Consider the following 144,179-nt stretch of genomic DNA (forward strand, 5'->3'; position numbering starts at 1 on the left):
TTTGTGGGAGGAGGGGGTCACTGTGCAAGATATGAGCAGGTGCAATGGTCGACGGTTAGCCAACATTCGAGCCATTCTCATGTAGACGATGCATGACTTTCCGGGATTAGGAGAGTGCTCAGGTGAGTAGACCTCCATTCTCACTGGTAATATCTATATTTTATTTCATTCAATCAAGTATTCACTAGGTCTTGGCTCGCCTTACAGGTCTGCTTACCTCAGATTATCATGCATGTCCATTGTGTGGGCCACAGTTAGACTCCTGAAGGTCACGAACCATGAAGATGATGGTATATCAAGGACATGCCTCTTTCTTGCCGGAGGATCATGAACTCAGGGAAGGTTTTCTTGGACTACCTCCAACACGTATGAACGTTGCAAGCTGGTACGAGCTGAAAATTGTAAACCCGGAATCACATCCAAATGGAATGCGACGGTTCTCAGTTTTCTACGAGTTGCCATATTGGACCCACTTAGAGGTCAACCACTTGTTGGATCCCATGCATATTTTCAAGAATGTGGGTAGCTTGCTATGGGACCACATCACAGGAAAGAGAGACACTATAAGGTCACGAATGGATTTGAAGGATGTAGGCAAGATGGAGGCGCTTTGGCCGCAGTCGAGTGTTGAAGGGGGAGTGCAGCTTCCTCACGCTCCTTGGGTTTTGTCCACTAAAGAAGAGCGCATTGTGAAGCAAGTAATCAAGTCTATCCGCACTCCGACGGGTATGATGCGTTCTCTCAGGTCCGCATTTTCTAAAGATGACCAATTGTTGGGGCTAAAATCCCATGATTGGCATAAGATATGTCAGGTTTGTGAACAGAATGGATTGTATTTAAAGTGGGCATTTTGCAATTTGAAAAGTGGCCATTATTCATAATGCTTTCTCATTTGTGGCAGTTTGTCCTACCGATCGCGATCGCAGGATGCCTTACTCCAGAAATTCGCGGGGCCATTTACAGGTTGTCCACTTTGGTACAATGGATCTCACAGAAAGATATTAAGACGTTCTCTATTGAGTCCGCAAGGCGGGGAGCAGTGGAGACGGTTTGTCTCTTTGAGAAATACCTGCCCACTAGCATGCTCACGATACAAGTTTACCTTCTTGTGCATCTTGTGGACGAAGTGGAGATTGCTGGACCTGTCCATACGCGATGGATGTTCTTCCTGGAGCGCTTCATGAAAACCCTGAAATCCTTTGTGTGACAACAAGCTCGTCCAGAAGGTAGCATGGCGGAAGGTTGGTTGGTGTCAGAGGCGTTAGTGCATATCTCACAATGGCTACGAACGGTGGAACCAGACAATGAAATGCTATGGACGCTGAAGGACAATAATAGACTGACTGGAGATGTGGTGGTTGGAAATGGGGTAGAAAAAATAATGGATGCCTCAATGGAAGAGAAGGTGAATCACTGTTGTATATTGCACCATGCCTCCATGGAGACGTGGCTCGGCAAGTACCAGATTGCAAGGCAAGATCGAGAGGAAGCGCGAGCTGAATTCCGACGCAGTATGCACCATCGACGGATTTGATATTCTGAAGGCATGGAGGAGATGCCACGGTTTATGTCAACACGATGGTTGCATGGAGCCTTGACCGCAACATCCAGCGAAGGGACAGAGGTCTCAATGGAGGAGTGGGAGTTCTCGAGGGGATGTAGCCCAAAGGTGATGAGGGGTTTAGAATATGTCGTATCTAAATTTTATATGCGACATCTAATTTGAGTGTTTCAATGTACATTACAAAATATATAGTGCAGCGTGGTCGCGCGGACGGCATTTTCGCATGGAGCGTATTGACAAAATGCGCTCCACAATGGACTATGGTGTCATGGCAAGGTTTGAGCAAGAGAGCCGATGACGAGCAACGGATCTGAACACGATTGTTGATGAAATGGAGTATTTTGGGAACTTGCAAAGTATTATTATGGTGGATTACCGTAGCTTCTCCATGATACTATTCGATGTGCAGTGGCTCAATGTGGTACTTGGAGGAGCTAGAGCAACAGTTCGATGAGGTCCATTTGGACTTCTCGAAATAGATTTTGAAAAAAAATGGACGGATTTGCACGACACCTTTGTGTTGCCGGCCCATTGTGAACAGGTGCATAGAGTCATTTGCTTGCTAATTGTAATAGGACACGGTCTATGTTACAATGGTTTGAACTCGCTTTGTACGTGTTTGTGAACATGTAATCTTCTATCCAAACCCCCGACAACCTCGATGGTGGTATGTTATACCTTCAACTCCTCGAAGTGCGAGAGTATATGATCAAAGCGAGGTTCCGGGCATAGATGAAGATAATATGCAAATAGAGGGGTCAATATTACAAGGGGTGGAGGCCGCCGCAAGCTTGTAGCCCGCATCGGCTAACAATGATGGAAATACAGGAGTCTAAGAATTTTTTGAGAACGAGGCAGACTCATTCTTTTGTGGTGACATGTCTATCAACCTTCTAGTGTATGCAAAGTTGTGTCAGGAGATTAACATGGGACCATAGGATACTTCATTCTTGGAGAATTGTATTACTCAATTCGTTGTTTAGATCTTCCATAAAGGTACATAAGATATACATTTTAAGAGGGATTTTTCATAAATGATTTATATTACTGTGATTTATATAGTTTAAATTGATTATTCTAACACCATTTTTTATCTCTGCAGGTGACATTTTCAGGATGAGTCGAGGGATGAGCGATGAGGAGTTTTAGGACATGATGGCACGCATATCTCTAGACCAGCTCGCAAGATTCAGTGAGATGGCAGACCAGGAGCTGTCTCGTTCTTCGTCAGGGTGCTCTGCTAGATCTGCTTTAGTGCGATCAGATGCTTTAGCTTCGAGCAGACGATCTCGAGGCTCACGACTTGGGCCAGAGGGAGGGACTGCATCGGGATCAGGGGGATGCTGTTGTGGAGACACGGATGTGGTATCTCCGTCTCGTCGTTCAGTTGGAGCTGCATCACCTCCAGGATTTGTCACACCTGTGGGGACGTCTACTCCAATTACTCCGGCTTTTGCGTAGCTGTCAGCAGTGGCACCCCCTTCGGTGGCACCCATTTGAGTGCCACTCCAAGAGAGGTTACCCCCGTCGGTACACCAAATGTAGAGGGGTCTCTTGGATATGCCCAGGAGTGTGGACGAAGATAGGAGAGGACCCATCTTAGGCAGACTCCTAGGGGTTATGGATACCTGGTTGATAGTAGGTTAGGAGCCATCATCATGAATGACGAGGGGAAGAGGGTGATGGTTCGCATGAGAGAGTTGTACCAACAAGTTTTTCGACACAACGTCTTGGATCATTGGAAGAACATACTGGAGGGGAGCAAGGACTACATAGTAGCATCGTTACATGAGGAGTTTCCGGTGCCAGCCGCAGTAGATATATTCTCTACGGTCTGGATGATGGATTGCATGCGTGCATACATGTCACATAGACGATCCGACACACGCAAGGCAATCAAGAGTGGGGCTGCAAAGCCCAAGTGGTTAGATGCAGACGATTGGCACTGACTGAGGGAGGAGGCTGTAGATTTGCCAAGATGTTGGAGTGATCAACGGGAGGCGACGAGGGCATGACTCGAGGCTGGAGTGGTCAATCATCTTGGGAGTGGCGGCCACAAGACGTATTTGGAGGACTTTGTAAGTTTCTCTTTTGTTTTGCTTGTTTGTTTTTTTGAAATATTCTTTGTACTAACAATCATGTTTTTAACAGTTAGCATTTTGTTTTCTTTGCAGCACTCCATTACAAATCGCGATCCGATAGGCCTTGAGACTCGATATGCAGAGAGGCACGGTCTCAATGCATTGATCGATGGATTGTATAGACGTGGCGGCCCTGTAAGTCACTCATCTTTCTTGTCTATAGTTACCATGATATATTTGAATGCATTATTGTATGGTGGATTGATGTGTTGTTTCTTTTTCTGCAGAATCCGTTCGATGCTCCTTTGTGGCGGGACAAGCTTTAGGGGGACGAGGATTTGTAGCTCACCCTTGGATCCTTGGAGCTCACACACCTTTAGTTTTTAGTCGCCTAATCTATGTAGACATTTTCTATGTATTAGTGATATCCTTTTATGATTGTACCAATCGCATTTTATGCAATTATGTATTTATTTCATGTATCAGTTTTATGATTTCAGTATATATTCTTTTTGTTTGCAAGTGCTTTGTATGCAGTAGTGCAGAAACTATTTTGTATGGCTCTCATACAGCACAGAGTGCTATATGTGGTAGGCTAGCTTGCTGCCCTGCCACAAATTTATTTTTTCCCTGTTATTACTATCGCTATTTGCGTCGCAAATTTACTGCTCGCATCGCTATTGGCCTCGCTATGTGCGTCACAAATCTACTAGTTGCGTCACTATATGCGACGCATATAGCGACGCCAATAGCAACGTTTCTATGGCGTCGTCAATAACGACGCTTTTTGCGACGATGGGTGTAAATTTTGTTGTTTGTATTTTCGTCGCTTTAAATGTCGGTAAAAGGTCTATATCTTGTAGTGCAAGTTGTCGACTTTGGTGCAATGGATCTCACAAAAAGAGATTAGGACGTCCTCTATTAAATCCGCGAGGTGGGGAGCAGTGAAGACGGTCTGTCTCTTTGAGAAATACCTGCCCACTAGCATGCTCACGATACAAATCCACCTTCTTGTGCATCTTGTGGATGAAGTGCAGATCGCTGGACCTGTCCATACGCGATGGATATTCTTCCTGGAGCACTTCATGAAAACCCTGAAAGGCTTTGTGCGACAATGAGCTGAGCTAGAAGGTAGCATGGCCGAAGGTTGGTTGGTGTCAGAGGCATTAGTGCATATTTCACAATGGCCACCAACGGTGGAACTAGACAATGAAATGCTATGGACGCTGAAGGATGATGATAGACTGACTGGAGATGTGGTGGTTGGAAATGGGGTAGAAAAAAGAATGGATGCCTCAATGGAAGAGAAGGTGAATCGCTTTTGTATGTTGCACCATGCCTCTATGGAAACGTGGCTCGCCAAGTACGAGATTGCAAGGCAAGATCGAGAGGAAGCGCAAGCTGAATTCCGACGTAGTACGCGTCATCGACCGATTCGATATCCTGAAGGCATGGAGGAGATGCCGCGGTTTATGTCAACGCGATGGTTGCATGGAGCCTTGACTGCAGCATCTCGCGAAGGGACAGAGGTTTCAATGGAGGAGTGAGAATTCTCGAGGGGATGTAGTCCAAAGGTGATGAGGAGTTTAGAATCTGTCATATCTAAATTTTATATGCGACATCTAATTTAAGTGTTTCAATGTACAGTACAAAATATATAGTGCAGCATGGTTGCACAGATGGCATTTTCATGTGGAGCGTATTGACAAAATGCTCTCCATAATGGACTGTGGTGTCATGGCAAGGTTCGAGCAAGAGAGCTGGCTACGAGCAATGGATCAAAATACGGTTGTGGATGAGATGGAGTATTTTGGGAACTTGCAAAGTATTATTATGGTGGATTACCGTAGCTTCTCCATGATACTATTCAATGTGCAATGCTTCAATGTGGTACTTGGAGGAGCTGGAGCAACAGTTTGACGAGGTCCATCTGGATTTCTCGAATAGATTTTGAAAAAAAATGTACAGATTTGCGCGACACCTTTGTGTTGACGGCCCATTGTGAATAGGTGCATGGAGTCATTTGCTTGCTCATTGTATTACGACATGGTTTATGTCACAATGGTTTGAACTCTCTTGTACGTGTTTGTGAATAGGTAATCTTCTATCCAAACCCCTGACAACCTCGATGATGGTATGTTATACCTTCAACTCCCCGAAGTGCGAGAGTATATGATCAAAGCGATGTTCCGAGCAGATAAAGATAATATACAAATAGAGGGGTCGAAATTGCAAGGGGTGGAGGCCATTGAAAGCTTGGATCCAACGTCGACTAACAATGATGGAAATACAAGAGTCCAAGAATTTTTTGAGAACGAGGCGAACTCATTGTTTTGTGGTAACATGTCTATCGACCTTCCAGTGTATGCGGAGTTGTGTCAGGAGATTAACGTGGGATCATAGGATACTTCATACTTGGAGCATCCACTTACTCAATTCCTTGACCAATCTCTTATAAAGCACTACAACAAAAACGAGGCAGAGACGCGCAAAGTTGGGCGCGTCTATCACAGCATCTATAAGTGCGTGTAAATGTGCGTGTAAATAGACACGAATTTTGCATCTATATATCCGCGCAAATAGACGCTAATATAGACGCGCCAGCAGACACACAATTATTTAACCACCTATAATTAGCAATTCACATAATTAAAAAACCAAAGTTAATAATTATTTAACCACTTGAAATTGATTCTTGAGTATGCACATGTGCGCATGATAAAAACCATAGAATTAAGAATACACATTGAATCATTGAATTAAAAAAATAGAGTTAATAATTACTTTTTCATTGCTCTCTAATGAATGGCAGTTCCTCCAGTTGACAAGCCTGATATAAGTAATTAGCGGCAAGCGACAGAAACCTTACAATTAGTAGCAAGCATTGCAATATGTATCTCGTAATTTCTCTACGTACTTGAAGATGATAAAAGATAAAGAAAAAGTCAATTTAGCCTTAAATTTGACTATTGATTCTTGAGTATGCACGTGTGCGCATGATAAAAACCATAGAATTAGGAATACACATTGAATCAATAAGCAAATTATCTCATCGCTCTCTCTTTTTCTCTCTCCTCTCTCTCTCATTTCCTTTTCTCTCTCCTCTCCCTCTCATTCCTCTCCCTCCCTCTCTCCTCTCTCTCTCATTCCTCTCCCTCCCTTGCCCTCTCTCATTCCTTTCTCTCTCCTCTCCCTCTCTCATTTCCTTTTCTCTCTCCTGTCGCTCTCATTCCTCTCCTTCCCTCTCTCTTTTTTCTCTCTCCTCTCTCTCTCATTCCTCTCCCTTCCTTGTCCTCTCTCATTCCTTTTTCTCTCTCCTCTCTCTCATTCCTTTTTCTCTCTCCTCTCCCTCTCTCATTGGCATGGGAGGTTGGAATACACAAGGCTTACAATGCAAAGTCAGAACACTACAGGGTAGAGGAGTCTGTAAAAGGACAGTTATCAATTAGGTGACACTTTTTGGGTACTAGCATGGGCTAAGAATATAAGCAACTTGGACCAAGACCATTTCACAAGTGAGCTATTGCCTTATTAATGTTAAGTATCACTTTATTGGCTCCTTTACCTTAAATATAATAAAGAAATATGGACAACCGGACTGGCATTAGGTCTAAGGATAATTATTAAAATGCAGATCATTCATTAGTTTTGAAGCCACAATAAGGTCGCATCTAACTCTGCAGCATCAGCCTCAGATTTTTACAAATCCTCACCCACCAGCAAATCAATAGTGGCTCCGCCCACATCAACCACAACAAAATTTTTTCCTTCTCTGATGGATAGGAATCTAGCATTTTGGAGACAATGCAAAGATGCAACCTCTGGCTCCGGAACTACTCTTAATAGATGAGGGCTAGCATCCTCTGAGCATGTTCTGCTTGACACTCCCTTGACCATACCAGCTTCCTGAGCACATTTCCTCATCTTTTTCTTGGCAGCTTCTGCCCATATTGCTGGTGCGGAAAGACACCATTGAATATCCTTCATCATCAATTGCCCACCATACCTGTCCCTCAAGTAATGCAATATAAATTGTGATACTTTCTTGAGGTAGTCAATGATGAGAGACTCAATTGAAAGGCCTTGAGGAAGAGCCTTTGATTTGAATTAACCTTTGTAAGGAGCTTGTTCTACTAGATATAACTTGAAACTACTCATGAAAGTACTTCCGAGAGGAAGCGATTGCGTGCATGCAACAATCATCTTGATGGCAATCTAGGTTGTGTTTTGCAGTAGGGCACAGAGGAGGCCTCATGCTGCAGGGGCCAGTCGCGGTTGATGTCATGCACAGATGTGGATGTCGTGCAGGGGCCATACCCTCTCTTGCTCTATTTTCCTATTATGTTTAACATCTTATCTCTTTTTCTCTCTCGCATCACTCCACCCATACTTTGCTTAGGGTGTTTATAATGCCCCAATATTGCCCAATATGGTGTTTATTTGCAATAATGCCAACTCAAACTTGCTCACATCAATGTGACTTACATGTTTATCCTCTAAAGCTTTCCTTATTTTCAACATCCTCTACTTCTTCCTCCTCTTGAAGAATATGTTGCAAATCCAAGGATCTCATATATGTAGCGTTCTCCCTTAAAGATGGAGACCTTCTCACTAGACCCCAATGACCTAATCTCATTTCTTCCCTTCTTGACTATACCCTCATTGGCCTCTTCATCTACAAAAATGCATCCTCTTTTATCACCATGACTTTACCCTCATTGGCCTCATCATCTACAAAAATTCATCTTCTTTTATCACCATGCACACATCATTTTATAAGAGACTCAAAATAGCTCAAAAAGAGGCCACCTAGTCTACTTTGGAGTGGCCTACAAAGGCCAGACCATAATTTTATAGTGGGAGTAGTATGTGTGAACACCACAATGAGTTTGAGAAAATCAAAGAAAGTTTGATTCTAGAAAACATGTAAAAAATAATGAGGTCATTACTTTGATGAGGCCAAAGGGCATGATCTCTCCTTACTTCTCTCATTGTCTATCTTATGTCGTGGTGAAAGCTTGAACAATGAAAAAAATTAAGTATTTTTTTACAATCTAAATGACCATTTGCTATATAAAATTTTTATATAGTTATTATTTCCTTTAGTAATTAAAAAATCATTAATAGGGATATGTACCATGGAAAAATCCAAATGCCATGTTTAGTAATAAAATAATCATTAAGAGGGAGATGCAACCTCTTGGAAAAAACTAAATGCTATGTGTAACAGAGAAAAAAAGCTCCCATAGAGAGAGAAGAGTTAACAAGATTTATATATATATATTAATAATTATTCAAAAAGACACATAGACATATGACATAAAAGTACGTTTCCAAATATAACAAAAGAGACATGATATTGATTTAAAATATCACTAAATTTCATCTCCAAGAAATAAAAGCCTAAGATTTCACTCTTATTTCACTTTACTATGCAAGATGAACCATGGAAGAGGGGAAGAGGAGGAAAAGCTAAGTGACACCCACAATGCTCTTAAACTTGTCTAGATAATTCACAAGTCTTCTCCTTGGCTATATTCAAATAATCTTAGAGTCATTGTATGAAACATAGAGGTTTTTTGGAACTTTTTGTTGCAAAAAAATATGGTGCCTTTAACATTTACACTTGTGTGTTGGATATATATTTGCACTAGAGATAAGTTATAAGATACACATCCAAAGAGACATCCACAAATTAATACAAATAAATTAAATTGGAGAGATGACCGACCACACACCACAATAACAGAGTTGAAAATTAATAGAAGAAAATTCATGCATCGAAATAAAGTGCAACAAAAAGAAAAAATGTCAAGAAAAACCTGTGGGATTGGGCCATGAGGTCAAAATGTAGTGTCGGAGATGTTAAGGGGCGTTCGCATGGAAAAATAGAAAAAATGAGCACAAAAATACACTAAAAATTTAATTTTAAAAAATTTATTGGACGAAACAAATGAAAAAAAAAATTGTGCAAGGGAACAAGCCAGACAAGTGTATTAAATCAAAATTGAGTTCTAAGGCGTTTAGGATAGGTTCACATGGAAAAAGAGCTAAAAACACACGTGAGAATACCCAAAAATACGAAAAAATTTAATAATGAACAAAGCGTGCATTGAAATGATGGAAAGTAAAAAGGAAAAAGGTCAAGGGAAAGGTATAGACACTACAACATATACATGCTATAACGACGTTTTCTTTATATATAAAAAATATCATCGTCGTCGGTATTAGTGTCGGTATTAATACCGATAAAAATAACGATGATTACAGAGAATTTCCGACGCTAATACCGACGATTGCAAAATTATTTTTCGACACTAATACCGACGGTTGCAGAGAATAAATTTTTTTTGTGGCAGCGCTGCAGATGCAGCCCTGCCACAGTTAGAGCCACATAGGGCTAAGAGACAATTCGTGATGTCAAAGAAGTTAGACAATAGATCCTAAATAATTACAAGACTTTGCAAACAAGTGCTTTCATGACATTAATTAACAGAAATGTGCACTGCATTGATAAAGGAAATAACAGAACTTAAATTGAGAAGTGCTACTGCGACAAAGCAAATATGGAGTCATGCTACAACATAGAAGTCCGAAGTCCGAATCATATATACTTTGCTATTACATATGGAGGGTAGAGGCCATAATGCCTTACATAATAAAAGATGGGGAGTAATACTATGTAGCTGAATCTGCTCTCTACGACTCATCTGCATAAGAAAACTCCTCTCGTTGTAGTGGCATATCGAAGGGAGTCTACAACAGCAAATGCATATATAATTGTGAGTACCAAATACAAATTGACATATAATGATAGATTTCTCAAATTAGGAATGATATTTATTACTACTTACCAGTCCTCCACGAGCATAGAGCTTCTCGATCAAGGCACTCAAGCCATGCTTCTCCCCGTATGTCACCTCCAGTGCAGTCGGGTTGCGATTCGTAAAACCTTGCTGTGGCACACAAACATTGAAAAACAATGTACTTGAGATTCATGTTTGAAATACATACATCAACATGGATGTCATTAAATTAGAGTACTCTACCCTATTAATACTTACAAAATCTGCCATGAATGTTGCGTGGCCGCCGCTACCAAGGTGATGCACCGATCCTGCGTCCAAGCACGCCTTTGTTGCGTCCTTCTACTGCTTCCACTTGTCTGGAGTGGATGTCGCCTCATTCTAGAGATTACTCCAGTTCTCTGTATCCAGCCACTCCAGCTTCGATTTGCCCTGCTTGACTCCTTCGCGTGCATCAAACCATCTATCCAATTGATAGTCACGCATACGCGTCATCATCCACCCTCTCAAAAATCTATCATTGCTAGAGGACTGAGGGAACTCTTGATACAATGTATCGATTATGTACTCCTTGCTAGCATCTGGGATCTCCTTCCACTTGTCTGTAATGTTGTGCCGAAATGCTTGTTGGCACAACTCATGCATCCTAGAGATGACAACTTTTCCATCATCATTCATGTATAAATGGCCAGAGGCCTTATCTATGAGATATGAGTAACCTGCAAGATTTTGCAAACGGGTACTTTCACGACATTAATACAAATGTGTCCAACACAATTTGAATTGATAAGTGCTACTGCGAAAATATTCATGAGAAAATACATACCTAGGGGAGTGGGTTTCGTGTACTTCTTGTCGACCCTGGGAGTGATCGGTGGGGTGTGTGAAGGAGTGGGAGCAGTAGATGTCTGCCCGCCACTGCCAGTGAAAGACGGTGTCGACTCCCTAGTGGTAGTGCGAGTGGGAGAGACTGCATCTGTGTCCCCACAATAGGAGCTACCTCCTCCTCGACCACGTGACTCTGAAGTAAAGCGAGACCTACGATTGCGTCTACTGGAGAGAGAAGCATCGGACCGTCTAGAGTCTGCCGATCGTGCTGAGGTGGAATGGGAAAGCTGTGCATCGGCTCTATCTCTGACCCCTGCTAGCTGCTCCGGAGAGAAACGCACTAGCATCGCGTCAATGTTGTCATTTGTAAAATCTTGGCTCATCCTGCCATCGGTACCCAAATCCTAAACCTGGACATATAAGGAAAAATAAGTCAATTAGATAATGAATTGCAAGAAATAATAAAACTAAGACTTAATTTGCAAGACTTCATTTTAAAATAATTTTAAAAAATGGATAATACAAAACACCATACTCCAAAAACATACAAACTGTCCTAACCGATTTGCAAAAAGTTGACATGATGTAGTGGGAGGAACGTTTTGATCGAGTCACTTTTGTTTAGGGTTCCACAATCTCATCTTGACATAGCTCAGTATACACCAAAATATCTATACAAAATTCTCCACAAAATGAGGACTCTGCTTCATTTTCAAAAAACCCATCCTCTATCACCTCTATCTCCATAGGTGAGATGTGTTGGTCCTCCAAGCAGTTCATCCTAGTTTCTTGTATGCCTTCTATCATTGCCGCTATTAAAGGTGTCTCTTCTACGATCGGTACGGGGGTTCTGGCAAACACAGAGATACTCCTAGATGTCATGGGAATGACATACCACCATTGAGATTGTTGCAGAATAGGGAAAAAGATGACCTGATCAAACCAGCTCAGTGCGTCTTGGTCCACCATCCTGTGATCAAACCAGCTCAGTGTGTTCATTCTCGCAGGAGGGCGACCAAGAAATCCTTCTCTCATGACATGACCCTCTGGCAAAAAAGCCTAATGTCCCTCAAATACCATCTTCTTCATAGATTTTGACATACGAGAATCCAACCTTGGTCCACACAGAGGACATGCATGGTAACCAGACGTGAATAGCCCTACAGAACACACATGTACAATGAGGCATGTCATAACACCAACATCGCTCAAAGAAAACTAGCAAAATAAGAAAACACGCTTTACCAGAGCATTCTCCATAACCTGGAAAGTCATGCATGGTCCACATAAGAATTGCCCTTATAGTTGCGGATCGCCTGTCAATATGTTTGCTCATGTCCTCCACTACAATTCCCTCCCACAATTCCTTTAGCTCATCAATCAGTGGAGAGAGGTAGACATCCATATTCTTGACTTTGTATCGTCCAGGCACAAGCAAGCTGAGCAAAAGGTGTCCTTTGTTGGTGAAAAGCCATGGCGGTATATTGTAGTTAACAAGGACCACAGGCCATACACTATAGGAGGTGGAACTTAAACCAAAAGGATTTACCCCATCCATAGCAAGACCGAATTGTAGATTCCTCGCCTCCTTTGCAAAGTCAGGGAAAGTCTCGTCAATGTGATGCCATGCTTCTGAGTCAGCTTGGTGTACGTTGTACACCATCAATGGATCGATTTTTCGCATGCCATGTAGTCAAATTTGCAAAACTCTTGGTCCGAAAAATGTGACGAACATGCGGTATCAGCAGAAAGTGCCTCAAAACCTTTTGCGTAACAGTCTGTCCTTGCAAGTCATTTCGATACCTGTCCGCACCGCACTTGGGACATGTGGCCAACAATTCAAACTCTCCTTGAAAGAGAACACAATCATTGGGGCAAGCATGAATGCAATTATAATCCATGCCTAGCTTTCGTAGCACTTGTCTTGCATCGTCACGAGAATCAGGCATCGTATTTTGGGTAGGCAAAATGTAAGATTTCAACATTCTACAAATTGCAATGAAGCACGTTATTAGAGTACTATATAGCACATTTTAATGGCTTTCAATAAAGAATCATACACATCATAATATACCTGAATAGCTCTGTCACACTCACATTGCTCCATCCATACTTTGTTTGTATGCTCAACAATGCAAGAAGTATCTTCAAACGGGATACCCGACTCCCATCATACAATGGAATGGCAGTCTCCGCAATTAAAGGATCTTGGGATTTTGAGTCCGTCGGAAGCAATGATTAGATCATGTCCTCTAACTTGGGCTCCAAAAAAGTAGGAGGATCATCCATGTCTCTAGCATTCTCACCCATAGAAGGGGGTTGAGAGTTATCACCTTCTATGAGACAATTAGTTATCTCAGACGGCATTTGTATAGAGCGTGGATGAACCCGTCTTATTAGACGCAAGAGATCTGTGGACTACAATGTATCGACATGGCCCTGACCCTGTAAAGGGCGTTAAGGAGCTAACTTCTAAGATAACCGAAAACTATTATACTTAAATCAATTACATGTCATATAGTACGTAATGAGGGAGAACTTACCACAATCTCATAATTCAAGACTGCTTGGTCGATTATCTCAACTCGAAACTCTCCATACTATTGCACATGCTCTATGGACAAATGAGGTTTCCGACGAATGGCCAATTTTCATTGTGCGCATGGACAGGAGACACGTTGATTGAGCCAAGCCTCAGGATCACCACCATGTTGGTCATGAGTGCTAGACATCTTGACTGAGATGTAATGGAATGATAATTTAATAAAGATTCTATATTGTATTTTGGGACCACTCCACTATATATATTTCAAGTCTTTTTTTTTAAATTTTCATACCTATCTCTTTGAGTTTGGCTCTAAACTTATCTATCTTTGAGGTCGGCTCTAAACTATGCTCACACACATACATTTTCGTACCTACATTGCAAAGAATAAAAACCAACACAAGAAAATTTTTGAAAACACTTGCTTCCATTTCTCTCTCTTTCAATATTTTCTAATCTACATTGCAAAGCAACACAAAGCAACACAAAGATCGAAGACAAACCAACACTTTCTAACCTACATTGCAAAGTAAAACAAAGATTGTAAAGAAACCAAAACAGGGCATACCATCGTGCTCTCTTCTTCTTCCACAACCTCTTCATGCGGGCGACGCTCCTCTCCTGGCATGCGGCTCGTGGCTTGCTTCCTTGCTCACCTCCCTCTCTTGCTCACAATCCTTTCTTTCTCTCTGCCTTCGCTCGCTCATATGAAAGAAACGTTCGGGTTTTGGCAAAATTTTACCATAGTAAGTCGTCGCTATTAGCATTGGTATAAGTGTCTTTAAAAACGTCGGTATTTGCATCGCTAAATACCGACGCAAATACCGACGTTTTCAAAGATGTAGATACCAACACTAATAGCGAGGCTAATACCGACGTTGAAAAAAAAGTCGCTACTTAGCGTCGCTATATGTGTGTATCCTTGTAGTGAGATAAGGGTTGTCACCTCAGATTATTGTTCAGAAGTGAGAAATATGTGTTCACATGGAAGCATGGTAAATGAGCAAAAAATTCTTTAAAAAATAATAACTCATGATTCGTGGCTTGGAACTAAGGGCTATAAAAAGAAAAAGTGGCCAACTCAAAGGGACAAATAGGCAGGGATGTTTTCATAAAGGTATGTAAAGCGAGCATATAGAGATGTGTCCCTACACTCAAGACCTTAATAGATTAGATGGACTAATCAGCATGGGCCTAGCACATGATCACAAGTCATAGTCGTACATCCTCACACTTAAAACATGACTGAATCTGGTAAATAAAAAGGGTAGGGTTAGAAAAACTTGGCCCAATTTAATGCAGATGGTCAAGGTGAACTGTCACTGACTTCTAAAGAGTTGTAGTCATCAGTAGGAGGTACCATGGCTTGCCACATTGCATTTATCTAGCACGAGAGGGACATAGAGAAGCACCTAGGGTGCTAGCTTTGTTGATGAAGCGTTGGTTGAATTGTCAGTGGTAGTGGCAGAGATACACATCACTCCATCTCATCAATTGCTCATATTGGAATGTTAGATCAATCGCTCTCCCCATGAATTATGTCATTCAAATAATAATGATTGAAACCCATAGCTCACACTCGATTTAGAATTTGACAAGGAGAATGATTTGGAGGGAGTATGCTAGCATGCATAGTTGATAATGTATCAGTGAGTCCTAACCCATTTGGCACATGTACAAGAAGGAAGGCCAAGGAGCCTTGGTATGCAATGCGCTAAACAAAATGAGGTATATAGTGATGGCGCAGGAGGCCTATCTCATGTGTGCATAGGGAAACAAGAACATACATGTCTCCAAGTGTCGTAACGTCCCTCAATCCTCACTTCTCAGTTGATGAAAGGGAAATCAATCATGCTTAGTCCCCCCTCTATCTCACACTCTGTTGATGGTTACAGGAGGGAAACGTATTGATTGAATCCTTACTACTACTTGTGTAAAGGTTATATGCCTTGTGCACAATTTATGGTACAAGAGTATATCATGTCATGTGTATCAACATCATACGGTGCAAAAAGAAAGGCTAAGAAGCCTTATAGTGTCATGCACACAAAAAAGTTGTACTTTGTGCATTGAGAGGCCCATCTCTGCTTGCAATGCTCCATTCACATATCTCACCTCTCACTTGAATATAAAGGGTGAGGACTAGTCACTCACTCCACCCTTTGTCTCACGCATTGTCGATGAATACAGAGGGTAGCCCAGACTCACATCCCCATCTGATGTTGTGCCGCTACGCGTCCACCACTGCAAATTTGAGGGCGGAGTTTTTCACAAAATATTTGAAAACATTAGCTAGCATCATTAGGGGTTTTTTTTTTTGTTTGTATCTTTTGTGTTTGCATTTACATGACGCACAAGCACTTATAGTTAGGCTAGGCATGATTTCTTCAATGCATTGAATTTTTTTTTGTGGAGCATCGCTCGATTGATTGCAAAGCATAGATTCTAATTTGCAAATTGCATGGTGATTGGACACGAAGTTCTTTTTCAAAGCATGTTCTTGATAGGACACAAAACATGGAAAATCAGTTCACATGAAGGTTTCTGTTTTGAAGACTCCTCGACTTGAGGAAAAGATTGTAATTCAGATGTTGCTAGTGTAGATGATATGTCTCTTCATAAGCAGAATTGGATAAATATTTTAGCAGTTCATGAAAGCTAAGAGTTATCTACTCATATTATGGACATTTAAGTGGAGTATTGCTACATCTAACACTTGCATTCTTTATCAAGATGGTGGAAACTTGCTATGAAGATTAAAACATACATTCAATATTGAAAAAGCTCATCAAGATTACACATATCTTGGATAACTGCCTCTTTTGAATGTCCAGTCTACAAAAGTGCCTTGCGCAATATGGATCGACAATTGATTGAAGCATTCTTCACATGACTATGTGATGTTTACAAGAGGACAAGCTTTTACTGCTTGCCATGTGTCATTTCAAGTACACATATTGATAAATGTTGTATTGATCTTAACTTCACAGAAAATAGACAACAACTTTGAGTGGTTGTCAAGACATTCTACCCTAATAAGCCAAAGAAGTTTTGACTTAATCTATGATTCATGATCTGTGCATATGTAGGGGAGTCTCACTATGCTTCAATGAACTAAAGCCTTGCAATTAGTCATTCCATTTATCAAGGTTTTACTTGAATTTGTCTTGATAAAAAAGAGCTTAATTTATATGTAAAAGAGGCAATTCTCACGACAAACAAAATAACTAGAAAATACAAGAATACACCAAATATGCCAAAGAAAACATAGCAAAGGTTGCTAGGCATGAAAATATATTGCCATGAATGGCTAAGAATCAAATATGAATGCTGTAACAAGATACTCACCTCTTGCTATGGTGGACATAGGTACACACCCCTATGATAGGTGGGAAGAAGGATCCCTCAATCTTGTATTCTTGAAATGGCAAAAAGATCCTTCACATGTTACATCCCCATCTTTTATACCAAACTCTAGCATATCCTAGAATAAGGTATTTTAAGTTTTATTACAAGCCATCCCGGCCTAGAAGAGCTTTGACCTCAAAGTTGAATTGGGAATAAATTATAAGGATGATTACAAGGATAGCTTGAAGCATATGGAATCATGCTGAAGTAGAGCTCTTATGTTGATGAAGAATCAAGAAGTTGATGAAAAAATGACCATGCAAATGGAACACACTACTGTAAGCTATCCAAAACAGGCTGTATACAAAATTGGATATATCTTGAGCTAGAAATGTTTGATTTCCATGTGTTATATATAGGAATGTAGAGGACAACATGTAGTATCCAGCCATGTCTTCAAGAGCAAATTTTGATGAAGATAAGGCAATTAACTTTCTAACAAGAAATTATTACAAAGTGTTTACTATTGATCTGTTCATGAGCTCTTCTCTTGTAAAAGTCATGGAAATTGCTCCAAGTATGATGCTTGTTGCCAAGAAGATTCTTTGATAAGCAAACCTTTCCATTTGATAAGGTATTCCACAAGAATTCGGTTCCTTAGAACCTTCTCCCTCTTACAATAATCTTTTCAAGCTCATAGATGATCAAACCATCATCATCCAAGGGAGGGAGTTCTTCAAGAACTTGGATTTGAGGACCAACATACTTTTTAAGTTGAGACATGAAAAAAATTATGAATTCTTGTGCTTGAAGGTAAATCGAACTGATAAGCAAGATCCCCAATTCTTTTGACAATGCAGTAAAAGGACCATAAAATCTATGAGCAAGTTTATTGTGCCCTCCTTTGAGAGAAGCATATCATGACTTGGGAACCTTCAAGAATACCCATGAAAGGTGAGAAGGATCGAAGCTTGCACGCGAGCTATGGCGGGAGAGCAAGAGCAAGAAAGAGAGAGACAAGAAATGGGAACTCCAACAGTCACAATGTGTGACCGGGCCTTCCTTTATTCAAACTGTCACTAAAAGAATAAAGAATAAAGTGACGTGACGGGCGCCCGCCACCTGCAGTGTGCAGTGGCGGGTACTGTCAGTGTAGTAATACACGGGGCGGCACGGCGGAGGCGCCTTTACCCCCAACAACCTCCCACTTAAAGGCGAATCTGCCCTAGTGAGAGAGAAAAGAAAAAGAAAAGACAGTACAAATGTACATAGGTGAGGAAAGGTGACATCTCATCCAACGCCCATCAACCTCCTGAGGAAGGCAAAGCGCTCAGTAGTGAGGCTCTTCGTGAGCAAATCTGCAGGATTCTCGTCAGTGGAGATCTTGACAAGGTCAACAGACCTGTCCTCCACGACACCACGTATGAAGTGATACCTCACCTCAATGTGTTTCGTCTTCGCATGGAAGACCGGATTCTTAGCCAACTGAATGGCACTCATAGAATCCGAATGCAGTGTAGGTGTAGCATCAATCCCAAGGTCAGCAACTAGACGGCCTAACCATATGGCCTCCTTGCAAGCCTCAGTGGCTGCAACATACTCGGCCTCAGTGGTAGACAAAGCCGTACACTTCTGAACCCTGGACATCCAAGAGATAGCCCCTCCAGCATAGGTGAATACATAGCCAGAAGTGGACTTCCTACTATCTGCATGTCCTGCATAATCGGAGTCAGTGTACCCCACGACCCCTATATCCTGGCTGCCATAGCAAATACACATATCTGCTGTGCCCTTCAGGTACCTCATGATACCCTTCACGGCATCCCAATGTCTGCTGCCAGGTGTAGCCATATAGCGTGCCACAACACCAACTGCATGTGCAATATCTGGACGAGTGGCTATCATGGCATACATCAAACTGCCCACGGCTGATGCATAAGGGATCTTGGCCATCTCGGCCCTCTGCTCATCTGTCTGCGGACAATCGGCCTGTGATACCTTCACATAAGAAGGTAATGGACAGCCAATAGGCTTTACGTCCTGCATGCGGAAGCGCTCAAGGACTTTATGAATGTACTCCCGCTGTGAGAGATACAAAAGTCCCTGATGCCTATCGCGCTTAATGTGCATCCCAAGTATATGTGAGGCCTGTCCCAAATCCTTCATCTCAAAGCTCTTCTTTAGCTGAGATTTAAGAGCATCTAGCTCATCATGAGCTTTCCCTACTATCAGCATATCATCAACATAGAGTACCAAGATAAGCAAACTGGCATCACCGGCTTTCTTCGTGTAAAGACATGGATCCATAGCACTCCTGCTGTAGCCCTGTGACTGCATAAAGGCATCAAACTTATGATACCATTCCCTAGGTGCCTGCTTCAAGCCATACAAGCTCTTCTTCAACTTGCACACTAGGTGCTCCCTGCCAGGTTCTGCAAAGCCCTTAGGCTGATCCACATAGATCTCATCATGCAAGTCCCCATGTAGAAAAGCCGTCTTGACATCCATCTGATATAGATCTAAGTCAAGCTGTGCAACCAAACCCAAGACTAAGCGCAGGGTGGTCATCTTAACCACAGGAGAGAAGACCTCATCAAAGTCCACACCATGTTCCTGCTTAAAACCCTTTGCTACCAATCTAGCCTTGTATGCCGGCTTAGGGTGTCCAGGGGTACTTTTCAGCTTGTACACCCACTTGCATGGCAAAGCCTTCTTGCCCTTAGGCAAGGCAACCAAATCCCAAGTCTCATTCTTATGCAGGGAGTCTATCTCAGACTGCATAGCCCTCTCCCAGGAGTGACTGTCACCCCTGCGCATAGCCTCATCATAAGTGAAAGGCTCTCCTGCATCTGTAACCAAAACATAATGCATAGAGGGCTGAAATCTGTCAGGTGGACGTCTATCTCTAGCAGACCGTCTCACCGCAGGCCCTGCTGCCTGTCTAACTACCTGTCCAACATCCTGGCCCTGTGGAGGAACTGCTGCAGGCTGTACTACTGGCTGTGCTGGAGCTTTAGGCTCCTCCTGAAAGATCACTCTGCGGATCTCAACCACCTTCTCAGGCTGCCTGTGCATCTTGTCTTCATGGAAGACGACATCGTGGCTGCGTACTATTTTCCGCGCCTGCGGATCCCATAGGCGATAGCCCATCTCTCCTGACTCACCATAGCCAAGGAATATGCATTTAATGCTCTTTGGATCCAATTTACTCCTCTTGTCCTTGGGCACATGGTAGAATGCCTCACATCCAAAGACACGGAGATGCGCATAAGAGGGTGGCTTACCAGCCCAAACTTCCTCTGCAACCTGGAAATCCAATCCACTGGAAGGCGATCGGTTTATGACATGCACTGACGTACTAACTGCCTCAGCCCAAAAACTCGGGGGTAGGCCTGCATGGCTAAGCATAGAGCGCACACGCTCCTGAATAGTCCTGTTCATGCGCTCAGCCAAACCATTCTGGGGTGGGGTGTAAGGGGCGGTCAACTGACGCTTAATACCCCTGTCATCACAAAATTGCTCAAAAGCATGTGAGACATATTCTCCCCCATTATCTGTCCTAAGGCATTTCAGCCTATACCCAGTCTGGTTCTCAACAAGAGCAAGCCATCTCTGAAAAACTGCCAAGACATCGGACTTCTGCTTTATGGGATAAGCCCACACTTTCCTAGAAAAATCATCAATGAAGGTAACGAAGTACTTCGCGCCACCCATAGACATGCAAGGCATAGGCCCACAAACATCGGAATGCACCAATGCCAAGGGCTCACTCATGCGTGGCCTACCCGATTTCTTATGCGTAGACCTATTCTGCTTACCATAAAGACAATGATCACACGAGTCAAAACATGCATAATCCAAAGGCGGAAGATACTGCAAACCAGATAACATTTTCATTCCTTTCAAAGACATATGCCCCAAACGGGCATGCCAAAGTGATACATGTGGGATAGAGCCCACTGCCAAAACATGGTCTACAGAAGACCCAGATACAACAAGAGGATAGAGGCTGCCAGCCTTGGCGCCTCTAGCAAGCACAAGTCTGCCTTTGGTAATCTTCCAGGTAGAATCCCCAAAACAGACATGAAATCCTGCATCATCCAACTGTCCTGCAGACATAAGACTACGCGTAAGCGCAGGTACATGACGTACATCCCTGAGCAAAAAGGAACTGCCAGTGGAAAACTGCAACTGAATATCTCCACAGCCCACAATATCAAGAGACCTGTCATCTCCAAGTTTGACTGATCCAGATACAGTACGGTAAGAGTGAAACCACTCACGGTAAGGCGTCACATGGAAGGACGCACCTGAATCCAATAACCAGCACTGTGCATACATACTAGGTGTCTCAGTCAAGTGTGAAGCATCAGAAGAACTAGCTGCAAGTATAAACTCATCACCACCATCGGACTCTTCAGTCTGCGTGACATTAATTTCCTCAATCTTGACAATGGACTTCGCAGGTACTATGCTGCGATCAGAGGACTTCTCCTGCACTTTATCTTTCCCCTTATCCTTGCGCTTCTCATTGCGCAACTCATGACATTGTGGTCTAATATGGCCCTTTTTCCCACAATGATGACAAGTGACATTTGCATTGCGTCCACGCGACTTACTATGCGACTTGCCACCACGAGATTTAGACCGACCCTTCTGCGAGTCACGGCCTCGGCCATTACCACGGTCATACCTGTCATTCCTGCCTCTAACTGTCAAAGCATGACTACCACGAGAGGCATCCAAGTTTTTGCGATTCACCTCTTCCTGAAGAAGAGCACTCTCAACATCTGCCAATTTTAGAGTAGCACTAGAGGCACAAAGAGCAGTGCGGAATACATCCCATGACTCATTCAGAGTTCCAAGCAAGAAAAGAGGAGTTACTTCCTCTCCAAAGGTGATATCCTGCGAAGTCAGGTTCTTCAGTATAGCATGGAACTGGCTCAAGTGAGCAGACATAGTCGCATTATCCTTCATGCGCAGATCCATAAGCTGCTTCAACCAGTACATCTGACTCGCCGGACTTTTCTTATCATAAAGATTCTTGATCTTATTCCATAGATCCCATGCACTCTGTGCTTCCTCAAATACATTATAATGTACCTGTTCAGTGAGAGACAATACAATCGTGGACTTGCATAGCTCATCAAGTTCAAGCCAGTCGTCAATGTCCATAGTTTCAGGCTGCTCCCCACTCAACCGAAGTGGCTTAATCTGAGATTTCTGCACCAAAACCTGCCATATTTGACTCTTCCAGTAAGAGTAGTTGGTACCATCCAACTTTGTAATGTTAAAGATGGCACTATCATGCGAAGATGACGCCATTATGCAGGCTGGAAATGCCCAAACAGTCCAAAACTGCTTGCTGTTTTACAGCAGAAACTGCCCAAAAATGACCAAAACGGGGTCCAAAGGGTGAGCAAAGTGTGCCAAAAGTTGCTGCCCACTTAGTACTAGGTGCGGTACACCAAATCAGGATATTTCAGCATGAAAAGTACACCTCAGTCCACCAATAACTGCTTGCTGTAATAAATTGCAGGTATGCAGTCTAGAGAGCAAACTGTCCCAAAATAGGATCCAATGTCAAGCAAACAATGCTAGGTCCAAAGCCGGCATGAAATGGACATAAGCAAGGCCAATGATAGTGAAAAGAACATGAGCTCAACACCAAGCATGTCAAAATAACATCTGCCAGTGAAAGGCACACCCCCAGACACTCTAGGCAAAGTGTTCCTGTAACTGCCAAAACCTGACACAAATAGGTATCTACTCAAAGAGAAAGATCCAAATATGAGACTCAGCTCATAAGCATCCTGTGAACCAAGAGTACATCAATGCATATCCATAAAGATCGGAGTATGATCCCAAAGTCTCAATGTGTATGTAGCTGCTCAAGACATAAACTGCTTCAAATACATGTAAGTGCTCCAATAGCATGTAACTGTCAAAGGTCAAGAAAGCATGTAAAATGCTCCCACTGGTACAAAAGGCGTACAAAGCGAGCTCAGAAGCTCAAACAACCCAAGAGAAAGCACCAGTGATAAGTGACCCTGTCAATGCATCAAGCGCATCCGAGAGAGCATGACATACATGAAGCACCGGTCGTATTAACCATGAAGCAATACATAAGCCCAAATAAGCTCTCGGTCAACTCAATGACATCCAAATAGCAACCAAGATCAGTGATCAAGTAAGCCGGGAATGCTCAAATACATCCAAATCCAAGCTCCAAATGTCGGTATGGCATACACGAACCAAATAGCATATGTCACGAACCAAAGCATGTAATGCAAAAGCCTAACTGTCAAGCAGAGACATGAGGCATAGGCGGTCCACAAGCATGCCGAGTCGGTCCAAATGCCAGTGAAGACGGAGCTAATGCGAAGCTCAAAAGCATCCCATAATCTCATACATATGCTCCAAGTCGTCCCCAAATGTCAGAGATATCATGCCAAAGCTCAAAGCATACATCCGGTATCGGTAGGTAAGTGCCAAAGCATGTAAAGTACCTTCAGTCCACTGTTATTCCAGCATGTATTTACTGTTCTAAACAGTAGATTTCAGCCCCAAATTCAAGCCAAAATCATGGTCAAACCAAATGCATACATCCCCAATACATCCGGGTAGGAAGTAGACCGCATACGGGCATCAAACAAGGTAACCGGAGTAGAGTATAAGCATTAAATGCCAATGCCAAGTGTGGCTGCCCTGTTTCCAGCACTGTATAACACTAAATAATAGTCCCAAATCAGCCAATATTTCAAGCCAAAATCATGGCATAATCATGTGCATACATTCCCAAGGCACTAGGCATCATGTAGACCGCATACGGGCATCAAATAGCACAACCGGAATGGAGTATAAGCAACAAATGCTAATGCCAATGGTGCTGCCCTGTTTTCAGCCTGTTATGACAGTTTATGACAGTCCCAAATCTGAAGAAATCAGCCCCGAAAGATCAAGACCAATACCCAAAGCTTGAATGACATCAAACATGAAGTCTATAGCCCTCTTGATCAAGGTAGAGAGCAAGAAGCAATGGCCAAGTGTGGAGCTGAAGTAGATGAGTGCTCGCAGCCTGGAAAAAAATGATGCAATCTGCCCTGTTGGTGCTGAACTTGCTGTTGCTCCACATGGGCTGAAAAGGGGGTAATGGGGGGCTCAATGATGGCCCAAGGTAGGCACATACCAAGCCATGAAGGCCCAATGCAAAGGGGAGGGAAGATATGAGCTATGGAGCTCAAGAAGAGTGGCTGCCCTTTGTTCCTGCCCTGTTTCAATTTGAGAATACGCTCAAATGCCTGCAAATGCTGAAGCAATACCTCAAGGGCAAGGCCCTGATGAAGCTCAAGAAGGCCAGGATGGAGCTCGGGAAGCCGGGGAGAGTCGGGAGCTCAAGAGGTCAGCTATGGCTGCCGGGATGGAGACCCAATGCGTGAAGCGAGTCGATGCGAAGGTCGGGAAGCACCGAGTCGAGCTCGAGCAAGAGAATGCCAAGCTCTGATACCATTTGAAAGGTGAGAAGGATCGAAGCTTGCACGCGAGCTATGGCGGGAGAGCAAGAGTAAGAAAGAGAGAGACAAGAAATGGGAACTCCAACAGTCACAATGTGTGACCGGGCCTTCCTTTATTCAAACTGTCACTAAAAGAATAAAGAATAAAGTGACGTGACGGGCGCCCGCCACCTGCAGTGTGCAGTGGCGGGTACTGTCAGTGTAGTAATACACGGGGCGGCACGGCGGAGGCGCCTTTACCCCCAACAACCCAATCATCTTTCTCAAACTCCACATGTATTCCTTTCTTATCCGCATAGGCTTTCATGGTCTCTTGAGCTTTCCGAATGTTGTCCTTGCATTGCTTCATAAGAGCCTCCATCTTTTTCTAACTTTTCACGAGCTTGTGGATTCGCATCTTCATGGAATAAGGCAGAGGGTACTTGCACTTTGTAACCATATAGAGCTTCAAAAGGAGACATTCCAATACTCATATGATAAGTACTATTATAGCAAAAGTCTACAAGGTAAAGCCAATGGTCCCAAGAATTTTGTGTGTCATGGCAAAAGTGTCGCAGGTACACCTCTAATTATTTGTTAACTCTTTCTGTTTGCCCATCAGTTTGCGGATGGTATGCTGTACTAGGAGTCAATAGAGTCCCCATTGAAAAGAATAAACTCCTCTAAAAGCTGCCCATAAACTTAGTGTCTCGATCGGACACAATCTTCATTGGCATTCCATGAAGCTTCAAGATAGATTCCATAATTTGTTCAACCACTTGCTTTGCTGTAAATTGAGCTTTGGTAGGGATAAAATGGGCTGATTTAGTCAATCGGTCTACCACCACATAAATGCTATTCCACCCATTCTTTTTTGTAGGTAATCCCACAATAAAATCCATGGTGATATCAGTCCATGATAATGTTCTTGTTTTGTTGGCATGGAAGACATTGCATAACAAAATCCTTATCATCCCTCCAAATACCCTTCCAATAGAAGCTCTTATGGATATTATCAAAGGTTTTGAACAACCCATAGTGTCCTGCTAAAGGCGAAGAGTGCATCTCATGCAAAATATGGTCTTTGAATGAAGATTGTGGTATCAATTAGACTCTACCATGATACCATAGAAGACCGTTATGCCATTTGAAATTTGAATACTCTTCTTCTTTGCCTTATTGAAATTCCTTCATAATTTTTTATGCTTGCTCATCAAGCAAATAGTCTTCTTGAGTATCATTGATCGAATCCTTATGCACAATTGAAATTGTAGAGATGGAGCATGCCCACATTCTTGATAAAGCATCCACTACAATGTTGTCTTTTCCAGCCATACAGAATATTTAAAAATCATAGCTCTGAAGAGTAGTTAGCCACCTTCTTGTTTAGGAGACAAATTTTGTTGGGAAAGGAGATATTTTAGCACACTGTGGTTGCTTTTAACCTTGAAATGGCTGCCATATATATAATTATGCCACTTTTTAATAGCATGCAAAATTTCCAACATCTCTTGTTCATAGACATGTAGTTGATGCTCCTTATCATCAAGCTTGAGATTCTCATATGCTATAACTCCGTGGTCTTGAAAGAGAATATCCCCAACTCCTCTTCCACTAGCATCCGTGCAGATAGTGAATTCCTTAGACAAATCCGAGCAAACAAGAATAGGAGCTGAAATTAAGAGAGATTTTAGCTCATTGAAACTCTTGTCGGCTATGGAGTGTCAAAAGAAAGACTCTTTCTTCAACCTATCGGTTAAAGGAGCAGCCACATGAGCATAATTTTTTATGAATTTTCTATAAAATGATGATAATCCAAGGAATCCTTGCAAAGATGTAGAAGAAGTCGGTGTAGCCATTCTTTGACACACTTCCCTTTGTTAGGATCCACTCTTATCCCTTTTTCTCCCACAATGTGACCTAAATATTCTACTTCTTCTTCCATGAAAGAACACTTTGACATTTTGGCAAAGAGTGTGTGTCTTCTTAATATGTCAAAGACCTCTCGTACATGCATCAAATGCTCCCCCTTGGACTTGCTATAAATGAGAAAGTCATCAAAAAATACAAGGACTGTTTGGTATAAGAGAGACTGCAATATTTTGTTCATGAGAGCTTGAAAAGTGGCGGGGGCATTTGAGAGCCCAAATGGCATGACCAAGAAGTGGTATAACCTTCTTTCGGTCCTAAAGCGTGTTTTATACTCATCTCCTTCCTTCATTTGAATTTGGTGATAGTCCAAACAAAGATCAGTCTTGGTGAAGACCTTTGCATCCTTAAGTTCATCCAAGAGATTGTCAATACGTGGAATCTTGTATCTATTCTTCACCGTGGACTTGTTCAACTCTCTATAATCAATGCACATGCGAAAAGATCCATCATTCTTCTTTACCAAGAGAATGGGAGAGGCAAACTGAGATTGACTTGGTTGAATTAGATCCATTTGCAGGAACTCTTTAACTTGTCGCTCCACCTCTTCCCTTTCAAATTTTGACAAGCGATAGGGAGGTTTGTTGATGGGCTTTTAGCATATCCTAGACCAAGGTATTTTATGCTTTATTACATTATAATCCTTAAAAAGGTTGGGTGTGCAACATTGGTGTGTAAAGATGAAACAAATGAAGTTGAAGTATTAAAGCAATTCCATGGCATTATTTAATGTATTTGATATTAATTGAAGGGTTTTTGAAGCAAGCAGCATTAGGAAATGACAATACATAAAAGATGGTGATAGAAAAAGCTTAAAGCGTTTTGAAGCTCACATGACTGGCATAATCGTTGACGTCAGAATACCGAAAGCTTTTCCTAAGGAAAAAGCTATAGTCCGAAATTTCAAGGAGCCACAGAAGAGAAAGAGTGATTATATAAATACATGCCGGAGGAAAAAGAGGGATCATCGACAAAGATTGGAATGACGATGAAGGTGGTGAGGAGTCGATGGCTAACAGAGACAACAGGAAGAAGGGTGTGATTTCGGTAGTCGAAACCGAAGCTGACGACAAAGAAGAAATAAAAGGACAATGTTGCTGTGGGGAAGGTGGATGAAGGCACAGAAGAAGGTGAAATCAACCTGCTGAAGAGAGCCGACGGTGATGACGTAGAGGGTGTGTTCAAATGACGAGAAGAAGACCAGTGAGTTCTACTGCAATGACGTGGATGGGTGAGGACAGAGAACCGATAAGGATTATCAAGAGTGACGATGGAACGATAAGAGTACTGGGAAGAACGACGACCTCTGCATAAGGCGCAGTTGAAGGTGGCGTCGACTGAAGCTGACAGCGAAGGACAAGCTCACGTCAGAAGACAATGCTAAAGTTGGTGCTTTGCGGACAGAGGTGGAGGAGTCTAAAGATGAACGAGAAAGAGAGCTGAAGGTGACGATAAGGAGGAACGCCAACCTGCAGTGAATGAGGAGCATTGTATTCATCTCTACTCCATGGAAGAATGTTGAAGCAGAGAACGGTAAAGGAGAAGTCGAAGATGACGAATGACGATCTGGAGAACACCAGCTCTACAGAAGATTGGTTGCTCCATGCATATCTACAACTTATAAGATCGACTACAAAAACGCTGCCTTTCGACATCAATTCCTTGAGCAGAGAGGATTTGTTTAACTGGATTGCTTACTATCGAATAGTTAAGGACAAGTTCATCTATGAGTTGTTTGTATTCTTCAGCAACTTCTGTTAGTTGTACCACACGAAATCTTACTCTAGGAAAAATTGCGTCCACTAATGAAGCATAATTATCATGATTAAGAGCTTGATTATCTCCTCCATATTGGAGTTGCTGAAGGGAAAAGGGAAGACTGTGAGGGCTAGTTGTTGTCTGAACATCTTTACTTGCCAGACAAACCACTTATTATTGAGTTTATTTTATGGAATGCAGTTTGTGAAGACGATTCTAAATTTTGACTTGGTTCAGATGTTAAGGAGTTATCTCCACAAGAACTACAAACGTAGAATATAGCTCTTCAAGAAACTTGACAGCTTGAGAGAAGAGAAGTTGTTAAATTTCTCTACCTTCACTTTGCTCTCCAATCATCATCTACAACACTCATAATATTTTCTTCATCTACTTTTCATTTATGAATATCCATGATAACTTACTCATTCTTGTGACTAAGCTTTGAAGATCTCCTAAGAATAGAAACATTGAGCTCATTCTAATCTATCCTTTGAGTACTCTTCTTATCTTTTGCTCCCATCTCAAAGCATCCCTGCGGCGAGCGAACTTCACAAACCCCCCTTCCCCCCTGTAATATTCCCGCATATGAATCTCCTCTTAAGTTAGATAATAGCAACTTTTTTTAAAATTATCCCCTCCCTTCCCCAGCCGAGGGTCGTGCTAGAGGAGAGGGAGGGGAGGCACGATGACTGTGCATCATGCTGGAACTCATGGAAGGCTTGATGCTCATGCATCAGGCCGCGTGGAGGGAGGGAGGTACCTCTCCCTCCACCTATAAGAACCATGGCTATTTCAGGGAGAAGGGGGGGCTGCACGAGAGGACGGCGCCAGACTATGGGAGGCATTGGAGCTGCGACAGGCTGCGTAAGGTCATGAGAGAAGGAGGCCGTGACAGACTATGGTGGCCATTGTGTTGAAGGGGAGGAAAAAAGGCTGCGTGACAGGCTACTTGAGAGCGCCGTGTGGAGGAAGGAAGAGAGAGCTGCGCTGCACTGCCACAGCTGCCACTGAGTCCACAATGCCGTCGCCTGCTGTCATGAAGCATGACCGCCATCAAAGCTCCCATCCTCTATCTCCACGCCACGTAGCTCCCTGAAGCTTCTTAGAAGCTTCTCTAGGAAGCTTCTAAGGGGGCTTCTTTAAGCCCCCTTCCTATTGGGATCAACCACAATCCCATTTTACCCTGGGTTTTTAAAGCCCCTTCCCGTGGATTCCCCATAAAGCCCATATTATCCCCGGTTTTTTTTTAAGTCCCTTCCTATTGGATCTCCATAAGACCATTGTACCCCGGGATTTAAGTCCCCTTCCCATAGCATCCACCACAAGCAAATCTTTACCCCCGATTTTAAAGCCCTTTCCATTAGTTTCTCAATAAGCCCATCTCTCCTGGCTTTGAAGCAAAGGAAGCTACTAAAGCTCTAGCCCCGGTTCTTGTAAGAAGAAGAGGGGTTTCTCTAAACCCTTCCCACTCGATTTCCCCCATAAACCCATCTCTAAATTCCCCCCCCCCCCCCCCCACTCCCTCTCCACAAAGATCTTTATCCCCGGAACTTCTATGAAAGGAAGGAGAAGTTCCTAAGTCCCCATTTTCGCAAAGCCCATAAAACCATTCCTAGCCGGAATTTCAAGGAGAAGAATCTCTCAAGCCTCTGTTTCCGCAAGGCTTTCGCAAGAACCCTCTCACGAATCCCTCTTTTCCGAAAGAAAGAAGGCCCAAGCTCCGAACCCTAAGGCCTTCCAAATCCAAATTCCACAAGTCAAGGAGCCATACCTCAAAGGGATTTGCGCGTACAAGGAAGAAGGCCAAAAATCATAAGACTGCGAGCCAAGGCAAGAAGTTCGAATCCCCGAAGGCAAACCAGAGGTCGAATTCACGATGGCCCCTAAAAAGGTACAAGGTGCAACCGCAGGAGGATCATCTCTGAATATTCATGTGGATATTTCACCGAACCCACAAGTCCAGGTTTTCTTCCTATTTTTGATATACGTCAAAGTATTGCAATTATGCATGGTTAATTTATGGAACTAGGATGCACTTTTGCGATTGAAATACTTTGGCTATTTTAAAGGAAGTAACACATGATCGAATATCGGTCATTTGTATGTTTCAATGGAATGAATGAAAGAGGTCTATGCATTTTTAGCAAGTTGCTTCAGTGCATTGCAAAGTAACGAATCTAGAACAACTAATGACTATCATTACAAAGTCGAGATTGCGTAATGCTCAATAAGCGCGTAGGAATATTTCATTAAAAAATGAAGTTAGGGAAAGGCTGCATGGTTTGTTTAACATAAAAACTTAAAAGCTTAGTAGCATGAGTCATGAATGCATGCCCTCGTAGGACCAATGGAAGTTATGCGAATTTTAACATGTGCTTGGTCTTAACAAGAAAAATTAGGGATTTCAAATCTAGAGGAAATGAATCGCGTGCTTACATGAATTATGACGTAATGCAACTAGTTTTTCCCCTCTTTGATCAAGACAATATCTCTAGGAATGGTTCGTCCTTATCGCAAGACAAGTAAACTCGAATACCTAAATCACTTAAACCGCAAAGTATTCGCATAGGATGGTTCAATCGATACAATAAATACTCCAAGTGCTAACTAGGGTTTAGCACATTAAGGACTTGACCTAGTTTCGCACTTGTTGCCAAGTCGAAACCCTCATACCAAAAGGTCCTACCCACATTCACGGAATATAGGGACAATTGGACGGGCTTGCAAGAAACGATCTAGGGTTTCTACCCTAAGGATCACTCATTCAAATGGTGAAACTCGAATTGAGTTGGAATTCCTAGGACGGAACGTTGTTGGCCTAGTGTAATTAGGAATGGGTTGGGTAAGAAGAAACCCTAAACCCTGCTTCTGGTTTGGAGATAATTCCGTGACCAGAAAACGCCATTCAATGGGTGAAATGATCCCATGGAATAGATGCGACACTTGTGCAAAAAGTTGCAGCGTCGCATAGACTTATGATTTGTTCACAAGAGAGTTTTGCCATTTCTTGAAATGGGGTTGGCAAGTTCTTGCGCAAGTTTAACTTGCAAGAGGATGAGTAATCATCCTGTTACATCACCTTTCTTGGGGAATAATTGCCAAGTAAAGGGAAGTTAGGTATTTGCTTGGAAGCAAATGATCAAATCAATAAATTGGAGCGAGATGGTCGCCAGGATTTACTGTTAATAAAACCTAAGGTATTGGTTAAGTTGGGTTAACAGGGTATGGCCCTAACCCAAGGACAATAGGGTGAACAAACAAACCCTTGGGGATCTTGCCAAGTCGCAATTGATCCTGGATCGAATGCTCGATGCATTCGGAGAGAAGGTTTCACTCGTTAGAAATTGGCCAAATAAACGACCACTGGAATTGATTGTGCTTGTAATAGTTTAAAAAGCACTGTTTGCATTGTTTGCTCAAGGAACTAAAGGATGAAAAGATATCTAAAGCTTCAGGTTGAAGTCCTGAAGGGAGAGGCAGCTTCAGTTACCCCCGATTGCCTGCCTGATCCTAACTAAGGGGGTTGTTGACCGCGCCGGGAACGTGGACCGAACCCACTGCGAGAGGTCTTTCCGTTGAGCTCTACTTGGAGCAGGAGGATACTTGGGTGCCAGGGGGGGCTCTGGCAGTAAATCCCTCGCCTTCCGGGTCCTGCACAAGAGGCTAACGTGACTTGGGATTGGATCTCGAGGCCCACATACTAGTCTACAGGTGGAAGCTTGGAATAGTGATCCCTGGCGGATACTGGATAGCCTTTGGGCGGATTATGGACCAGGCCTACAGGTTGAACTCCTTGTATTTCAAAGATAAAATAATGAAATGTAAAAAAAATAACTTGCTTGATATTGTTTTTCTATGTCACGTGATAAGATTACGTGAAGGAACCTGTGCTTAACAAGATTAATTAAAGAAGCTGATTGTTATATGTCAAATTAATGTGTTAGATAATTACATAACTAAAACAAACCGAGGAAAGTGTGGAGGATGGACCATAGGTCCGTCCTACGGTTGGGTGGTCCCGGCTAGCCCGGAACTTTTCTCAAAAATATCGAAGAACAGCGAGATGATCATCAAAACGAATAACGAGAGCGATGACCTAGAGTTACGTCTTACCCTATTTTACGTTGTTTTAGGGGAACGGAATGGGACTATGCCTTATGGCAGAAAGGTTGAGCCTTGCATCCCTCTCGTTTCCCATTCTCCTTGAACCAGGTGCAACGTGAATCTGCTTCGGACCTGGCGTTTCTGCGTAAAGTAGTTCGCTCGAGTCTGACGCTAGTTGTTGTTAGCTAATGAGCAAATCAGGAAAACCCTAATTCAGGTCGATCCTAAGTGGGAACAGCCAGGATACTTCCGCTACGTGGCAGATACGGAAAGACCTAGATCGCAAGTCCCGTAACACTCCATGGGAATGCCGGGCAGAGCTTTCTAGACATCCTTTCCAATGGACTGCTAAGACGTGTCTTGGATGATTCTAGTGGACACGTTACACCCCCCCCCCACCCCGCAAATTTCATGCGACACCGGTTAGGATAAAATCTCTCATCACTCAGGGTTTTTTGGTGAAGATCAACTTTGTTTGGTTAATGATATTAGTTTGGATTAGTTTTGATGAAGAGACATACAAACGAGGAAGGTAGCCAATACATCTCGTATTGGAAATATCATCTATTGTAGGAATCAGAAGCACTGATGGAGTTGCAAGATTCAGGGGACTAAGGGAGGCGGCATTGAAATTGCTTCTGGAAGAGTTTGGCTAGTGATTCAGTTATCCTTGATTGTAGAGTGTTACCACCTTTTTCATAGTCAACTTCTAGTCCAATGGTGTGTGCCACCTTTTCTTGGAATGAGGCCTATTATGATAGGGGATTTCTTTCTTTTCTCCTATAACAATTTTGATTTTTTTTCTTGTCTTTTTTTTCTCTTTCTTTTTATTTTCCCTATTCTTGAGGGTGTTTTCACATTTTCTCAAAGAATAGGTCGGCCTAACAAGGACCGAAGTCATTTTCTCTCATGATCGATATATAATTTTTTTTCTTTTTTGTTCTTTTTTTTCCTTTGAAAGAGGAGAATGGTAGAAACACCATCCTTCTGGTTGGCAGATCAATAGGGCCCACGAAGTCAATTCTCCATTCCATAAACGGCCATAGGAGAAGGATGGATTGCAGTGGCATGGCATTGGATTTTGTAGGCTTCCCCATTCATTGACAAGCATCACAACATTTGTAGTTCTCATAGGCATCCTTGTGGAGGGTCAGCCACACCAATATCCTATGAGCAAGGCCTTCTTGGCTATCACTTCTCCTGCAAAGTGTCCTCCAGAAGGCTCGTCATGACATGCTTTCAACACTATTCCAATCTCTTCTCCTATAACACATCTGCACATTGCTTCATCCTTACCTTTCTTGTACAGATCACCACCTAATAAGGTGTAGGGGTTTGATTTCAATAGTACCTATTTCTTCTCATGGCTAGAGATACCAAGGGGATACTATTGGGTTGCCAGAAGAGTTTGGCTATGTCTGTGTAGTTTTGACTAGAAAAAGGGAATCATTAGGAAGGTCTAAATCATCCTGCTCTTCTTTGTCACTCTGATGGATTCACGATAGATGATCAACTAGGACATGGGAAGGACTGGGTTTGGTAGCCACTTCAAAGTCAAACTCTTGAAAACAGAAGGACCCATCTCATCATTCTTCCATTCACATTGGCCTTATTCAAAAAAGGAAGGACGGGGCCTTGTGATCCACATAGAATTTGAAGTGCATCGACAGTAGGTAGTATCAAAATTTCTCCAAGGCAAATACCATTGCCAAACACTCAAGCTTCATCACGGTGTAGTTCCTTTCTCTATCGGTTACTTTTCGACTTGCACAATAGATAGATTGATCTAACTTTGAGAAGCCTTTTTGGCATAAGAGTACACCTACGACTTTGACAAATGCATCAGTGCTTTGATACTCTTGACATTTATCAAAGCACTATTCTAGGTGTCCTCAATGCTCATGGATGAGGCTATAGACATAGAAGTCATCTAGGTACACCTCAATGAAGTCATACAAATGGTTTTGGAATGCGGCCATCATCACTTGTTGAAAAGTAGCAAGAGCGTTTAGAGAGCCCAAATGGCATCACTCTATAAGCATAGGTTCTGATTCGATTGTGAAGGTTGTTTTGGATTGATCTTCTTTTGCGATTTGGACTTGGTTATATCCACTCAATCCATCCAAGAGGGAATAAACCTCATGGCCAACCATTGTGTCCAACAGTTGGTCTATAAAAGGGATAGGGAAATTATCCTTCTTAGTCTTGAATTTTAGCTTTTGAAAGCCCACACATATCCACAGCTTTCCATTCTTCTTGCAAACTACCACGATGGGCGAAACCCATTCACTATCCGCCATTGGATAAATAAACTTAGCTTCAAGGAGCTTCAACAATTCAGCTTTCACAAGGGCAGAGTAACTTGGATTGATGTGCCTTTGTCTTTGCCTCATAGGCTTTAGGCTCTAAGCTCAGGGAGAAGGGGGGGGGGGTCCACCTATAAGAAATCATCTATATAATGTGCATTCAAAGGATATTAGGAAATACCCTTTCTTTACATGCTATAAAGTCTTAAAATGACCCCTCTTACTTTACTAAACTTACAAATTTTTAAAAAATTGTAATTTAAAAACCCCTTTTGTAAATATAATCCTGTAAATTTTACTAAATATAATACCCTTTCTTTTGAACTTACATGGTATCTTACATGTTCTATAAGGTGGACTCCCTGAGGCTCTAGGTTAATGTGATGTTGGCATAATGTAGAATCAATACCTTTCAAATCTTTGTAGGACTATGCAAACACTTCCAAGTTCTTCTTGAGTAAATCCTACAAGATCAACAGCTCTTCTTTGGAAAGACTAATTCCCACCTTAAGATGGCATTCAATACCATCAGCATTCATGAACATTAATTGCTTTCACCTTCCACTTCATAGATGAAGGCCCCATGGATTGCCTCTAGATAGAGATCTGACTCCTTCAAGGGAGTAGTTTCCTCAGTTGATGCTCCACTTGAACCAATTTCCTCTATCAATGGAGACTTAGCTTACTCCTTGCGAGGCTGAAAGGGTATCATTGTTGTTTTAGGTTTGGTGAAAGGGTTGTTTATCTCATGACTCGAGGATTCGTCTTCCAAGGATGCATCCATGAACGTTATATAACAAGAGCCTTCAGAGTTATGTTTGGGTTGCACGACTGGTGGTTGTTGGCAAGGTGCATCATCATCATCCTCTCTTGAGAAGGATGCATTAGGGCAGCAAGAACCACTTGTGGTTGTAGGCCTCTAAGAAAGCTCCCTTTTGAATGCCTTCATCCAAAGGATGGTTGGTCCATCTCTTCAATATGGATTCCATTCTAAAGTGATTGGCTCTCACCCATCATACCACGAAGCACAAAACTAGGGTACCTAACAGTGAAGTATTTGCTTGGAGCTTTGCTCATCACCATGAAACCTACAATCCTTCCACAATTCTCCCTTTTAATTTCCATCCACACCAATCAATAAAGAGTTAGTCTCTATACTCTCCAGGGTAATCTTCAAGCATGAGCTTGTGCTGTCTACTATCTCCATTTGAAGAATGCCCAATTATTGGACCTATTTTATCCTTTAGCTTTACACTCCATAAACGCTCCACAAGATTCCATTGACTTCTAATAAAAACACTATCAAAGCGATTATATGTGACTTGCACTACCAAAGCTAGTCATGGAAGACTCTCATGAAGAGGGTTTACTATCAAAAGTCTTGCATAATTTCCCACCATATGATTTTGAAAGGCATCCATTATCTTATTATAACCTTCTGACCCCTCTTTCACAATAATTATGTCGTTTGTAAGGCATTGGTGACGTTCTCCTTTACTTCCATAAAATCCAATAAGAGTGTCATCCTTCCATTCCACCTGCAAAAATAAAAATTTTCTTTCACTTTCAATATCTTACAACTTCCTTTACATTATTGAAAGTAAAAAACGTTGCAAATTACAAGACATTAGATCTATTAAGCTCACCTTATGCAACGTTTGATGGCTATCTCATCTTCAACAATGATAATCAACACCATTAACGTTACACCATGTTTACTTTTTGCATCCATGTATATATTACCCATTGCCTCAAGGATATACTCGCGCTCTTGAGATATGAAGTGAATTGCTTTCGTCCCTTGCCTTCTTGTAGTGCACATGGAAAGACCTCCAAGGTTAGTACTCATAAATTCATGAAAGCATGGCCCACCCCAAATGCTTAATGACCTCAAACATGGCCTTTGTGGACTCATTGAATCGTTGTGCTTATTTTTTTTGTACTATCTTCTTTGCTACATTTTGAAAAAAGTCCCACAAAGCTTGTTTACCCCCAAATTTACCTTGTTGATTGGCCTAAACTATATTATTACAAAAGGGCTGCACATCCTTCCTGTTAAAGCATTCAAAGTTTTCTTCTTTCAAGGATGTAATCCTTCCTATTAAAGCATTCAAAGTTTGCTTCTTTCAAGGATGTAATCCTCACAGAAAGAATGACAATTCTTGCTTCTAACCACCATAGCTTTCTCTTGGCTTCTTTCAAATCTGTTTTGGACTTAGTTATCACATTTTTCAACTCTTCACTTCTAAGATAATCTAATCGCCTTCCTCCTGTATTCCTAGCCCCTCTCTTCTCAATAGCAATACTCTCTCTGTATACTCTCATATGAAAATCATCACAAGTGGAAATTTTCAAACGATACTCACAAGTAAAACTATCAAAGGGATTTCCACCACTTGAAATTCAAAGGCAATTCATGTGCTTGTAGCATTCATCTACCTTGATTTCAAGAGATCCTTCATATAAGATAGCTTTTGTATATGGCTCTAGATACCATTCATTTCCTATTTTGAGGTCAAGTAGAATAGATTTTATGTTGACGTCACATGCTTTGTGAGCCATTGTTGTTTGCCATAATCCCAACATAGAAAATTTAAATCACAAGAAGAAGGTATGTACAGGTCATCTGTATAAATAGAAGGTCCTTTTAAATATGTTAGTATGGTACTTTCTTTGGTTGGCTCTACTGAAGAAAACAACTTAGTGACTTTTGTTGTGGATCTGCATGTGAAAGAGCTTCTTTGGTCGCCCTCTAGCATTTGTAAAAACTACATGGTCGATAGATGTTTTTTTGGATTCATCCATGATGTGAGACTTTGCCTTGATATGCTGTGTGAGAATCGTATGCAAGTATGATCTTGAAGGGCACAAATGCAACCATTTCTAATTATACTTGCATACAACTCTTACTCTCCCTTTATCTTTGTAGCCATTTAATGTTGCCTCAATAAGCTCAAAATCAGATCTTGTATGATTTCAAGTCAAGACTTTCACAAATTAATCTCCAAAATGTTTAGAAATTATCCCTAAGATACATATACAAAAGTGATTTACAAACAAACCCAAACCTTACTAAAGCTCATCTCTTTCATAAACCAATAATTGTCATATATGAAAATAACATTGTACTGGAGGTTTCAATGGTCAAAAAGATGTCACTTGCCTTCATGAATGCTATGAAAAATTTCTATCTCTTGCACTGCAGCAAAAACCACAACCATATTATCTTCATTACTTTATTCTACATCTTTTCAGCTAGATGTCACTCCAACCTTCAACCTCAATTTGTCAAATATCTTATTTGATGTGCTTGAACTTCCAATATATGGGTTCTCATAAAATTAGAAAGACATGAGTAAGCGGATTGCTTGCTAATGACTCCCAATCCATAAGGGGTTTCACATTCATGGCACCATACTCGAGCCAAGGGTGCATCATTAAGATCTTCTATGGCAAGCTCAAACCTATCATCTCTTGGTGGGTTTTGCTCCCTCCACTTCTTGTTGCAAGTCTTCTCACATTGGTTTATCCAACTTTCAAGAGTATACTTTGAAATCAATGTGCTCTTGAGCAAGCTATTAACATGCTTTAGGTTGTCACCTGACTTACATAAACTATGATCACCTTCATTGCTTGCATTGAAGTTAGTGTCCTCGAGAGTATCCTTCAAGCCTTCACACATGTATTTTCTAGGCTTGCCCTCATCCCCAACCTTATCTATCATGCTTGAATCTCTCTATATACCAATGAACTTGAAATTTTCTACATGTCAGTGTTCTTCTTGTATTGGGAGAGCGATGTTCTAACTCTCAGAGTAGCCCCCTAAATTAGTGAGATGCTATGTTCCCAAGACCATGTGTAACATTCCCAATTCTAAGTACACGTTCTTCGCATGAACCTCCTCTTAACGAGGATAATTAATTGAAAATTATGGGATTTTTTTAAAATTATTCCCTCCTTCCCCCAACCGACTGTCGTGCTAGGGGAGAGGAAGAGAAAGCAGGATCAATAAACATCCCTACTGGATGCCATGGAGGGGGCAATGGCATGCAGGATGCTACGTGGGGGCATGAAGGTCCCCTCCCTCAGCTATAAATGCCATGGGAGGAGCCATCGGGGTGGACACGGCCGTCGAGAGAGAGGCTGACACACTGATGCTACTGTTGAGGAGTGGGAGAGGGGCATATTGCCGTCGAGTGTGTGAGGTGAAGCCAAGGAGGTGGTTGCCAGGAAGAGAGAACGAAAGCCATCACCCTGCCTAGGAGAAAAGCCGCACGCTGCCAAGAAGGGGCCGCTCTGGTGGTCGAGAGTGGAGGGAGGAGTCGGTTGCGCCACTGTTTCAAGGAGTTGCCATGGAGGGGAGGAGTTCGTAAAGCCACAACTGGGGATTGCCCTGCCGCCATCAAATTGGCTCTTACCGTCCTTATTCGATTTTTGTTTTACCTCCACATGGGTTCTCCACGATTAGCAGAAGCTTCTTAAAGCTTCCAAGGGGGCTTCCTAAGCCCCCTTTCATATTCCATTCCCCCCCCCCCCCCCCGCCAAATTCTTACTAGTGGGCTTCCTCCTAGCCCTAGTTCATGTGGGATTGATAAAACCCCTATGGGATCCAAAAACCCCCCTTTCTCGTGGACCCTCTCAAAAAAAATTTTAAAAGCCCATTCAGCCTTTCTTTTTCCCCCCTCGCGTTCTTACTCAAGGATTATTTCAAATCTGGGGTTCCTTAGAACCCCTTTCTATTGGCCTCCACAAGACACTCCCTTTCCCCCCACACAAAATCCCCTCTTTAAGACAACTTGCACCTCAGAGCTTCTACGAAAGGAAGGAGAAATTAATAAATTCCATTTCTAAGGTTCGTTTCTGAAGAACGGTGGAACCACAAAGGGAGTTTCGTGTGTAAAGGAGACGGCCAACATCATAGATCTACATCCAAGATAAAAAGGCCACATTCACGATGGCTCCTAAGAAAACGCAAGGCGCAACTGCAGAAGGATCCTCTCCTAACATCCATGTGGACATTTCACCTCAAGTCGAGGTTTTTCTTCCTACTCTTGATTTACGTCGTTATAATTCAATCGTGCATGGATCATTTTTGGAGATAGGATGCATATTTTGATTTAAATATTTTGACTAATTTAAAAGAAATAGATCACAATGGAAGAATTCAGTCATTAGTATCTTTCAATAAAACGAACAAAATAAAGTGAGCATAAAATTTCTATGCATTTCTAGCAAGTGGCTTTATGCATTAATTAGATTAATTAATGCCCATCTTTACAAAATGGAATTATGATAGTGCACTTCGATTAAGCATGGAAGGAATAAATCGCATATCACATTATTGAACATATTTTCTTCCAAATGATTCATTATAGAAAGTTCCTAGCAATCGTAGGAAATTGCTAGGGCTGCATGACAAAGATTTAACTCTAGTCAAGTGGCCTAAAAACTCAAATCAACGAAAGGTTATGTAAGCTCAGTATATGACAAATTCATTTGGAAATGAAAGTAGAAAAAGGCTTCTTGTTTAAAACATAAAATCCTAAAGCTTAGTAGCATGAATCTTGTTGCATGTTATAGGATGATAAATTGGAATTATGCTATAACTTAATCTACGCTTTGATCTTAACCCGAAAAGTTAGGGTTTATAAATCAACTTATACTTAGGTAATGAATCATGTGGTTACGGAAGTGATAGCGTAATTATCTTCAAGAATAGACAAGTTAAATTAGTTTAAACCTAAATACCTAAAATCGAGAGGTACTCGTTTAAAAAGGGTTAATTCAACGCAACATATCCCAAAGAGCTAACTAGGGTTAGCACGTTGAAGACATTACCTAGTCACTCGTATTACCAAAGCTAAAACTTCTATACCCTAAAGACTTGCCCACATTCACGGAATGTAGGGACATTGGAACATACTTGCGAGAAGTGATCTAGGGTTTTTCCTAAGAATCTCTTGCTAAAAAGATGAAACTTGGAACCCTAGGACCGACAATGTCGGCCTAATGCAATTAGGAACGGATTTTTATATCCAATCATATACCATGATTAGAAGACACCGTTGATGGGTAGAATAGTCCCATAGTTGATGCGACACTTGTGCAACAAGTTGCAGAGTTGCATGATCTTGTGATTTGATCACAAGGGAATGGCCAATTTCTCGGAATGAGATTGGCAGATTTTTACGCAAGTTTATCTTGCAAGAGGATGAATAATTGTCCTGATATAGTACCTTTCTTGGATAAAGTGACCAAGATACAGGGATTAGATATTTGCTTGGAAGAAAAAGACCAATCAATAAATTGGAATAATATATAAACTTAAGGTATTGACTAAGTCGGGTTAATATAGGGTACGGCCCTAACCTAGGATATAGGGTTAACAAATAAACCCTTGGGAATCTTGCCAAGTCGCAATTGATCCCGGATCGAGTGCGGATGCATTCGGAAAGAAGGATTCGCTCCTTAGTTGTTGGCAAAAAATAACGACCAATGGTAATGATTGTGCTTGTAACAGTTTTAAGAGCAATGTTTTGCTTTGTTTGCTCAAAGAATTAAAGGATAAATGGATATCTAATGCTTCAGGTTGAAAGCCTGAAGGGAGAGGCAGCTTCAGTTACCCCTGACTGCCTACCTGACCCTAACCAAGGGAGTTGTTAACCGCACCGGGAAGGTGGACTGAACCCGCCGCGAGAGGTCTCTCCGTTGAGCGCTATTTGGAGCAGGAGGATGCTTGGGTGCTAGGGGGGGCTCTGGCCATAAATCCCTCGCCTTCCAGGCCCTGCACAAGAGGCCAACATGACTCAGGATTGAATCTCGAGGCCTGCATACTAGTCTATGAGTAGAATCTTGGATTAGTAATCCCTGTGGATTGCTGGATAGCCTTCGGGCGGATTATGGATAAGCCTACGGGCTGCACTTTATGTATTTCAAAGATAAATATGATAACCTATTGAAAAGGAACTTGTTTGACATTGTTTTTTTATGTCAAGTGCTATGATTACGTGAAGGAACTAGTGCCTAATGGGCTAATTAAGGAAGCTGATTAATACATGTCTAACTAAATGTGTTAGGTAATTAAATAACTAAACAACGTGAGGAAAGTGTAGAGGATGTGGCCATGGGTCCATCCTATAGATAGGTGGTCCCGGTTGGCCGGGAGCTTTCCTCAATCATGATGGACAGCAAGAAGATCATTGAAGGAACACAAATAGCAAGAGTGTTGACCTAGAGTTTAAGTTATAAATGATCCTGATTTACACTGTTTTAGGGGAATGGAATGGGACTATGCCTTATGGCAGAGAGGTTGAGCTTCGCATCCCTCTCGTTTCCCATTCTCCTTGAACCAAGTGCAGCGTGAATCCGCTTCGGACCTGGCGTTTCTGCGTAAAGTAGTTCGCTCGGGTTTGACGCTAGTTCTCATTAGGAAATGACCAATAGAGAAAACCCTAATTGAGGTCGGTCCTAAGTGAATGGCCAGAATACTTCTGCTACATAGCAGACATGGAAAGTCCTAGATCGCAAACCCCATAACATTCCATGGGAGTGCCGGGCAGAACTTTCTAGACATCCTTTCCGATGGGCTACTAAGACGTGTCCTGAAGATAATAGGTGGACATGTTACAGTTGGTATCAGAGCAAACCAACAAAGGATTTGATTTTAAGAAATCTTAATAAAAATAAGTAAATCAAATGTTGCGTTTTGAACATTTCCCTACTTTCGATGCTGTCTTGCAGAATTACGAAGCATGGAACAAGTTCTTAGTGTTCCGAGTCATGTTTATGACTGTGATGCATTCCTCGGATTATCGACAAAGGGTTGAGATGATAAACATCCTAGAGTGTATCTATAATCCATCACCTTTATACATGGAACGAAGATGGATGGGCACCTCAGGAATCTACTATATAGCTGCCCACCGGTTTGCATACCTACAGACCAACCTAAAGAGGATCAAGTGGTTGGAAGACCTGAAAGTCGTGAAGCTGTTCATTTTTGTGGAAGCTCAAGTAAACTCAACTTTACAGATTCGAGGTCGGAGGGTTGAGCTGAACTCATATGTATATGAGGAAGTGACCCGTGTAATCCCCGACCACTGACAGGATTAAAGTGTTGGGGCACCATGAGAAGAATATATTCCAAAGGAAAGGATACCCTGAACTTCCAATGACTTACTGATTCCTGAAGATCCATGACCGGAAACCATACTATTATCGAGTTCTTGTAGATAAATATAATACAACATTATTCTCCCCAAACTAAATGTACACAGTTGGCTTATCATCCCAAGACATGTTGTATTCCGAAAGGGCTATGCCCATATAAATACAATAAGACTCGTTTTTATCAATGTTTGTTTGTTCATGAGAATTGATAAGAATTTAAGTGGTTAGATTACTTGGTTGATAGCTAAAATGGAAATGAAATATAAATCTCAATGTTTATCGAGTAATAAGCATTTATCCATGCACAACCCGAGGTATAGATCCCTAGTTCGCCTCCTACATCAAGTACTACTGTAATCCAAGAGAATAAGTTTCTTCTCAAGCAGATTAAGCTGCCCAAACTTGATGAGAGAGGCACGTCCGTCCAAGCAAATGCTAAAATTTGGATTGAATCCATGGAGGATTACTTTGAAGCAGTCGGTACTGCACCTGCCAATCAAGCTATGCTCGCCAAGCTGAAGCTCACTGGTGAAGCCAGGCTTTGATGGAAGCAATGGTGTAGAGATCAAGGGATCGCGGAAGGATCTGTTACCTGGGAGAAGTTGAAGAAAGCGGTACAGGGAAGATACTTACCACCTGCATATTACACGCAAAAAATGAATGAGTTCTACGAGCTAAAATAGCTGGGACTCACTCTTGACGCATACTACTCCAAATTTTTCTCACTTCTTAAGTATGTGCCACAGATGGATATGACACAGCAGGTGTCAAAATTTTGTGTTGGTTTAAACCCGCCAGTGAATATCCATCTCGAATCTATCCGCCCATGGACGCACTCATTCGAGCTGCCTCTATAATTCAAGAGGTGCAGGCTAGACTAAGAGGTAACAAAACTTGGTCTTATAATGACCTGAACAGAGGAGCATTTAGGCCTCAAATCAAGAGAGTTCAAGGTCTGAATCAGGGACAAAGAAAGAAAGAAAGGACTAATAATGTCAACAACTTTGTCCCTACTCAAAGCAATGGCCAAAACCTCCGTTTTTTCCACTACAACGAGCCCGGTCATTTCAAGAAGCAATGTCCCAAGCTTGGAGGAGGACATCTCCAAGCACCTTTCCAAGGAACTGGCCGTGGTTAGGGAGCTGCAACGTGAGGCAGAGGAAGAACCGCCTGCATTGCCAATAGGCAAATGTGAGAACAAGAAGAAGATCCGACCATGGAAGCAGAGTTTGAAAGGGCGATAGTCCATGCCGCTCTTCACAAGAAAGGGCCAAATCGCCAGTTCTCAATGATTCAGACATCATCGGACTACCAAGGTAAAGGTTTTAAAACCTTGATTGATTGTGGCAGTACACATTCCTTTATCTCACCAACTTGTGCAAAAAGATTAGGAATAGCCACAGTAGAAGCACCTATCTTACTTGTGAAATTGGCAAATGGTCATGAGGTTACTTGTACCAGGAAAACTGCTAAGGTGGAATTCTTTCTGGGAGGAAAGAAGACTTCGATCAAATTCAGAGTCATAAGCCTAGGTATCCATGAGTATCTACTCAGAATGGATTGGCTTAAACCTAATGACGCCCACATTCATTGTGGAAAGGGCCAAATTTCCTTTCGGAACTCTGAAGGGGATTTAGTCACAACTCAAGGTGAGGCTAGAGTGCCAAAAATTCAGTTGGTCAAAGTATCTCGGATTATAAAAGGAGTCAGAAAGAGACTACCTGTCTACTTGATTAAGCTCAACAAATTAGATCAAAAGCAAGAGTCTAGCGAAGGACCTTCTTGGCTAAAGGAATATGCAGACATATTTCCTGAAGAGTTGACAGAACTCCCACCTCAAAGAGAAGTGGATCATGAGATCAAGCTAGTACCAGGAGCTGTGCCAATTGCAAAGAGACCTTATAGAATGTCCATAGCAGAAGCAATTGAGCTGAAGGAGCAACTCAAGCAACTGCTGCTACATCCGTCCTAGCAATTCAACATGGGGAGCTCCAGTATTGTTCCAGAAAAAGAAAGATGGAACACTTCAACTATGTATTGATTACAGAGGGTTGAATCAATCAACTGTCAAGAACAAGTACCCTATTCCTAGAATAGATGAGCTTCTTGATTGCCTTTAGGGTGCAAAGATCTTTTCCAAGATTGACCTCAAATCTAGTTACTATCAAATAAGGATCAAGGAAGAAGATATCCCAAAGACGGCCTTCAACACAAGATATGGGCACTTTGAGTTTCTAGTTATGTCATTCGGGCTTACGAATGCACTTGCCACCTTCAACAGGTTAATGCAAGATATCTTTAGGCCATATCTTGATGACTTCGTACTCATCTTCTTCGACGACACTTTAGTCTATTCCAAACAGAAGGAAGATCATGAGACCCAACTACGGATTGTCCTTGAGACAATGAGGTCACATAAGCTGTACGCTAAGATGAAGAAATGCACATTCTTCAAGCATCAGATTGAATATTTGGGATTCATCATATCAGCGGAATGAATCTCAATGGACCTAGCCAAGGTCAGAGATGTGCTAGAATGGCCAGTACCAACAACCGTCAAGGAAATACGCAGTTTTCTTGGATTGACAGGATGGTATAGGGTCTTCATAAAAAACTATGCTTTGGTTGTAGCACCTTTGACAAACTTACTGAAGAAGCAAACTTCCATTGCATGGTCAACTCCCGAACAAACTAGCTTTGATAGATTGAAGTAAAGCTTAATATCAGCACCTATCCTAAAATTTCCAGACCTCAATAAGGAGTTCGAGGTAGTAACAGATGCTAACACGCTTGCCTTAGGATGTGTGCTCATGCAGGAAGGTCATCCTATAGCATACTCTTCAAGGAAACTGAAGAGTCATGAGAAGAATTATGCTACCCATGATCTGGAATTGTTAGCTGACATCCATGCTCTAAAGCTTTGGAGACACTACCTGCTAGGTAACAAGTTTACTCTAGTGACTGATCATAAGAGTCTCAAGTGGATCTTTACCCAAAATGAGCTCAACATGAGGAAACGTCGATGGATTGAAGTGCTGGAGGAGTATGACTTTGAAATCAAGTACCGACCTGGAAAGGAGAATGTAGTTGCCAATGCACTCAGTCGCAAGGCATTCCTTAATTCTCTAATCTTGGAAAATCCATCAACAGCTAGATCTCTAGCCACAAAGGTATCCATGCCAAACAACCCAATATTTGAGTTAGCTAGAGAGGAAGCATGGCATGATCCAACCTACCAAAAGATGCTAAGGGAGATCTCTATCAAGGATCAGGACTAAAGGATGCAGGCTAAGTATCATGAATTCTCTATCAATAGTGGACTTGTCTACTATAGAACGAGGCTATGTATACCGAAAAGCCAGTTACTTAAGCATAAGATATTGTGGGAAGCTCATGATTCCCCTTTCTCAGGACATCCTGGCTATGCCAAGACTCTCAATGCAGTTAGGAAGAGCTACCATTGGGAGAGGCTTAAAGGTGACATTCTCAAATATGTCACCGAGTGTTTGTCTTGTCAATGTATCAAAGCCAAACATGTCAAGATGCCAAGGAAGTTGCAACCACTTGACATTCCCCAAATGAAATGGAAATTCATCAGTATGGACTTTGTTATTGGCCTACCCCAAGTTCAGGGAGGATACAACTCCATCATGGTTGTGGTTGACATGCTGACTAAGGTTGCACACCTTGTTCCAGAAAAGAAAAACTCTAAAGCCTCAGATATTGCAAGATTTTTTATCAAGGAGATATTCAAGCTACATGGGCTACCCAGAAGAATCATTAGTGATCGTGACTCTCTCTTCATATCACACTTTTGGAGAGCTATCTTTGAAGCCATTGGGACTCAACTCTGTTTTAGTACAGCTTACCATCCCCAAACTGATGGTCAAATGGAGCAAGTCAATCAAGTCATCGAGGATATGCTTAGGGCATATTGCTGTCATGAGCCAAAAAGGTGAATTCAATACTTGCCTTTGGTTGAATTTGCCTACAATGCTTCTTACCAACAAAGCATTCAGATGACCCCTTTCCAAGCATTGTATGGTCATGACTATCGAAGTCCCCTAAAATTCTGAGATCCAACCTTGAGAATTGAAGGTTCAAGAAAGATGTTGGAAGAGATGGATGACCAAATAAAGTCAATAAGAAAAGACATCCAAGCTGCCAAGGATAGACAGAAGGCATACGCGTATTTGAAGCGTCAAGATAGAATCTTCGAAGAAGGAGACATGGTCTTCATTCGTGTACGCCCAAAGAAGAGTTCTCTATCCTTAGGAGATTGCAAGAAGCTAAGTCCAAGGTACTATGGACCATACAAGATCCTCAAGTGCCTAGGACCTAATGCCTATAGATTGCAACTCCCTGAGAACCTAAAGGTTCATAATGTATTCCATATCAGCCTATTAAAGAAGTATGTACCAAATCCTAACCATGTACTTGATTACCAACAAGTTGTAATGCCTAGTCAAGGAGTCCTTGAACTACGGCCTGATAGGATCTTAGATGTTACGGAGAGACAACTGAGATCCAGAACCTTGAGAGAATGCCTCGTCCAGTGAAAATATTATCCCCAAGAAGATGCCACTTGGATAGATGAAAGCACTCTCAACCATTAATATCCCCAGTTTATCTCGAGATGAGGACATCTCGATTCCTCCAAGGGGGAGAGAATGTAACATTCTTGATTCTAAGTACACGTTCTTCGCATGAACCTCCTCTTAACGAGGATAATTAATTGAAAATTATGGGATTGTTTTTAAATTATTCCCTCCTTCCCCTAGCCGACTGTCGTGTTGGGGGAGAGGGAGGGAAAGAGAGATGAATAAGCATCCCTGTTGGATACCATGGAGGGAGCAAGGGCATGCAAGATGCCACGTGGGGGCATGAAGGTCCCCTCCCTCAGCTATAAATGCCATGGGAGGAGCTCTCGGGCTAGACACAGCCATCGAGAGAGAGGCCGACACACCAATGCTACTCTTGAGGAGTGGAAGAGGGGCAGATTGCCGTCGAGTGTGTGAGGTGAAGCCAGGGAGGTGGTTGCCGAGAAGAGAGAACGAAAGCCATCACGTTGCCCAGGAGTAAAGCCGCCACGCTGCCGAGAAGGGGCCGCTCTGCTTGTCGAGAGTGGAGGGAAGAATTGCTTGCGCCGGTGTTTCAAGGAGCTGCCGTGGAGAGGAGGAGTTCGTAAAGCCACCACTGGGGATCACCCTGCCACCATCAAACTGCCTCCTACCGCCCTTATTCGATTTTTTTTCCCCTCCATGTGGGTTCTCCACGATTGGCAGAAGCTTCTAAAAGCTTCTTAAAGCTTCCAAGGGGGCTTCCAAAGTCCCCCTTTCATATTCCATTTCCCTCCCCCCCCCCCCTCCAAATTCTTACTAGTGGGCTTCCTCCTAGCCCTGGTTCATGTGGGATTGATAAAACCCCTCGGGATCCACAAACCCCCCCTTTCTCGTAGACCCTCTCAAAGTTCTAAAAAAAATCCCATTAAGCCTTTCTTTTTTCCCCCTCGCATTCTTACTCAAGGATTATTTCAAATCTCGTGGTACCTTAGAACCCCTTTCTATTGGCCTCCACAAGATACCCCCTTTCCCCCCACAGAAAATCCCCTCTTTAAGACAATTTGCACCCCAGAGCTTCTACGAAAGGAAGGAGAAATTAATAAATTCCATTTCTAAGGTCCGTTTTTAAAGAACGGTGGAACCACAAAGGGAGTTTCGTGTGTAAAGGAGACGACCAACATCATAGATCTACATCCAAGACGGAAAGGCCACATTCACGATGGCTCCTAAGAAAACGCAAGATGCAACCGCAGAAGGATCGTCTCCTAACATCCATGTGGACATTTCACCTCAAGTCTAGGTTTTTCTTCCTACTTTTGATTTGTTTTGTTATAATTCAATCGTGCATGGATCATTTTTGGAGATAGGATGCATCTTTTGATTTAAATATTTGGACTAATTTAAAAAAAAAGCTCACGATGGAAGAATTCAGTCATTAATATCTTTCAATAAAACGAACAAAATAAAGTGAGCATAAGATTTCTATGCATTTCTAGTAAGTGGCTTTATGCATTAATTAGATTAATTAATGGCCATCTTTAAAAAACGGAATTATTATAGTGCACTTCGATTAAGCATGGAAGGAATAAACCACATATCACATTATTGAACATAGTTTCTTCCAAATGATTCGTTATAGAAAGTTCCTAGCAACCGTAGGAAATTTCTAGGGCTACATGAAAAAGATTTAACTCTAGGCAAGTGGCCTAAAAACTCAAATCAACGAAAGGTTATGTAAGCTCAGCATACGACAAATTCATTCAAAAATGAAAGTAGAAAAAGGCTTATTGTTTAAAACATAAAATCCTAAAGCTTAGTAGCATGAATCTTGTTGCATGTTATAGGACGATAAATTGGCATTATGCTATAACTTAATCTACGCTTTGATCTTAACCCGAAAAGTTAGGGTTTATAAATCAACTTATACTTAGGTAATGAATCATGTGGTTACGGAAGTGATAGCGTAATTATCTTCAAAAATAGACAAGTTAAATTGGTTTAAACCTAAAGACCTAAAACCGAGAGGTACTCGTTTAAAAAGGGTTAATTCAATGCAACACATCCCAAAGAGCTAATTAGGGTTAGCACGTTGAGGACATTACCTAGTCGCTCGTATCACCAAAGCTGAAACTCCTATACCCTAAAGACTTGCCCACATTCACGGAATGTAGGGACATTGGAACATACTTGCGAGAAGTGATCTAGGGTTTTTCCTAAGAATCTCTTGCTAAAAAGATGAAACTCGGAACCCTAGGACGGACAATGTCGGCCTAATGCAATCAGGAACGGATTGTTATATCCAATCATGATAGCGTGATTAGAAGACACCGTTGATGGGTAGAATAGTCCTATAGTTGATGCGACACTTGTGCAAAAAGTTGCAGAGTCGCATGATCTTGTGATTTAATCACAAGGAAATGGCCAATTTCTCGAAATGAGATTCGCAGATTTTTACGCAAGTTTATCTTGCAAGAGGATGAATAATTTTCCTGATATAGTACATTTCTTGGGTAAAGTTACCAAGATACGAGGATTAGATATTTGCTTGGAAGCAAAAGACCAATCAATAAATTGGAATAATATATGAACTTAAGATATTGACTAACGGCCCTAACCTAATATATAAGGTTAACAAATAAACCCTTGGGAATCTTGCCAAGTCGCAATTGATCCGAGATCGAGTGTTGGATGCATTCAGAAAGAAGGATTCGCTCCTTAGTAGTTAGCCAAAAATAAGGACCAATGGTAATGATTGTGCTTGTAACAGTTTTAAGAGCATTGTTTTGCTTTGTTTGCTCAAAGAATTAAAGGATAAATGGATATCTAATGCTTCAAGTTGAAGGCCTGAAGGGAGAGGCAGCTTCAGTTACCCCCGACTGCCTGCCTGACCCTAACCAAGGGGGTTGTTAACCGCACGAGGAAGGTGGACTGAACCCGCTGCAAGAGGTCTCTCCTTTGAGTGCTACCTTGAGCAGGAGGACGCTTGGGTGCCAGAGGGCTCTGGCCATAAATCCCTCGCCTTCCAGGCCCTGCACAAGAGGCCAACATGACTCGGGATTGGATTTCGAGGCCCACATACTAGTCTACTGGCAGAATCTTGGATTAGTAATCCCTGTGGATTGCTGGATAGCCTTCGGGCGGATTATGGATAAGCCTACGGGCTGCACTTTATGTATTTCAAAGATAAATATGATAACCTGTTGAAAAGGAACTTGTTTGACATTGTTTTTTTATGTCAAGTGCTATGATTATGTAAAGGAACCAGTGCCTAACAAGCTAATTAAGAAAGATGATTGATACATGTCCAACTAAATGTGTTAGGTAATTAAATAACTAATCAACCTGAGGAAAGTGCGGAGGATGTGGCCATGGTTCCGTCCTACGGATGGGTGGTCCCGATTGCCTGGGAACTTTTCTCAATCATGATGGACAGCAAGAAGATCGTTCAAAGAACATGAACAGCAAGAGCATTGATCTAGAGTCTAAGTTATAAATGATCCCGATTTACATTGTTTTAGGGGAACGGAATGGGACTATGCCTTATGGCAGAGAGGTTGAGCTTCGCATCCCTCTCGTTTCCCATTCTCCTTGGACCAAGTGCAGCGTGAATTTGCTTTGGACCTGGCGTTTGTGCATAAAGTAGTTCTCTCGGGTTCGACGCTAGTTGCCGTTAGGAAATGACCAATAGGGAAAGCCCTAATAAAGGTCGGTCCTAACTGGGAACGGCCGGAATACTTCTGCTATGTGGCAGACGCGGAAAGTCCTAGATCACAAACCCCGTAACATTCCATGGGAGTGCCAGGCAGAGCTTTCTAGACATCCTTTCCAATGGACTGCTAAGACGTGTCTTGAAGATAATAGGTAGACACGTTACACCATGAGAGTGATGTTGCAAATTGGTAGCCATAGCAACACTTAACTAAGTAGAGAAAAAAGAGATGAGTCAAATACTATACATCTCAATAGAAATACATTATCATGGCAACCCATTTTATAAGTTACCCACTAAACTTTGGGGAGTGCATTAGAATGGCCCATTTAATCATTCTATGAGCTATAGACAACCCACTTAGTAAACTGATGGGAGTGCATCCCCTTTAGCTTCCATGAAATGATTTATTCCTATCCATCGCCTACTCAACACCAACTTGCTTTTCCATTTTTGCAGCAGCCTACTCACATGCTTTCTGATTTTCTAAGGCTTTATCCCCTTTAGCTTCAATGACATGCCTTATCCCTATCCACAGCCTATTCAACATTAGCTCAACTTGCTTTCCTAGTTTCTAAGGCTTTCCCTTAACACATGCTTGCTATTGAATGCACCTACAAGATATAGGTGCCCCCTTAATTCCTTTGTATGCACCATCATTTTAGCTAGCAGACATCTTTGTTATTTTCTGTTCCTTTTGGGTCTAGAATTGCCACCTCTACATATGTACATCTAATCTTTTAAGCACCAAGGACCATATTACCATATTCTCATGTTAACCAAAGTGCTAGTACTATACAACATGATGGTCTCTTTTCCTCCATCTAGTCTCTCTAAATTAGTGCAAGTGTTGCATGTGTTTTTCTTTAATGAAGGTAAATCCCTAACTACCAAAGGGACACTAGTGATATGAAAATACCATGAAGGTGTTATTAGATTTATGAATCTCCACTATAGTGCCACACTAGAACCTAAAGTAGCGCAAAACCAAATTTGTATATGATATTAATTTTTTACTTTCTTCGTGATACTGCTAGGGAGGACATCATTTGGCATACCTCACTTCTAGTCGCAATGTAAAACTGACTGCTAGGACGATCTGTTAACTACCAGGGCGTAATATGGGAGTTGTGATGTTATTCTACACTATCACCAACTCCGAACCCTATATTATGAAGATTTCTACAAACTATAGAAGTCCATAACTCACATGATTGTTGCTCTTCCCATTAAAAAGTTATTCTGCTTCTCCTATACTAAAATGAACTTAGCATTTCCTTCTCTGCCTTATTAATTGTTAGCATTAAATAGAGATTACAAAATTCAACTTTCTAACTTTTTCTTCTATTTTATTTCAAAGAATATGTTTCCTCTATTGATCCCTTTACTCGAATCAATCACAAATATCATCATATTACTATTCACATAGTGCAACATACTAGCAATCAAGAATGACTGCATACCAATAATAGGACTTTTCTACAAAAGTTATGGCTACTGCTAACCTGCACAAAAGATGGGTCTTAGTAGTACCATTGCTTGTCAGTTGTAGTATTAACCTTCCCTAACTGTTGTAGTATGTATCTCTTTGCCCTTCTCTAGTACCCAAAAACTTTGATCATGATGGTATCCATTTGCCAATGCCTTATGGTAACACAAAACATTTAATGCAACATAAGAAATATATTTGTGGATGAGGTTAATGCAATCATGATTCCATGTCTAAACTATGAAGAAATTGTGAGGTCTAATCGCACTACATTTTGTTTTTTTAAAAACCTTGACACAATTGCTACGAAATCAAATACTAAACACTAAGTGCAATAGTGAATACAAAGTGGATGCAGTGGATGTTACTGTGATTCCAACTCTACATAGTGAATGCACTTGCATTATTATACCAAGTGAAGGAAATTGTTTATGAAAGATTACCAAGCTTACAACACTGAAAATTGCAAACCTTGGAGCAAGCTCTCATGCAATATCTAAGGGTTGGATTTTGGCAAATCTCCTCTCTGAGAGGCATCCTCAAATTCAAACTTCATCTTGAACCTCTGACTCACTGAGAAGTTCTTGGACCTACTATTGGCAAGCTGTTCCACTTGAACAATGAATGATGATGGGCTTACCCTCTGTTTATAGTACACGGTAAACATGCCATAGCACAAGAAACAATGGCAACCACACCCATGTGCATGTTGTGGCTTGTAAGGACATTTGAAGACTCAAATGCATGTTGCCACTTGGTCTATTGAATTTCCACTCTCAACTGTCCATTCTTACCCTAGAGAAAGATCATGACATCCCCTACCACAAGCCTCTTCTAACTAACAAAGTAGCTCTACCCAATTGTAAGTAGATGCCTCTTGGGATGGCCTCTGTAAGTATGTCAGATATTCCACTCTTGTCCATGAAGGTCCATTGCCACCAGCTCCTAAATGGGTGTTTCCTAAGCCATGTCCAGGGGGGGAAGGCATTCTTTGGCATACTTCTAAAGCACAGAGAAGCCGCCATGGGTGGTGGTATCAGAGCTCTATCATAGGCATGAAGGATCTTGGTGAACATCTAGATAGGAGCCTTAGGTAGAGAGGGAGGTTCTTTTTTCTCTTAGGCAAGGTTGGAAGTCTAATCAACCTTGAGGAGGAGAGAGAGTTGAGCGAAGAATTCATTGATCTCAGGCTCATCGGCACTCATAATCATATTCACAACTCTGCATAGGATCCAAGATGACTTCGTTTAGTACGAGGGATTTGTTGATTGGTGCTATGTGCCTGGGTGGACACTACAACCTACTCCAGATGGCCATGTGAGAAGTACCACATGTGTTGGCCTCTCTTTAGAAGAGACATGAGTGGCCTTGCGCAAGGTACACGTCTTAGCAATCCATCGGAAAGGAGGTCTAGAAAGCTCCGCCCGGCACTCCCATGGAATTTCACGGGGTTGGCGATCTAGGACTTTCCGTGTCTGCCACGTAGCGGAAGTATTCTGGCTGTTCCCACTTAGAACCGACCTGAATCAGGGCTTTCCCTAATGGTCATTTCCTAAAAGGCAACTAGCGTTGAACCTTGAGCGACTACTTTACACAAAAATTCCAGGGCTAAAGCGGATTCATGCTGCACTTGGTTCAAGGAGAATGGGAAACAAGAGGGATGCAAAGCTTGACCTCTCTGCCATAAGGTATAGCCCTATTTTGTTCCCCTAAAATAGTGTAAACTAGGATTATTATAACCTAGAGTCTAGGTGAGTGCCTTTGCTATTCATTTCCTTTGAGACGATCTTCTTGTTGTCCATTATGATTGAGAAAAGTTCCCAACCAACAAGGACCACCCGTCCGTAGGACAGACCCATGGCCACATCCACCACACTTTCCTTAGGTTGTTTTAGTTGTCTAATTACCTACCACATTTAGTTGGACATGCATCAAAAAGCTTCCTTAATTAGCCCGTTACTTCACGTAATCATAGCACTTGACATAGAAAACAGTGTAAAACAAGTTCCTTTTCAATAGGTTATCATATTTATCTTTGGAATACATTCATAAAGTCCAGCCCGTAGGCTTATCCATAATCCGCCTGAAGGCTATCCAGCAATCCACAGGGATTACTAATCCAAGATTCCACCCGTAGACTAGTATGCGAGCCTCGAGATCCAATCCGGAGTCACATTGGCCTCTTGTGTAGGGCTCGGAAGGCGAGGGATTTATGGGGCTAGAGCCCCCTCAGCATCCAAGCGTCCTCCTGCTCCAAGTAGCGCTCAACGAAGAGACCTCACAGTTAACAACCCCCTTGGTTAGGGTCAGGCAGACAGTCGAGGGTAACTGAGGCTGCCTCTTCCTTCAAGCCTTCAACTTGAAGTATTAGATATCTTTTCTCCTTTAATTCCTTGAGCAAACAAAGCAAAACAGTGCTCTTTAAACTGTTACAAGCACAATCATTTCTAGTGGTCGTTATTTGGCCAACTGCTAAGGAGTGAATCCTTCTCTCTAAATGCATCTAGCAATCGATCCAGGATCAATTACGACTTGGCAAGATCCCCAAGGGTTTGTTTGATAACCCTTATGTCCTTGGGTTAGCGTTGTACCCTATTAACCAACTTAACCAATACCTTAAGTTCTATTAACAGAAAATATGTAGCTCCAACTTATTGATTGGTCCTTTGCTTCCTAGCAAATATCTAATTCCCTTATCTTGGTCACTTTTCCCAAGAAATGTGCTATAACAGGATGACTACTCATCCTCTTGCAAGATAAACTTGTGCAGGAATCTGCCAATCTCATTCCAAGGAATTGGTCATTGTCTTGTGGTCAAACCACAAGATCATGTGACTCTGCAATTTGTTGCACAAGTATTACATTTATTCCATGGGACTAATTTACCCATCGAATGATGACTTCTAATCACGGAATCATGATTAGATAGGAAACAGGGTTAGGGTGTCTTCATATCCAATCCGTTTCTAATTGCACTAGTGCCGACATCGTCGGTCCTAGGGTTCCACTCAAACCGAGTTTCATCTTTTTAACAAGCGTCCTTAGGGTAGAAACCCTAGATCGCTTCTCGCAAGTATGTTCTATTGTCTCTACATTCCATGAATGTGGATAGGTCTTTAGGGTATGAGAGTTTCATCTTGGCAATAAGTGTGTCTAGGTCACATCCTCAACGTGCTAAACCCTAGTTAGCACTTGGGATATGTTGCATTGATTTAACCATTCTTAAGCAATTCCTTCGCGGTTTTTAGGTGTTTAGGGTAAACCAATTTACTTGTCTATTTTTGAAGTTATTTCTTGTAATCACATGATTCATTGCCTACGTATGATTAGATTTACAAACCTTACTTTTCTGGTTAAGATCAAAGCATATGCTAAGTTACGACATAATTTCTATTGATCCTTCTAGAACATGCATTCAAGATTCATGCTACTAAGCTTTAAGGTTTTATGTTTAAAACGAGCCATGCAGCTTTTTCTAACAACTACACAAGTGAAACGAGATTTATGCCAATTGCCTAGAGTTTAATCTTCTTCATGCAGTCCTAGAATCATTTCCATGCCTTGCAAATTCCTACGGTTGTTAGCAATCTTCTTTAATGAATCCTTGCGAAGAAAGAGATGTCTAATAATGCAACATGCGATTTTATCTTTCCATGCATAATCGAAGTGTACAACAATAATTTTGACTTTGTAAAGATGATCATTAGTTGATCTAAATTCGTTACTTTGCAATGCATAAAAACAACTTGCTAAGAATTTATAGACATCTTAGGTCCTTCTTCCATTCATTTCTTTGAAAAAATACAAATGATCGATTCTTCGATTGTGAGTTATTTCCTTTAAAATAGCCAAAAGTGCACCCTAATTCCATAAATTATCCATGCACAATTGCAATATTTCAACGTAAACCAAAATTAGGAAGAAAACCTGGACTTGTGGATTCGATGAGATGTCCACATGAATGTTAGGAGATGATCATCATGCGGTTGCGCCTTATGCCTTTTTAGGGGCCATCGCGTATTCCACCTTCTTGCCTTGGCCACAAACTTATGATCTTGGCCTGTCTCCCTTATACGCGCAATTCCCTTTTGAAATAGGGCTTCCTTGACAGATGCACCTTCTTTCGGAATTTGGGCTTTGGAAATGGGAACTTATGAACTCCCCTTCTTTTTGTGGAAGTTCTGGGAATACAATTGATCTTCACGGAAAGGGGGCTTAAGAAAAAACCCAGGGTAAAATGGCTTGTGGGAGTTGAAATGGGAAAGGGGTTAAAACCTGGCTAATATGGCTTTATGTGAGTCCACGGAAAGGGCTTTAAAAGAAAGCCGAGGGATAAAGTGGACTTAAGGAGATTCAGTGGGAAAAGGGGCTTAAAACCGGCTAGTGTGGGAATCCATAGAAAAGGGTTAATATAGCTTTGTGGAATGCAAGGGGAAGTGCTCAATTCCTAAGGATGCAAGGGGAAAGGCCTTAATTCTGAGGGTGTGAAGACTGCTTGAGAAGGGCCAATGAAAAAGGGTTTTAAGAAACCCGAGAGTAATATGAGCTTGAGTGGGGATTTCCACAGGAAAGGTTGCTTAAACCCCAGGGTAAGGTGAGCTTTTATAGGGCTTTGGTGGAACCCCACAGTAAGGGTGCTTAAATCTTGGGGGAGTTATATAAAAAAACCGCGTGGGAAGGGCAATAGAAAAGGAGGCTTAGAGAGCCCCCCCCTTAGAAGCTTCCCAAGAAGCTTCTAGGAAGCTTCTGTAGCCCTGATTTCTCACGTGGAGGAGGAGGCGACTATCTTTTGGACGGTTTTGTTGGTGAAGGAAGTCAAACAATGGCAACGCGACAACAGTTGGCGGCTCTTCTGCGGCAAACCTCCCCCCTCATAGCACACTCAGAGGCGACGTTGCTCTCCTCTCTCTTCCTCTTAGACTAGCAGCGTCGCGACCCTCCTCAGCCTCTCTCTCCCTTGGTTTGGCAGTGTCATGGCTCCTCCCTCCTTTCTGGCAGCCTCATGATTCTATTTTCCTCCCTCCTTCACCCCTTAGAGGGGGGAGGTATTTATAGGAAGAGGGGAGGTAAGGGCTTCCTTCCACGTATTGCCTTGCATGGCTATCCCCCCTGCCACCTCTCTCCTTCCCATTTTAGTCATCCCCTTCCCTCAGCCACGCTTCGGCTAGGGGAAGGAAATTAAAAAAAATTGCACTAATTATAACATTATCCTCTTGACCTCCTCCTAAGAGGAGGTTCATACCAAGATATGTGGGTTTCTTTAAACCTTGTCTCATTTGGCCAATGGAGATCAGGATATGTTGTGTACACTTTTAAAGATCGCACCGTCCATATCTTCAATGCCGGCATCGTCATTGCATGAGACTCACAGGTGCACGTAATATTTTTCAGCAGAAATATTACAATAGCTCCTCTGTGTACTCCCCTCCACCCCAGTTTTGGGGATCCATAGTCATGTTGACATGGAGGGGGCCCATGAAATCCAAGGTGGGATCAGAGGGGAAAGTAGGGGAATTAGCACCATGATTGGAGTTGGGGAAGCTCTAGTGGGGAGGGGGGGGGGGGGTAAGGGAGGGTTTTAGTAGTAAGCAGAGAGGGGGGGTTGCTATGCATACTAAGATGCGATTTACTACTACACCATTGTTCTACTTCTAGTTTGACCACTATCCATGATAGTTTACAAGGTTGAGTAAGTTGAGCAACCTCTTGATTGCCCTCCTCCAACACTACTAATCTGCCTAGATGTAGCGAATGCCTAATTTTAAGGACTCCTTTTTTTCCAAGATCAACAACTCTTAACTCATAAAGTGGGCCACTTTACTCTAGATAGTGATCCACTTAACTTCAATAAAGTGTGGCTAATTTTTTGGAGCCATGCATCACCTTGCCACGCACCATTTTACTAGTATATGCCCTAAAGGGAAATGCTAATAAAATTGCAAGGAGAGGGAACAACTATGGTTCGATGCTTTGCCTCACTTAGCAAAAGCACATGTATTGCCTATAATCCTCAAACTTGGACGTTGTCTAGATTTTAATGTGAACACAAGGTAAATTCATATTGATGAAAAGCTATGATAGAATTCACTCCCCCCCCCCCCCCCTCCCCCATGCTAGTTGTAAATATTTGTCTCATGAGAACATATATTCCTTTAAGTATCGATTCCCCTCCCCCCATCTTCTCCCCACCCATCCCCTTCCCACCCCACACATACCCCCTACCCCCTAAAAAAGTGTGCTTCTAGAAGTTTTTGAATAAAAATACCCCTAATGTAAATTTTACATGAGGTGCATTTATAAACCCCTTCAGTTTTTGGAAAACTATAAAACAACATAACAAAAATGTCCTTTCTTTTGAACTCACGTGGTATATTTTATGTTCTATAAGGTGACCCCCCTCCCCCCCTCGAGCGTGCATAAAAGAAGGGTCTTAGTAGTACCATTTCTTGTCAATTCTAGTACTATCCTTCCTTAACTTATGCAGTATGTATCTCTTTTCTTGCTTCAAGGTGGGGGATTTGGGGCTCCTTTGAACCAATGCTAAAAGTTGATATGAATTTTATCACTTGGAATGATATGATGAGAGTAAGGGTTTACCTCTTAGCTCTTGGAAAACTGCCTTTGCACCTATTCAATGATGCATAGAGAGATGGATACAACAATAGCCTCATGCACTGCCATTGCAAGATAATGTTTGCTTGTGACATGTTGAAACTCATGTTCTTACACATGGATACCCATCAAGATGCAAATTTGAACTAAAGAAGCTCAAAGACACAGAATCTGTCAATAAAAAGTTTTAAATAGTTAGTTCCAACTGAGCTGAAATCTTAAAGAAAAGCAACAACCACTTATTGTGCATGCTATCATTAACATCTTGAAGGTCTTATTAATGTCTCCTTCATCAAACATTTGATATGAGACTCAAAGATGAGTGCATTCCACAGCTTTTAATTTTCAAAGCTTTCAAGGTAAAGCATTCAATAGAGTGTCGTCCAACGATCCTCCATTATATATTTCATTTTTCCTAAGTGAGTTATATAAAAACTTTCCAAAGGTAAAACTATTTATATGATATGGAGCTCATAGAAAAAACATTGGGGTGGTTCAAAAAAGAGTGAAAATGAGGGGCCAATAGAGTCACACTGAAGGATGAATTGTATTAAGGTTTTAGAAAAGTCAAGCTTTTTTTTTTTAAAACATGGCTCAATTGTTTGACTCACATTAAGCTCATATGTGATTTTGAAAATTTTATATCGTAATGTAAAGTAGCTAAAAAAGTTTCATCTTCTAAAATTGTCACTCAATTGGGGTGGAGCGCATTTTCTTTTTGGGAGAGCATCACTTTATTGGCCCCTTTACCCTACCTACATGGAAACTATTTGCATTATGATTCATGAGTTTTTGTTTCAGACAGTTCCAACATTTATTTTGCATCCTCTAGCATCATGATTTATGAGTTTGTCTTTTTCTTTTTTGTGAGTTTTGGGACTATTATTTTGTGAGGGTTAGTGTTTACTTTATTTTAAGTGATTGGTATTGTGTCTCCATCATGACCCCTCAGTATCAAAACCAGAATATATGTTTGATGGCCCTTATTATCCTCATTAAAAGCTAACAAAGAAGTCATGGATTATGTGTAAGAAATAGGAAAAGCATTGTTTCATGTGTGGAACCTAAGTTAGAGCACCATAAACATATGACAACTAGCTAGGAAGATTTTTTGGAGTCACTTGAAGAGTGGGAAAAGAGGGACATGAATACATTTACTACATTATTCATGAACGTTACTACAAAGGTAACCTCCATAGTTCATGAGCCTTATTTCATAGGTAAACCTTGATTGTTCAATCTTTATAATATGTTATGAGGTTTGGGAAGTGTTCCAATAGCTTTATCAATGAAGTTCTTCTTGTGTCATTGCTCTTCAATCTCAGCTTTAGAGAAACTTTACCCATGACACACATGGGGAATCTAGTCAAATCTTTCTCATGAAGGTGAAGGGTCTTTAAGATCACTTGTTCACTATTGGGGCCAACATGAGAACAAGTCTTCTTATATTGCTTTGGTTTTAACAAAGATACCATATGAGTCATTGGCAAAAGCAATTCATGTATCAAGGAGTCATTATCTTTTCTAGAAGCTAGTGATGTAATACTTGATGAAGAGTTATCAATGAAAGTGTAAGGAAAATTGCATGGAATATCCATTGTAGAGGCGAGCTCAAGCTCACAACCACCAAGACCCACGGACCACTTAAGCTCCACCGCCAATATCCACCTCTAGAGGCGAGAGCCAATGCTTAAGCTCAATCACCACCAAGACCCACTGACCACTTATTGCTTAAGCGTTTCAAGCTGAGCACTAATGGCTATCTCTCACATAGCGAACGTGCTATCTCTCTCTACGAGTGTAGTGAGCTTACCTCCATGCCCAATCGAGTTGCCATTAGGAAAAAAATGAACTCACAAATGGGCCTTTTAGTCCCCCCCTCTCTTCTCCTTAAAACAAGGAAAAGAGGAGAGAAGAATAGTAAAATAATCCGCTTCTCTCTCCACTTTTGCAATCTCATTTTTCCTTTTTTATATTATCTACAAAGATGTACTCAAATTCCTTCTTTCTCCTTATTCAAGAAGTCTTTTTCAACCAAATTTTATATTAAAAAAGGAGTTAGTTATGGGAGTGTGGTGCTTTGTTTTCAATGTAAAATGATTAATAGATACGAGGTAATTTATTTTCTAATTGAGAACAAGAAAAATGAAATTTTGGAAGTTTCTTTTAAGGTATTTTGGGAATTTTTTATATTCTAGCTTTTAGTCAAAAAACAAATCTATTGGTCAAATTTTGTGTTTTTTGGAGATGTTTTTGGAGGTAAAATACTTGGACATCCCTGCCCTTTGAGCTATTTTCCCCCATATTTATACTCTCTCATTGCTCTAATGTGACCTCTTCTTTGTGTTTATGCAACCTTCATTAATAGAGTGAATTACTTACACCCTCCTTTCCCTTGGTACCTTTGTGTGCCCCTCTGTGCATCTCCACTCTACCTCCTGTGACAACCAAGTAGGCTCTCCATTTCTATTAATAGTAAAATGAATACAGGAAACAAGGAGCTGCATTTTGAGGTAGAGATTGAATATGCCCCATTATTCAAAAGATCCCAATGTACCAGTGTCAACCCTTAGGTTTTGCAGAGTTATAGACAAATGGGATTGAAACATGTGGATTTGTGGGTTAATGGGGGAATCTACCCAATTGACCCCTTAAACAATAGACCTCCAACTTTCTCAAGAATCACAAATTTTTTTATGTATGTGTGCGAGGGTGAAAATGGGTTACTCGGTTATGCTAGGCGGCTCAATGATCAGGCGTTCAAAGTATTTACAACTTGCCAAGTAACCATAAAAACTTGCCATTATATGATTGTTGCACATCAACTTCATATAAAACAACTCATAGGACAAGTGATACAACTGAATGACATTATAATTAAACAAAACAATCAAATTATTTCAATGCAAGACACTATTCATAACATTGGTATCTCATATGAGGAGGCAAAGGCACAATTGGACGACTTGAGAAAGATCAACAACAAGTTAACATAGGAGCACAAACAAAAGAAGAAGCGAGTCAATGAGTTAATTGTGAATAGTAGCTAGTGGAAGCGACGTGTCAAAGCATGTAAGGTAGCTCAGAAAGAGAGCCTAAGTGAGGGTGAGGTTGGATCGTGTATTAGTAGATTACTAAAGGCAAGTACATTGAAAAATGCTTTGAGTAATCCAAAGTTTAAGGCTATGAAGGAAAAGGTGATTGAGTGTACATTAAAAGATGTGTCAAATGAGTTCTCAGCTGTGGATGCACAATCTATTTGTGATAGGGCTGATATTAGCACAACAACCTACTCAAAGATATTCAAAGGTGTGAAGACTGGGTTTGGTTGTGTGCTAAAGAGAAATAGAATCATGCCTCTTCCTTAACCTTCAAAGTTAATAGAGGCCGGATGGAAACTTAATGCAAAGGTTTTGGAGCTGATAGGAGATCCCATGTATGTTCAATGTGTATATAAATAGTAAAATTTTGGACCAAAAATACATATGAGGTGAAGTTCACTGAACTCAATAATTACTATTTAGATTTGTTAAAAATACAAAGAATCTATGGTGAAAATACAAAGAATCCATGCCTATATTGCTTGACAGAGAGGGTGGAAGGAAAGGACAGAAAAAAGAACTGGTAAAGGGTAACAAGTACTGCACCAACGTGCAATAGAGAAGATCCCACTTGGAAGCCCATCTTCAACATTCCGTTGGATTGTATTCACATTTGTTCATTGCATGCTTTTGTCAGAATCATGGAGAAACTTGTATATGAATACATTTTCTTTTCTTATAGGATGCAACCAGAAAAAACATCAATTGCAACGTGTAGGAATGTGGAGCGAGTGCTATCAAAAATTGGGCTACATAAGCATCAAGTGATGATAGAAAAAGATGAGAAGAAATCATGAAAATCTGGTAACTTGTCAAAAAAGCCTTGCTTTGGAGGAGCAAAGGCTAGGAAGTTTCTCTCAGCACCCATCAATGAGGAATGGAATGCCATGGTTTGTAGGCCACAGAACTACGATGGGTGGAAAAAGTTACATTTTGCAATTCCTGATCGAAGTAATGGAGGAAAAACAAGATTGGCCAAAGCTAAGGTTTGGATAAGTCTTAACAAATTGGCTCCCTTACTTCACAAGATGGTGTTTAACAATGAAGATAAGCAAGAATTTATCAATGCTATGCATAGCTTCTACGAAAACATGGTAGAAGCATGGGGCAAAAGCTCTATCACACATTACATGGTGTGTACTAAGTTAATATTTTAAAATTGTATGAATTGTATAAACTATTAAGCATAGTTTTACTCATGTGTAAAGTGTCTTTGTACCATATCCTTGAGACGCATGGGCCATATTTTGCAGAAAAGGGAAGCATTAGAATTTGGTCCACACAAGGGATGGAGAATTCACATTGGATAGCACATGGTGCATACCAAAAAAATTATTATTATGGTGGAGGGGTGAATGGTAGCAATCCAATGATCCAATTGCTATCTTGGTAGTATAGGATTATAGTAGCGGATGAAGCTAAACTCTCACAAAAGAGAGAAAATAAAAGTGCCAATGAATCAGCTGTAGATATGATGAAATCACGTCGCATCACTAAAAGAGTGCATTATAAAGCCTCAAGTGCCAAAGAAAACCATGCAGAGTGGCTAGAAACAAGGCTTTGACAAGGCAGCAAATTGGTTCGAAGAGAGATAAGATAGTAAGATGAACAATGTGTTCAATGTGAATACAATTCATAGTTTAAGAGAGAAAGAGAGAGTGTGCATCTATGTGAATGAGTCTTACACTTTAAGGTTATATAAAAGAGGGTTTCACTTTCTATCTTATTCATTGAGTTTTCACATCTCTTGTGCAACAAAGATGGTTAGGTCTAAGGTAGTTGCAAATAAGCTTCTGCTTAGAGCCCCATATTGTGTTCAGCCCCTTGGAGCATCTACTAGCTGGGATGCACTCCCTTCTCAACCTAACCCACCTTCCTCAAGCCACCCTCACAAGGATCCTCCTCAACATCCCCACAAGAAACGCAAGTGGAAGCTAGATACGATGGCCTTGAGAGAAATTAGGAGGTATCAATGCTCTTTTGATCTCATCATTCCGAAGGCAAGCTTCTCAAAACTTGTCCGTGAGATTGTGCAAGTCCTCTATTGCACAGGAAGCAAGAGGTGGTTTTTGGCACAAGGTCAAGATAGACCTATTTTGTTTCACAAAAGAATTTCTTCATGCTCTATAATGTGCTCTAGAGACCTTTTTAGTTGACTTGATGACTGATACTCAGTGTTGTGCAATACATGTGAAGTGCATCACCGTAACTCCGAAGGGCTTCCAACTTGTAAAAAATATTCAAGCAGTGAAGGATGCATTTGTTCCAATGGAATGAACACAATTTGTAATGTTATCTTTTTTGGCATAGTGTTATCCTTGTGCATTGGATATATGACTATGTCTCAGTGCAAAACTATTGTATGTGCCCTTAAAATATTGTAACATGTCATGTCTTAGTAGCCCATCAACAAGAGGATCTAGAAAGTTGTGCCTAGAACTTGCAAGGAATGTTACAGGGTTTGTGATCTAGGTCTTCACGAGTTTGCCCCTAGCGGAAGCGTCCGACCATTCCCACTTAGGATCGACTTGAAGTCAGGGTTCCTTTCCTATCAACAAGGTCTCTAGGAAGTAGCTAGTGTCGAGCTCCAGATGAACCACTTGCATGGGAACAACAAAGTCGAAGCAGATTTATGCTGTACTTGGTTCATGGAGAATGGGAAACGAGAGGGATGCGAAGCTCAACCTGTAAAAGTCCGTGAAGAAAAAAAATAGATCGAGCTTTTGATTTTTTTTTTTTAAATTTTTCCCCCCTCTTATCCCTCCAGTCAACTGACGAGCTGGAGGGGGAGGGGAATAGAAGGAGTTATGAAGCTCCTTGGTGGAGCTTGTGGAGGGAGAGAGGGCATGCGTGTCGACACGCAGGAGGAGAAGATCCCCCTCCCTCCACTATTTAAACGAGGGGAGGGGAGGGGCCACTAGACAGAGAAGGCTGGGGGGGCCGTGAGAAGAACCGAACGCCGCCATAGCTTCGAGCTGAAGGAAGGAGACGAATCGCCACTTCCACGCCGACCGTCCACCCTCCATCACGCCACCATCCACTGCTGCAGTCCAGTCCCGCCGTTTTGGCCGAACTAGCTGTTCTTCCCCCCCCCCCCCACGTGGCCCTTCCAGAATCCCCTTGGAAGGTTCCAAGGTGGGCTTCTTAAGACCCTTATTCCCCCCCCCTCTCGGGATTCAAAATTCCCCCCTAAGCCCTTATTCCCCGCCCCCCTCCCGGGATTCTAAATCCCCCCCTAAGCCTTATTCTCCCTCCCCCTCCCGGGATTCTAAATTCCCCCCTCAGCCCCTTATTCTCCCCCCCCCCTCTTGGTGTTTTAAATCCCCCTCCTAAGGCCCTTATTTTTTTCCCCCCTCCCGGGGTTTTAAACCCCCGTAAGGCCTTGTTTCCCCCCTCCTGGTATAATCCCCTCCTAAGCCTTGTTCTTTTCCCCTCCGGATTTTAATCCCCTAAAAGTCCTTATTACCCCCCCCCCCCCCCCCCCGGGTTTAAATTTTCCCCCTAAGCCCCTTATTTCCCCTTCTAGTTTTAATTTCCCCCCTAAGCCCTTGCTCTTTCCCCTCCTCATAGCTCTTTAGATTTTTCAGGTCACAACCATAGGCCTACTTTGTCCTTAGGCTACCTTGCAGACTTCCATTCTCTTGCGTTAATCCATTCACTCACTTTCAAATCTTTTTGTGCAAGTGCTCTCATAGTTAAGCTTTGTGTTCTTAATCTTATCAAACAAGCTGGTGTCCACACACTCCCACGTCCTAAAAAAATCAAATTCATCATCATGGCTTCGTATGGTATCCTGTAAGGAAGAAATAGCCGTGAGATAAAAGATAGGGAGGGAAGTAGAGGGAGTGAAAAGAGGGGTGAAGGAGGAATAGTGGGAAAAAGGTAAAAGATAAGAAGGAGAAGACGGTGGAATTCCAAGAAGAAAAAGGAAAAGGCTATCTCACGTTCAAACTACGATGCCGCCGAAGAAAGTCCAAGGTGTAGCTGCGAGAGGGTCATCTCCCGGTATCCATGTGGATATCTCACCTCAAAGCCAAGTTTTTCTTCTTGATGTTAATTCGGTTTTAAGTCAATCATGCAAAGAAAAATTGTTAAGGAAAGATATATTTGTTCGAGTTATTTTTTTTACGAAGGAGTTAGCCTATGGACGACAATGTATACAAATTAGCTTTCTTCAAATTGCATCAAGCATTATAAAATTATAGGCAAGATTAACCATTTACTATAGTAATCTATTCCTAAAGTGTAGAAATTATATCTTGCACCATTAGTGTTATTCCTTTCGCAACGAATCATGGTAAAATGGCTAAATTCATGAAAGGCTTCTTTCGATGCTCAAATTACTAGGGAGTTATCTTTGCTAGTTGCACATCTTAGCAACTGTTGTTATTTGGCATGAGTTCATCTTTAAAGAAAACAAAAGTTAGATGTTAGGAATTAACAAGTATAAAAATTAGATATACGAACTCATTTGGAAAGAAAATGTAATGGGGAATTGTTGGATGACACTCTATTAACACTTTTCCCCTGCTATTTGAGGACTTGGAACTAATAAAGTGTGTATACACCAATTTCTCAGCTAGGCCTTTTGTCCCAAGGAGTATTGTCGTCTTTGTATCATCTTGGCATTATGCTATATGCCAAATTAAACTGTATTGATTAGGAAGGTTAATTGTCACAAGGATAGTAAAACCGTGACAAGACCAGTGAGATTACCTTCCAAAAGATAACCGAACCAATCTAAACATAGAAACATTCATACCCTAAACACTTGACTACTTTCCTTACCGTAGGGACAATAAATTCATAAAGATAAGAAACTAGGGTTCGTCCATAAGGTTCTTAAATGAAGAAACCCTAGACGTGACATACGTCAGCTTAAGGAATCTAAACAGATTATTCCATCGCCGGACTTGTGCAACATGTGTGAAATCATTTTGTGATTGATTCACAAGGAGAAAAGGAAAAAACCCTCTTCAAGGACGGCAGATCCTTACGCAAGTTATCTTGCAAAAAGACGTAGTTTTGGATATCCTTCTAAATAAGGAAAGTTGTAAAATAGGAACTAGCATATCTAAGGTACCTTAGGGTTAACCAAGTTGGGTATACCCTACACCCGAATATAAGGGATCTTGCCAAGTTTACAAGACATCTTGAGAATGACTCTGCTGATACACTCAAAAAGGAAAGAACACTTCCTTAGCAGTTTGCCATACAACTGGGTTGATTAATGGAAATTTTTGTGCTTGCTAGAGATTTTAGGGCTCTGTTTGAATTATGAATTATAAATTAAACAAGTACCTATACTTCAAGTTAAAGGCCTCAATGGAGAGGCAGCTTCAGTTACCCTCGACTGCCTGCCTGACCCTAACTAAGGGGGTTGTTGACCGTGCCGGGAACGTGGACTCAACCCGCCGTGAGAGGTCTCTCTGTTGAGTTCTACTTGGAGCAAGAGGACGCTTGGGTGCCAGGGGGACTCTCGCTGTAAATCCCTCGTCTTCCGGGTCCTGCACAAGAGGCTAACGTGACTCGGGATTGGATCTCGACGCCCGCATACTAGTTGACGGGCGGAAGCTTGGAATAGTGATCCCTGGAGATTACTGGTTAGCCTTCGGGCAGATTATGGACAAGCCTACGGGTGGAACTTCTTGTAATTCAAAGATAAAATGATGAGATGTTAAAAGAACTTGCTTAATATGGTTTTTATATGTCACGTGATAAGATTACATGAAGGAACCAGTGCTTAACAAGATTAATTAAAGAAGCTGATTGTTATAGGTCAAATTAATGTGTTAGATAATTACATAACTAAAACAAATCGAGGAAAGTGTGGAGGATGGGCCATGGGTCCGTCCTACGGTTGGGTGGTCCCAGTTAGCCGGAAACTTTTCTCATAAATCTCGAAAGACAGCGGAATGATCATCATCATCAAAAAGAATAACGAGAACGATGACCTAGAGTTACGTCTTACCCGATTTACGTTGTTTTAGGGGAACGGAATGGGACTATGCCTTATGGCAGAGAGGTTGAGCTTTGCATCCCTCTCATTTCCCATTCTCCTTGAACCAAGTGCAACGTGAATCCGCTTCGGACCTGGCGTTTCTGCGTAAAGTAGTTCGCTCGGGTCTGACGCTAGTTGCTGTTAACTAGTGACCCATTAGGAAAACCCTAATTCCGGTCGATCCTAAGTGGGAACGGCCAAGATACTTCCGCTACGTGGCAGACACGGGAAGAACTAGATCGTAAAACCCATAACATTCCATGGGAGTGCCAGATGGAGCTTTCTAGACATCCTTTCCGATGGATTGCTAATACGTGTCATGGATGATACTAGGGGACACGTTACAGTTGGTATCAAAGCCAACCAACAACGGAATTGTTTTTATGAAATCTCAATAAAAGGAAATAAAGAAATTATTGCAATCCAAACAATTCCTCATCTTCAAATGCTGTCTTGTAGAACTATGAAGCGTGGAACAAGTTTTTGGTGTTTTAGGTCATGTTTATGACTGCAATGCATTCTCCGCTTTATAGACAAAGAATTGGGATGATGAACATCCTGGAGCAGATTTATAATCCATCACCTTTATACATAGAACGAAGATGGACGGGGTCTTCAGGAATCTACTAAGTTGCCCACCGGTTTGCTTATCTATAGACCAACCTAAAGAGGATCAAGTGGTTGGAAGACCTGAAAGTCGTGAAGCTATTCATTTTTGTGGAAGCTCACGTAAATTCGACTTTACATATTCAAGGTCAGAGGGTTGAAATGAACTCATATGTATATGAGGAAGTAACCCGTGTAATCCCAGCGGACAGGATTAAAGTGTTGGGCCGCCATGAGAAGTATGGATTCCAACGAAAAGGGTATCCTGAACTTCCAATGAATTATTGATTCCTAAAGATCCATGACCCAAAACCCTACTATTACACAGTTCCTATAGACAAATGCAATACAACGTTGTTCTCCCCAAACTGAATGTAATGATTGAAATATCATCACACAAGACGTTGTATAAGGCTACGCCTATGTAAATATAAATAAGTACTTCTTTTATCAATATCCGGCTGTGCATCAGAGTTGTTAAAAAAGTTAAGTAGCTTCATGATTTATGAGATAGCTGAACTAAAGATAAGCTAACATCAATTGTCATATAATAACATTAAGAAAACTTTTATCCAGGCACAACCCCAGGTACAGGTTCCAAATTCGCCCCCTACATCAAGTACTGTTGTGACCCAGGAGAAGAAGTTCCTCCTCAAGCAGATAAAGCCACCCGAGTTTGACGGGAGAGGCAGATTCGTCTAGTTTGAAGCTGAAATTTGGATTGAATCTATGGAGGATTACTTTGAAGCAGCTGGTACTACACCTACCAATCAAGCCATGCTCGCCAAGTTCAAACTCACCGGCGAAGCTAGACTATGGTGGAAACAATGGTGCAGGGATCAAGGGACTTCAGAGGGGTCCGTTACCTGGGAGAAGTTAAAGAAAGCCGTGCAGGGGAGATATTTGCCACCTGCATATCGTACACAGAAAATGAATGAGTTCTACGAGCTAAAACAGCTAGGACTCACCCTTGACGCATACTACTCTAAATTTGTCTCACTCTTAAAGTATGCGCCATAGATGGACATAACGCAACAGGTGTCCAAATTTTGCGCAGGCTTAAATCCACCCGTAAATACCCGTCTCGAATCTATGCGTCCATCAGATCTTCAAGATGCACTCATTCGAGCGGCGCCTATAATTCAGGAGGTGCAAGCTAGACCAAGGGGTAACAAAACTTGGTCCTATAGTGACCCGAACAGAGGAGTATTCAGACCTCAAGTGAAGAGAGTTCAAGGTCACAATCAGGGACAAAGGAAGAAAGCAAGGACAAATAACGTCAACAACTTTGTTCCTACTCAAAGTAATGGCCAAAACCTCCGATGTTTCCACTGCAACGAACCCGGTCACTTCAAGAGGCAATGTCCCAAGCTCAACAGGGGACATCGTCAAACGCCATTCCAAGGTACAGGCCGCGGTCAAGGAGCCACCACTCGTGGAAGAGGAAGAATTGGCTGCATTACCAATAGGCAAAGATGTGAAGCAGAAGAATAGGAAGATCCGACTATGAAAGCAGAATTCGAAAGAGCGACAGTCCATGCCGCTTTACACAAGAAAGGGCCGAATTGCCAGTTCTCAGTGATTCAAACACCGTCGAACTATCAAGGTAAAGGTTTCAAAACCTTGATTGATTGTGGCAGTACACATTCCTTTATCTCACCAGCATGTGCAAAAGGATTAGGAATAGCCACAGTAGAAGCACCTACCCTGCTTGTGGAATTGGCAAACGGTCGTGAGGTAACTTGTACCAGGAAAACTGCTAAGGAAGAATTCTTTCTGGGAGGAAAGAAAACCTCAGTCAAATTCAGAGTCATGAATTTAGGTATCCATGAGTGTCTACTCGGGATGGATTGGCTTAAGCCTAATGACGCCCACATCCACTGTGGAAAGGGTCAAGTTTCCTTTCGAAACTCTGAAAGGGAGTTTGTCACAACTCAAGGTGAGGCAGGAGTGCCAAGAATCCAATTAGCCAAAGTATCGCGGATCATAAAAGGAGTCAGAAAAGGATTACCCGTTTACCTGATCAAACTCAACAAGTTAGATCAAAAGCAAGAGTCTCATGAAGGACCTTGTTGGCTAAAGGAATATGCTGACGTATTCCCTCAGGAATTGATTGAACTTCCGCCTCCAAGAGAAGTTGATCATGAAATTAGGCTAGTGCCTGGAGCTGCACGAATTGCAAAGAGACCTTATAGAATGTCCATACCGGAAGCTATTGAGTTGAAGGAACAGCTCAAGCAAGTGTTGGATCAGGGTTACATCCGGCCTAGCAACTCACCGTGGGGAGCTCCAGTACTATTCCAGAAAAAGAAAGATGGGACACTTCGACTATGTATTGATTACCGAGGGTTGAATCAATCAACAGTCAAGAACAAGTATCCTATTCCTAGAATAGATGAGCTTCTTGATCGTCTTCAAGGTGCAAAGATCTTCTCCAAGATTGATCTCAGGTCAGGTTACTATCAAATAAGGATCAAGGAAGAAGATATTCCAAAAACGGCCTTCAATACAAGATATGGGCACTTTGAGTTCTTGGTTATGTCATTCGGGCTTACAAATGCACCTGCCACCTTCAATAGATTAATGCAGGATATTTTTAGACCATATCTTGATGATTTCGTGCTTGTCTTCTTCGATGACACTTTAGTCTATTCTAAACAGGAAGAAGATCATGAACCTCAACTACGGATTGTCCTTGAGACAATGAGGTCTCATTAGCTGTATGCAAAAATGAAGAAGTGTCCATTCTTCAAGTGTCAGATTGAATATCTCGGATTCATAGTATCATCAGAGGGAATATCAATAGACTCAGCCAAAGTCAGGGATGTGCTTGAATGGCCAATACCAGTATCCGTCAAAGAAATACGTAGCTTTCTTGGCTTGACAGGATGGTATAGGGTCTTTATCAAAAACTATGCTTTGATTGCAGCACCTCTTACAGACTTACTAAAGAAGCAGACTTCTATTATATGGTCAACTCCCGAACAAAATAGCTTCGACATATTGAAGCAAAGTTTGGTATCAGCACTTATTCTAAAACTTCATGACCTCAATAAAGAGTTCGAGGTAGTAACTGATGCCAGCATTCTTGCCTTGGGGTGTGTACTTATGTAGGAAGGTTATCCAGTAGCATACTCTTCAAGGAAATTGAAGAGTCATGAAAAGAATTATGCCACGCATGATCTGGAATTATTAGTTGTCATCCATGCTCTAAAGCTTTGGAGACACTACCTGTTGGGTAGCAAGTTTACTCTAGTAACCGATCATAAAAGTCTCAAATGGATTTTTACCCAGAACGAGCTCAACATGAGGCAATGTTGGTGGATTGAAGTATTGGAGGAATATGATTTTGAAATCAAGTACCGACCAGGGAAAGAGAATGTAGTTGCCGATGCACTCAGTTGCAAGGCATTCCTAAATTCTCTAATCTTGCAGAATCCATCAATGGCTAGATCTCTGGCTACAAAGGTATCTATGCCAAACAACCCTATACTTGAACTAGCTAGAGAAGAAGCATGCCATAATTTGACCTACCAAACAATGATAAAGGAAATATCTACCAAGGAGCAGAATCAGAAGTTGCAAGCTAAGTATCAGGAATTTTCCATTGATAATGGGCTTGTCTACTACAGAACAAGGCTGTGTATACCAACAAGCGAGTCACTTAAGCAGAAGATATTATGGGAAGCTCATGATTCCCCTTTTGCAGGACATCCTGGCTATGCAAAAACTCTTAATGCAGTTAGGAAGAGCTACCATTGGGAAAGGCTTAAAGGTGACGTTCTCAAATATGTCACTAAATGTTTGTCTTGCCAACGTATCAAGGCCGAACATGTCATGATGCCAGGAAAACTGCAACCACTTAACATTCCCCAAATGAAATGGGAATTCATCAGTATGGATTTTGTTGTAGGCTTACCCCAAGTCCAAGGAGGATACAATTCCATTATGGTTGTGGTTGACATGCTTACCAAGGTTGCACACCTGATTCCAGTAAAGACAAACTATAAAGCCTCCAACATTGCAACATTGTTTATCAACGAGATATTCAAGCTACATGGGTTACCTAAAAGAATCATTAGTAATCGAGATTCTCTCTTCACATCCCACTTCTGGAGAGCTATCTTTGAAGCTATTGGGACTCAACTCTGTTTTAGCACCGCCTACCATCCCCAAACAGATGGACAAACAGAGCGAGTGAATCAAATCATTGAGGATATGCTTAAGGCATACTGCTGTCGAGAGCCGAAGAGGTGGATTCAATACTTGCCATTAGTTGAATTTGCCTACAATGCTTCTTACTTGCAGAGCATTCAAATGACCCCTTTCCAGGCATTGTATGGTCATGATTGTGGAAGTCGCCTAAACTTTTCTGACCCAACCCTAAGAGTTGAAGCTTCAAGACAAATGTTGGAGGACATGGATGATCAAATAAGGTCAATAAGACAAGACATACAAGCAGCCAAGGATAGACAAAAGGCATATGCAGATTTGAAACGTCAAGAAAGAGTCTTCGAAGAAGGAGACATGATCTTCATTCGGGTACGTCCTAAAAAGAGTTCTCTATCCCTAGGAGAATGCAAGAAGCTAAGTCCAAGGTATTGTGGGCCGTATAAAATCCTCAAATGCCTAGGACCCAATGCTTATAGATTGCAACTCCCTGAGAACCTAAAGGTTCACAATGTATTCCATATCAGCCTATTAAAAAAATATATACCCAATCCTAATCATGTACTTAATGACCAACAAATTGTAATGCCTAGTCAAGGAGTCCTTAAACTAAGGCCAGAAAGGATCTTAGATGTTAGGGAAAGACAGTTAAGATCTAGAACCTTGAAAGAATGCCTTGTCCAATGGAAATATTATCCCGAAGAGGATGCCACTTGGGTAGATGAAGGCACTCTCAACAATCAATATCCCCAGTTTATCTCGAGATGAGGGCATCTCGATCCCTCCAAGGGGGAGAGAATGTAAAAGTCCGCGTGGAAAAAAAATAGATCGGGCTTTTGATTTTTTTTATTTTTTATTTTTAAATTTTTCCCCCCCTTATCCCTCCTGCCGACTGACGAGATGGAGGGGGAGGGGAATAGAAGGAGTTATGAAGCTCCTTGGTGGAGCTTGTGAAGGGAGGGAGGGCATGCGTGTCGACACGCAGGAGGAGAAGATCCCCCTCCCTCCACTATTTAAACGAGGGGAGGGGAGGGGCCGCTAGACAGAGAAGGCTGGGGGGGCCGTGAGAAGAACCGAACGCCGCCATAGCTTCGAGCTGAAGGAAGGAGACGAATTGCCACTGCCACGCCAACCGTCCGCCCTCCATCACGCCACCATCGACTGCTGCAGTCCAATCGCGCCGTTTTGGCCGAATTAGCTGTTCTTTCCCCCCCCCCCCCCCCCCACGTGGCCCTTCCAGAATCCCCTTGGAAGGTTCCAAGGTGAGCTTCTTAAGCCCCTTATTCCCCCCCCCCCCCTCCCGGGATTCTAAATTCCCCCCTAAGCCCTTATTCCCCCCCCCCCTCCCGGGATTCTAAATCCCCCCCTAAGCCTTATTCTCCCCCCCCCCCTCCCGGGATTCTAAATTCCCCCCTAAGCCCCTTATTCTCCCCCCCCCCTCCCGGGATTCTAAATTCCCCCCTAAGCCCCTTATTCTCTCCCCCCCCCCCCCCCTCCCAGTGTTTTAAATCCCCCCCTAAGGCCCTTATTTTTTTCCCCCCCTCCCAAGGTTTTAAACCCTTGTAAGGCCTTGTTTCCCCCCCTCTAGGTATAATCCCCTCCTAAGCCTTGTTCTTTTCCCCTCCGGATTTTAATCCCCTAAAAGTCCTTATTACCCCCCCCCCCCCCGGGTTTAAATTTTCCCCCTAAGCCCCCTTGTTTCCCCTTCCGGTTTTAATTTCCCCCCTAAGCCCTTGCTCTTTCCCCTCCTCATAGCTCTTTAGATTTTTCAGGTCACAACCATAGGCCTACTTTGTCCTTAGGCTACCTTGCAGACTTCCATTCTCTTGTGTTAATCCCTTCACTCACTTTCAAATCTTTTTGTGCAAGTGCTCTCGTAGTTAAGCTTTGTGTTCTTAATCTTATCAAACAATCCGGTGTCCACACACTCCCACGTCCTAAAAAAATCAAATTCATCATCATGGCTTCGTATGGTATCCCGTAAGGAAGAAATAGCCGTGAGATAAAAGATAGGGAGGGAAGTAGAGGGAGTGAAAAGAGGGGTGAAGGAGGAAGAGTGGAAAAAAGGTAAAAGATAAGGAAGGAGAAGACGGTGGAATTCCAAGAAGAAAAAGGAAAAGGCTATCTCACGTTTGAACTACCATGCCGCCGAAGAAAGTCCAAGGTGTAGTTGCGAGAGGGTCATCTCCTGGTATCCATGTGGATATCTCACCTCAAAGCCAGGTTTTTCTTCTTGATGTTAATTCGGTTTTAAGTCAATCATGCAAAGAAAAATTGTTAAGGAAAGATATATTTGTTCGAGTTATTTTTTTTACGAAGGAGTTAGCCTATGGACGACAATGTATACAAATTAGCTTTCTTCAAATTGCATCAAGCATTATAAAATTATAGGCAAGATTAACCATCTACTATAGTAATCTATTCCTAAAGTGTAGAAATTATATCTTGCGCCATTAGTCTTATTCCTTTCGCAACGAATCATGGTAAAATGGCTAAATTCATGAAAAGCTTCTTTCAATGCTCAAATTACTAGGGAGTTATCTTTGCTAGTTGCACATCTTAGCAACTGTTGTTATTTGGGCATGAGTTCATCTTTAAAGAAAACGAAAGTTAGATGTTAGAAATTAACAAGTATAAAAATTAGATATACGAACTCATTTGGAAAGAAAATGTCATGGGGAATTGCTGGATGACACTCTATTAACACTTTTCCCCTGCTATTTGAGGACTTGGAACTAATAAAGTGTGTATACACCAATTTCTCAGCTAGGCCTTTTGTCCCAAGGAGTATTGTCGTCTTTGTATCATCTTGGCATTATGCTATATGCCAAATTAAACTGTATTGATTAGGAAGGTTAATTGTCACAAGGATAGTAAAACCGTGACAAGACGAGTGAGATTACCTTCCAAAAGATAACCGAACCAATCTAAACATAGAAACATTCATACCCTAAACACTTGACTACTTTCCTTACCGTAGGGACAATAAACTCATAAAGAGAAAAGTTGTAAAATAGGAACTAGCATATCTAAGGTACCTTAGGGTTAACCAAGTTGGGCATACCCTACACCGAATATAAGGGATCTTGCCAAGTTTACAAGACATCTTGAGAACGACTGTTGATACACTCAAAAAGGAAAGAACACTTCCTTAGCAGTTTGCCATACAATTGGGTTGATTAATGGAAATGTTTATGCTTACTAGAGATTTTAGGGCTCTGTTTGAATTATGAATTATAAATTAAATAAGTACCTATAATTCAGGTTAAAGGCCTGAAGGGAGAGGCAGCTTCAGTTACCCCCGACTGCCTACCTGACCCTAACCAAGGGGGTTGTTCACCGTGCCGGGAACGTGGACTCAACCCGCCGTGAGAGGTCTCTCCGTTGAGTTCTACTTGGAGCAGGAGGACGCTTGGGTGCCAGGGGGGGCTCTGGCCTTAAATTCCTCGCCTTCCGAGTCCTGCACAAGAGGCTAACGTGACTCGGGATTGGATCTCGACGCCCGCATACTAGTTGACGGGCGGAAGCTTGGAATAGTGATCCCTGGAGATTACTGGTTAGCCTTCGGGCAGATTATGGACAAGCCTACGGGCGGAACTTCTTGTAATTCAAAGATAAAATGATGAGATGTTAAAAGAACTTGCTTGATATTGTTTTTATATGTCACGTGATAAGATTACATGAAGGAACCAGTGCTTAACAAGATTAATTAAAGAAGTTGATTGTTATAGGTCAAATTAATGTGTTAGATAATTACATAACTAAAACAAACCGAGGAAATTTCGGAGGATGGGCCATGGGTCCATCCTACGGTTGGGTGGTCCTGGTTAGCCAGGAACTTTTCTCATAAATCTCGAAAGACAGCGGAATGATCATCATCATCAAAAAGAATAACGAGAACGATGACCTAGAGTTACGTCTTACCCGATTTACGTTGTTTTAGGGGAACAGAATGGGACTATGCCTTATGGCAGAGAGGTTGAGCTTTGCATCCCTCTCGTTTCCCATTCTCCTTGAACCAAGTGTAGTGTGAATCCGCTTCCGACCTGGCATTTCTGCGTAAAGTAGTTCGCTCGGGTCTGATGCTAGTTGCTATTAGCTAGTGACCCATTAGGAAAACCCTAATTCCGATCGATTCTAAGTGGGAACGGCCAGGATACTTCCGCTACATGGTAGACGCGGGAAGAACTGGATCGTAAAACCCGTAACATTCCATGGGAGTGCCGGGTGGAGCTTTCTAGACATCCTTTCCGATGGACTGCTAAGACGTGTCCTGGATGATACTAGGGGACACGTTACACAACCTATCTACCATAGCGCATAGTCCCATTCCTTTCCCCTAAAATAGCATAAATCGAGATTCTAAATCTACTAATACTAGGTCTTTATAGTCTCAATATCTCATCATTTGAGAAAAGTTCCCAGCTAATGGGGACCACCCTTCCATTGGACGGACCCAAGTCATGTCCACCGCACTTTCCTCAATTTGCTTAGTTACCTAATTACCTACCACATTACATTTGACATGCAAAAGCAGTTTCCTTAATTAATCAATTTAATCACTGGTTCCTTCACGTAACTTAGGCACTGACACAAAAACAATGTCAAGTATCTTCCTTTTTCTCAAATATGTATTCTTTATTTATCATAATCCTGGAGTACATCAAGTATCCTGCCCGAACGCTATCCTAGCAATCTACAGGATTGCTGCTCCAAGTTCCACCCGTAGACTAGTACACGGGTCTCGAGATCCCATATCCAGTCATGTCGGCCTGTTATGTAGGATCTGAAGGCAAGGAATTTATAGCCAAAGCCTCCCCTGGCACCCAAGCGTCCTCCCGCTCCAAGCAGCACCCATAGAGAGACCTCTCGCGGCAGGTTAGGACCATATACCTGGCACGGCTAACAACCCCCTTGGATAAGACCACACACAGACTCAAAGGTAACTGTTCCTGCCTATCCCTCCAGGCTTTTAACCTCAAGCCTTAAGTATTTTTCCTTGAATTAGTTCCTTGAGCAAGGAGTACAAATAATGTACCTAAGTGTACAATCACAAACATTTTGAAGGCCGTTTGTACAACCAACTGCTAAGGTGTGATTCCTTTTTCCCGGATGCTCCGAGCATCCGATTCTGGATCATTCATGACTTGGTGAGATCCCAATAATCTCAAACAAGGTCATGCAAGCAAATGTTATTGGTAAGTTAACTTATTTGGACTTGCTTTTCCCCTTGGGTTTTACCTTATGGTATCTTAACCCGAACTCAAAGCCTTAACTGTTCAACTTTCTTTTCCCCTTGGGTTTTACCTTATGGTACCTTATTCCTAACTCAAAACCTTAACTGCTCAACCATAGCAACGGACATGCCTTATTCGTAACCCAACCAAGGGTCTTTTATTCATCCAGATCTTTACTCATCTCCCTCCAACCAAGTTGAGTTAATACACTTTGCAACGCAAGTCTTTTCATCTAGGCCTTCAAGGTACAATCTAGATGCATGTGTCCCTTCCATCTCTCTTACTGCCAATATTATGCAAAGTTTTCCAATCAAACTTACCCATCATGCACATGGTGCGTTTAATATATTTGTACATCCTAAACGACATTTAACTCTCTTCATACCTAGAAATGAATACTTATTCCTAATGTACCGGATCTCATGTGACTTGCGTATATGAAAGTCTAGGTTTCTATCCATTGGTACAATTGCATTCTATAAATGGAAACTAACATTTCATGTGTTTATTTTAATCATGATTGCGAAGCATGAATTCTAAATGGCTATTCATGCACTGAACTAGTTTAAAAATTATTATTTCATGTGAAATCATGCAAAAACCTTATCATTCTATGTGTGTAAAAGCTATCATTCCATGCATATAAACTTATGCGAACTCCATACTCTACCATTTCATGCATGCAACCTAGCACTTAGAGTAAACAAAAATCCTAAGACTCGTTCTTGTTCCATGCATGTAGCTACCTCTTTATTTCTTCCTCAAGAAATAATACAGAATTAGTTATAAAGCTTAGGATATCTAAAGAACCTGTTGATTCGTGATTGTAGGGGCATTTGTTGCGTTGGTCGCTCCACTCGCCTCTCCCGCATTACCGGTAGCTTTGGCACTTACACTTCCCGCGAATCTCTTTTTGGGAGCCATTTTCCATGTGGAGTTTGGATAGTCCTGACCTTAACAGCCTTCAAGATGACAGGCTCGGGAAGGAAAGGCCATGAGAAGCGGGTCCTTCGCCGATGAGGGGGTGGCTTGAAGAGTGGCTCCTCGAACATGGCCCTCGAAACCTTCTCCACTCACCAACTCTCTCTCTCTCTCTCTCTCTCTCTCTTCTTCTTCTTCTTCTTCTTCTTCTCCTCTTCTCCTTCTCTCTCTCTCCCTCTTCTTCTTCTTTTATTCTCACCTTCTCTCTCTCCCTCTCCTTCTCTTCTTCTCTCTCTCTCTTCTTCTTCTTCTTCTTCTTCTTCTTCTTTTCTCTTCTTCTCCTTCTCTCTCTCCCTCTCCTTCTCTTCTCCTCTCCCTCTCTTCTTCCTCTTCTTCTTCGTTTTCTCTTCTTCTCCTTCTCTCTCCCTCTTCTTCTTCTTTTCTTCTCACCTTCTCTCTCTCCCTTTCCTTCTCTCCTTCTCTCTCTCTCTCTTGTTCCTCTTTTCTCTTCTTCTCCTTCTCTCTGTCCCTCTCATTCTCTTCTCCTCTCCCTCTCTTCTTCCTCTTCTTCTTCTTCTTCCCTTCTTCTTCTCCTTCCCTCTTTCCCTCTCCTTTTCTTCTTCTCTCCCTCTCTTTTCACTAATCACAGGGGGGGAGGCAAAGCTGCCAAGTGAACGAGGAGGGGGGGGAGAGGCGCAATTGCCGGGCTGGAAGCCCAAGGGGGCCGCTGCTATCGCACGGAGGGGGGGAAAAGGTGACAAGTACGAGGGGGGGAGGACCCACCTGAGGATGTCCAAAGGGGGGTGTTGTACCATCGAGGGAGGAGGGGGAGCCTCTCTTTTATAAAAGGGGGAGGAGGGTAGCATGGCTGCCACCCCTCCCACCTAGGGGGTTGCATGCCCCCCCTAACATCTTCACTTCACTTCCTCTCTTTCTCTCCCCAACATGCTGTCGGCGGGGAGAGAGAGAGGGATAAAAATATTTGCACTAATGTTAATATTTTTTTTAATTAAGGGGGGGGAGTTCCTATGGGGGAGGGGAAAGGCACCAGGGGGGAGCACGGGAATATTACATCCTCTCCCCCTTAGAGGAATGGAGATGTCCTCATCTCGAGAGGACCTGGGGGTATTGTTGGTTGAGAGTATCTTCATCCATCTAGGTGGCAACCTCTTTGGGATAATCTTTCCACTGGGGATGAAGCATTCTCTCGATTAACTTGTTCCGTTTGACCATCAGTTTGGGGATGGTAAGCTATACTGAAACAGAGTTGAGTTCCAATAGCCTCAAAGATAGCCCTCCATAAGTGTGATGTGAATAGAGAGTCATGATCACTAATGATTCTTCTAGGTAACCCATGCAGTTTGAATATTTCCTTGATGAATAATCTAGCGATGTATGAAGCTTTATAGTTTGTCTTGATAGTGATGAGATGTGTGATCTTTGTGAGCATATCTACTACAACCATAATAGAGTTGTATCCTCCCTGAACTTGGGATAGGCCAATAATGAAGTCCATACTAATGAATTCCCATTTCATTTGGGGAATGTCAAGTGGTTGCAATTTCCCAAGCATTTCCACATGTTCTACCTTAATACATTGACAAGACAAACATTCCGTGACATATTTAAGAACGCCATCCTTGAGCCTTTCCCAATAATAGCTCTTTCTGACCACATTAAGGGTCTTGGCATAACCAAGATGCCCTAAGAAAGGGGAGTCATGGGTTTCCCACAGTATCTTCTGCTTGAGAGTTTGGCATGCAGGGATACATAATCTCGTCCTAAAGTAGACAAGTCCACTACTGACAGAGAATTCTTGATACTATGTCTTTAGCTTCGGGTCTTGATCCTTAATAGGGATCTACCTTAGCGTTTTCTGATAGACTGGGTCATGATATGCCTCTTCTTTAGCTAGCTCAAGAATCGGGTTGTTTGGCATTGATATATTTGTGGCTAGAGACCTTGCCGTTGACGAATCTTGCAAAATAAGAGAGTTTAGAAATGCCTTGCGACTGAGTGCATCGACAACTACATTCTCTTTTCCAGGCTTATATTTGATTTCAAAATCATATTCTTCCAGCACTTTGATCCATCGACGTTGCCTCATATTGAGCTCATTCTGGGTAAAGATCCATTTAAGACTCTTGTGGTCTGTCACTAAGGAAATTTTTTTACCTAGCAAGTAATGCCTCCAAAGTTTGAGGGCATGGATGATAGCCAACAGCTCCAGATCATGGGTAGCATAATTCATTTCATGGCTCTTCAATTTTCTTGAAGAATATACTACGGGATGACCTTCTTGCATAAGTACACATCCTAAAGCAAGTGCGCTAGCATCAATTACCTCTTCAAACTCCTTATTAAGATAAGGAAGTTTCAGGATGGGTGCTAATACTAAGCTTTGCCTTAGTTTGTCAAAGCTGGTCTGTTCAGTAGGTGACCATACAATTGCTACTTGCTTCTTTAGTAGATCGGTCGTAGGTGCTGCAATCAAAGCATAACCTTTTATGAAAATCATGTACCATCCTGTCAACCTAAGAAAACTATGTATTTTTTTGACAAAAGTTGGTGTTGGCCATTCCAGAACATCTCTTACGTTAGCTAGATCTACTGAAATTCCTTCTGCTGATACAATGAATCCCAGATATTCAATCTGTCGCTTGAAAAATGAGTACTTCTTCTTCTTGACATAAAGCTTGTGTGCTCTCATTGTTTCAAGAACAATGCAAAGCTGTGGTTCATGATCTTTTTCTTGTTTAGAGTAGACTAGGATATCGTCAAAGAAGACGAGTACAAAGTGATGACCGACAAATATGTGCAAATAAAGGAACCAAAATGTGCTTGTCATGGAAACATATTTTGTAAAATGATCCATTGCAAATGTAATTTTTGTCAAAAATCATTTATGAAGCAATGTAACAATGTGGGTCCTTAAGCTCACATATTAAAATATTGCTAGGAAAAGGAAAGGTCAAACCCTTTTGTCTCATGCTAAAAATTGACAGGTCCTTATACCTTACTCAATGTATGCAAATTTGAATTTTATAATTCAAGAAAGGAAAAGGAGGTGGTTGCAGTCATGGGATTTGGGGAGGTGGGAGGTTAAGGTGGTTACACCCTCTCTCTTCCTTTATCTTCTCCTCTCACGGTTCATTTCTCCCTCTCTCATTTTGGCACAAGTCTCATCTTTCTTGTTCTTGCTTCTCTCTCTTGTGCTCCTTTGCAAAATCTAATGGAGAGTGAGGAAGAGGAAGAGGGTGAGGATGGAAGAATTTCCTAATTTCTTGTGTGCCTTCCTCTTGTGTGTCTTGAGGATATGGATTCTTGGTGAGAAGGAGAGTTTTCTTGCAGGTTTTCATGGCTAGCAAATGTATTTGCAGCCTCTCTTGGCCGGATCGTGGTTCTCATGGTGCCGTGGCAGGGTGCTCTTCATTTGGTGCAATGGCCGAGAAAGAGGTGGTCATGGAACTTGCAAGAAGAAAGGATTTGCAGATGCATTTTTGCCATGGAATACGATTTTTCTTTGCTGCATTTCGAGGGAAAGAGCAAGGGATGAAGACAATCTTGTTGACATGCTAGAGAAGAATGAAAGAGAGGATCAACGAGGCTATTCAATGGGCTTCGTGCTACTATTGTGCGTGCTGCTGGCATCAACCATTCTTTCCTTCCCCCTCCAACACACCCATGCCTACCCCTTTGATTCTTCCCACACTTAAATTGAAGAAGAAGATTGAAGAAGGAGAAGGGGTGAGTGTGCATGGGGGACATCCATGGCTATGTAGGCAAGCTGCGCAGGCTATGGCACAATCTGGAGTTGCGCCTTGGCACCCCGACCTTCTTGCTATCCACCTTCTTAGGGGACTAATGCGATAGGGAGCCTGACACATCCCTAGTCCTGGACTTCACGTGCTCTCTCTCGTCCACCTACCCTCGTAGCGCCAGTCTTCCTTTGGCGGTGGCAACCATGACTTTGCCTTCGCCACCTTTTTTCACATGCTGTCGCTCCTCCATTCCTCCTCCTCGGCTATGGAAATCATTCCCTCTCACCCCTTCTTCAACAAAACAACGGCCTACCGCTTCCATCCTCACTGGTAGCTGCATCAGACGACCACACGCCATTCATGTCTACTTCTACCAACAAACGGACACCACCCCTGTGCCTTACTCATTCTCCCATTGAGCCTCTCTCCTTGCAATGCCAATGCCTCACATGAGGGCAAGAAATTGTTGGCCCATGGCACAACCTACAACACATTTTACGCCTACTGCAAGATCCATAGCAACGACGACAAGCACTAGCAATGTCCCATCTAGTCCACACCCCTCCTCATCCTACAAGTGGCATCAACGATGGCATTATCCTATTCTCAACTCTTTCTTTTGAATTCTTCTGACCCTAAATACCATGAACAAACCATTTTTTATCTTTAATTATTAAATTTTTTTTCTCTAAGGCTCATTCACATGTATCATCTTTATGTTTAACATGCCCTTTCATCAAGATCATTCTCCTTCAAGCACACAAGATCGTTTTTTGTTCTTTTTGTTTTATCTTTAATAAAGCCTCTTCCCTTTCCTTTTTTGAAACACATTTTATCGGGTGGGAGAACTTCAATACCCTATCCTTTGTAAGGGATGCACTTCATTTTTATATATTTTTGGGTTTATTATTGTGCTTCCCAGTGTGATTGTCTTTCAACCTAACTTGAGTGTGATGTTGCTCTTGTCCATAAATTATTGAAGAGCCCTATCTTTTGAGTTTTGTTTGGTGTGCTTTATACCCTAGGCTTCAATGTCCTAGTTGTGATTCTATTTTTTGTGTTATTTCCCTCCTTATCCAATGGCAATTCAAAGAATATTGAAGAAAAGAAATGAAGATTGAAGAAAGAAGATGAAGATTTTTCAAGAGCTGATCGTGGTTCTTCTTCAAATTTGTTCGTAGGGACGCTTCACACTTAAGCGTGGGAGGAATGATGACCGACAAATATATGCAAATAAAGGAACCAAAATGTGCTTGTCATGGAAATATATTTTATAAAATGATCCATTGCAAATGTAATTTTTGTCAAAAATCATTTATGAAGCAATGTAACAATATGGGTCCTTAAGCTCACATCTTAAAATATTGCTAGGAAAAGGAAAGGTCAAATCCTTTTGTCTCATGCTAAAAATTGAAAGGTCCTTACACCTTAGTCAATGTATGCAAATTTGAATTTTATAATTCAAGAAAGAAAAAGGAGGTGGTTGCAGTCATGGGATTTGGGGAGGTGGGAGGTTGAGGTGGTTACACCCTCTCTCTTCCTTTATCTTCTCCTCTCACGGTTCATTTCTCCCTCTCTCATTTTGGCACAACTCTCATCTTTCTTGTTCTTGCTTTTCTCTCTTGTGCTCCTTTGCAAAATCTAATGGAGAGTGACGAAGAGGAAGAGGGTGAGATGGAAGAATTTCCTAATTTCTTGTGTGCCTTCCTCTTGTGTGTCTTGAGGATATAGATTCTTGGTGAGAAGGAGAGTTTTCTTGCAGGTTTTCATGGCTAGCAAATGTATTTGCAGCCTCTCTTGGCCGGATCGTGGTTCTCACGGTGTCGTGGCAGGGTGCTCTTCACGAAGTCATCAAGATAGGGCCTAAAGATATCCTGCATTAACTTGTTGAAGGTAGCAGGAGCATTCATTAGCCCAAATGACATCACTCGGAATTTGAAGTGCCCATACCTTGTATTGAATGCAGTCTTCGGGATATCTTCTTCTTTGATCCTTATCTAATAATATCTGGATTTGAGATCTATCTTAGAGAAGATCTTCGCTCCTTGAAGATGGTCAAGTAATTCATCTATTCTTGGAATGGGGTATTTATTTTTGATGGTTGATTGATTCAACCCTCTGTTTGATGGTTGATTGATTCAACCCTCTGTAGTCAGCGTCCCATTTTTCTTCTTTTGGAACAGTAATGGAGCTCCCCATGGTGAACTACTAGGACAGATGTAGCCTTGGTCCAACAGTTGCTTGAGTTGCTCTTTCAATTCGATAGCTTCTGGAATGGGCATCTTATACGGCCTCTTTGCGACTGGTGTAGCTCTTGGCACAAGTTTGATTTCGTGGTCAACTTCCCTTTGAGGAGGAAGTTCTGTCATATCTTTAGGAAATACGTCTGCGTATTCCTTTAACCATGAAGGTTCTTCCCCAGATTCCTAATTTTGATCTAGCTTATTGAGTTTAATCAGATAGACAGGCAGACCCTTTTGAACACCTTTTATTATCCCTGTTGCTTTTGCCAATTGTATTTTTGGCTTACTAGCCTCTCCTTGATTCGTAACTAGTGGATGTGGGCATCATTGGATATTAGCCAATCCATTCCAAGTAAACATTCGTGGACACCTAGGTTCATTACCGTGAATCTCACCAAAGTTGGCTTCCCACCCAGTAGGAATTTCACCTTAGCAGTTTGCCTAGTACAAGTGACCTCATGACCATTTACTAATTCCACAAGTAAAGTAGGTGCATTTATTGTAGCTATCCCTAATATTTTTGCCCAGGTTGGTGAAATGAAGGAATGTGTACTGCCATAGTCAATCAAGGTTTTGAAGCTTTTACCTTGATAATTTGATGGAGTTTTAATCACCGAGAATTGGCGATTCGGACCCTTCTTGTGAAGAGCAACATGAACCATTGCCCTCTCAATGTTAGCATCCATGGATGGATCTTCTTCATCGTCCATCTCCTTGTTGGAAACACTGGAGGTTCTCCCTCTAGCCATAATGGTGGTTCCTTGGCCATGACCAGCTCTATTTTGACCTTGGAATTGCCCTTGGTGATGTCCTCTACTAAGCTTGGGACATTCCCTCTTGAAGTTTCCGGGCTTGTTGCAATGGAAGCAATGTGGGTTGCGATCATTCCTTTGTGTAGGAACAAAGTTATTGACAGCATTGGCCTTAGCTTTCTTTCTTTGGCCCTGATTCTGACTCTGTGCTCTCTTAGTCTAAGCCTTAAAATACCCTTATTCTAATCTCTGAAAGGCCAAATCCTATTGTTCCTTGGTTTGGTCTACACCTCCTATATTATTGGAGCAGCTCGAATGAGTGCGTCTTGTAGGTCCGTTGGACACATGGATTCCAATCGGGTGTTTATGGGTGGATTCAACCCAACACAGAATTTTGACACCTATTATGTCATATCCATTGGAGGCGTGTACTTTAGGAGTGAAATGAACTTTGAATAATATGCTTCAAGGGATAATCCTAGCTGCTTCAAGTCATAGAACTCATTCATATTTTGTGTGTGGTAGGCAGGTGGCAGATACCTCCCTCGCACAGCTTCCTTAAGCTTATCCCAAGTGACTGCCCCCTCCGAGATCGCTTCGTCTGTGCACCACTATTTCCACCAAAGTCTTGTTTCACCTATAAGATTAAGTTTGGCGAGCATGGCTTGGTTAGCAGCAGGTGCAATTCCTGCTGCCTTAAAATAGTCCTCCATGGACTCAATCCAGATCTTAGCATCGGCTTGAACAGTCCTCCCCTTGCCATCAAACTCGGGTTGCTTAATTTGTTTGAGAAGGAACTTCTTCTCTTGAATCACAGCTGTACTTAGTACAGGAGTCGGACTTGGAACCTACACTTGGGGTTGCATCTAGATAATAAGATTCTTTATATTAACATCTTATCAAACGTTCCCCATATTACGTTAATAAAACTAGCACATCTTTTAGCCAAGTGATTTAATCGCTTAACACCTTAGCTAACATTTATGATCAAGATAGAAAATAGTAAAAAGTCTTGTTCATTCATGAGGGCATAACCCTTGAGTACATTTATTTTGGATAAGTAGGACAAGCTGATTGATACATCAGTTTGGGAAAAATAGGATTGTGTTACAATCGGCCACAAGGACGGAATAATAATATGGAGCGGGGTCATGGATTTTCAGAAAACGATAAGTCATAGGAAGCTTGGGGTATCCCTTCCTTTGATACCTATTCTTCTCATAGCACCCTAACACTTTGATCCTATCGGTAGAGATCACCCGCGTCACTTCTTCATAAACATACTTATTCTGGTTGACTTGCCGACCGCTAACATGCAAAGTTGCGTTTGCATGAGCTTCGACAAAGATGAACAGCTTCACGATCTTTATATCCTCCATCCACTTAATTCTCTTCAAGTTGGTCTGAAGGTACGCGAGTCAGTGGGCTGCTATGTAGTATATTCGTGAATCTCCCATCCATCTATGCTCTACATACAAAGATGAAGGATTATAGATGTCCAGAATATTCATCATGCCAAGCCTTTGGCAATAATTCGAAGCATGCATTGCAGTCATGAACATGACTTGGAACACCAAGAACTTGCTCCATGCTTCGTGACTCTGCAACCCAGCATCCATAAGTGAGTAAAGAAATGTTTTCAACAGAAAACACTACTCTATTCTACTCACCATCCCCTGACTCTCCCCTCATTCCCTTTATTTTCCTCCATTAAGTTCCCTTGTAATCCTTGTATCTCGTTGGTTCGCTCTTATAACAGAAGCATTAGGGCAAGGTTATACAAGGCTTTAAAAAAGTCCATCAGAAAATTGGAAAAAGGACTGGTGAGGCTTGCCCTTCTGCTCCTGATGGTTTTCTTCTTCTTCTTCTTCCTTTGCTTCACGATCTTCTTCTTCTTTTATAGCTGCAAGATATGCCTTTTGAGACCTCTTTCTAGCATGAAAGAACTTCTCAATGTGTGCAGTCCTTTTGCAAAAGTCACAAAATAGCTAGTCATTTTTTCCTTTGTTCATGTTATTGACATACAACATTTTTTCATCCTTAGAAGTACTTGACTCTTCTTCATTTTTTATCTTCTTTTCTTCTTCCAATAGAGAGGCCTTAATGTCAACCAATTTAGGGTTTGGCATATTGATTAAAGTGGTTGAAACATTATCATAATCAGGAGGCAAACTTTTTAGCAAGACACCAATACATATATCTTCATCCATTTTCAGATTTATTTTTGCAAGCTTGGTTAGAATACTTTCCATGTAGTTCAGACGATATGCCAGGGATGTATTAGGCTTCATGTCTAGTCTAAAAAATTCAATTAGCAATCCATACTTAGAAGACTTTGACTAGGCACCAAACAATGTGTCCAATCTATCCTAGGTGTCATGGGATGTGTCATAGGCATCCACAGGATGAATGTAGCTGTCATCCAACCAACTGTAACATGTTCGCTCATACGCTTGTGGGACATGTCTTAGCAGGCCATCGGGAGGAGGGCCTAGAAAGCTCCGCCTGACACTCACAAGGAATGTCACAGGGTTTGCAATCTAGGTCTTCACAAGTCTGCTGCGAGCGGAAGTGTCCGGCCGTTCCCACTTAGGATCGACCTGAAGTGAGGGTTCCTTTCCTATTAGCAAGGTCTTTAAGAAGTAGCTAGCGTCGAGCTCTAGATGAACCACTTGCATGGGAACAATAGAGTCAAAGCGGATTCATGCTGCACTTGGTTCATGGAGTATGGGAAACGAGAGGGATAGCTCAACCTCTCTGCCATAGGGCATAGTCCCATTCCTTTCCCCTAAAACAACATAAATCAAGATTCTAAATCTATTGATACTAGGCCTTTATAGTCTCGATATCTCATCATTTGAGAAAAGTTCCGAGCTAACCAGGACCACCCTTTTGCAGGACAGACCCAAGTCACGTCCACCACACTTTCCTCAGTATTCTTAGTTACGTAATTACCTACCATATTACGTTTGACATCCAAAAGCAACTTTCTTAATTAATCAATTTAATCACTGGTTCCTTTACGTAACTTAGGCACTAACACAAAAACAATGTCAATCACGTTTCTTTTTCTCAAATATCTGTTCTTTATTTATCATAATCCCGGAGTACATCAAGTATCCTTCCCGAAGGCTATCCCAGCAATCTACAGGATTGCTGCTCCAAGTTCTGCCTATAGACTAGTACACGGGCCTCGAGATCCCATCTCGAGTCACGTCGGCCTCTTGTGCGGGATCCGAAGGCAAGGAATTTATAGCCAGAGACCTCTCGCGTCCTCCTGCTCCAAGCATCACTCATGGAGAGACCTCTCGCGGTGGGTTAGGTCCATATACCCGGCGCGGCTAACAACCCCCTTGGATAGGGCTAGGTAGACAGTCCTCGGAGATAATTGTTCCTACCTCTCCCTCCAAGCTTTTAACCTAAAGCATTAAGTATTTTTCCTTGAATTAGTTCCTTGAGCATTGAGTACAAATAATGTACCTAAGTGTACAATCACGAACGTTTCGGAGGCCGTTTATACGACCAACTACTAGGGTGTGATTCCTTTTTCCCACATACTCCCACCATCCAATCCTAGATCATTCACGACTTGGCGAGATCCCAATAATCTCAAACAAAGTGATGCAAGCAAATGTTATTGGTAAGTTAACTTATTTGGACTTGCTTTTTCCTTTGGATTTTACCTTATGGTATCTTAACCCTAACTCAAAGCCTTAACTGGTCAACTTGCTTTTGCCCTTGAATTTTACCTTATGGTATCTTAATCCTAACTCAAAGCCTTAACTGCTCAACCATGGCAACGGACATGCCTTATTCAAAACCCAACCAAGGGTCTTTTATTCATCTAGATCTTTACTCATCTCCCTCCAACCAAGTTCAGTTAACACACTTGGTACCTCAAGACTTTTCATCTAGGCCTTCAAGGTACAGTCTAGATGCATGTGTCCCTTCCATCTCTCTTAGTGCGGTATTATGTAAAGTTTTCCAATCAAACTTACCCATCATGCACACGGTGCGTTTAATATATTTTTACATCCTAAACGACGTTTAACTCTCTTCATACCTGGCAACAAATACTTATTCCTAATGTATCGGATCTCATGTGACTTGGGCATATGAAAGTCTAGGTTTCTATCCATGGGTACAATTGTATCCTATGAATGAAAACTAACATTTCATGTGTTTATTTTAATCATGATTGCGAAGCATGAATTCTAAATGGCTATTCATGCACTGAACTGGTTTAAAAATTATTATTTCATGTGAAATAATGTGAAAACCTTATCATTCTATGTGTGTAAAAGCTATCATTCCATGCATATAAACTTATGCGAACTCCATACTCTACCATTTCATGCATGCAATCTAGCACTTAGAGTAAACAAAAATCCTAAGACTCGTTCTTGTTCCATGCATGTAGCTACCTCTTTATCTCTCTCTCTCTTCTTCCTCTTCTTCTTCTATTCTCTTCTTCTCCTTCTCTCTCTCCCTCTCCTTCTCTTCTCCTCTCCCTCTCTTTTTCCTCTTCTTCTTCTTCTTCCCTTCTTCTTCTCCTTTTCTCTCTCCCTCTCCTTCTCTTATTCTCTCCCTCTCTTGTTCCTCTCCTTCTTCTTTTACTCTTCTTCTCCTTCCCTCTCTCCCTCTCCTTCTCTTCTTCCCTCCCTCTCTTTTCGCTGATCACGAAAGGGGGGGGACAGTTACCGAGAAAACAAGGGGGAGTCTTCTTACAGAAGCCTAGGGGGGCTGCTACTGTCACACGGAGGAGGGGGGAAGGTGACGAGCACGAGGGGGGGAGGACCTTCCTGCGAACGTCTAGAGGGGAGCATTGTACCATCCAAGGTGGAGGGGGAGCCTCTCTTTTATAGGAGGGGGAGGAGGGTGGCATGGCTGCCACCCCTCCCACCTAGGGGGCTACATGCTCTCCTAACATCTTCGCTTCACTCCCTCTCTCTCTCTCCCCGACGTGCTGTCGGTGGGGAGAGAGACAGTGATAAAAAAATTTGCACTAACGTTAATACTTTTTTTAAAAATTAAGGAGGGGGAGTTCCTATGGGGGGGAGGCACAAGGGGGGAGCACGGGAATATTACAAATATGAATTAAAATTTTACACTTGTCCTTTGCTCTCAACTTTGACTATGCATCTTCGTTGTATATTCAATTCTTACTTAGAGTTTTTGTTAGCACTATCAATTATTTCAATAGGAAAAACATGCAAAATTTTAGCATTTTTTATTGCAGACTTTACTCTTGATGCCTCTGTATAGTCTATGTGGTGTGATGTTTCTAAGGGCGAGTAGTCGCGATGTTGATTTCTCAATTGTCAATCCATCCATAATTTTGGTATGAGATAATGTTAAAAATAATAAATTATATCAGAATGCGATGAAACTTCACATGCGCACTTGTTAGGTGGCCAAGAACCTAAACTTCACATGCGCACTTGTTAGGTGGCTCAAGACACCAGAATTCAAACCCGGGGTCTCCATACTTTTTATTTCAAAAAGAAAATTGGACTCTTGGACACCTAACGAGTGCGTGTGTGAAGTTTCGTCGCATTCTGATAAAAGGTAATGGATTTACGATCACATGATGGATAGTGCATATGAAGCTGCATGAACCCGATTTTGAGATTTAAATGGGTTAAAAGTTCATTCTTCTTCTCATTTTCACATCCCCAACCTCTATCTCTTCTCCATCTTGCCCTCCTCAAGCTTGTATGGCATGCACCAAGCATGTCACCGTTTTGGCCTCGGAAAGACCTCATGCCAAGGCCTACCACCTAGAGCACAAGGTGGAGCCTCCTATAGTGTAGCAACAGATGCTCTGCATAGAGCACAAGGACCACCATAGAAGAAGAGTAGATGGAAAATAGGTATTGTCGCCCTTCGAGAGATAAGGAGAATCCAATGCGGATACGAGCTTCTCATCCCAAAAAGTTATTTTCATAAGGTTGTTCGAGAAGCCATGCAAGACTTGGAGCTCAAAGGGATGTGAAAATTTTGGGTGTGAGTGAGGGATGGCCCACCAGTAGGAAGGTGGACTGCTGTAACTATGGAGGCCCTACAAATAGCTGTAAAGGGGTTTCTCATCGACTTGTTCGATGATATAGAGCTTGCAGCCATCCATGCAAAGTGTGTTACAATCACAGATAAGACATAAACTTTATCATTCAGCTTAGACACACGGCAAGGGGAATCCATCATAGGTTACTAGATTAATGATACAAGGATTTTTAATGAGTGTTATAGCACCATAGCATCTTGGAAGACAAAAAAAAATTGTATACTCTACTACATTGGAATATCTATTTATATATACATAATATCTCATGTGATGCGTATTGAATTAAAATAATTGAGTAAAGTTGTTTTGTTTTGTTTCTTGAAATGCACGACTTTTAATTTTGTTTAATGTACGAATGCATTGAAAGTAGTAATATGTACGAATACGAGTTATATTATTGCTTATACACAATCACAAGTGCAGTACTACATGCTGAATTATATTAATGTATGCGAATGTGTCATTCATGTACCACACATTATCATCACACTTACACAATCTTAAGTGTAATACTACGTGTTGAATCATGTTAAAGTATGCAAATGTGTCATTCACGTATCACACATTATCGTCACACTTATACAAACCACACATTTATTTAATAAATATTTATTTATAGAGATAAAGTAAAATATCTTTTATTCATCAAGAGAAATACATGCGATGGCTACTAGTGATGGTAGATACAAAAAGCCGATAGCCACAAGAACTCTCAATTGTTTCTTGGCTTTTTCATCGGTGTATGGAGCCCCAAGAGGAACACCAAGGAAAAGGGGATTCTATTGCAAGAAAATCTATCTTGTAACATCAACAAGATTTTATTTTATTCTTTTGATAACCAAAACAAAGAAAACAGCAAATCTTCATGTAGCATCATACTAGATATCTCCCACGGATTTGATAGAATCAACCATAGTCTTCAACATCTTCATAAAATCCATCAATAGAACAAATAACATAAAAGAATACACCATCTTTGAATGGAAATCAATCACATATTATTCATCTTCAATGTCTTCAAAGTTTTCTCTCTCAATCTCTCATATATAGTTACATTGTTTTGATAGATTTTGCTATCTTTGGCTCTCTCTCTCTCTCTATCAATAGTACATCATATCCTCACTACAATACTCTCATAATAACTCTCAATAATCTTTCTTAGGTCATGGATTCACCTCCCAAGAGGTATGTCTGATATAAAGAGTCACCAGAGCCACTATAGTGTCTTTTCACAGCTCACTACTGTCATTGTCACTTCAGTCTTCTCTTCAATCTTAAGCACCTGCTTCTTCCACTTGTTTTAGCTATTTTGAACTTATATTCATCCTTTCCAAAATTTAGAAAAATTTCCCAAAGTCACACATACATTCTACAGAATACTTACAGAAGGTCTACAGAACAGTATAGTACAGTATCAGAGTAGCTATAGTACAGTTACAGAGCAGAGACAGAGGCTTTACAGAAGGTTTACAGAGGGTTACACAAGGTCATGAGAACCTTATAACTCATACTCAAACCATTCCAAACTATAAAAAACTATTCAATATGCTTCCAAAAGATCTCAATCTTCATCAATCATTAATCCATGCTTCATACAGAAGAAAATCAAAATAAAACAGAAGCTATACAGAAGGTATACATAACCAATCAGAACCTATCAGAACATCATAGAGCTTCATATCTCCACTAAAAATCATCATGAACTTTCAAAAAATAATCAATATCATCCAAAACACTCTCAAACACTTGCATTAGCAATCATACATCACTCTAAATCCATCAAAAATCAATCATTCAGACCTCAAAAACAACAAAATTCAGTCAAAAGTTTAGTCTTTTTCCACTCTCAACATATCCCCACACTTAGAAAGGAAGAGTCCTCACGACATAAGGAAAAGAAGAATATGAGTTCACTAAAGAGCTCAATTTTAACTTCCGTAGGATCTTCAATAATCTCGCCAAACCACGACCCAACTTATCACATGTATCTGATAGAAAAAATACTACTAAAAGAAAACTCTCGTTATTCATTAACTCATTTGATTAATCATTTAAAAAGCCATAACAAATTTGTAAAGGATATAAGAGGTTTTTCTTCAGCTTTCCACCATAGGCTTTCCATCCACCATCACCATCAATAGTTTGAAAAGAGCTCTCAAACAAATTATTCAACCAACACGAACTCATCACATATAATTAACCCACAACACACACATAAACACTAACACAACAACCATCTGAATGACACCTCCAAAAAGAGAGATTTATCTATCATTAAGAATCATCCAAAATACATTGCAAAGGCATCAATGAAGGTGATCCCTTTTGAAGGCTTGGTGGTTTCGAAAACGATCCATGGAGAAGGATTCATCTACAAATGTCTTTGAGGATTTTGAAAGAAATTGCAGGCAGCACATCCTTTCTAGCAAAACAAGGTATCTGCTAGGCAGACATAGGGCATGAAAACATAGGACATCCAACTATTGGGAGTCAATGTTCACACTGACATTCATACAAAGCTTTGGAATGGCCTTTTGATCATTATGGGAATGCCTATGCATATATGCTAGATACCAAGCAAAATGAGCTGTGAATCTCACTGAAGAATCTAGAGATTGTGAATATTGGTGAGCAAAATGAAGGTAGTTCTGGTATGCTTGAATAGTAGTTTTCCAATCCCCTGGAATTATTGGCCAGTTTATCTGGGGTCCTGTAAGAGAATTAGTCGAGCTCCATTCTCTTCTTCTCAGAATCTGCTAATCAAATCCATCATACTCACTAACCAATTGAGGGGATTGTGAAATAGAAGTGGCAGGAGATGGAAGTGGAATAAGTAAAAGAGGATGAAGAGAGGGGTAGGAAAAATCATAAGAGGAGGAATAAGTTAAAGAAGGAGTGGCTGAAAATTTAAGGGAATCAGTTTTAGGAAAGGTATTAATTGATAAACATGAAAAGTAAAAGGTATATGGATAGATGGTGAAGGGCATGGTGGAGAAGGGGAAAATACTCTATCTTCGATAAAGAACAATAGCTAAATATGGGAATTTGAGGAAAATATTGAGGTTGGAAAAGAAGAGGTAAGATTACTGTTGAATTGGTTTGATAAAGGGAAAGATAAGTATCATAGCAATGAGCCATTTGTTGATAGTACAATAGGCTAGGAATAAAGGGACCTAAGACAGATCTTCTCTGATAGGCATAAAAAAGGGTTGAATCAAATGGATGGTTTTTGGAAAGGTGAGCTAAGAGATCCACCCTCAGTTGGTTAGTGCTCTGTACATAGGTAGAAGATGTATTCTAATGTTGATTCAGGACCACAGAATCAATCATTGAGTGCCAAGAATTGTCAGGGCAAGTAGCCACTTTTGAGGAGTAACATTGAAACATGTCATCTATCCGCAACTCCAAATAGTTGACATACAAGACAGCTTGCAAAACCATGTCCCCCACATACCAGGCCATATCTACATCATCTGGAATCAACAGATCACCTCGTATATCCGTCATCACAGAATCTTCAAATACCATATGGACCACTTCTGTCAACAACTCAGGAGACCAATCCCCACTCCAACCATCCTCTGGAAGAGGAAGATCCATTGTTGAAAGCTTCTTATAAAAGGCCACCTTTTGCAACTCATAGTGGACAAAGAAAGAATGGTCCGGAGGATCATACTCCTGAAAGTGCTCAAATGTTGACCATAACAAATCCATTTTGGACTGTAATCTTTCCACTTTATCTTGGAACAAAGGAAATAATGTAACTTGTCTCTGGAGAACTGCCAAGTCCTACTTAGAGATAGAATGAATAATAGGAACATTGGGGCTTGGAGGAACAGACCGTGATTGTGCCAGTTGGTCTTGCAACTGCTTGGTTTGGAAAGCTTGTGATTCCATTGTGTTATGAATAGTCTGTAAGGCTAACAGTTTTGCATCTAAAAGATTCTGAAACTCTTGAGCTTCTTTGGGCATTTTCTCTTTCTCCTTTGAGACTCTAGTGACCTCTAACTGAGCTTCTCCTAACTGAATATTCAAAGAAGATATTTTTTCTCTTTGGGTCTCAATCATTTGGGTCTGCTGCTCCATCTTCTTAAACAGATCTGCAAGTGTGTCTTTAGTAGAGGCTAACTCTGATGTTGCCTTATGCAACTGGTCTTTGGACTGCATCAGTTCTTCATAAAAAGAAGCATATCGTTGTTGAGCACAAGCTATCACTGAAAGTTCAATCAAACTCTGGATGTCCTTACAGAGGAATGGAATAGCGTCTCCCGACACTAAACTATTCAGTAATGAAGGGACTGCTATTTCCAAATGTTGAGATATCGAGCTCCACTCGTGATACGCCAGGGTAACCGTTGTGTATTTATGTCACCGACTTGTCAGTTGCAGATGCGGTTGGTACACCGCCCCTGAATAATAGCTACATGATAGCTATCCTTATCTACTCTAGTTCGTGGCTCAGTTAGTATGCCACCTTAGTTAGTTGAGTTTGGTTTGAGACCCATATCTAGGGTTCTTCTATTTCTTTGTACTTGAGTTCTTTTGGCTTACACAACTAAGAAGAGAAAAACTGTTTTCAGCCTCCACCCTTGTGTGTCTTCCCCCATTGTGCAAGCAAGAAAGCTTCAAGCGAGACTCCTTCCTTCTCTCCCACAATCTTGACACCAAAGAACCCTCTCTATGTGCTTTGAATAAATTGTTACATGTGAGGTAAGCAGGGAGGTCACTGCTTGATGTAGCAGGAATTGTGACTAAAGAAAGGACTGAAGGAGTTTTATCTGCCACACGCTTCAAGCGCTTCCGCTGAATGACCAGTGGAGGAGGGGAATCAAGATCCTCTATGTCAATATGTTTTGACTTTTTTGAAGGTGGAGGGGGAGGTATTGGATTAGATGGAGGAGGTGGTAGCACACCCTTCTTTAGGCTTGAGTATGTCAAGAAAGCATACAGGTAGGAACCATAGGTGACATTTGTGTCATTTCCTCTGGTTACTTTGTTAGTCCAACTTTGTAAGGAGGTAAGTACTCCAATCAATGGCCACCCCTTTTAACACTATCCTAGAAGCTATGAAGAGCTCTTTGGACAAGTAATGGGATGGTGTTTTGGCAGGCATAAACCTGTCTTGGAGAAACTGGCAGACTAACTTTCAAAGAGGATCAGTGATCATGGAAAAAGATACTCCTAAAGTGTTTATCACTTCCTTGACATCTAGAATCTCCTTAATCTACTTCAGTAACAGCTTGAGAATCTCATCGATTGAGAATAATTATCTAGCTGTAACAAAGGGCTCTCCTTTGTAGGGAAGAGACAAATCCTTCCCAACCCTCGGGGTGTCAACCCCATGGAAGCACCATGAACCAGACCCCACTTCTTACTGTATGATGTAAGGAACTCATCACACAGGGATGGATCATCTGGAATCAATGGGAATGAAGCAGCCACAAAAGTTGCAAGTCATACTTTCGCTATAGGCTCAAAAGCCAGTAGGGAAGAATAATCCCTACTGATCAATGGGACATACTAGATAGGAGGAGGAGCGTGAGGCACCATTCAGATGGAAAACACACACACCACAACACAGACAATCACAAAGAATGCTTGCAAAACAACCAAAATGGCTATAAAAAATGAATCAATCAAAAGGACACACACATAGACGTAGCTAACCAATTTACCACCCCAAACAATCCACATCCTAGAAAAAATTTGGCATGACCTCTACACATATGCGACCGAAAACTTCATGCGATGTAACAAACAGGCACCTAAAACCCCGTATCAGGCAAGAAAGAAAGAAAAACTACAAACCATACTCGTAATCGTAACACATAAGCAAACCATTATACCATAAAAATCTAATCAGGACCTGACCATAACCTTGACCATCAATTTCAACTAAGAGGACTTTACGCGCCCATCCCACGAAGCGTTTTTATTAAAAGGGGGAAGAAAGTGGAGTGAGGGGAAATTATTTTAATGAAGGGTTCATTTTAAAAAATTATTAACAATGGGTGACATTTTATCAGGTTATAACCTTAATAAGAAAATGACTGTTATTTCTTAAAATTTTAATTACAATTTATTAGGGTGAAATTGTGCTTTATCGAAACCCAGACTATGATTTCCAGACTAAGGTTTCTAAATGCAAATTCATTAATTAGAAATTGATGGTGATGTGGAGCGCTTTTTTGCTAACGCGTGCTTTTTTGTGACGGCTGGTTTATTTTTATTAAAAATTAAGGCGCCTCTTAAGCGTACATAGCGCGTGCAAAGTGAACGGCTGGTTCATTTTTAATTATTAAAAACTGTGTGTTTAGCGCGAGTGTGCGTGACAAGGTGGGTGAATATAGTTCATTTTAACAATTAATTGTGGTAAAGGGATAATGAAAATACATAAAGCTCAAAAAATAAATACTTGGTAGAGGTATGTATGCAATAAACTGAAGGCGCACGGAGTAGTTCGCCAAATGTAAGGAATCCAATTAAAAAAAACAAACATGAAAAAATAAAGCACCTTAGTGTTTTTGTTTTATTTAGATTTGATTTTTTTAATTTTATTTATTTATGGTTTTTTTTCAATTGTATTTTAGGTGTGTTTGTATTTTGTATAGAGTTTGGTTTTGGCTTATTTGTTTTATTATTTTGTTTTCTTTTTTTTGTTTGTTAATAATTAAATCGGGGTATATGACACATGAATATGTTGTGAAGTGTAAAAGTGGAATTTCAAGAATCCAACAAGTGTCAACAATGTGTGTTAAGTCATCCATGATTTTCCAACTGATTTTTAGAATTTAAAATGAATTTTTATAAAGTGAAGTATTAAAATTAGGGTTTTTGGCTTCAAATAATATTTTTCCATTTATGAAACATTTTTAATTGAGAAATTAGTGATAAAAGAGACAAGAAAATTTGTAGAAATTTAAGAGATTGTTTTGGATTTATTTTTGATTTTTTACTAATTTTTAACAAATTTTACTCATTTTACATATATTTTTGAAGGAATTTTTAAATTTTGAATTTTTTGCAATTTATTTGTTTCAAATTTCCACCTTAAAAATATTTCAAATGATTTTAGCAATATTGGTAAATTTTCAAAAATTGTTTTGTAATATTTGACATTTTAAATGAATTTTTGGAATTTTTATGTGTTTTATGTTTATTTTTGTGTATTTTTATGTATTTTGCGGGTTTGAAAATAAAAGGCGGTACCCGGTCTACGTGTGAACAGTGAAGGATGAGTGTGTGTGAACGCCTGACTGCAATACTCCACCGCAGGGACAAGTCAGAAGCACGTCCTCGCGCGTGAACGCTTGCTAGCACACCCGTTGACAATGGGAAAATAACGAAAGAGAAAATGCAGGAACAGGGGCTAACTAAGTAGGTTAAGTGAATTAAGTGAGCTTAGTCTGAGAAAGTTGATTAAGTTAATTTAGTTAGGTAAATCAATTAGGTTAGTTAGGTGAGTTGAGTTTGTTAAGTTAGGTTATGGTAAGTCATGTGAGTCTATTTAATCTGTGTAAGTAAGGTTAGGTTAGTCTAACTAGGGTTAGTTAGTCTAACTATGGTTAGGGTAGGGTAACTACGGTTAGAGTAGGTTAACTATGGGTAAGTTAATTAACTATGGGTAGGTTAGGTTAACTGTGAGTGAGTTAATTAACTGTGGGTGAGGGTAGGTTAACTAGGGGTGAGTTAGCTTAACTAGGGTGAAGTTAAGCTAACTAGGGTTAGGGAGGCTAACTATGGTTAGGATAGACTAACTGTGGTTAAGTTAAGCTAACTATGGTTAATGAGATCAACTATGGGTTAGTTAAACTAACTAGGGTTAATTAATTTAACTAGGGTTAGGAAGGTTAACTATGGGTGAGTTAGATCTAACTAGGGTTAGGTTAATTAACTAAGGTTAAGTTAATTAACTAAGGGATAGTTTAACTCACTAGGGTTAGTTTGATTAACTAGGGTTAGTTAATGAACTATGGTTAGGGAATGGAACTATGGTTAGGGAAATTAACCAGGGTGGTTAGGGTGGAGGGAGGGGGGTGGGCCATTAGGACGGCGGAGGAGGAGGAAGGAGGAGGAGGGAGGAGGAGGAGGGAGGAGGAGGAGGGAGGACAGTGGCGGGCTGGCGTCGGCATCAGCGGGGCGGCGACAGGCGGTAGACACGGCGGCGGCAAAACAGGCGAGGTGCTCCACGGCGATGAGTGGTGTCATCAGCGGGGCGGCGACAGGCGGTAGACACGGCGGCGGCAAAACAGGCAAGGTGCTCCACGGCGATGAGTGGCGTCCCGGGCGAGCGGTGGCGTCTGCGGGCGAGGTGGAGGATGACGATGGGGACGGCTAGTGAGTGGATGAAAAGGAGACGGCGGGCGACACAGTCGAGGAGGCGGCGGCCAACGGGGGGCGACGGGGCGGCACAACGTCAGCACAACTGATCACGGGAGAGGAGGGAGAGGTAGGAGGGAGAAGGAGAAGGAGGAAGAAGAAGAAGTGGAATGAGAAGAAGGAGAAGGGTGAGGAGAAGAAGAAGAAGAGGGAAGGAAGAAGGGGAGGAGGAAGGGGAAGCAAGAAGGCAGTTGCGGTGGAGGAGCGCGGCAGGTAAGGTAGTTAGGGTTTTTTTTTTTTGGAAAATTATTTTCTTTGTTTTTTTCTTTTCTTTTATCTCTTTTTTTGTTTTTGCTATTTTTTTTCTTTTTTCTTTTTTTATGTTTTCTCTTTGTTTTGTTATTATTATTATTATTTTCTTTTTTCTTTTTCTTCTCTTTTTGTTTCATATTTGTTGTTTTGCTTCTTCTTTTTTTGTGCTTGTTTGGTCTCTCTTGTTTTTTTTTCTTCTTCTTTTTTCTTTTTTCTTTTTTCTTTTTCTTTGTTTTTTTTAAAAATAAAAATAAATAAATAAATACATGGAAGATGGATGGACAAAAAAAACGCACCCCCGTCCCGTGCACATGTGCGGGGCGGGAGTAAAAAAATTTGTAGTGATGGATCAAACGAGGCAAGCTGGGTGATATCGAACCACAGACACCACGAGAGCATTCCGAGGTGCATAAAACCAGAAACAGGCACGTTCACGCACGATATGAGAAATGTGAGCACACCGCAAAAAGGAAAAACATTTAATAAAATCCAAACCGTTCATCGGATTGAAAAACCGTAAGAAGGAAAAATGTGTTAGGAGACGAAGGGAATAGGATGGAAACATGCAATACGGGTTTTGGGGCAAAACCAGGGTGTTCACATGGAAAAAACACAAAAAACAAGCCCGAAAACACATACGGGTATTAATATCGGAAAATCCGCGCATCACAATAAGGTACGGAAAAAAGGAAAATTGCATAGAACAAGGTGTCCAACAACCCTATCATGGCAAAACACAGTTCCAATCGAGATAGGATGCGTTCACATGGAAAAAACCCCAAAAATAGAATTGAAAATGGACTCGAAAATTAATACGGGAAAAATCGTGCACCGAAATAGAGGATGGTAAAAAGGAAAAATGTCCAAAAGAAAGGGATTCACAAGGATGACACATCAAAACTCAGTTTGAGGGAAATCAGGAGGGGTTCATGTGGAAAAAATACGAAAAACACATCAAAAAATACTCGGAAAAACTAATAACTAAAAATCCGGCAGTTGGAAGAGGGTGGAGAAAAAAGGAAAAAGTGGGGCAAAGGCTAGCAAGACACGACTGTCAAATTAAATCAGAATTCCAATGAAAAGAGGGTAGGTTCACATGGAAAAATGTATTTAAAAAAAGCACGAAAAGGATCGAAAACCCGTAAAAATTAATAACAGATGAACTGTGCATCGGAATGACACGGAGTAAAAAAGGAAAAATATCGGGGGGAATGGGTAGGACAGGGTTGGCATATCAGATCAGGGTTCCAAAGCAATTAAAATGCGTTCACATGGAAAACTGTCCAATTTACGAAAATTGCTTCCTAAATTTACGAAAATTGCACATGTCCAATGTCCTTCGTGGTAGGGACCAAGCGACAACACCTAGGGAGGTAGCTGGTTGAAGAAATTGCAGGAAAATTCGTCAAGGACGAGGGATATTGCACTCAACTCACAATCACTCAAATGGAATGAAAGAACAGTCACTCGCCCCATTACTAATATCACTCAAGGAAATAATGACAAAACCCAAAGCTCACACCTAGTTTAGGAATCAACAAGGAAACGGTGCAGAAAATAGTATGCGAGGATGCACAATTGATGGTGCATCAATGCATCCCGCCCTGTCTGGCATAAGTGCAAGTAGGAAGGCCAGGGAGCCTTGCAGTGCAGTGTACATAATAGAATGATGTGTCATGTGCTGATGGCAGAGACCCAGCCCGTGGGTGCATAGGGAAATAGAAACGTACCTGACTCCAATGGTCGCAACGTCCCTCAATCCTCACCTCTCACTAATTGATTGAAGAAACACCAATCACACTCAGTCCACCCTCTATCTCACGCTCTGTTGAAAGATACAGAGGGCAACCCATTCTTGAAACCCATTGATGTAATCCTTATTGTCACTTTGGGCAAAGGTTGTATGCCTTGTGTGCAATTGATAGTGCAACTGTGCATCCCACCCTATGCCGGCATACAGTGCAAGAAGAAGGCCATGGAGCCTTATGGTGCAGTGCGTAGGAACAGATCGTGCATTGTGCATTGAGAGGCCCATCTTGTACATGCAACACTTTGTTCACACATTTAACCTCTCATTTGATTTAAAGAGAAAGACTGGTCACTCACCCCACCCTCTGTCTCACTCTCTGATATATACAAAGGATAGCCCATGCTCACGTCCCATCCTGTTAGGATGAAAGCTCACATCATTCAAGGGGTTGGTGATGAAGATCATGGTGGCTGTTGTTTTCATCAGGATCTTGAAGACGAGGTGTACCCAGGGAGGTAGCCAACAAATCTCATATTTCAATGATTTGTAAGAAGAGTCATCTGTTAAGAAGGGTAGACGGATTGATATTGTAGAAACAACGCACCAAGGGAAGTGGCTTAAAATTACATGCTGGAAATATTCTCCTGGTGAGTCAGTTATCTTGAACTGCGGGGTGTTACCACATTTTTCACAATCAGCTTCCCACCCACGGGTGTTTCCACTATTTCTTGGAACGAGGCTTGTCATGACAGAGAATTTCTTCCTTTTCTCCCATAACAGTTGCATTTATTTTGTTTTTTTTCTTTTCTTTTCTTTTCTTTTTCTTTTTTTTTTTTAAAGAAAGAGAATGGTAGACATACCATATGTCAAGACCAACCTCGCCACCGTTGTTGGATTAGACGAGAAGAGAACAAATTTGGGTTGAGATATATCTGCGAGGGGTTAGGAGAACGAGACCACCTCATGAGGAGAATCATAAGGGCTATCAGAAGCATGACAAGAAGGACAATGTGACGCCCAAAAGGGAAAGGGTAGGTCGACTGTGATTGTCAAGATCCCTAGGGAGGAAAATACATCTTTAGGTGATAGTCATTGATTAGGAAAGGATCATCATAAGCATCAATGGTCTGCACCTGAACAGAGCCGTTAGGATTGATAGCAAGTACCTTGTATGGGCCCATCCACCGTTGTTGAAGCTTACCAGGAAACTTGTCAAATCTCGAATCATAGGCCAAGACAAGATCACCTTCTTTGAACTCCTTGTGCTTGATGAAACTGTCATGATAGGCTTTGTGTCGTGCATGTGTGGTTTCCATGCACTGTAGGGCCATCCACCATATCTCATCCAAGCATTCCAAGTGTAGGAGGCGGCATTGCAGTGACTCATTATCTCCCAAGCATTCTTTAATTGCCACTCGCAAAGAGGCCAATTTCAATTCAACAGGGAAGACGGCTTCTGTACCATACACTTGCTAGAAAGGGGTATGTTATGTAGCTACCTTATTGTAGGTTTTATACGCTTTCTAGACGGCCTCTGTAAGTAGATCACCCCAGTCGCGATGATGTGCAACAATCGTTCTTGTCAAAATTGATCAGAGAATGCGATTGGTGACTTCAACTTGGCCATTGGCTCTGGGGTAATAAGGAGTGGACTTGCGATGGCGGATCTTATACAGTTCAATCAGCTCCTCCATAATTTTGTTAAGGAAATGAGTACCTCTGTCACTTACCAACTCTAAGGGACTGCCAAAACGGGTGATAATATTCTCGTACATGAACACGGCTACGTTGTTACCATCGTCCCGCTTCAAGGCTTTAGTGTCACACCACTTTGTGACATAATTTGTACATACTAAGATGTATCAGTTCTGCTTCCGTCTGGTAGGTGGATCAATGGGACCCACAAAATCAATCCCCCACTTCTCAAACGGCTTTAGGGGAAGAATGGGTTGCAGTGGCATGGCACTTATTGTGGTGGGTTTCCCCATTCGCTAACAAGCATCACATCTCTTGCAATAATCATATGCATCCTTATGGAGGGTCAGCCACCAATATCCTGCTAACAAAGCCTTCCTAGTTGTCGCTTCTCCTGCAAAGTGTCCACCACATGGTTTGTCATGGCATGCTTTCAATACTATGCCGATTTCATCCCCTGCAACACATCATCGCAATACTTCATCTTTGCCTCTCTTGTACAGTGCACCGCCTAGCAAAGTGTAGGAGGCCGATTCTAGTAGAAGCTTCTTCTTCTCACGACTTGAGATGCCAGGAGGATATTGTTGAGTTGCTAGGAGATTGGCTATATTTGCATACCAGGGAGTAACTGTTTCAACTAGAAACAAGGAAGTATCAGGAAGGTCTGGATCATCTTGTTTCTCTTCTTCTGTTTGAGGGATCCGTAATAGATGATTGGCTAGGACATGGAAATGGCTAGGCTTAGTGACCACTTCAAAATCCAACTCCTAGAATAGGAGCAACCATCTCATTAGTCTTCCTTTAACATTTGCTTTGTTCATTAGGAAGGACAGGGCTTCATGATCCACATAGAACTTGAAATGTGTTGATAGTAGATAGTGTCGAAACTTCTCTAGTGCAAACACCATTTACAAGCATTCAAGCTCTTTCACTGTGTAGTTTCGTTCCCTATCAGTGACCTTTCGACTTGCATAATAAATTGGTTGATCTAATTTAGAGGGGCCCTTTTGACATAGGACATCACCTAGCCCTTCAACTAAAGCATCTGTGTGCACATGGAACTCCTTCATCCAATCAGGAGGATGTAAGATAGGTGCTTGGATAAGGCACTATTTTAGGATATTAAAGGCTTCTTCACAATCATCAGTCCAAAGAAAATCCGCATCTTTCCTTAGGAGCTTGTGTAGAGGGTTGCCTTGGTTGCAAAATGTGCAATAAATCTTCTGTAATAGCCCATATGGCCAAGAAATCCTTTCAATTCCTTGAGGTTTATTGGTGCTGTTAAGGCAGAAATCTTTTCAATCTTTGCAGGGTGTGTTGAATCCCTTGTGCAGAGACAACATGACCCAAAAGAATTCCCAAGGAGACGCTAAAGACACATTTGTTGGGGTTGAGAGAAATCCCATACTCTCGTCATTATCAAAACATTGCTCTAGGTGTCCCCAATGCTCGCGGATTAAGCTATAGCCACAAAAGTCGTCAAGATACACCTTAATGAAATCATGCAGATGATTCTAGAAGGCAGCCATCATTACTCGTTGGAGGACAGGAGCATTACAGAGCCCAAATGGCATCACTCTGTAGGCATAGGTCCCCCATTCGGTGGTGAAGGTTGTTTTGGATTGGTCCTCTTCTACGATTTGCACTTGGTTATATCTGTTGAATCCATCCAAGAGGGAATACAGCTCATGGCTTGCCACTGTATCCAACAATTGGTCTGTAAAAGGGATAGGGAAATGATCCTTCTTCGTCTTCGAATTCATCTTCCGGAAGTCGACACATATTCAAATTTTCCCGTTCTTCTTAGGTACTACCACAATGGACGAAACCCATTCAGTGTTAGCCACGAGATAGATGAACTTTGCTTCAAGAAGTTTCAATAATTCACACAAGAGCAGATTAATTAGGATTCATACATCTTTAACTTTGCCTTACAGGTTTGGCATCATGCTCTAGGTCAATATGATATTGACATACTGTGGGATCAATCCCCTTTAGGTCTTTGTATGACCAAGCAAACACATCTAAGTTCTCTTTTAGTAGATCTCGTAGGACCACTAGTTTTTCTTCTGGAAGATTGAGGCCCACTTTTAGGTGACGTTTGGTACCATTAGTATCCAAGAACGTTACTTGTCTTTCACCTTCCACTTGGTGGATAAATGTCCCACGGATTACTTCTGACTCTTTCAAGAGAGTAGTGTCCTCGTCTGATGTTTCACTAGAACCAATGTCCTCCTTCTGAACAGATGACTCTTTTGTCTATTGAGGTTGCTGGAAGGGTATCAGAGCTTTGTTTTCTTCTGTGTGAGTGGTAATTTATTTTGGACTTAGGTATTCATCTTTAGAGGATGCGTCCAGGAATGTCACATAGCACAGACCTTCTAGAGGCTATGGCTAAGAGGGCTTTGACCTCTGTTGGCAGGGGGCATCATCATCATCGTTTCTCTGGACTGAATGGTCAGAGCGAAGGAGCCACTGGTGAACTTAATTTTTATGCTTTTAATCCATTTCTTATATAGATTCTGCATGCTTTGTGGTCCATTGGCCAACCCAAATGGAACCATAGTCATTCCATCCAGCACCTTGAGATCTTCAGCCTCTGAGGTCTCTGTAGGGACATCAGCAAGATCATCCGCTATCAGAGGAAATTCTTCATCTTCACTTTTATAACTTGCTTCATTTTCTTCCTCATCATTTTCATCCTCTTCCTCTTGAAGCTCCGTCTCTGCTTCTGTAGAGGCTCTGTTTTTCCTCTGTTCTGTCTCTACTCTGTAACTGTACTATCTCTGCTCTGTCTCTACTTTGTGACTGCTCTACCTCTGTACTATCTCTGCGACTATCATGTAACAGGGAGAACAATACATCCATGCTTCTATTTCACTGTCACAGGTGATTTCAGAAGTTAATTCTAGTTGTGGTAGGAGGTATTCTCCCATGGACAAGGATTTTGTTTCCCTTGGTAGTTGGCTTACAGTGCCCACTATTAGGGATTGTGCCTATGTTTTCTTAGGAAAGATCTGCTTAATAGCCTCTTCATCTCCTATTTTACCATCTCTTACCTTGTTGGAGGAATCAGTTACAACTTCGATGGATGTGGATCCATTGCCTTTTTGCGATCCATACAACTTCAACACCACTTTGTTGGGTCCTGTGCCTAGGGTCAGGGTTCCTTTGAACCAATCCGTCTTAGCTCTTGCTTAAAAAAGCCAAGGTCTTTCCAATAGCAGAGAGTATGAGGTCCCATAAGAATTTGGTTTAACCACCAGATATTTCAGCCATTAGTCTCTTCCTGCAAGAGTTGTTTTTACATATGGAAGAATGCCCAACAGCTTGATTCAGCTTTGGTCCGCCAATCTGATAAGCCACTGTGTAGGTTGAATTCCTTGCAATCCTAAGTCCTTCATTGTCACATCCATCATTATGTTTACTGATGAATCTCCATCAATCAATGCATCTGAGATGAAGCATCCTTCAATCCATACACTAATCTCTAGGGTTCCAGGATCTAGGAAGGCATTAGCCATATCTACTTCATTTACAGGCTCTGGCGTCTTATTGGTCTTGGGGTCGCTGTCAAAGGAGCGATCCTTAGTCCACGTCTTCTTTTCAAGATGCTTTTGAATTTACTTCGGCAGACTGGGAGACATCATCAACAATTGTCCGAATGTTAGGTTTGGTTTAAAAGTGTCTAGGTCTTTTACTAAATCATAATCTTTGATAGGATTCACAGGCTTCTCCAGCCGGCTGGGGAATGGGGCTACACCCATTTTTATCTTTCCTTTTTCTTCTAATAATTGTAGTATCGGCACTTCCTTGTTTCTAGAAGTGCTTCTATATCCTCTATCTCCTAGACCTCTGGTCCTGTCTCTGGGACTGTCTCTGTAACTCTCTATAGCGCTACAGTGCTCTGTACTGCATTATTCTGTCCTGTACTACTCTATCCCTCTATTGGCAGGTTGAACTTCACAGTCTTGGCAGGAGAGTTATTTTCATTCTGAACAACAAGTTCCTTCTTCTTGGTGCGTGTGACAGCGACAACTTCCAACTCTACCAAATTGGAGGCAAGCTCTTGTACCTTCTATTGGCTATCAGTGCCATTGACCTTTACAGGGACTAGGCTTAGATAGTCCTTTGCAGTGTGGCCTTCTCCTTTGCATCAGCTATATAAGGGCTTATAGTCCAGAGATCATCTAGGGTTTGGACAATTCGGGGAGATATGACCCTTTTCTCCACAGCTATAACATTTCACCTCTGATCCCTGACCACCACCAGACTGTCATCCTCTATAACTTTGAGAGGGAAACCTCCTTGGACCAAAATTAGGACCAAACCCCCTAGGCTTTGGTCCAATATCCTGTGTTGTCATTTTGGATTCCAGCAAGTTCAATCTTACATTTTCATCCTTCTGTCTTCGTTCATGCATCTCTTTTAGAGAGCAAATATCCTCTGCATGGTTCTTCTGCAAATAGTAGGAACAGAAGGCTCTAGGAATTGTTTGTTTTCGAGTACATTTAGTAGCTAAATTTCCCGTTTGATGACACTTTTTGCACCATGTATTAGAGCGTATCACATCTCTTCCATCTCCCACAGGAGTGGATATATTGGTGGTATTCACCTTGAGTGTCTGTAGCTGCTCTGTAATCGTGGGATTCTGGGAAGCTTTTGTAATTACTGCATAAACTGGTTGGGTCGATCCAAAAGGTCCTCTGTTCTGGCTCTGATTCAGAGCTCTTGTTGAGACTTGAGGTTGTTAATTCCAGTTGGTAGGATTCCACTGTTGTTGAGCCGCCATTAGAGGAACTGTTTGAGGCCACTATTGTTGTGGTGGAGCCATCATTTGAGGCACTGTCATCTATGGTGACCATACTGGATTATGTGCATTATAGTAGGCACTGTTTACATCTAGGGATAGAGGTAGGGAACTTTCCCTGGGACTACATTTGGTGGGTATACCATTCCTGGCATAGGAGGAGGTAAGACTCCTCTTCCTGGAGTCATTGACAGCCTTGCTTCAACTTTGTCATACAATCTTGTACCTTCTACTATAGCTTGCAGATTGACTAGTCTTCTCAATTCCATGAACTTGCAAACTTTTGGTTGTAGGTCTCTATGAAACATTTCTTTTTGGATTCCTTCGTCCAAATCATGGTTAGTCCATCTCTTCAGGATGGATTCCATTTGCGAGACATAAGCTTCTACTCTTTCTCTAGAGGACTGACTTAGGTTCTGACTTAGGTTCATAAACTCCTCTCTCATTCGCTCTTCAAAACCTTCACGCCTGAATTTAGTGAGATAGGCCAACTTCAGATCGTCCCAAGTGCCAAAAGTTCCTGCTGCTTGTCTCTCATACCACTGAAACGCCGCGCCCTTGAAAGTGACGGAGAATATTTCTAACCAATGCTCAGGGGTTCTGGAATTGTTAGCCACACATGATACCATAAATTCTGCTACATGAAGATCAGGGTCTTCATTGTACTCTTCCTTAAAAACTGGCAATTGGACTACATTTGCTGGCCTGTCATCAATATTTCCAGGATGAATCTGACTAGGAAGGGGACCTTGAGTCGCCATGGAGACTTTTGCAAAGAGTGCTTTTAGGGTGTCAAAGAATGAGGCTTCTACTGCGAGCTCATTCTCAGCTTTGATTTTTGCCTTCTCTCTTCTTACGTATTTCTGGACTCGTTCTAATGCTTGCCTCTTTATTGCGTCATTCATCAGGGGGTTGGCTCCAACCAGTTGGTCTATACTCAACAGGATAGTATTAGAGAGGGATCAGTCTCTGGAGGATTCTCTAACCAACATCTCCTCTACTTTCTTCTTTTCAACATCTCTAAATTCGGCTTTGGGGAAGATATTTTGTTCGAAAAGTATCAAAACTCATTCTTCTTAGGATCGTTGTTGTGCCATTATAATAATGCCAGCTTCTGAGGGTTTCAACAGTGTATGTTGTGAAAAACACTCTATCTACCAACTTCCAATGGGTTGCTAATTGGACAAACAGAAGATTATAAGTGCACCAAGCATCCCACATATCTTGCTGTTGAGTATCCACAAACAAATTTCAACTCTTTTCCTTCTTGTTTTCGTGAACCTCCACAGATCACGACTCCTGAAGCTTCTTCACAAATTTTCACTTGATGATGTTTGAAAACTTCTCAACGAATGCCAAATCTTCCATGGATGGTCATTCTCTCTATTTCTACTCTTCAGTTTGTTCCCAAACAGTTTGCCACCAAGATGCAAGTTTCTGCTGCTTTAAGAGGAAGAGGAAACAATCCACCATATAGAGTATGCATCTTGATGGTGATATGTTTCCGCCATTGTGGGATGAACTTCTTGTGAAAAGTGACTTTGATGATAAGAATCTCCAACTCTTCAGTGGAAGAAGAAAGTTTGCAAATATCCATTGAATTCTCCTCTTCTTGACAATGCCATTTCCTTCATTTTCAGCCTCTTCTTATGCTTGTTGATGGCAAGTTTCCCCGATTGCGCACCAAAAACATGGAGCCCCAAGAGGAACACCAAGGAAAAGGGGATTCTACTGCGAGAAAATCTATCTTGTAACATCAAAAAGATTTTATTTCATTCTTTTAATAACCAAAACAAAGAAAACTGCAAATCTTCACGCAGCATCGTAGTAGATTTCTCCCACCACTGATTTGATAGAATCAACCATAATCTTCAACATCTTCATAAAATCCATCAATAGAACAAAGAACATAAAATAATACACCATCTTTGAATGAAAATCAATCACATAGTATTCATCTTCAATGTCTTCATAGTTTTCTCTCTCAATCTCTCATATACAGTTACACTGTTTTGATAGATTTTGCTATCTCTGGCTCTCTCTCTCTCTCTCTCTCTCTCTCTATCAATAGTACATCATATCCTCACTACAATACTCTCATAATAACTATCAATATTATTTCTTAGGTAGTGGATGCACCTCCCAAGAGGTATGTCTGATATGAAGAGTCACCAGAGCCACTACAGTTTCTTTTCATAGCTCACTACTGTCACTATCACTTTAGTCTTCTCTTCAATCTTCAGCAGTTTCTTCTTCCACTTGTTTTAGCTCTTTTGAACTTAGATTCATCCTTTCCAAAAGTTAGAAAACTTTTTCAAAGTCACACATAAATTCTAAAGAACACTTACAAAAGATCTACAGAACAATACAATACAATACCAGAGTAGCTACAGTACAGTTACAGAGCAGAGACAGAGGCTCTACAAAAGGTCTATAGAGGGTTACAGAAGGTCATGAGAATCTCATAACTCATACTCAAACCATTCCAAACTATCAAAAACTATTCAATAGGCTTCCAAAAGATCTCAATCTTCATTAATCATGAATCCATGCTTCATACAGAAGAAAATCAGAACAAAATAGAAGCTATACAGAAGGTATACAGAACCAATCAGAACCTATAAAAAAATCATAGAGCTTCATATCTCCACTAAAAATAATCATGGAATTTCAAAAAATAATCAATATAATGCAAAACACTCTCAAACACTTCCATTAGCAATCATAAATCACTCTAAATCCATCAAAAATCAATCATTCAGACCTAAAAAACAACAAAAATCAGTCAAAATTTCAGTCTTTTTCCACTCTCAAGAGTGTAGAGGAGGGCTAGCTTCTGATGAAAATATAAATTTCTTCTTTGCTTCAAAAATGATGCGCTTCCCCTTCAACTCTTTCTCCAAGAGAAGTGGATCTGACACTTTAGCAAGGTCACATAATTTAGCAAGCACACACATTGCTCCACCACGCATTTGGTCAAACAAGTAAATAAGCTTTGATCGCTTGATTAGCACCACCTTCTCCAAGATCGATGTTATAGATATAACTCAAAAAGGTCCAAACTTCTTGGTCAAAGCTCGAATTTTCATGATTATTTCTTGCCCTCCTGGTAAGCACTTCTTATGGAAGACCACCAAGTTTGCAACAAGGTTGCTAATATACTCCTACACAGCTGAATCCTTCTATCGATCAGCATATCGAGCTTCCCCTTACCTTGATTCAAACTCATCTATATAAAGTATGTCCTGAATGACAAAGTCAAATCAAACAATATATTAAGTGACTAACCTAGAGTTATAAAAAAGCAATAAAACTTGACAGTAGGGTGCGTTGGTCCTGCAGATTCCATCGATAAAATCTTGGCAAAAAATGATGCCTGCCGTTGTCCTCTCCGTAGCGTCTGGGGCCCAGACACCAACTTCGGACAGGGCAGCTGCATGCATCATTTTTTACCAAGATTTCACCGATGGACTTCAGGGGACCCGACGCACCTTATCGTTAAGTTTCATTGCATAAAAATGTATGGTACTTAGAAATCTCACCTTCTCCAGATCATCTTGTATCTTCATTTCCTCGTGTGTCAGCTAGGCACCTCTTTGGGCAGAGGAATCTATAAACTCCTTGGTAGGAAGATGGAGCCTTGGTTCGAACAAATGAGGGTGTAGTGCTTTAAATACAGTATCTGGCACAAGGTAATCTTCTTCAACCGAGGTAATATGATCTTATATTGCTATGATGGCAATCACTATATCTAAGCTTGTGCCATCATATCTTCCAATCTTTGCCATCGTCGAATGCACATCCATGTAATCATAATCGATCAGGTCTTCCATCGAATCCCTGACTAGGATGGAAAACAACTATTCTTCCTTCATTTCCAAGTATTGCAGCACATCTGATAGAAGCAAGTATTGTACACCACCTACTTCAATGGGCGTCAAGGAGGCAAGGTTGGGTTTGTTGACTTGTGGCTGTTCTGAAGAAGATGGCACCATGAGACCCAACCCTTGCTTTGCCACCACCCGATGTTCCTCTTTAACATTTATGAGCTCTTCAATTAGTTCTTCTCCCATGTATGTGATAGAAATAACTTGTGGATTTGTATCTTCATCGCTCTCCTTCTCTAGGGGTGTATCCAATGCAAGGAGAGAAAATTGCAAATGCACAATCATACTCCACGAGATCCAAAGGTGATGTATCTGGTGTACTTTCCATGGGAATAGTACATACTCTGTGTGGAGGATCCACATGGTCCATACACCTATTCACCACTTTTTGGTGATTCTTCCCTGCTTGAAATACCATGAGCTATTCGAGAGGCACCCAAGTCGGATCCCTTGATGGAGTATATGCAAGTAGCAATGGTACTCACAAAGTCTTTCAAAACATGAAGGGGGGGGGTGTAGCAATGAGAGCATGCTTTCAAGGTTGAAGTTCTTAGAGAAAACTTGGAATATCTCGTCACCTTGATTGGCAAAGATAGTCTCATGGATCCACTCATCAAAGTGTGTGCGAGCATCCATCGTAGTAGGTAGGAGGGATGTGGTGGATATAAAGAGATAAAGAGAGAAAGTGTGAAATGAAACAATGAAACAAGAATTAAACTAGTTCTACCTTAAAAACCTTAAGTTTTAAACTATTAAGGATTATTCACATACGATATTTAGTTATGGCTTTATTTACATCTTTGTAAAGTTTACATCCATATGTAAATGTGTTGATGTGGAAAGTGTATAACAAGTGTATGAATTTTCATTAATACCATAATGTTTAAATATTGCAAGTTTATAAGCGACAATATTCTATTGGAAAAAAAATTCCAAAAATTTATAGGTATTGGATATTACAACTTGCGGTGTTGGAATTTTTAGGGAGACTCTACAATTTCTAAAATATGTGGAGCCACACACTTTCCGCTAGTAACAGTATCCTCAGCTCGCCTTCAAATTTTCCTACCATCTAGTTTAAAATAGACGCTAACAGGTGGATTCTACATTAACATTGTAATTTCGTGGTGCATTATACTCAAGGGCTAATCATCCTCCATTTGCAACACTTGGGGCTCGTGGTCCTCACAAATGACAGTAACATCCATAGTTGCACTTTCACCCATGTCTTGATCAAGGCATAACCATTTATCCTTGAGCATTCTCCATCTACTATACTACTACACACTTTGATGAGTGGATCCATGCATATGTACCCATGACGAGCAATGATACGTATCAATGATCCAATTCCCTTTTTCATCTTTTTTGTTACGTATTTCTATTGAGAGAATGCTTGTTTTTCTCTCAGGCATTATAACCTATGCATTAGATGTAAAGAAGTATCTATTAATCCCTAAATAATAAGCATTTTAAGTCTGTCTAGTAACTACCAAAATGCCATCCAAATCAACATGGAATTAAGAGATGTTTACACTTTTGTAAACAAACATAAACATCGATATCGAAACACATGTGGATATATACATCGACATAAAGTATAGATCCAATTTCAAGGCATTACTTTAATCATACCATTTACATGAAATATAATGAAAATAATAACACAAGAATACTCAGAGAATTTTGCCAAAATAAATTTTATTATAACGAAGAAGAGTCTGATTTGACTTAATACATTGTATGAAATGTGGATATTATAGAGTAGTTGTTACAAGGAAAGCAGCACATGGCATGCAAATCTTAATAGGCACATTGGATTGACTTCTGAGATAGTCTAAGACTCAACACATTGTGTGTTATATGGATGATATGCTACAAGAGTTTCATGGATCATTGCCAATTGGCATGGAGATCCAAATGGACACATAGGACCAATAAAGTAGATGATTTTTGAACCATCGACTTCCAACAAATCCACATCATTTAGCACAAAGGAATCACTCACCAAATCAAAATAGTCGATCGAGAATTATATGCTTCACCTAAACCTTGTACAATACCTGCATGTACAAAAAAATACCTGATCAATCCCTTTTAACAAAAATGCTTGCATGAATCCTTTTTAGCAAAAAATTTCTAGATAATTGCATGAATAGAAGCAATACAAAACACAGTTAATTTACCTATAAGCTGATCTGCTGAATATAATATTAAATCATTGCTAATCAAAATCCATTGCCAATGATGGACATAAGAAAACATCAATCCCATCAAACATAAAAGTCACTAATTAAATGAATAAATTTTGGCACCACAAAATATGGCAAATTTACGTGTAAATTGAGCTACAGAATCTCTACTCTACCTTGTATTAAGTGTTGCAACAAAAATTGATCCTTAAGTTAGAACTAGTATCAAACCCTATTGTAAAGATAGTAGAAAAGAGATAATGCAAAGAGGAAGAAAGAGAGAGTGTGTGAGTATACAGGAGAGAGAAAGAAATGATCACTTATCCAATCTTGCCAAAATTGATGTCTGCAAAAGACAGTAGCAAGAGTTAGTATTTATATGAATGCATACTGAAAAAACAGTAGAAAAGAGGAAACATAGAGAGAGAAAGAGAGAGAGAGAGAGAGATGAGCACTTATGCAATGTCACCCAAAATGATATCTGAAAAACAAAAAAAGGGTTAGAACTAACATTATGTTGTATTGAAAAGATGTTAGCAAAAAAAAAAAAACAGAGAGAGAGAGAGATTAACACATTTGCCTCTTGCCCAAATAAACTCTGCAAGAAAACAAAAATTAGAACCAACATCAAATTCTATTGAAAACACAACGTAAAAGAGAAACAACACATAGAGAGAGGGGGGAAAGAAAGGGGGGAGAGAGAGAGAGAGAGAGATGAGCATCTTTGTCTCTTGTCCCAAACAACCTCTGCAATAAAACAACAATAACAGTAAGAAACGACATCAAACCCTATTGAAAAAATAGCAAATAAGAGAAAATGCAAAGAGAGATGGGCACCTGTGTTTTGCTCAATATCTAGAGCTGCATGGAGAAGAAAGTGCAGAGGTAAGCAGAATGCTCAAAACCCTAATTACTCTCAGCAAGGAGCTTCAATGAAGAGGAAAATTTACGAGTATAGAGAAGAGGGGGAAAGTGGTTTGTTGCTCAACTTTTGGGTCAAACTGATTTTGTGAGAGGAAAAATAACTGAAATTGAAAATTCTCCAAAAAAATGGGAGAAATACGAGATGAGAGAAACTCAAATTTTGTGTACTATTCATTCTCCCTTTTTAAAAAATCTCCCACTACCCCTTTTTTTAATAGAAAACCCAAGATTTGGAGAGAGAAGATTCACCCTCCATGGATGTCAACATCTAACCTTCCTATTGGACAATCCAAAAGGCCAACATCTTAAACTATATATTATTTTTAAGGGCCCATTTGTGAGTTCATTTTTTTTCCTAATGCTCCTCCCTTGAGCACTTCGGTAGCTCTATGATCCAAGTGTAACCTTCAAGCGAGCTTGATCAGCAAGCTCCACGCTCCAAGCTCCATTGCGGTGAGCAAGAAAAGAAAAGAGAAGAGAAGAGAAGAGAAGAGGAGAGGAGAGGAGAGGAGAGGAGAGGAGAAGATGGAGAGATTCTCCATCATGGTCCCTCACCCTCACATGATCACTCCCTCACAGTCTCATACTCCCTCTCTCAAGTACAAGCTCAAGCAAGAAAGAACAAGAAAAAGAAGAAGAGGAAGAAGAGAGCTACTTTTGGCCACACACAAGAATGAGCTTCTAATTCATTTTTCAACTTTACATACAAAACCATAAATCCCTTTTGGATGGTCATTCCCTTATCCCTTTTTTTAAATGGTCGGTTGTGGCCATTTTTTTCCATTGTCCTCCTATCTGCCTAGCTTCCTTCCTACCACCCATCTATCTTTACAATTTGCACTGGTGAGAGTTCATCGGTGCTCTTAAAATAAATCATGGTGCGCCTTGCACTCTTTTATAAAAGTATTAATTTGCATTATCTCTTGTGTGTCTCTCTCCTTGATTTAGGAATTTTTTGCACTTCTTGTGTTTCCATATTTCTCTTGGCGCGCCTTCATCTTCCATTTCACTTTTGCCTTGCATTGTCTTCTGCTTTAGATTTTTCAAATTCTCCATCTTATTTGTCTAAGGGTTAACATTATCCCCTTCCTAGACGAATGGTAGAACCAATGCACTCGCCGTCCTAGGTAGCAAGCTTTGGCATACACCAAAGACGTGGGTGGAAGGGACTGTTGTGGTTTGCTATGGAGGAGTTTTGGTGGTCATGTGGATGAAGGTCATTGGTGGCACTTTGTTGGCCTGATTGGTTGGTGATAGGGTTTTGGTGGTTGGTGATGGGGCTATTTTTTGTTGGGAGTTGCACTCCTGGTTTGCACAGGTGTTGGTGTTCTAGGGATTCTATGCTTGATGATTCTTTGGTGGGCTTGTATAATGATAAAGGAAAAGAGTTGCACTCCCGGCTAGCATAGGAATTGGTGTTCTAGGGATTCTGTGCTTGATGATTCTTTGGTGGGTTTGTATGATGATAGAGGACAAGAGTTCAAAGATCAGTGTTGATGGAGAGGTGACAATACTTTCGTTGGAGTCTTGAATACCTCCAATTGAAAACCTCTCATATGATCTCTCCCTAAGGGTTAGTGCTAGTTTTCTTATCATGCACAAGACATAGTTTGATGAGTTTGGGAGATAGCTCAAACTCTAAGCGAGCCAAGAGTATTGTCTTGCACTTGAGGACCCAAACTTGGTATAGATTGTGGTGTAGATATTATGTAAGTGCACATACTTAGATATTACATAGTTAGAAGATTGGTGGTCTAGTTCCTTGTAGCAATATGTGGATGAAGCGAGGATCAATGGGGTGGAAAAAATTGTCGATGGTGAGAAAAGTACACTTGAAGACTTTTTGAGATATCATTTGTGATTTTGACAACACGATGTAGCATAATTGAGATCATTAACGCCTTAGCTTTTGGTAGTTGGTGGTACTTGTATTGTTTGAAGAGTACGGTGTACTTTCTATGGTCTTTTGTTTCTTGCTCACCACTATTGATTGTGATGGTACTCAGGTGGAGTGTGAAAAAGAATCATGCAAATGGCTGAGGGTGATAGGTCTAACCATAGGCGAGATGAGCTCCCTAGGTATGTCCTACCCTTGATGTGCCTTGAACAATTGTGGGGGATTTGTAAAGGGCCAGGGGACTACAGATGGAGCCACCTGACCATGGTCACTCGACGTACCTAACTTGAGGACCCCTAGGTGTTGTGCTGTGATTGTGGGTGCTTTTTTTTCTTTTCTTTTCTTTTCTTTCTTTTAAAATTTTTTAAATCTGTCTTTTTTTGGATAAAATGAATACAACCATTGCAATACATTGAGGCTATTAGTCTTTCATTTGGATTGGAAAATGCGGAGATTCAAAGGCTGTGAAAAATGGATATTATAAAGATAATTGTCTTACTAGCCTCGATGCTAGAGGAATAGTTATTGAGATGAAGAGATACACTTGAGATTTTGCAAACCTCTTTGTAACATTTTAGACATCAGACCAATTGAGGTAGCAACTAAAGTGAGCTATGCGTGGAGAAGGGACATAGAATTTGGTGAATTGAATCGTGGTTGATGAAGAAACCATTGTTGTTGTTGAGAGCATGGCTCCTACGTGGATGTAGAGTTGGGACAAGAAAGAAAGGGTAGCCAAGGACTATGCTTTGGGCCATGCCCAAATGCACTGTGTGCTTTCTTTAGCAGGGTTGATTTTCTCTTCCAACATAGAACTTCCATCATGATTCTTTGTTGTTGGTATTTATGTTGCTTTCTCCATAATGGTTCCTTGTGGGTTTGTTGAACCTCTGGTGACTTGGACATTGAATGCTTTCATACAGAGACCTGTGTCATCCTTTCTCAAATTGAGTTCGACCCTATGATTGTCGATTTAGTTACTCTATCTGTAGGAGAATTGATTGGCAAAGGGCTTCGTTGAATATCATAGTTCAGCGTAGTTCGTCAGCTTCCTTGTCAGAGATGAGTTGCGTGTGTTCATATACGAGTTTGTCATAGTGCTCACTAGGGTATTCGTGCTCTTCCCAACCAGGATAGCAGATATGACAAATATTCCTCAAGTTACTCCCAGGGGAATGTGCTCATGTCCACAAGGACATAGACACGTGTGAATAATTTGAGTTTAGCCTCCAACTCAGTCAAGCACTCTATGACACTTCTATGTACGATGACGGCTCGCTCAGTTGCTATCTCATACAAGGTTTTGGGAGGTTTCCTAGGCTTTAGCATAGCTGGGGGCTGAGGCTTAGATGAGAAAGATTGGTCAACGCTAGGATTGCTTACGTCCTTGTGGTTTTCATATTTCTCATGATGCTTTGCAGCTATTGTGTCATGGTTTTCCTCAGATATGATTGAAATAGTTTCATAAACCTATTGTGATAGTGTTGTATCCACTCTTGATTGATCAATGTAAGTTGTGTTGTTGGTGGATTAAGTGTTGCAAGCAACCATTAATGGTAATGGTTTCTTTGATTTATCAGAATACATGGACGCGTCTAAGGTTTCACCATTGTTAAGCGAGATGGCACTGGGTTCATTCATGGATGGACTCAATGCTTTATTCCTCATCTCTTCCTCAGCACTCTAGTCTCAATCTTCTTGGCATCTACATCCACTTGCAACTGCCATTATTTTTGTTGTTTTCTACTCTTTCTATTAGGAAATTGGGTGCATCCTTTAAAGACTCAGGACCTTGAACTAGGTCAGCCATTGATGTGCTTGGTTGGGCCCCTTAGTATTCTCTTTCTTTGGTGTGTCTTCATGGGACATAGCCGTGGCTTGTTGAGCAGCCTGGCTAGGTTGTGAGGGTACCACTGCCTCTCTTTTTGGAGAGTGTAGCTCTTCAACTAATTCCCCTCCATTTAGCCTCTCATCCAATTGCATTGGTAGTTACTCGTGGTCAGATGTTTGTTCTAGACTCTTATTATTACCCATTGGAACATGCCTCTATTACTTCTTATTAGAGTGAGTGTTGTGTTTAGAGTTGGTTTTCTCTTAATCATCAGGAGGTTCATGGGACTCTAGTCTAGAACCAAGAGATGGTTTAGGATTCCTGTCATGTAATCTTGGACAAAACCAATTGAAGAAGTCAAGGTTGTATTGATTGAAAGCATATAAATCTAGGATTGTAGGGTCTTGAGTGAGGCAGAAGACATATGCACTAACATCAAGTACCATGTTCTCTATTCCTAGCTTGCTAGCCACATGTAAATATTCTTCTGGAAGAAGTTTATCATTACAAGGGATGTTTTTGGATAGTGGTAGAAAGTTGGATCTCATGGAACATTGCAAACACTCTTAATGAGGTCGGGGTGACATATGTGGGATCATGTATTTATAATATTTATGCTGAAAAATATTATGAGCCGCGTGAGTCTCATGCAATGACAATTTCGGCATTGAAGATACAAATGGTGCGATCTTTATGTTGTACACAACATGACCCTCCATTGGCAAAAATTGAGACTAAGGTTTAAAAAAATCTGCTTATCTACATGTGAACCTCCTCTTGGGATGAGGTCAAGAGGATAATGTTAGATTTATTGCAAATTTTTTTAATCCTCTTCCCCGAATCAAAGCGGATGATGCTATAATGGGAAGTCGTGAGGTGGAAGGAGAGACTGCATGCGGGGCACCACATGGGGGAGGGAGGCCTTATCCCCACTTCCTCTAAATACCCTCCTCTATGGGGTGAAGAGGAGAAGGGAAGCTGAGTCGTGACACTGCCAGGCCATATGAGAGAGTGTGTAGAGCTACGTCGCTCTAAGTGCACTGTGTGGGGGGAGGATTGTCGCAGAAGATCTACCATTGCCATCATTTCGCCCCTGCCTGCCAACAAGACGCCATTAAAAATCGTCTCCTTTTCCTCCATGTGGATTCCTCACGGCCACAGAAGCTTCCAAGAAGCTAGCTTCTTGGAAGCTTCTAAGGGGGCTCTCTAAGCCCCCTTTTCTATTTCCTTTCTCAAGCAGTCTTTTACACCCCCTGGGAATTAGGCCTTTCCCCCCTTGCATCCCCCATCAAGCCCACCTTATCCCGGGTTTTTAAACCCCCTTTCTTCCCACTGAACCTCTTAAGTTCACTTTAACCCCCTGGTATTCTTTAAAACCTTTTCCATTGCCCCACAAGTGGTTTTTTTTCAAACATGGGGATTTAAGTCCCCTTTCCCCCCTTGCATACCACAAAGCTATTTTACCCCTTCCCGTGGATTCCCACACTAGCCGGGTTTTAACCTCTTGCCCATTGTTACTCCTACAAGCCATTTTATCCCGCGGTTTTTCTTAAGCCCCCTTTCCGTGAAGACCAATTGTATTCTCGGAACTTCTACGAAAGGAAGGGGAAGTTCATAAGTTCCCATTTCCAAAGCCCAATTTTGAAAGACGGTGCATTGGTCAAGGAAGCTAAATCTCAAAGGGAATTGCGCATGCAAGGGAGACGCGCCAATATCATAAGTCTGGGACCAAGGAAAGAAGGTCGAATTCACGATGGCCCCTAAAAAGGTTAAAGGTGCAACTGCAGGAGGATCATCTCCTAACATTCATGTGGACATTTCATCGAACCCACAAGTCCAGGTTTTCTTCCTATTTCTTGATTTATGTCAAAGTATTACAAACATGCATGGTTAATTCATGGAATTAGGTTACACTTATGCTTGTCAAATCCACCGAGTTTGATAAAGATGCACTTTTGCGCTTGAAATACATTGGCTAATTTAAGGAAATAACTCACAATTGAAGAATCGGTCATTTGTATTTCTCAAAGAAACGAACGAAAGAAGAACATAAGACATCTAGGCATTCTTAGCAAATTGTTTTTATGCATTGCAAAGTAACAAATTTAGATCAACTAATGACCATCATTTCAAAGTCAAAATTATTGTAGTACACTTCGATTATGCATGAAAAGATTAAATCGCATGTCGCATTATTAGACATCTCTTTCTTCGCAATGATTCATTAAAGAAGGTTGCTAACAACCGTAGGAATTTGCAAGGCAAGGAAATGATTCTAGGGCTGCATGAAGTAGATTAAACTTTAGGAAATTGGCATAAATCTCGTTCAACTGCGTAGTTCTTAGAAAAGGCTGCATGGTTCAAAGATAAAACCCTAAATCTTAGTAGCTTGAATCTTGAATGCATGTTCTAGAAGGATCAATAGAAATTATGCCGTAACTTAGCATAGGCTTTGATCTTAACCAGAAAAGTTAGGGTTTGTAAATCTAATCATATGGTAGGCAATGAATTGTGTGCTTACGAGAATTGTATAGTAATGCAACCAATTTTCTCCTCTTCGTTCAAGACAATATCTTTAGGAATAGACAAGTACATTGTTTTACCCTAAACACCCAAACCACAAAGGACTCGCTTAGGAATGGTTAAATCGATGCAGCATATCCCAACTGCTAACTAGGGTGGTTTAGCGCGATGAAGACGTGACCTAGTCGCACTTATTGCCAAGATGAAACTCTCATACCCTAAAGACCTGTCCACATTCGCGGAATGTAGGGACAATAGGACATACTTGCAAGAAACGATCTAGGATTTCTACCCTAAGGATCGCTCGATTAAAAAGATGAAACTCAGATTGAGTTGGAACCCTAGGACCGACTATGTCGGCCTAGTGCAATCAGGAACGGATTGGACATGAAGACACCCTAACCCTGTTTCCTATCTAATCATGATTTCGTGATAAGAAGACATCGTTCGATGGGTAAAATAGTCCCATGGATTAGATGCGGCACTTGTGCAACAAGTTGCAGAGTCGCATGATCTTGTGGTTTGACCACAAGAGAATGGCCAATTCCTTAGAATAAGATTGGCAGATTCTTGCGCATGTTTATCTTGCAAGAGGATGAGTAGTCGTCCTGATATAGTACCTTTCTTAGGAAAAGTGACCAAGATAAGGGGAATAGATATTTGCTTGGAAGCAAAGGACCAATCAATAATTTGGAGCAATATATTTTTTGTTAATAGAACTTAAGGTATTAGTTAAGTTGGGTTAATAGGGTATGGCCCTAACCCAAGGACATAAGGGTTAACAAACAAACCCTTGGAGATCTTGCCAAGTCGCAATTGATCTCAGATCGAGTGTTGGACGCATTCGGAGAGAAGGATTCACTCCTTAGCAGTTGGCCAAATAACGACCACTAGAAATGATTGTGCTTGTAACAGTTTAAAGAGCATTGTTTGCTTTGTTTGCTCAAGGAATTAAAGGATGAAAAGATATCTAATGCTTCAGGTTGAAGGCCTAAAGGGAGAGGCAGCCTCAGTTACCCCTGACTGTCTGCCTGAGCCTAATCAAGGGGATTGTTAGCTGTGCCGGGAAGGTGAACCAAACCCGTCGCGTAAGGTCTCTTCGTTGAGCGCTACTTGGAGCAGGAGGATGCTTGGGTACCAGGGGGGCTCTAGCCATAAATTCCTTGCCTTCTGGGCCCTGCTGCACAAGAGGCCAATGTGACTCAGGATTGGATCTTGAGGCCCGCATACTAGTCTACGGGTGGAATCTTGGATTAGTAATCCCTGTGGATTGCTGGATAGCCTTCGAGCACATTATGAATAAGTCTACGGGCTAGACTTTATAAATGTATTCCAAAGATAAATATGATAAAATGTTGAAAAGAAACTTGTTTGATACTGTTTTTGTATGTCAAGTGCTATGATTACGTGAAGGAATCAGTGCCTAATGGGCTAATTAAGAAAGCTGCTTGATGCACGTCCTGTTGAGATATCGAGCTCCACTCGTGATATGCCAGGGTGACCGTTGTGCATTTATGTCACCGACTTGTCAATTGCAGATGCGGTTGGTACACTGCCCATGAATAATAGCTAGATGACAACTATCCTTATCTACTCTAGCTCATGGCTCAGTTAGTATGCCACCTTAGTTAGTTGAGTTTGGTTTTGAGACCCATATATAGGGTTCTTCTATTTCTATGTACTAGAGTTCTTTTTGGCTTACACACAACTAAGAAGAGGAAAACTATTTTCAGCCTCCACCTATGTGTGTATTTCCCCCATTGTGCAAGCAAGAAAGCTACAAGTGAGACTCCTTCCTTCTCTCCCACAATCTTGACATGGTATCAGAGCCTTGTTCATGGTAAGGAGATCAAGAGAGCAAACCAAGTTCGCGGTGTTCTGGTAAGAGGACTAGTGTTGCTTTTATTTTTCTATTTTGGGAGCAAGTCTCTACAGGTAGCACAGCCGGAAAGTGCAAGAGTGCATTGTCTCAGATTGAGACGCCCTTCGCGGTGTAGCAGGAGGGCAATATATGCTATGGGAAAAGGCTTTAGCCCTAGGTTATTCTGTTTTTTTTATTTGAGGCCATTTCCAGGCTTGTTTTGGAGGCGGAAGTTTTATGCACGCACTCAGAAAAAGGCCCTGTTTTATGCTGTGCGACCACTGTTCTACAGGTCAGTAAAAAGTTACCACAGAAATTGCATCGTATGCTTGTGTGCAAAGACATTGGGAGTTACAAAATCATCCTTGTTTCCTGTTTATGCAAAATTGTCACTAGGAAGTGACTGTGTGGTCAAATACCACTTTCGCCAGTTTTACAGATTTGCCTTTGTGAGGGTGAAGCTGTGTTTTTTGCAATGACAGAATTTTTTGTTGTGTTCTATAATGGCGTCTGATTCTCTTTCACAGATTGTAACTGAAAAGCTTGACAAGAACAACTTCCAAGCATGGAAGTTTAGAATGACGAATTTCCTTATGGGAAAATGATATTGGAAATTTGTTGCAGGAAATGAAGAAGAACCAGTTCTTCCTGATGTTCCCAATCAACAGCAAATGCAGGCATTTAAAGCATGGCATGAGAGAGCCAGGAAAGTTATGTACTGGCTGTCTATCAGTATTTCAGACTCTATGATTGTGCATATTGAGGATGCAAGTACGCCAAAGGAGGCATGGGATACTTTGTCAAAAATGTATAGCACAAATACGCACGCCAGGAAAATGCAGCTCAAGCAAGAGTTGCACAATGTGCAAAGAGAAAGTATGAGCATCAATGACTACCACATGAAGGTGAAGAAGATTGCAGATGCACTTGCTTCCATTGGGTCGCCAGTGGAAGATGATGATTTAGTTTATGTGACCTTGAATGGTCTAGGAAAGGATTATGCATAGTTTCGAACATCCATTTCAGTTCGTGAAAGATTTCCTGATTTTGAGGAGTTGATTGCTCTTCTAATTTCTGAGGAGCAGAGAAATGATGGTGCATCTTCTTTAGGAGGAACTTCAAAAGAAAATGTCTTCTACTTAAATGCTGGAAGAGGTAGAGGCAGAGGTAGAGGAGGCCGATTTGGAGGCCGTGGTAGAAATCAGAATATGCAGCAAACTCAAGAAAACCAGTCCTATGGAGGAGGACGTGGTAACTCTAGAGGCAGGGGGAGCCAAAGAGGTCATGGTGGATGGCAAAGAGGCCAAAATGCAAACAACAATGTTGAATGCTACTACTATGGTAAAATGGGTCATATGGCTAAAAATTGCTATAAAAAGCAGAATGACATCATGAATGGGAAATTGCAACAAGGGAATTATGCATATTCTAGTAGACAAGGTGATGATAGAAATGAGTATTTGTTTATGATGTAGCACATGAACAATTCTGTGATAAGTTTAGAAGAAAGCAACGATGTGTGGTATGTTGACTCAGGTGCATCAAACCACATGATAGGTCATGCAGAATAGATGCAGGATGCAAGAAAAATGGAAAAACCAGGATTTGTGGAGACTGGTGATGATACTGCATATCCTATTGTGCAGATTGGAAAAATTCCTTTGTCTATGCAGGATGGGAAAAAGAAATACATGTCCGATGTATTTCATGTCTCGAATATCACCAAGAATTTGGTTTCTGTTGGTCAAATGGTTGAGTAGGGCTTGCAAGTGAGATTTAATCCTCATGGATGCTTTGTTGAGGATATGAAAAATAAAGGTCGCTTGATAGCAAAAGGAAAGAAGAAGGGCAGAATGTTTACATTGGATATAGACATGCCTGAATTGAGTGCAGCAATGTTTGTACATGGGACCGGTGTAGTTGCAGATATTGATATCTGGCATAAACACATTGGTCATGTTAATGTACAGCGACTTAAATCAATGCAGGCCCAAAATATTGTTGCAAGATTGCCTAAATTCAAGGTTGCAGAAATGCATAAGGTATGTGAAGCCTATCAGTTTGAAAAACATGCAAGGAAACCATTTCCTAGACATGTTCAAGAGAGTAAGAAGCCATTGGAATTAATCCACTCTGATGTGTGGACTACTAAAGCTACATCTCTTGGAGGCTGTCATTATTTTGTCACTTTTATTGATGACTATAGCAGAAAAGTTTGGTGTATTTTATGAAAAAGAAAAGTGAAGTTTTTGGGCATTTCAAAACTCTTAAAGCTATGGTTGAAAAAGAAACAGACCTGCAAATAAAATGCCTAAGGTCAGATGGAGGGGGAGAGTACCTCTCAAATGAGTTTGCAAGGTTCTTGCAGGAGCATGGCATAAAGCAGCAATATTCATGCAGTCATACCCCACAACAAAATGGAATTGTAGAAAGGAAAAATAGGCATATTGGAGATGTATCTCGTGCCATGCTCAATGAAAAAGACCTGCCACATTTTTATTGAGCTGAGGCAGTTGCTACAGCAGTCTACATAATGAATAGGACTCCCACTGTAGCAATACATGGGATGACTCCAGGGGAGAGGTATACTGGTAGGAAACCAAATATTTCTCATTTCAAGATTTTTGGTTGCATTGCCTATGTTCATGTGCCAGATGAGTTGAGATCCAAGTTGGATCCAAAAGCTGAGAACTGCATCTTTATTGGTTACTCTCTGCAAAGCTGAAAGGGTATAGATGCTATAACCCTTCTACTCGTAAGTTTACAGTGAGTAGAGATGTTGTTTTTGATCAGATGAGTAGCTGGTATAAACCAGTAAATGTGATTGATGATGTAGATGCACAAAATGGTAATGCTGCACAGAATTCACAGTAGCAATCACAAAATATTAGTGGACCTGGAGCGTCCTCTAGCAGTGGTTCACATTCTTCACCATGGACAGGCAGATTGAGATCAGGAGATTCTTCTCAAAGCAATGCATATAGTGGTATTCAGGTATCACGAAAATGAAAAGAGAAGGTAGATCAGCCCATGTTTGATGTGAATGCATGGCACTCTTATGTGGATGGTGAATCCAGTGGCTCAGAATAGAGCATTGATGATGAGTTGGGTATTCCTTCTATTGTTACACCTGGAGTAAGGAAGACGAGGGATGTTTTGAGAGCACCTAGGAGTGAACCTACTTTGCACAGGTCTACCAGAGCTAGGTATCCTGTGGATAGGCTGAAATATGATGGATTTATAGCCATTCACTATGCCTATATGGTCAAAGTGATATAGGAACCAGAACCCACTTCTTTTGAGCAAGCCATGGGAAAAGAAAAATGGGAGAAAGCCATGGATGAAGAAATGGATGCCTTGGAACCAAATGCTACATTGGAATTGGTACCTTTGCCTAAAAATAAGAATGCAATTGGTTGTAAGTGGGTTTATAAGGTGAAGCACAATACAGATGGTTCTGTGAACAGATACAAGGAAAGATTAGTAGTCAAGGGGTATACACAAACATATGGCATTGATTATGAAGAAACATTCAGTCCAGTTGCAAGGATGGCAACCGTAAGAGCAGTCATTGCTATGGCTACATCAAAGGAATGGTCTTTACATCAGATGGATGTAAAGAATGCCTTCTTGCATGGTGATTTGCAAGAAGAGGTCTATATGGAGCAGCCACCAGGTTATGTGCATGTTGTTCATCCTGAGTTTGTTTGCAGGTTGAAGAAAGCATTGTATGGCTTGAAGCAAGCACTTAGAGCATGGTCTGACAAGATAGGACAATATCTTGTAACTATTGGCTTTCAGATTTCCAAGGCAGATTTCTCACTTTATGTGAGAAAAACAGAGAAAGGTATTATGCTACTTGTCATTTATGTTGATGATTTGATTATGACAGGTGACAGTGATGAAGATATCCTTCATGTGAAAATGCTATTGAACCATAAGTTTGAGATAAAGGATTTGGGAGAGCTACGTTATTTCTTGAGCATTGAGGTGATTAGATCACAAAGTGGGATATAGCTCTTGCAGAGGCAGTATGGATTGGACATGCTGTCCAAATATGGGATGATAGGCTGTAAGTCTATTTCAGTTCCTTTGGAGTAGAATGTGAAGTTGAGCACAGATGCAGATGAGCTTCTGGAAGACCCTACTATGTACAGACGCATAGTAGGAAGTTTGATTTATATGACTATTACCAGGCCAGATTTGAGCTATGCTGTTGGATTGGTAAGTTAGTTTATGCAGGCTCCAAGGAAACCATACTTGGATGCGGCTAGACGCATACTCAGATATGTGAAGTCCACATTGCAGTATGGACTATTTTATGAGACTGTGGTTTAGATACAGTTGCATGGATACACTAAAGCTGATTGGGCTGGTAGTATTTCTGATAGACGATCTACTAGTGGATATGTGTTCTCTTTTGGGAGTGCTGCAGTCACTTGGAGCAGCAAGAAACAACCTACAGTTGCCTTGTCAAGCACAGAGGCTGAGTACAGGGGTGCAGCAATGGCTGCATGTGAGGTAGCTTGGTTGTATGCATCAGCCTACAGATGGGCCAATTGTCATTTATTGTGACAACATGAGTAGTATACACTTGGCAAATAACCCAGTCTATCATGCTAGAACAAAGCATATTGAGGTGCATTATCACTATGTGCGGGAGAGGGTTTTACTAGGTCTTATTGATCTAGTTTATGTCAGCACAGAGGATCAGGTAGCTGACATATTCACGAAGGTATTGGGCGTAGAGAAGCTGCGCAAGTTCAGAGACCTGCTTGGTGTGCAGGAATTGGGATTGAGCTCAAGGGGGAGTGTTGAGATATCGAGCTCCACTTGTGATATGCCAGGGTGACCGTTGTGCATTTATGTCACCGACTTGTCTGTTGTTGCAGATGCGGTTGGTACACCACCCATGAATAATAGCTAGATGACAACTATCCTTATCTATTCTAGTTCGTGGCTCAGTTAGTATGCCACCTTAGTTAGTTGAGTTTGGTTTTGAGACCCATATATAGGGTTCTTCTATTTCTATGTACTAGAGTTCTTTTTGGCTTACACACAACTAAGAAGAGGAAAACTGTTTTCAGCCTCCATCTCTGTATGTATTCCCCCATTTTGCAAGCAAGAAAGCTACAAGTGAGACTCATTCTTTCTCCCCCACAATCTTGACACGTCCAACTAAAATGTGGTAGGTAATTAGACAACTAAAATAACTTGAGGAAAGTGCGGTGGATGTGGCCATGGGTGCGTCCTACGAATGGGTGGTCCTGGTTGGCTGGGAACTTTTCTCAATCTTAATGGACAGCAAGAAGATCATTCAAAGGAAATGAATAGCAAGGGCGCTGACCTAGAGTCTAGGTTACAATAATCCCAATTTACACTATTTTAGGGGAACGGAATGGGACTATGCCTTATGGTAGAGAGGTCGAGCCTTGCATCCCTCTCGTTTCCCATTCTCCTTGAACCAAGTGCAGCGTGAATCTGCTTCAGCCTTGGCGTTTCTACGTAAAGTAGTTCACTTGGGGGTTCGACGCTAGTTGCCATGTAGGAAATGACCATTAGGGGAAACCCTGATTCAGGTCGGTCCTAAGTGGGAATGGCGAGAATACTTCTGCTATGTGGCAAATGCGGAAAGTCCTAGATTGCAAACCCCGTGACATTCCATGGGAGTGTCGGACGGAGCTTTCTAGACCTCCTTTCCGACGGACTGCTAAGACGTGTCCTGAAGGGGAAGGTGGACACGTTACAGTTGGTATCAGAGCGAACCAACAAAGATTTTGTTTTTCAAGAAATCTTAATAAGAAAAACTAACGTAAATGTTGCTATTTAGAACATTTCCTTACTTTCGATGCTGTCTTGCAGAATTATGAAGTATGGAACAGGTTTTTAGTGTTCCAAGTCATGTTTATGACCGCGATGCATTCCCCGGATTATCGACAAAGGTTTGAAATGATGAACATCCTCGATCGTATTTATAATCCATTGCCTTTGTACGTGGAATGAAGATGGACGGGTGACTCAGGAATCTATTACATAGCTGCCCATCGGTTTGCATACCTTCGAACCAACCTAAAGAGGATCAAGTGGTTGGAAGACCTGAAGATAGTGAAGTTGTTCATTTTTGTGGAGGCTCACATAAACTCAACTTTACATATTCAAGGTCGGAGGGTTGAGCTGAACTCATATATATATATGAGGAAGTGACCCGTATAATCCCTGTCAACAAGATCAAGGTGTTGGGGTGCTATGAGAAGAATGGGTTCCAAAGGAAAGGATACCTTAATCTTCCGATGACTTATCGATTCCTGAAGATCCATGACCCGAAACCATACTATTATCCAATTCCCGTAGATAAATGTAATACAACATTATTCTCCCCAAACTAAATGTAACAGCTGCTTTGCCATACCAAGAAATATTGTACTCCGAAAGGGCTAGACCCATATAAATGCAATAAGACTTCTTTTTATTAATGTCTGTTTTGTCCATGAGAATTGATAAAAAGTTAAGTGGCTGGGATTCTTGGTTGATAGCTGAATTGGGTATGAAATATAAATCATAATGATTAGCGAGTTATAACGTTAAGAATCCTTTATCCAGGCACAACCCCAGGTATAGATTCCCTGTTGGCCTCCTACATCAAGTATTGTCGTAATCTAGGAGAAGAAGTTTCTTGTCAAGAAGATTAAGCCGCTTGAATTTGACGGGAAAGGTAGAACTATCCAAGCGGATGCTGAAATTTGGATAGAGTCTATGGAGGATTACTTTAAAGCAGCCGCCGGTATTGTACTCGCCAACCAGGTTATGCTCGCCAAGCTGAAGCTCACCGGCGAAGCTAAGCTTTGGTGGAAGTAATGGTACAGAGATCAAGGGATCGCAGAAGGATCCGTTACCTGGGAAAAAATGAAGAAAGCGATGCAAGGAAGATACTTACCTCCTGTGTATCGCATGCATAAAATGAATGAGTTCTACGAGTTGAAACTTCTGGGACTCACTCTTGACGCATACTACTCTAAATTCGTCTTACTTCTTAAGTATGCACCACAAATGGACATGACATAGCAGGTGTCAAAATTTTATGATGGTTTAAACTCACCACTGAATATGCGTCTCGAATCTGTGTGCCCATCAGATCTTCAGGATGCACTCATTCGAGCTGTGTCTATAATTCAGGAGGTGTAGGCTAGGCCAAGAAGTAACAAAACTTGGTCTTATAATGACCCAAACAGAGGAGCATATAGGTCTCAAATGAAGAGAGTTTAAGGTCAAAATCGGGGACAAAGAAAAAAGGCAAGGACTAATAATGTCAACAACTTTGTCCCTATCCAAAGCCATCGCTGAAAACTTCGTTGTTTCCACTGCAACTAGCCCGGTCATTTCAAGAGGCAATGTCCCAAGCTTGGAGGAGGAAATTGTCAAGCACCTTTCCAAGGAATTGGCCGTGGCTAGGGAGCCGCTACCCGAGGCAGAGGAAGAACCGCCTGTGTTGCCAACAGGGAAATGTGCGAAGAAGAAGATCCAACCATGGAAGAAGAGTTTGAAAGGGCGACAGTCCATGCCGCTCTTCACAAGAAAGGCCCGAATCGCTAGTTCTCGGTGATTCACCGTGGGACTATCAAGGTAAAGGCTTCAAGACCTTGATTGATTGTGACAGTACACATTCCTTTATCTTACCAGCTTGTGCAAGAAGATTAGGAATAGCCACAGTAGAAGCACCTACCTTGCTTGTGGAATTAGCAAATGGTCGTGAGGTCACTTGTACCAGGAAAACTACTAAGGTGGAATTCTTTATGGGAGGAAAGACGACTTCGGTCAAATTCAGAGTCATGAACCTAGGTATCCATGAGCGTTTACTTGGAATGTCTTAAACCTAACGACGCCCACATTCATTGTGGAAATGGCCAAATTTCCTTTCGAAACTCTGAAGGGGAATTGGTCATAACTCAAGGTGAGGCTGGAAAGCCAAAAATTCAATTGGACAAAGCATCTCAGATTATAAAGGGAGTCATAAAGGGACTACCTGTCTACTTAATTAAGCTCAATAAGTTAGATCAGAAGCAGGAGACTAGTGAAGGACCTTCATGGCTAAAGGAGTACGCGGATGTATTTCTGGAAGAGCTGATAGAACTCCCGCCTTAAAGAGAAGTGGATCATAGATCAAGCTAGTGCCAGGAGCTACGCCAATTGAAAAGAGACCTTATAGAATGTCCATCCTAGAAGCAATTGAGTTGAAGGAACAACTCAAGCAATTGCTAGATTAGGGCTACATCCGTCCTAGCAGCTCACCATGGGGAGCTCCCGTACTGTTCCAAAAAAAGAAAGATGGAATGCTTCATCTGTGTATTGATTATAGAGGGTTGAATCAATCAACTGTCAAGAACAAGTACTCTATTCCTAGAATAGATGAGCTCCTTGATTGTCTTTAGGGTGCGAAGATATTCTCCAAGATTGATCTCAGGTCTGGCTACTATTAGATAAGGATCAAGGAAGAAGATATCACAAAGACGGCCTTCAACACAAGATATGGACACTTTGAGTTCCTAGGTATGTCATTCGGGCTCACGAATGCGCTTGCCACCTTCAACAGGTTAATGCACGATATCTTTAGGCCATATCTTGATGACTTCGTGCTCGTCTTCTTCGACGACACTTTAGTCTATTCCAAACAGGGGGAAGATCATGAACCCCAACTTCGGATTGTCCTTGAGACAATGAGGTCACACAAGCTGTATGCTAAGATGAAGAAATGTGCATTCTTCAAACGTTAGACTGAATATCTGGGATTCATCGTATCAGTGGAAGGAATCTCAGTGGATCTGGCCAAAGTCAGAGATGTTCTAGAATGGCCAATACCAACAACTGTCAAAGAAATACACAGTTTTCTTGGATTAATAGGATGGTATAGAGTCTTCATAAAAAACTATGCTTTGATTGTAGCCCCTTTGACGGACTTACTAAAGAAGCAAACATCCATTGCATGGTCAACTGCCAAACAAACCAGCTTTGATAGATTGAAGCAAAGTTTGGTATCAACACCTATCCTAAAACATCCAGACCTCAGTAAGGAGTTTGAGGTAGTAACTGATGCTAGCACGCTTGCCTTAGGATGTGTGCTCATGCAGGAAGGTCTTCCTATAGCATACTCTTCAAGGAAACTGAAGAGCCATGAGAAGAATTATGCTACCCATGATCTAGAACTGTTAGCTGTCATCCATGCTCTAAAGCTTTGGAGATACTACATGTTGGGTAACAAGTTTACTCTAGTGACTGATCATAAAAGTCTCAAGTGGATCTTTACCCAGAACGAGCTCAACATGAGGCAACGTCGGTAGATTGAAGTGCTGGAGGAGTATGATTTTGACATCAAGTACCGACCGGGAAAGGAGAATGTAGTTGCCAATGCACTTAGTCAAGGCATTCCTTAATTCTCTAATCTTGCAAAACCCGTCAACAGCTAGATCTCTAGCCACAAAGGTGTCCATTCCAAACAACCCAATACTTGAGCTAGCTAGAGAGGAAGCATGCCATGATCCATCCTATCAAAATATGCTAAGGAAGATCACTACCAAGGACTAGGACCAAAATCTATAGGCTAAGTATCATGAGTTCTCTATCAATAGTGGACTTGTCTACTATAGAATGAGATTATGTATACCGGCAAGCCAGTCACTTAAGCAAAAGATATTGTGGGAAGCTCATGATTCCCCTTTCTCAGGATATCCTGGCTATGCTAAGACTCTCAATGCATTTAGGAAGAGCTACCATTGGGAGAGGCTTAAAGGTGACATTCTCAAATATACCACTGAGTGTTTGTCTTATCAATGTATCAAAGCCGAACATGTCAAAATGCCAGGAAAGTTGCAACCACTCGACATTCCCCAAATGAAATGGGAATTCATTAGTATGGACTTTGTCGTTGGCCTACCCCAAGTTCAGGGAGGATAAAATTCCATCATGGTTGTGGTTGACATGCTTACTAAGTTTGCACACCTTATTCCAGTAAAGACAAACTATAAAGCCTCAGACATTCCAAGGTTGTTTATCAAGGAGATATTCAAGCTACATGGGCTACCTAGAAGAATCATTAGTGATCGTGATTCTCTCTTCACATCACACTTTTGGAGAGCTATCTTCGAAGCCATTAGGACTCAACTCTGTTTTAGCACAGCTTACCATCCCCAAACTGATGGCCAAACGGAGCGAGTCAATCAAGTCATCGAGGATATGCTAAGGGCACACTGCTGTCGTGAACCAAAAAGGTGGATTCAATACTTGCCTTTGGTTGAATTTGCCTACAATGATTCTTACCAACAAAGCATTCAGATGATCCCTTTTCAAGCATTGTATGGTCATGACTGTCAAAGTCCCCTAAACTTTTTAGATCCAACCAGATGTTGGAAGAGATGGGTGACCAAATGAAGTAAATAAGACATGACATCCAAGCCGCCAAGGATAGACAAAAGGCATACGCGGATTTGAAGCTTCAAGATAGAATCTTTGAGGAAGGAGACATGGTCTGCCCAAAGAAGAGTTTCCTATCCTTAGGAGATTGCAAGAAGCTAAGTCCAAGGTATTGTGGACCATACAAGATCCTCAAGTGCCTAGGACCTAATGCTTATAGACTACAACTCCCTAAGAACCTAAAGGTTCATAATGTATTCCATATCAGCCTATTGAAGAAGTATGTACCTAATCCTAGCCATGTACTTGATGACCAACAAGTTGTAATGCCTAGTCAAGGAGTCCTTGAGCTACGGCCTGACAGGGTCTTAGATGTTAGGGAGAAACAACTGAGATCTAGAACCTTGAGAGAATGCCTCGTCTAGTGGAAAGATTATCCTAAGGAGGATGCCACTTGGATAGATGAAAGCACTCTCAACCATCAATATCCCCAGTTTATCTCGAGATGAGGACATCTCGATTCCTCCAAGGGGGAGAGAATGTAATATTTCTGCTGAAAAATATTACGAGCTGCGTGAGTCTCATGCAATGACAATTCCGGCATTGAAGATACGAACGGTGCGATCTTTATGTTGTACATAGCATGACCCTCCACTGGCAAAAATCGAGACTAAGGTTTTAAAAAATCCACATATCTACATGTGAACCTCCTCTTGGGAGGAGATCAAGAGGATAAACATAGATTTATTGCAATTTTTTTTAATCCTCTTCCCCCCAGCCGAAGCATGGCTGAGGGAAGAGGATGGGGCTATATTGGGAAGTCGTGAGGTGGAAGAAGAGATTGCATGCAGGGCACCACGTGGGGGAGGGACTCCTTACCCCCCTTCCTATAAATACCCTCCTCTATGGGGTGAAGAGGAGAAGGGAAGCTAAGTCGTGACTCTGCTAGGTTGTGTGACAGAGAGAGTAGAGCTACGTTGCTCTAAGTGTGCAGTGAGGGGGGAGGATTGCTGCAGAAGATCCACCATTGCCATCATTTTTCCCCTACCTGCCAACAAGCCGCTATTAAAAATCGTCTCCTCTTCCTCCACGTGGATTCTTGACGGCCACAGAAGCTTCCAAGAAGCTTCTTGGAAGCTTCTAAGGGGGCTCTCTAAGCCCCCTTTTCTATTGCCCTTCTGAAGCGGTCTTTTACACCCCCCGGGAATTAGGCCTTTGCCCCCTTGCATCCCCCATAAAGCCCACCTTATCCTGGATTTTTAAACCCCCTTTCTTCCCATTGAACCTCTTAAGTTCACTTTAACTCCCTGGTATTCTTTAAAACCTTTTCCATTGCCCCACAAGCGGTTTTTTTCAAAACTCGGGGATTTAAGTCCCCTTTCCCCCCTTGCATTCCACAAAGCTATTTTACCCCTTCTCGTGGATTCCCACACTAGCCGGGTTTTAACCCCTTGCCCATTGTAACTCCTACAAGCCATTTTACCTCGGGGATTTTCTTAAGCCCCCTTTTCGTGAAGACCAATTGTATTCCTGTAACTTCTACGAAAGGAAGGGGAAGTTCAAAAGTTCCCATTTTCAAAGCCCAATTCCGCAAGATTGTGCATTGGTCAAGGAAGCCAAATCTCAAAGGGAATTGTGCATGTGAGGGAGACGGACCAAGATCATAAGTCTGCGGCCAAGGCAAGAAGGTCAAATTCACGATAGCCCCTAAAAAGGTTAAAGGCGCAACCACAGGAGGATCATCTCCTAACATTCATGTGGACATTTCACTGAACCCACAAGTCCAGGTTTTCTTCCTATTTCTTAATTTATGTCGAAGTATTACAAACATGCATGGTTAATTCATGGAATTAGGTTGCGCTTATGCTTGTCAAATCCACCGAGTTTGATAAAGATGCACTTTTGCGCTTGAAATACATTGGCTAATTTAAGGAAATAACTCATAATTGAAGAATCGGTCATTTGTATTTCTCAAAGAAACGAATGAAAGAAGAACATAAGACGTCTAGGCATTCTTAGCAAATTGTTTTTATGCATTGCAAAGTAATGAATTTAGATCAACTAATGACCATCATTTCAAAGTCAAAATTATTAAAGTACACTTCGATTATGCATGGAAAGACTAACTCGCATGTCGCATTATTAGACATCTCTTTCTTCGCAATGATTCATTAAAGAAGGCTGCTAACAACCGTAGGAATTTGCAAGGCAAGGAAATGATTCTAGGGCTGCATGAAGTAGATTAAACTCTAGGCAATTGGCATAAATCTCGTTCAATTACGTAGTTGTTAGAAAAGGCTGCATGGTTCAAACATAAAACCCTAAAGCTTAGTAGCTTGAATCTTGAATGCATGTTCTAGAAGGATCAATAGAAATTATGCTGTGCATAGGCTTTGATCTTAACCAGAAAAGTTGGGGTATGTAAATCTAATCATACAGTAGAATGAATTGTGTGCTTATGAGAATTGTATCGTAATGCAACCAATTTTTCCCTCTTGGATCAAGACAATATCTTTAGGAATAGACAAGTACATTGTTTTACCCTAAACTCCCAAACCACAAGGGACTCGCTTAGGAATGGTTAAATCGATGCAATATATCCCAAGTGCTAACTAGGGTTTAGCACGTTGAAGACCTGACCTAGTCGCACTTATTGCCAAGATGAAACTCTCATACCCTAACCACCTGTCCACATTCACGGAATGTAGGGACAATAGGAAATACTTGCAAGAAATGATCTAGGGTTTCTACCCTAAGGATCGCTCGATTAAAAAGATAAAACTCGGATTGAGTTGGAACCCTAGGACCGACTATGTCGTCCTAGTGCAATCAAGAATGGATTGGACATGAAGACACCCTAACCCAGTTTCCTATCTAATCATGATTTCGTGATTAGAAGACATCGTTCGATAGGTAAAATAGTCCCATGGATTAGATGCGGCACTTGTGCAACAAGTTGCAGAGTCGCATGATCTTGTGGTTTGACCACAAGAGAATGGCCAATTCCTCGGAATAAGATTGGCAGATTCTTGCGCAAGTTTATCTTGTAAGAGGATGAGTAGTCGTCCTGATATAGTACCTTTCTTGGGAAAAGTGACCAAGATAAGGGGAATAGATATGTGCTTGGAAGCAAAGGACCAATCAATAATTTGGAGCAACATATTTTCTGTTAATAGAACTTAAGGTATTGGTTAATTTGGGTTAATAGGGTATGGCCCTAACCCAAGGACATAAGGATTAACAAACAAACCATTGGGGATCTTGCCAAGTCACAATTGATCTCGGATCGAGTGTTGGATGCATTCGGAGAGAAGGATTCACTCCTTGGCAGTTGGCCAAATAATGACCACTGCAAATGATTGTGCTTATAATAGTTTAAAGAGCACTATTTACTTTGTTTGCTGAAGAAATTAAAGGATGAAAAGATAGCTAATGCTTTAGGTTGAAGGCCTGAAGGGAGAGGCAGCCTCAGTTACCCCCGACTGCCTTCTTGACTCTAACCAAGGGGGTTGTTAGCGGCGCCGGGAAGGTGGACCAAACCCCCATGTGAGGTCTCTCCATTGAGCGCTACTTGGAGGAGGAGGATGCTTGGGTGCACACAAGAGGCCAACGTGACTTGCGATTGGATTTCAAGGCCCACATACTAGTCTATGGGCGGAATCTTGGATTAGTAATCCCTGTGGATTGCTGGATAGCCTTCTGGCGGATTATGGAGAAGCCTACGGGCCAGACTTTATAAATGTATTCCAAAGGTAAATATGATAAAATGTTGAAAAGAAACTTATTTGACACTATTTTTCTATGTCAAGTGCTATAATTACATGAAGGAATCGGTGCCTAATGGGCTAATTAAGGAAGCTGCTTGATGCATGTCCAACTAAAATGTGGTAGGTAATTAGAAAACTAAAACAACTTGATGAAAGCGTTGTGGATGTGGCCATGGGTCCGTCCTATGGATGGGTGGTCCCGGTTGGCCAAGAACTTTTCTCAATCTTAATGGACAGCAATTAGAAGATCGTTCAAAGGAAATGAATAGCAAGGGCGCTGTCGTATTGCTGCGCATTCAAGGTGTGAAAACCACCCAAAAGTTGTGTGTGTGTGATTTGATACTTTGTACATACTTAGTTGTTATGTTTGCTCTTTCATTCTATGCTGAAGACGAAGAAGAACAGGGAGTTTTTGATAGATTGGTAACTCGAGATGCAATCTCATGGGCTACACTTATTTCAAGATATGTTGATTATGGGTTTTGTGAGGAAGTACTAAACTATTTCCAAGAGATGCAAATTGAAGTACATTGGTGGATAAATATGCCAAATGTGGGAGCTTGATGTTCAGCATATGTTTGACTGCATGCCACAAAGTAATGAGTATTTTGGAGTTTCCTTATCCTTGGCTATGTTGACAAGGGAATTCAACTATTTGAATCCATGACTGGGGTACACTATGTTGCTATGGTGGACTTACTAGGATTTTGGCTTGACAAGTTGCAGCTCTGATCTAAACTTTTAGGCTCAAGAGCTTGGCCAGCTACAGTTTACTCAGCAGGCTCTCTCCCAGATGCGAGGTGTGGTGCAACAAGGATTGACAGCATTTGAAAGTGAGAATCACACGTTCACAAATGTTTGTAGGCAGTGCTGCTCTTCTCGTGGGAACAACATTAAGCCTACTCCTTTTCATTTGTGTGCAATACACCAGATGCAGAGTATTGTAGCAAAAACTGATCTTGGTTAATACTCTTTATATAGATTATGCTAAAAACAAAGGCCGCTTTTTTAGGATTGATTATGGCGAAAGGTACCCAAAATGATTGGGGGAATCTGGACTGGGGGGAAAAAAACGGGAGTTTTGAGCGTTTGAATTGAGGATAGACAGGCGGTCGCTGAACCGGTCGAAAAAGAACGGAAGACGAGGAAGTCTGCAAGAGAAAAGCATCGACAATAGAGGGCGGGGATGCAAGAGTTGGATGCGATGATAGAGTGTAAAAGATGGATAGTTTCTCGAGAGAGGAGTGGCTGCAATTAGATAGTGAAGGGAGATGTGTTGTAACAGATCATGGATCCTTCGTGCTTTTCAACACACATATGGACCTTGTGTTCAACCTGGAGATTCTGGATTTCAAGCTTAATTTTTTTCGAGTATTGCAGGTGTTGCCACATTCTGTAGGGACTGTAGGGTGTTCTTCTTCTGTGCTGTTTCCACTTGGCGTGGAATGCTTTTCTCGTTGACGCAGGCTGTGGCAATGGCGGCGATGTAAGAATTCCCTCTTCCCTTCTCACTTTGTAGTCTGAACCTCAGCAAGATTAAAGAAAAGAGCACAAAAAGGAGAAAAGGGGAGACGGCTCTGTAGGAGTAAAGCACTGAATTAACGATGGAGGGAGACGGCTTTGTTGGTGACAAAGCATAGAGAAGAAGACGAAGGAAATCCATAAACCTGCAATTAAACTAATGGCAGAAGACGGAAGAGTGTTGCTTCTGAAGCTCGAAGGAACATAAAGAATAATGTGTTAATACATGCACTGCTTGGGATTGGCATGCTCCGTCTTCGTCCTTGCATGGGTCCTTCGATTTAGAGGTGGCCTCCCACTAATCGTACACAATATGCAGCTAGCAGACAGGTGTTTTAGGAACAAAGAGTTATAAGAAAGCAAATAAATTTGACCTTATCCATGTCAGCCTTGTCCCTGTTCTTGGGGTTGTTGGTGAGCAGAAAACAAAGTCGACATAACATTCAGTGTAGGAATTAAGAACATTGGGTCTTATATCAAATCTATTGGCTTGCCGTGATGCATAGGCGCTTTAAAAATCTACCACAGAGTAGCTTTCACAGTTTTGTCATGTTCTGATCCACTGCACAATGTTCTAGAAGTTTGCTCATAGTCGAGGCCAACCCTGGACATAGCAGCCAATGCTGATTATGTTCACCCAGCACTATGCAGAGAAGAAATACACTTAGCTGTTTTAGTTGACAAAGCTCTCTACTTGCATAAGAGTGAAAGAAAAATCCAGCTGCCTTATCGTACTTTCAGGGTTGATTTTCAACATTGGATAGACAATAAAGGGCAATTTGAATCCATGAACTTCTGGGTCAGTTGCATGGCCATATTTGTAAGTCATATGCCATCTGCAGCTACGTTTATAAATTCTTGCTGGTCTCTGGAAAGCATGTAAAGAAGTTCAGATTTATGATGCATCTGAAGCAACAACCTAGCTATGGTAACCAGCATTGGGCAGCTCTGACTGAATTTTGGAGTTCTCAACCATTAAAGAAAGACAAAAAGGGGAAAATAAACCAACTTGTGTTAGTAAACCTGTATCTTTCTCTCATGCTGGAATGAATACTTATCTTTATTTCGTTAAGAGAAGCTCGCCTGCATTTTTTTCCTCATGCTGATGTGTAAGAAGGAGCTTCGAAGATCCATACGATCATTATAGTAGAAGGATCTACAAATGCTGCAGAATTAAATCGAGTGGCCTAAAACCAGAGGACTAATTACATTGGAATTCATCTTATATTTTGTAAACATCTTGGCAGTAATACAATTGTTACTTGGCCTTATTTCCTCATCTTGCTTATTCATCTGTTTGATCTTTTATCCTGAAATTTATCAAGGTCTTCTGAAGATGCAACTTTGCTTTCATAAACCCTTCGATAGCACTGACCCAGAGTCTAGATTACAATAATCCCAGTTTACGCTATTTTAGGGGAACAGAATGGGACTATGCCTTATGGCAGAGAGGTCGAGCCTTGCATCCCTCTCATTTCCCATTCTCCTTGAACTAAGTGCAGCGTGAATCTGCTTCGGCCCTTGCATTTTTGCATAAAGTAGTTCGCTTGGGGGTTCGATGCTAGTTGCCGTTTAGGAAATGACCATTGGGGGAAACCCTGATTCAGGTCGGCCCTAAGTGGGAATGGCCAGAATACTTTTGCTACGTGGTAGATGCGGAAATTCCTATATCGCAAACCTTGTGACATTCCATGGGAGTGCCGGCGGAGCTTTCTTGACCTCCTTTTCGATGGACTGCTAGGACGTGTCCTGAAGGGGAAGGTGGACACGTTACAGTATTGATGTCTAAAGGGCTTTTCTTTGCTCAGTGCGTCCTTAGTCAGTGGCCAATTTTGGCTACCAAACTTTGGTTGGAGTACCATTTCTACACAAATTTACCTTGTCCTTTCCCTTTTGGTTTGGTTGCTTTGAGGTTTTCCTTTTTTGTCTCACATTGAACAGTATAGAGTGAGGGTATCAAGTGCAATTATCTAGCTATGGCCTTTGAGATGTTCTTTATGACTTCTTGAGCAACAACTATATAGTAGGACAAAACATGCTGTTGCTCATTCCAAGTCACGGGTTTGGCTATGAGCTTTGCATGCTCTAGTGTTGGCCTTCTAATGTCCACATGGATGTATGGACGTATATGGCTGTCAGCGTGTGATTAAGCTTCATCATGCACCTCATCTCTGATTCATTGGTCAAATGTGCCATCTCCTTGGCCAAATCTTTGAAATATTTCTCCTCGAGCCTAGGCTTTAGGTGCTTCAAAAGTGCTGGTTGGAGGTGTTAAGGATGTTGGTTTTGATATCTCTTCCATAGGTGAATTGCTAAGGATACGTTCTGCAAGGGGCATTGTCAACCAAAGGTTGTGACTGTTGTGATTCTTGATCGGAAGTAGTAGTGGCTAGTTCAGTGGATTGGCTACTGTTGGTAGACTGTGGTGTCAAGTCCTTAAGAAGATCAAAAGTGGTCATGTCTTTTGTTGCTCTTTATGCATTGATTTGTGCAGATTGAGCATCAGTTGAGCTAGGCATGGTGGATTGCACAGGCATATCCTTAGGCTAAGAACTAAGGGTGGTGTCATGTTTCACATCTTGGACATTTGAAAGTTCAATTGGAGATAGAGATTGGGATTGAGCAAGTGCACTTGATGGCTATTGTTGTGCTTCCTATGCTCATTTAGGGAAAGAGGGTATAGGAGATTTGGGACTGCTAGGTAGACTTGGCATTGGTTGGAAGATTTGCTTGTGGTTATTAGACAATTTTGCCATTTTCTTTGTTGAAAAATCAGCCTCATCCCGAGCAATGTTACCCTTGGTGCTCATTATCCTCTTGGGAAGTCAAAAGCTCATTGGGCACTAATGGTCCTTGTGCACACTCGACGGTTACATCTAATCTCTTCCTATTAAGCGTGCTAGGCTGAGGATCTACCTTTTGAATAGTCTTGTTTGGTTTCTTGATTTCAATCATGAGGGGCTCAATCACTCCAATGTTTTTGACTCAAGATTTGGATTTTCCTTAAGATTTCCTCCTACGCTTCTTTGCTCTTGATACGATCTAGCCGTCAGTTAACAAAAGTGGTTTGGCATGGGTTTTTGATACCCAAATCCATAGGTTACCTGTGTAATATCCTTGAGCATGTAGTAATGCTTTGGATATCCATCGCGGCATTATGCTTGCTCTCCATCGAGTGCGCTTCTTTTGTTGTCTTCTAGGATATTTGTAAGTCCAAAGCTTATCCTTGGCATTGTCTCCTCACCTTCTTGTTTCAAGCATGGCCTCGCTCACTAGTTATGTCTATTCAACATGCACTTGTATCAACTCATTCAACAAGTCTTTGCTCTCATTACTGGGCTTGCTTGGTATATCAAAATGTTTCAGAATATTTCTTGTCTTTCCCTTGAGGTCTGATGAGGTCACCCTTGCTAAAAGTTTTGATTATCCTCACACCCGATAGTGTAAAGTGTATCCTTTGTGCTACATAATCGAGTCCATGCTTCATATGTCAAGTCCATGCTTCATATATCAAGATATTAGAATCTACTCCTTCATCAATGAGAGCATTGACACTGTGCTCTCTTTTTGCGGTGATGAGATTGACCCTAAGATAAGTAGGCAATACTATGTCTTCATCTTCTAAGTCTAGCCTTCTTGATACATGTCTCTGAGTCCCCAACTGCACAACTATATGTGGATTCTCTACTGATGTTTTGGGTCATTTTTGTAGCATTGTTCAAGGTGCATCTGTCTCGTCAGGACTATCATGTCTGGTCATTCTCATAGTTGTAGCTTAACGTTGTTGCATTCCACTTTGACTAGATGTAATTTGAATGCAACATATATGTGGTTCTGTGGCCTGGCCCTTTTTCCCTTGTTGGCTAGATTGGCCCATTGAGGATCTCTGTTTGTCTTTGTTTGGTAGTAGGCTTTTGGTTGTTGTTTTGTAAGTGAGAATCTATGCTTGTGTAGAGCCATTACTACATTAGGATCTAATTTGGAGGATCTACCACGGTGCGCATTTTCTCTCTAGTCTACTTGGGGGAGGTGCGAAGGGGACAGAGCCCCCTTTACAAGGGTTTGGGAGGGCAATGCCCCCCATCTCATAGGGCCGTTACATCATATATCATGCATGATTAGAAGGACCACTCATAGCCAAGTTGTGAACTACTTGCTCTAGATTTCAACCGAGTGATAGATCTATTATGTGCTTTTGGCTCTATATGGTCTCTGGGTCACTTTTAGTATCCGATGGCTGAATGGTTGAATGGTAGTGGACCGAATCAACCTAGCTACGAGTTGAGTCAAGTGGGCCGAATGCAAAATTTCTCCAAATGGTGAGTTCGTC

Source organism: Lygodium microphyllum, chromosome 9 (assembly GCF_053477565.2).
Source record: "Lygodium microphyllum isolate KBCC chromosome 9, Lygodium_microphyllum_v1.1.10, whole genome shotgun sequence".
NCBI lineage: Eukaryota > Viridiplantae > Streptophyta > Polypodiopsida > Schizaeales > Lygodiaceae > Lygodium > Lygodium microphyllum.